General features: G+C 38.1%; 3 protein-coding genes across 7 annotated transcripts in view; all 3 read right to left on the bottom strand.

Annotated features, from left to right (window-relative positions):
• LOC133985311 (E3 SUMO-protein ligase PIAS1-like) overlaps positions 1–24523 on the bottom strand; it is a 58299-nt gene extending 33776 nt beyond the window's left edge. For 2 of the 4 annotated variants that reach the window (XM_062424916.1, XM_062424933.1), the window contains exon 1: positions 24517–24523. The gene's annotated coding sequence lies outside the window, so the exon portion shown is untranslated. Of the gene's footprint in view, positions 1–10068; positions 10116–24516 lie in introns of those variants that run through there. The other 2 variants (XM_062424908.1, XM_062424924.1) reach the window with 1 other exon arrangement.
• Positions 24524–34391: 9868 nt separating this feature from the next.
• skor1a (SKI family transcriptional corepressor 1a) lies at positions 34392–39557 on the bottom strand. The gene is made up of 8 exons (XM_062418433.1): positions 37800–39557; positions 37042–37132; positions 36875–36937; positions 36627–36689; positions 35673–35747; positions 35406–35480; positions 34730–34795; positions 34392–34489 (listed from the first exon to the last, which is right to left on the bottom strand). Exons 1-8 carry the CDS (start codon positions 39555–39557, stop codon positions 34392–34394), a joined length of 2289 nt encoding a protein of 762 aa, XP_062274417.1.
• A 15747-nt stretch (positions 39558–55304) lies between these two features.
• Positions 55305–114527, bottom strand: map2k5 (mitogen-activated protein kinase kinase 5). 2 transcript variants are annotated; one of them, XM_062424945.1, is made up of 22 exons: positions 114131–114527; positions 113814–113862; positions 112029–112096; positions 107721–107790; positions 106792–106832; positions 104720–104787; positions 104542–104590; positions 101447–101511; positions 91781–91820; positions 91053–91121; positions 89813–89894; positions 88716–88777; positions 86352–86400; positions 86164–86237; positions 84947–84997; positions 84771–84842; positions 83237–83266; positions 78289–78315; positions 77920–77952; positions 71628–71689; positions 70330–70375; positions 55305–58731 (listed from the first exon to the last, which is right to left on the bottom strand). In XM_062424945.1, exons 1-22 carry the CDS (start codon positions 114260–114262, stop codon positions 58621–58623), a joined length of 1350 nt encoding a protein of 449 aa, XP_062280929.1. In that variant the 5' UTR covers positions 114263–114527; the 3' UTR covers positions 55305–58620. The 2 variants fall into 2 exon arrangements, with proteins under 2 accessions (XP_062280929.1, XP_062280938.1); XM_062424954.1 differs by lacking the exon at positions 78289–78315.
• Positions 114528–131493: the final 16966 nt, after the last annotated feature.

The raw sequence follows: 131493 nt of genomic DNA, 5'->3' as shown, positions 1-131493 counted from the left end.
TACAGTTCTTTCACCCTAAATAAAGTGTCGGTCATCAGATTCGAAAAGAAAAAAAGGAAGATAAAAAGAAAGAAAAGATGTTGTTCTATCCCGTTTCTTGCAACTGCAGATCATGAGTTAAAGGTGTGGAGTTTCTGACCTGTAGTAGCAGCAGGGAGCAGCTTCTTTTTTACTACCCTATGCATGAGCACATGCAGGTGATGTGATGCACAGTCCTGCCAATGGTTTCACACTATTCCAATGATCTACAGGTGGCTGCAAAGCTCCAAGAAAAGCAGCAATGCGCCAGCAAAAGCAGGAAAGAAGACCACTGCAAGCTAGTCAACATGGATGTAAGCAAAGCGGGATTTTAAATACATAAAAAATATCTGGTTTGCAAATGTTTTATGAGGAAGGAAATGCAGTCAACCCTTAAGTAAGAGGAAAGATAATCCACAATCCGTTCTGTTGAGTAAAAGTTAGAAAGTGTTTTTCTGTCCACTTTTTATTTGTATTTTCAATTTCCACCTTCTCGAAAACATTTCTTAAACATTATTAAAAAATGTTTTATGTGTGTGGAGTGATGAGAAAACTGAAACACTCCTCAAATTAATACATGAAACTAAAACATGTGCCTTATTTCCATCATGGTTTCACTGAGCTTTGACTGGCTCCCTCTTGATTATGACATCTTTTTATGTCTTCTTCTGGTTCAGTGTCCCCCGGTTAGATCACGAGAGTCGCCAGCTGTTCAATAACCCAACTTCTAATATTTGCATTACAGCAGATGGAAATGTGCATTAAATTGAATTTTCTTTTGCCAATTTTCTGGAAATTTGGTTAAAAATGTTGCGACATTTGGATGGAAACCTAATTAATGTAAACATAAGTTTTGTTTGTTCACGAGAAAACAGGGGCCCTTTGAACCATGTTCGGAGAAACACTGAGTGAAAAACACATCCACCTCTTTCATCTGAATGACTAAAAAACGGTTGCTTAAAAAGAAAAAGTTGAAAATTGCTCAACTTTTGCTGCAATGTAAATGTAGCATCTTCTGATGAGCTGTTTTATTGGCAAATCACAGATGTGCAAATAAGCATTTTAAAAATGTATAGACTTTATTGATTTTGATATCTCATGACCGGTGAGAGATGAAAGATAAAATAATTGCCACTGTGCCTTGTTAAACAATTAGAAATGGCTGAGCTGTGATTTAGTGTTTGATAACCCTTCAGACTCATGGATCTGTTACTTAAACTTCCTGGATGGTATTTTGAGTCTGGAACAACACGCCTCCACCAACACATTGTTTTAATGCAGAACTGTATTCGGTCTGAATGCCCACTCAGAGATTGATCAAATGGGGTCAAATGTATAGTTGTGATACAACAGCAAACCCTTCTGTAATTATGAAGCAATGAATCAACTAACAGGTGCCAGAAATTCAAGGCTTTTTATTCCCAACACTGTTCAAAGCTATTGAAGAACAACAAAGAAGCGCTGTGGTGTTATAGTGCCACAGTATTAACAGCAGCAATGTAGCAGATAGCGCTCATCGATCTGAAGATATTCCAGTGAAAATCTTTATATTTAATTACTTAAAAACATAAGAATGAGCATCACACCATCACAGCTCAGCCTGCGTTGGAAAGAAAGGCCCGTTTAAACAAAGCAGGTTTCTGTGGGAATGTGCTCTATTGTGTTATTTCACTGAAACAACGTGACATGTAGGTGCAAAGGGAAGTAGCAACAAAGGAAGGAGGGTGAAAGAGAGAGAGACACAAAGAGAATAGCTAGTGGTAACAGGGGAGGTCTTACACACACAAACACACACAGCACGCAGACCAGTGTGGGTTTTTTTTTTTTTAAAGCCGAAGCAGAGATTTTTGCTTTAAATTGCCAGACGGTGAAATTTTGTCTCCTGTATATTTAAATGTGACAGTTTTTGAGCCAAAGAAAAGAAGAGGATTCACGGTGTCCACCAGAGTGATATTCTTGTCAGAGTGGAAAGGCCCCTGAAATAACATTTTGACCAACATGTGACACAAACACCCAGAATGATGAAATTCCTTCAGGCAAGTGAACCACTGCACAAAAATTCATTTCAGGGGGGAAAAATGATCAAAAAAGGGCAGAAAGAGTTTAATTCATATTTCACTGCAGAGTCACAGACTATTTTCATGTGATGAAGTAAGAAACTAGAAATATCACCTCATGGTTGTACACCTCTTCCAAAAAGCCACGTTGCCATTTACATCGATGTCTGCTCAGACTACAATATCTTTGAAGGGATTTAATAAAAGGTATTAAGTGTATTTTCCTTGTATGTGTTCACATGTTTGGACATTAAAGCTGATTCGGATTGATCGTAATTGACACATGAATTCTTGAGTTATGGCCAAAAGCATGTTTTGTTTGTAGTGACCTTTAACCTTTGACCACCAAATTATAATCAGTTCATCCTGGTGGACGCTTGTGCCAAATCTGAAGAAATTCCCTCGAGGCATTCATTAGATATCATGTTCATGAGAGAATGGGGCAGATGTGATTCCACAGTAACCTTCGACCTTTGACAATCAAAATCTAGACACATTTGTACCAAATTTAAAGTTCCCTCGAGGAGTTCCTGAGATATCTCGTTCTCAAGAATGGGACGTGCGTACAGACAACAACATAAAGCCTCCGGCCACAGCTGACATGAAAACCTCAAACATCCTATGACTGCATCTTATGTCCTGTGACATCTTAACTTAACGCTTATACAATCACATGATTGGATATTAAACTATTGAACATTAATTCTACATTTATAAGCACATACGCTTACTACAGTCTACATCTTTAAGTGGATGTTGTACTATATGATAATGTTGGATCAGGAATATAATTGTTTAGATAGTATCAACTCTGTCCTTACCACAAATACTCTATAAGGTCTAATTCTATTTGAACTAACATGAAGCATCTTGTGCCTCAATAGTTTTGTTTTTCTACTTAGCAGTCTTAAAATTAAAGTAAATTAAATTTAAAGAATTGAACTTGTGAAAGATAAAAAAGAGAAATAATGATAGAATAACTCATCACTAAACTCTTTTTCACCTTCAGGATTTGTCAAAGCTGAAACTTTTCCACAGACATTTAGAGGAACTCTGGAATTTCATCTGATTTTTGACGACAAGAACTAAGTTCCCGGTTGTTTCCCCCCCCCCAAAAAAAGTCCCTCATGTGGTCTGACAGGTCGAACATGAGCCTCGAGACTTTAATGTTGCATCACAGTGCTGATTATCTCCATTATAAACTGTACAAAGTTGGTTCAAAGCTTCTGACACCTGTGACTTTCCTCAAATGTTTATTCTTTAATTTGACATAATTAGATTTTTTGTTGAAGTGCTCTTTTTCCAGAAGATATACAAATTATCAACATATTTTGGCTGGTTTATGTTTAGTAGGTTCTAGGGTTTTATTTTTTCTTCATCAATTGATTCACCATCTGGTCTATGAAAGAGAAACAGTGAACCATCACCTTTAAGAAGCTGAAACCAGAGAATGTTTGACATTTCTGCTTGAAAAATGACTGAAATAATTAATCGATTATCAAAATAATGATTAATATAATAGTGACAGCGATAGTGATTGATTTCCTGTCAATTGACTTATCTTCGCTCTGAAGTTTAGAAAGAGTATTTCATTTCAGCCGCTATGCTACCTGCAGAAGAAATGACACTGCATGATGTGGATGCAGAGCAGATGTGCAGCTGTGAGGATATGACAGCTCCAAATGTTATATTTTCACCAAAAGTCAACATGGCTAACCTTTTTTGAAAAGTTGCAGTGTTTTTTTCTGACTCATGCTGTTTCTGTCTTATGCTTGCTGAGACGTGTTGCTTCTTCGTTCCAAAACATCTGTGGCTGTCCAAACTGTCCCAAAGATTTAAGGAGACGGAGTTTGGGCCACTGGGCAAAAGGGATCTGATAAAAGCCTGATAGTCAAGATATCTAACAGATTTACATATTTGTCAAACATTTAAAGCAGTGCATCTGAAACAAATATTAGTGATGAAGGCTTACTTTCAGAAAGACCAATAAAAACCAACATAACTGTCTGCTATAAGATCTGTTTTGGAAAATTGGACATCCATGTTTCCAATATCACCTCCGCACTAAGCTGGCTAAATCTGAAGATGCATATTTCCTCCCAAAAACAAAGCTGCTCAAAATGCTCTCCAGATTGGAGTAATCTCTAAATTCTGGCCTCGCTTTAGAGTGTGAAATAGGCTTTTGCAGAAACAATGATCTACTATTTGATCATAGGTAGCATTTTTATATATGGGGTGCACATGTCTGACAAAAGAAATAAAAATTTCATTTTGAGTTTTGGCTCCATTAAAGCACAATACACGTGATCACAGAGAGAAGAAGACTGAATGTAGGTTTAAGCAGGTCAAGTCTTTACCAGATGATGGCCGTGATACACTTTTGTTGTTTGCTGAACAGGAGAGAAGGAAGAAGAAGAAAAGATTGAACCATTTTCCTGTTTGAGCGTCAGTGTGGATGGAAATCTTTGCAAAAATGGTGCCTCGAAATTAGTCAGCTTGATGTGTTCATAGTCTTCAATTTGAGCTTGACCTGAGTGATCTGAACTGGACTCTTATATCTCACAGTATATTTGGTAGATTCTTGTCAGACTGGAGGATGGGTGGTGTGCAGGGTAATAATTTGCTGGTGAGAATGATGGATGGAGGGATGAGGGGAAGGGGGATGGGAAGAAAGAGAGAGAAAGAGAAAGAGAGAGAGAGAGAGAGAGAGAGAGAGAGAGAGAGAGAGAGAGAAAGAGAGAGAGAGAGAGAGAGAGAGAGAGAGAGAGAGAGAGAGAGAGAGAGAGAGAGAGAGAGCAGCTGAGCCTCCAGACCAAATGAAATTCTCCACAGCTCCAGTGAAAACACAGCAGGGAGGGGGAGGATGAGGGAGGATGAGGGAGGAGGGAGGTGAGGCTGGAAGTGGCAGCTTAGATGGACACATTATCGAAGAAGAAAAAGATCTGCTGGAACGTTCTCACACTCTCCCTCTTTCTCTCTAATAACACACACACACACACACACACACACACACACACACACACACACACACACACACACACACACACACACACACACACACACACACACACACACAGACACTGGTCAACCTGCTAATGTTACACTGCTTTTTTGTGTTTGTGCCTTTTTAACTAGAAAAGGTGGATGAAACGTGGCAGGAGAAAATGTCACGGCCACCTTTATTTAACAGTACATGTTTCACAAATAAAGGCGCACCCAGACACACTGACCCATGCATGATCAAGTATTTGTTTTTAACAGATGAACACTTAGTAGATAGAGTGGGTAAAGTGGTAAAAAACCTGCTGGTTACTCAACTAATCCCAGTTTCTTTTAGCAATTTTGTTAATGCTCGTCAATATAGAAACATGGGAGTCTCCTGGATTATCTAACAATAATAGGGGTTTATGTTATGACTGTCTGTGTTATCTCTTCTACCGCCCTTCTGAGAAACCGACACCCATAAGCTTCAGCCACCATTTCTATGAAGAAGAGGCCTTTTAGAGAGGCGAATCAAAGCTGGAGAAAATGTAAAAATGCTTTATTGTTGCAGTAAGGAACAAAACACATCACCATACTTTTATCTGGGCCAATGTATTTGCCCATATTGGCCTATTATACACTGAATATACTGCAATGATTAGTTGATTGACAGGAAATTTATCAGCAACAATTTTGACAATAAAATAATCTTTCAAACCCTTTGTGGATAAAGAAAAAAAATACTTTTATGTTCTTTTATACTTCTCTTTGATAATACATTATTATATTTGGGTTTAAGGCTGTTGGTTGGACTAAAAAAAATACATTTTGAACAGTGACCAGGGGCTCTGGAAACTTGGAACTGACTTTCATGACTTACAATACTTACAAACCACACAAATAATTGGTGAGTTAATCGATAGTGAAAATAATCATTAGTTGCAGCCATACTGGTATTGATGTTGGCCGAAAAGAGGAATATTCAATACAGAAATGTTATGTTTGTAGAAACCAGTATGTCCATCAGAGAGCACTGACATGGTTATTTTCCAACTATAAAATATCTCACTCAGCACATCTCATAGTTACAATTCTTTGAAAACCGTTTTTATAATGTGTCTATGTACAAAAAAAAGAAAATGCAATAACCACTTGATATAATCATTTAAACTGATGTTGTAACATTTTTCTCTTCAGTGTATTTGCCTCCAACACAGGGACAGTTCAGACTGAAACAGGAAATCTGTGCAGACAAAGAGAGTTTGATGAGGCTGAAACTGAAATGGGGATGTTGTGGTTATACAGTGAGTGCTTTAACCACCAGCCTGCCAGGATTCACTGGGATTTTTTACACTATCTAATAATGATATTGCTTCAAAAATCCAGTATTGGTCAGACTGTAACCAAAACTCATCCAGAATCCAAAACTACAGTAATTTAAACTGCTTGAATATAATCGTTAGCTCACGCTTGCTTCTTAAGAATTGAAAGTGTAATGGCTGGATGCTTAGTGAAATGCACCTTGGGAGTCTTAGCCGACTTCTTTTTATGTACACAGGCTTTCATTTTTTTTATGAAAGAGCTAGTTATGTTCTGAAGCAGCCGCTCATCTTTGGAAGGTTCAACTGGGAGAATTTCATGCCGATCCAGGCCTTAAAAGTGCTTCAAAAGAGTCCCCTAACATTGTTTATGCAAAAAAACTTGCAGGAAGTGTGAAATAATCATCTCACTTCTCAACTATATTGCTGTAATATTTTAAAAACAAAGCACCAAACTAGAGCAAGACTGGTTTTTGAGGCTGTATGTTACCAGGGAGAGCGAGAGAGAGAGAGAGAGAGAGAGAGACAGAGAGAGAGAGAGAGAGAGAGAGAGAGAGAGAGAGAGAGAGAGAGAGAGAGAGAGAGAGAGAGAGAGAGAGCTACACTACCACATCTGTCAGAGGCTTACATGTTATTAAAACACCCGTATGCACACACAGCTTACCCGAAACACACAAAACCAACTCTTGCATGCGTTTTCTCACATAAACCCACACGCACGCACATACACTGAATGACCCTCACCTCTGCCGTAAACACACACCTGTTAAGGCTGCCGTGCTGCAGTGCAGATCAGTCGACTGCAGTGGAGCCATAATGAAAGGAAACAGGCAGCACGGAGGCCCGTTTGATGAGGAGAGGCAGGTTGGAACTGGCCAGTGGCCGAGCCACCTTGAATGGGCCGTTTCATCTGTCAGGAGAAACACTGGCCTCCAGAACTGCAGACCGGCCAGCAATGATCTCCAGTTTCTTTACACAATGAGAAGGTTGGAGAAAGACCAGCACAGGTTACCAGCTCCATACACTCCCTCCACTGTGCTGTGATTTTTTTTCCAGCATTAATCTCTTATTTCCCTTGTTGTTGAAGACACTGCGATCTGTTCTGTGCAGACGGGTCTTAACTTGTCCTCTTTTTATTTATTTAGTTTTTAGGATGTGAGATTTATTCTTTATGTGTATTTGTTTTTATCTTAACTTAAAAAAATGGCTAATAAATTGATCTGTCAATCAACAGGACCTTTTTTTAAGCAAAAATGCCCCAAATTCTACTATATGAAGAGTTGCTGTTGCTTTCTCTTTCATTTCAGTGCCTCTGCTCAATTTAAAGTTGATGACATTAAAATGGACTCTGGGATAACGTGATGGGTCTGTTTCACTATTTTCTAACATTTTATAGACCAGACAATTACACAGTGTACTCTTTATAAATGAACCATTACTGTATATTTGCTGTTAGTCATTTGATTTTGACAGGTTTATTTTTAAATGCTTAATATCTTGGTTGCAACTTTCCAGTAACCAAGGTTAAGCGTCAAAAATTAATTACCGCTCAATTACAGACATTTTGACTTGTCATCGCAAGAAAAGCACAAGTGTTACTAATATCATAAACAATGGCTGTTTTATTCAAGTGTCCACATAAGCCGTGACAGTGAGCCAGCATTCGCAACACCAGGACTGAAGCAGTTAAATGGGATTCAACCATCGTTAATTTCATTATTTACACTGTGGCATTTTAAAATTTGATGAAAAGGCCTGTTATATTTTATTTTTATTAGTGTTTCTTTTTTCTTTTTTTTACTTAATTTAATCAACACACACCAACAGTCACATTTTAACAGAGGAGAGACCACAAACAACTGCAAACCGGAAATTAACTAATGCATGCACACACATACACACACACGCACGCACGCAAGCACACACACACACCAAATACTTCACGCAAGGTGCTTCAGTTTAGCCGAGCACACACGCAGAGGGGCCGGCATTCACAAAGACAGTGAATGCATGTCACAGATCTGGCACACAAAGAGTTTGCATGGGGGAAACATGTTCACACACACACACACACACACACACACACACACACACACACACACACACACACACACACACACACACACACACACACACACACACACACACACACACACACACACACACACACACACACACACACACACGCATCCAAATCCACACACGGCACGAGATCATTAACCTCGCACTCATCACGTGCTGTTCAAATGGCTGGTGTGCACAACCTCAAATGCAGCGTTCTGTCACATGGTCATCATATGACCATGTGATACACACACACACACACACACACACACACACACACACACACACACACACACACAATGACACTTTATGCATGTGTGTGAACAGAGAAGCTCAAAGGCCACGACTACCTCAGCACATCCCTTTTCACAGAAGATAAAAGATAAACATATTTTTGAGAATGATTACTAACTCCGCCTACACTGAGAGAAAACCTTCAGTTACAAAGCTTAAAAAAAGAGGCCTGGCTTCAAATAAGCCTCCATAAGAAGACAACTTTAGTCTAGCTTTTTTTCATTGCCTGAGGTGACACAGGACACCATAAATACTTTCCTCCCTACATGACGACACTGAGAAGTAATGTGGCGAAGTAATGAGTCTCCAGACCACACCTTGATTCTGACTCCTACGTGATCCCACTGATTTTACACCTAAAACTTTTACAAATTAGTCACAGTTTCTATAATTGTGTTGCCTTTATTTACTGATTTAGGGTGCTGATAGTTTTTTTAGGTCTCAAATAATAAAAGGTCCTAGAATAACTGTATGAGAAAATATCTGAGGATTATGAGCTACCAGCTAATATTACTGTGAATCAACAATCGACGTCTAGTGATACTAATGGCAGAGGTTCCCACAGTTAGTTGTTTGACCACGAAAGATAAGTTTTAAATGTACTTGATTACAAAATGTATGTATGTGCTACAGACTCAAAGGCAGAGCTGTGTGGTTTCAAAAATGTCAAAGCTAGACCTGATACACATAAGCAGTTAAACGACCAACGCCCAAATGATCCTTGATAGCTTAATCGAAGGAATCTAAACATGTTTTTCTACTAGAGAAAAATAACCAGCTACTATTTTGATAGTCGATTAATCATTTCAGTCACTTTTCAAGCAAAAAAGTCAAATATTTCTCTGGTTTTAGTTCCTTAAACGTGAGGATATTCTGTGTTTTTTTGTCATATAGGATAGTAATACTACCCGCTCATCAGAGAAAAAAAACAAGCAATTTGAAGATATTTTCATCATTTTATAGACAAAATGGTTAATTGAGAATTTAATTGATATATTAATCGATAATAATAATATAATAATAGTTGATTTCAGCCGTTTCCTACTAAACCATTTTTCCATTTAACAAAAGAAACAAAGTATTGTCTCAACATAAGCAGTTATGCAAAAACTTTGCCTAAATTAAACTGTCTAAAATTAGCACATCTGTCATTTAAATCAGATGTTTTGATCATCAGATTAGATACAAGGTTTCAATACTTGAGTTTTCAACATTTGGTGCAATAATAGACACATTTCTACTTCAAGTATTCATTGGTTTTATGATGAACACACACAGAGAAACACAAATAATGAGAAATATTTTATTCACGGTCTCCATGAGTCATGTTGTACCTGCAAGTCTCACGTTTGAATGCCTTCAGTGCTGTTGTTTATCATCTATGACAAAAAAACACAGTCAAAGAAATAAAAAGTGTGCGTCTTGCTCAGAGTTTAGTTATCAAACATTAGCGAACCATGGAGCATCTCTCCTGTGTGGCAGCTGAAGGCGCCGTCAGTCGAAGAGTTAATCACACTGGAAGGTAGTAGAGGAAGTTGTACCAGCATCTGATTCAAAAGTAGTTAAGCTGACTTTGCTAGCGTTCAGCACTGCATCAAGCTTCACTCTGTTCCCATCACTTCTCTCTGTTTCCATCTCAGTTAGTTTGGTCATTTTGAGAGAAGATTTTTTTGAAAGTTAACAACCTGTCAGGCTGTTATCCAGCATTACTCTGTGTACAATGATGCAAAACAGAAAGCAGTGAACGACTTGAAAGCTTCACCAGTGATTATTCAAGTTATCGACGTTTTGGGGGCAGCCCCTCACATTATCTAGTTGTTATGTTTTGCCAGATGCTTCTATTTTGGACTAAAGCCAGGCTGCACTTGTACACATACCAAAACAGTACATTATATCTTCCCTTACCCCGTAGCGAACATCATGGACGCATATGAACAATGAAGCGCCCACATGTGTGTGCTCTGTTACTCTCTTGCTTTATCCTCAGTATGAATCTGGTTAAATGAGATTTAAATGTCAGTATCATTAAATTCAGTTTCCATTCCCAATGGAGATACCCTGTTCACTGAGGGTCGGCAGCGTCTGACCCGAGGTCATCCCAGACAGGAAACCAAGTCACAAACCGAGGTCAGCTGACAAGTACTTACCCAATCAGGTTAGCTGAAGATTTAAGTGTGGGCCTGAATAATAATAATGATATTAATAATAATAACTTTATTTGTATAGCACTTTTCATACATAAAATACAGCTGTGTAAAGTGCTGTACAACAAATGAAATTACATACGCAAGTGTTTAACATAAAAAAGACATAAAATGAACATAAAACATGTAAGATGGAAAATAAAACCTACTTAATAATATTATTAAACATATGATAAAAAATAAAGTGAACATACAAAACACAGAATGCATACATCAGTGGTGGTCATTTAAGAATGGAGAATTTCGCTACGAGTACACAGTGTATAAATAAATCAGTACCTAAGGGTCTCTGACGCCATAAGCAAACAGAACCTCCCTTTTCCCAGCGGACACAGACTCACCAGTAGCCTTGATTAACTGAAATAAATGTCTTTACCCCACAATGTCTTCCCTCAGGTTCCACCTCACTGTGGGTCTTATCTGTGTCGGCCACAACCCGAAGCGGTCCCGGAAAGAAAAAAACACCCTTAGTGGTGCTGTGTGGGGGTTACAGAACACACACCACAGTCAGCACCCATGTAACATAGGTGGAAAATAAACCCACTTGATAATAATATTAAAAAAATATGATAAAATGAAAATACAATACATAGAACTACGTGTATACAATCTGTAAACTGGTGCCTAGGTATCTGAAGCCATAAGCATAACAGAACCTCCCTTTTCCCAGCAGGCCCACCACTGGCCTTGATTAACCACATGAGCATCTTCACCCCAACATGTCTTCCCACAGGTTTAACCTCACTGCTGGGCATAATCCAAAGCTGCTCCGTAAAAAAAACTACCCTTAGTGGTGCTGTTGGGGTTAAAAACCACACGCCACTGTCTTTAAAAAAATATGATACAATAAAGTGAAAATACAATACATAGAATGAGTATTTCAGTGGTGATAATTTCAGACTTAATAAGTGAAAACTCATAAAGTGTTTCGCCATGTGTACATAAGCTATAAATCGGAGCCTGGATGGATTGTAGTGAGTCGAAAAGTGTCAGTGGTGAATCCTAAAGGTCCTGTTGGTCCTGTTACTGAAAACGCACCGAAGTAGTGTCTTTAAGCAAGCAACGGTGTTTCCCTTTGAGCTCCACACGTTTTCAAGCAGAGCTAAAAACAATTAAATAAATCTGCTGCACTTTACTTGGTTTTGAAAGGGTGAACAGTAATGCAGTTCTTTTGACTCCCAAGAGACTGGGAGATGGTGAGCCTAATAATGTTGTGCCAAGCAGTTTCTGCAAAGGATCTGCAGGATGTGTGTATGTGTGTATGTGTGTGTGCGTGTGTGTGTGTGTGTGTGTGTGTGTGTGTGTGTGTGTGTGTGTGTGTGTGTGTGTGTGTGTGGGTGTGAGGAGGTTGTGTAGGCGGATGGGGAGGAGGAGGAGGAGGAGGAGGAGGGAGGGGGGGCTTGCACACTACCTGGCCATTATATAAAGCTCCCACTCTCGGCTAGAGGGCTCTGTACTGAGTGCCAGCTCCCTCCCCATCCTCCTCCCCTCTCTGTCCTCCCATCCCCCCACCCTTAGCCTTCCAGCTCCTCTGACTCAGGCTTAACTCTGAAATACCTCCGCCTGTTGTTTTCTCTCCCTCCTGCCTCTGTGGTATCAAAATCACAGCGCACATTGTAGATCAAACAAAAGACTGAATTTGGGACTAAAATATGGATCAGGCTTCTTTTTCTTTTTTTTTCAAAAGCTTGATCAGCTCATGAAACCCAGCTGGACTGAGTTCAGAATGATTTCTCTTGTAATGGTTAGTGTGTTAAATGCTGTGCCACCACACCTGGGGCTACAGAGGTCTAGTCCCTGCTTGCCAGAGGCTGATAGCGAATCTGAGACCCGTCCCTTTCGCTACAGAACGGCACAAAGTTGTGATGATAACCAGCAGGGAGTTTGTAATCCGGTGCCAAAACAGCGCAGGTAAATGCTGCTGGTAGCAAACAAACAGCACAGATTTGCTGCCATGTATCGGGACAAAGACGGGTTGCAGGAACAACTTGGACAAAGAATTGCGACGGCAACGTGGTACTAACAATTGAGCGATGGAAAAACAGGAAAACACCTGTTAGCTTATCGCCGACCTCATCCCCGTGTTGAAGAAAGACGGAGGGAACCGAAGCCAAAAAGCAAGCAAGAACAAAGACGTTAGACACTAAATCCCACTGCACTGGCATGAGAACGAAAAAGGATGTAGGAAGACACCAATGAGTTACACTCGCCCTTTAAATCCTCTGGAGTTGGCGGACAGCTGAAGATTTTATCGAAATCACAACATGGCCGACTACAATTTTCAAATCCCAAGGAGGTGCAATATTTGTTAAATGCAAACTGTGTCAAAATACAAAAAAACTGTGTGTGAAAAAAATCTTCAAAAATCACAAATTCATTATTTGACTATGTTTTTCAAGTTTTTTTTTCAAGAAAATGAGAATCATGATGTAAAAATGATCATTCCCTCTAATATCTCAAATCATATTCCAATCTCAGTCAAAATAATCACAATTAGATATATTTTTAAATGTCTTTCAGCCGCAGTCAGCAGACACCAAGATGAAGGAGAATTGTGAAGATTGGAGCCTGAGACTGCAGACTGTGAAGCAAATGTGTTACTGGTGAAAAGCAGGGAGCTCAGATACCTTTTTATCGTTAGAGTGGCCTCTCTGATGTTCAGCTACATCTAAGGACGGTCGGCGGCCTGCAATTACATTACTGCGGTCCAGTCGTGAGCTTCATTCAGAGGGAGAGGACAGCCTGGACCTGCACACCAGGCTGTCCTCTCTCAAGTCTTCACATCCAATTTCGACCTGACTAAAGCTGCATGATTGGAAGTAACATGCGCCAAAGTTGTTTTTTTGGTGAAATTATAACTATGATATTCAGTATATAGCAGAAAGCTAAATATTTCTATTTCCTGGTTCTGGTTTAAAATGTTCTCTTATCCTTACGTCATGGTTTTAAGTCATTTCAAAAATAGGATCAGAATACAGTTTTGTTTATATTATAGTCTTGAATTAGCAGCTTTATGGTGTATTCATGTTATCACCTTAACAGGCACATGTTTGAAATGAATAGAAACTTTATATTCAATTATATATTTATATACGTAATTGATTGTTGCAGGTCACAAGAAGTTAATACTTCAGTCACACACTGATTTTTAAAAGACATTAAGGCCTTTATATCAAACTAAATAAAAGATGACAGGCTGCTGGAGCTGCAGAGACTGCATTAGGTTTGCCAGCTCTAATGAAAAAGAAAACTGCAAAAGTCATTTCTGGAAATACTTTTCCTCTGAGGCAATATTATTTGACAGTAAAAATCTTTCACCATAGTGGTTAATTTAGGATAATGCTTGGAATTGGTAAAAAATGGACATCTGTTAACAGTCACACACACACACACACAGTAGCTGCATGAATTGCGTTTGTCAACATGCTTGTGCACATTTCTCTTTTTATTGTGTTTTACCTGGCCTTCAGCTCGGTATCAAGCATTGTAAAATTTCACTGATATTGTTATCATGTATTATGTGCACACACATTTGTACAATGTTTTATTATTTTAAAGAGGACAGACTCTGCACATTTCAGGGTCTATATTTATATTCTGGGGCCCTACTTTTATATATTTGGATGATGTAAGTTTAAAAAAACTCCTTATTTATCTTATACTGGCTCTTTATGCAGCCCCTCAGTTCAGCCTCTGTCTGAAAACAGGCCGTTTTAGCTTCAGTCTCTTTAAGGCTCCTCCTCCGCTCGAGGAGCCGAGTCCGTTAAATAAATATAGTAATCATATTTTGCCTATTGTTTTCATTCTTTGCTCAAAATATAAACTTCTCAAATACATCTGTACATGTTTGATCCCAAGTCGTGATTGTCGTTGCCTCACGATAGTTGGAACCCACCCTATAAATAAGACCTTGTAGATCTAATATGAGTGAAGATTCAGCAACTGGATTGCTCATTTCCCACCTCAAAGTTCAGGTTACATCATTTCTAATGCATTTTAATTTTCAACATTTGAATACTGTCCACTATAAAAGGTCAAACAGCTTTTCCATTTTCACTTAAATATGGTCACAGAACACCAATAGGAGTATGTGAAAATGGAAGTGCAAATTGGATTATTGGCTTTTCATTTTAATTTTGACACATGTATAAAAGCTCCTGTGGGCTTCCAAAGATAATACATATGTATTTTTCAGGCATTACTTGCAGGAAACAGCTTTCAGTCAGACTTTGCTTGTTTAATCATTGTTTGAATGAGGCAGTTTTCTTACTGTTGGTCAGACAACATTTGAAGAGATCACTCTGGCCTCATTTTGAAGGTAATTTGTTGTGATTGTATATTGTTGCACGATGGCATGTTACTGCTTTTAGAAATATATCATATCAGATCTTATTATAAGCAAATATACTGAAAAATAAGGATCTCTTATCGTACTTTTGACATTTAAAAGACTAAATTAATAATCCTGATCAATTAAAGTGTTGGCAAATAAACCAATTATGAATTTAACTGTTAGAGAAAACCTTGCATCCAGTTATGGTGAAATCTGCTGCTATACTCAGTTTGGTCTGGTGATCACTACTCATTAACTTGTATATTTAAGAGTCACTGGGCAGGTAAAAGGCGACCCACTGAATCATCACAACACGTCCATTTCATTTTAACCATGTATTAAAGCGCTTTAGATCTTCTTTAAATTTAAATTGTAGATATCACAGAGGGCTACGTGCTAAAGGATGAAAGCTATTTGTTGAATTGGTGTCTTGTGCTGTGGTCCCTCAGGTTACAGGGTCATCGGAGAGGCTACGGCATGCGCTCACTTCTAATATTAGTCATTAACCCTTCGAGGTGACTGCACAGGACTCCACAGAAACATCTCTACAAGATGGCATCATTCCCCCAGAGATAGAAAAAACAATAAATCCTTCAACCTCAGACAAAAGGCTCCACAGGGCTGCAAGTGTCATTGTTTGACATTACAGAGAGAAGATGCCGAGAAAGACAAACACCGGGCTATTTTCAGAATATGCGAAAGTGACTATGTCTGATATGAAATTTAATTTTCAATTTTCTGGAAATCAGTAAAAAAAAACAACAACTGTATATTCTGTTTCTCAAGACCACATTTCCCTTTAACGCTCAGTGCTTCATGACATAATGTGGATGTTTCAAAGGCAATTATTGAATACTCGGACCATCACCAAGGAAACAGGGCTGCAAATAACGATTATTTTCATTATTGATGAATTTGTCAATTATTGTCTTGATTAATCAAAAATGTCAGAAAATGCACATTAAGTTTACTATCGAGCCTACATAAACCAAAAAATATTCACATGTAAGAGGCTAGAACCAGAGAAGCTTGTCATTGTCTCTGAGAAACAAAAAGATTCAAAATAATTAATTGATTATCAAAACCGACTAATCATTGCAGCTCTACAAAGAATACTAAAATGATCAAATGTAAAGTATAAAATCCAGTCATACTGAACTGTTTATAGTCTATCAGGACCCACTTTGTAGACTAATGCCTAGAGCTGCAGCAATTAGTCAATTAAGTTGATTGACAGATAATTCATAGGCAACAATTTTGTTCATAGAATCAGTTCAAGGTATTTTTTCAGCAGAAATGGCAAAAATTCAATTTACAATTTCCTGGTTTTCAAACTCCTCTATCATAACAAGCCGATAATCTTTGGGTTTTGGACTGTGGTTGGACTAAACTAAACATTTTGATGAGCAATCAGGGGCTCTGAGAATTTGTGTGGACAATTTTACAAACATTTGATAATGAAAATAAGCATTGGTTGCAGCCCTACTAATGTTCAGTCATATTCACCATAATATTTTAAATATAACCAGTCAATCATGTCAGTCCATGATTTATGTTTCCATGTCCATATTTTTTAATCAAATTACAATGAAGGCAACTATAAAAATAGTCCGTATCAGAAAGTTTTAACAAAAAAAACCCTATCCCTTGCAAATGTATACAGACACTGTAGTTGTCCAAAAATCTTTTCTAATCATTGTTCCTATTTCAGTAACCTGTGATGTCGGTGCTATCAGGTGCTGTTGGCAACATGATGCCAACATACTGCACCAAGGCAGCCGCACATAAAACTAAAGCTCAAGATTTATGGGAAAAACGCAGCTAATCTCCATGCATGCGGAGCACAGAATCTAAACGCCACACTGCTGCAAATCATAAGTGAATTATGAGTCACAAATTACAAACGTGACAGTATAACTAAGCTCTGCACACAAGTTGCTGCGTGCCTCGGGTGGAAAGATTTATTAAATTTAAGACGAGGGTCTGACATGCACACCAGACAATGAAAGCATGCAGAGGAATAAAGATTTATTCTGTGATGACAGGCTCTTCACAGGACATTTTTTATTCATTCATCGCTCCACATTCACACAAAAATCTCTCTGATATTCCAAAATTTAAAAAAACCTAATAATGTGCCAAGAGGGTCTTCGGTAAAATGCTCGTCTTTCTCTTCCAGTTGGAAACGAACAACCGAGCTCCAAACTGCTACCTTCCAATGTCCATCTCAAATGTGACATGTTTCCACGGCAACAGGGATGTGTAACCATATCACCAAAGGAGTCAAGCAAAGCTCCATCTCGCCAAAGCCGCACAGAAGTCGATGGCTGCAGACAAACACGTGCTCTCTCACGGGGCCAAAAATATTGGACGACAGAGCGACTTCGATGCTGGACTGAACTTATTGGACAAACTGTGTGTACCGTGCAGCCTGAAGTGACAAAGCACAGCGGCGTTATCTTCACCTTGCAGCCCAAACTGATAAACTTCACCAAACACTCAGAAAAAGGAGAAAAAAGGCAATAACCTGGCTTCAACAGTTTGTTTATGGGTCTCTGCAGAAATGACGTGCTAAGCTCTGAAGCTTTTTAAACACCTCTGACATCTGTGTAAAAGAAAAGACATGCAACATCTGTGAGTCCAGAGACCGTACGCTGTGCACTGCAATCGATCAATCAACAATCTGATTTTTTGTTTTTTTTCTTACTTCAGTCTACAGCAGGTCTTTGGTGTCTGAGGCAATGCTATAAAAAGACACAATATCTCATTTTTAAAGACCAGTGTGTTCTTAAAAAACACGTTCAAAAACCTGCGTGTGTATTTAAGCAATAAATACACCAACAGAAGAGAAGTTTGATGATTTCTATCTGGACGTCTAATTCTCTTTAAAGTGAAAATCAACTGCTGCGATAATGACAATGGAAATAAGAGAAATAGGCAGGTGCTGAAAGGATGTAGGGGAGCAGAGAAGAGGCCCTGTATCATTAGGGATTAACCTAGCCACAGGCTCTACAAATAGACTGTCTCCACCTATAAGCCGCCAGCGCACAGACAGTTATTTGTATTGCCAGGTTGCTGCTGCCGCAGCTCCAGAAAGGAGAGAAGACAGTTCAAAGAAGCTGTGGCGGATCGGTACTCCTGTGAAACAAAATGCAATGCAACAGGACACATTTGGGGAGGGGGGCCTGGAAACATCAGAGGTTTCAACAGGCACAGGTTTTGTCTGAGGCGGCTGCATTATGGATTCATGCACCAGTTCAGCAGCACACTATAGTCAATAAACTTAAGATACCACGAGCAATACAAACCTATATATTAATGTCACACATTAGTTCTGCAGAATAACAGGTAGATTTTGGAATTTGTGTAAAATTTGGTCATTTTGTTGCCAATCTGAAAAGAATAAATAAATAAAGCAGGTAAAAGCCTCAACTATCAAGTTACTAGAGCGGTTACGATTAGTCGATTAATCAGCTTTATCTGGTCTTACATTGAAGTCAGCTGTTTTTCTTCGGGCACTCAACAATTTTATGGCATCACATCCAGTTGTAGAAAACTGAGGAGCCTTTTCGCTGTGTTTTATGGACTGAACCAGTAATCGAGAAAGTAATTGGCAGATTGATGGATGAGGAAAAGAATCATTGGTTGCAGCCCTAAAAAAAAAGGATCAGCAACTATTTTGATTGTCAAGACTTTGAATCTTTTTTTTTTCAAGCGAAAATGTCAAAAAAAAAAACTTGTTTTCATCTTTTAAAGCGTTTCTTTGACATATATGATAGCAGAAAGAATCTGTTAGGCTGTCAGATAAACTGATACGTGTCTTTCTGGAAACGTGACGAGCACGTTTCACTGTTTCCTGACAATTATTAGATTAAAAAATGAATCAGCTGAGAAAATAATCAGTAGATTTGACCAAAAACAAAAGTAATTGTTAGTTGCTAAACGTTAGAAAACACAGGAGAGCCTTCAGGCTAAAAACAAACAGGGTGGGGATTATGTTGTTATACAGTTAATAACATTTTAGGAGAAGTGTGCATTTGCTATGTGCCTTTCCTTTTCATTAATACTTTCCACATCCTCAGTTCCTCAGCTCTCTCGTTCTTGACACACACACACACACACACACACACTACACACACACACATGTATTTTGTAAGAATAATGCCTGACCGGTGCACAATATCACAGCTGGGTCTGTCCTCTCTGCCCCTACGGCTCTTGACAAAAGCGCCACATGGTGCATGTGAGCAGAAGAGAGAATTTTGTTCATTAAAATAACAATTTTTCATCTCAGGTAGGAAATAGCAACAAATTGCTGAGACGTAGCAGAGTTCCTGCTCATTTAATTATTTAAATCTCCTTATTCATTTAACAGAGGAAAGAGGAGAGAGGAGAGAGGGAGATCATAACACTACGACATAAATACATCCGATTTTATGAACAGCCATCTCTCATTGTTCCTTCAGTATTCAGAGTGAAGCGATTCATCACTGCAATACATAAATGTGACAATAAACAGCACAGAGCTGAAAATATAGATTGCATCGTTAACTCAATCTGATCATTTACATCTCCCAAATGTTTTTTATTTTCTTTTTTGTTTGCAGAAACACGATTGAGTATCTATCCATCATCACCGTGTGATGTCAGAGGTCTCTACTGCTGCCTGATAAAGCTGACAAGCTTATAATCTTTAAAAAAAAAACGTCCTTGTCCTACTCTGGAAATCTAAAAATAGTTTGTGTGAAGGTTTAATTTTGAGTTTGTGGCCGACTGAATTAAACAAGTTCACACATTTACTCTTTATCTGGCGAAAGCCTCATCTGCTCTCTTTTTTTAAATTCTTTACTTCTTTAGATAAATATTTGCTTTCAAAACGTCTTCAAAGATAATTAAAGATTCAAGTTGAGCTGAACTTTAGTTTGCATTTTTACACAGAACAAACACTGTTGTTTGTCCCTCATCACTGACACTAAAATCACATTAGAGAGAGAGCTCTGCACACTGTGAATGATGACAGCGGCCAATAACTGCTTCAGTGTACGTGAGGATATATGAGTGCTGTTTTGAACAGATTTTAAAAAAACTTGAACCTTTCCTTTAAGATCTTATATTTTACACAAAAACCTATGAGACAACCTGTTTTAAAAAGTGATTTTTTAAAAACTTTTTTTGTGCACAATTGGCAAAGAAAGAAGTAAAGCATAAGTGATAAATAAATCAACGACTTTCATATCATTCATCGATTATTTAGTATATCATCATTTCATGTCTGAAGGCGATGTCATCATATTGCTTGTTTTGTCCGATCAACAGTCCAAAACTCAGATATTTAATTTACTATCACACAAGACAAATTAATGACTTTTGCTAAAAAAAAAAAGACAATACTTAATGAACATATTATTAAAATCATTGCAGATTCTCTTTCTGTTGATTGACCAATCACATCAGCACTAAATAAGTCAAACTTTACTTTGTTAAAAACCATTGCGAGTGGATCGTCGTGGATTTTCTTCACATATGATCTAACCTCTGTGCAGTGTTTCATCAGTAAGATGGACGATGTGCTCAGTAACTGTGAGATTCACTGCAGCATTAATATTTCAAACATTGTGAAGTATGCTCATAGCCAGGACGAACAGCAAGGAGATATATTAAGTAAATTGTTCTTGACAGCCGGAAAATATCAGCACTTGAGAGATTCATTGTTGAGTAAAATGATGCAGCATCTATAGCAAATAAATATTAAAAATTACAGTAAGAGAAAAAAAAAAACTACCAATCCCACTGGTGGATGATTTGAGCTGGTGGTGGGAGTTTATTTCAGACACTGAAATAAACCCAACACAGAACTGAAGTTTGGAAACTGTACACGCTTTCCAGCCAAATGCAAATTCTCTTCAAAATGTAACGTCTGGTGTAAATAAACGCCAAACATGTCGCCATCAGCACTGGACAAATAACTGATCATTTAAGTCATTTAATCAAAAAGCTTTACAAATAAAACACAGAGCAAAACATACAAGAAAAGTCTTCGTCTTTGCTCATGTGCTTATCTTCTTTTTGAGTGTTTGCCTTTTTAAAATGTGAGCAAAGTACGGCGATTACTCAAGATGGAAGATTTGTTTACTGGCTCTTATCTCACGGTGCGTTTGAATGAATATTTCTGGTGTAAAATTAGAGTTTCGACCGTCAATGTTTAGCAGCTTCACTCATCTACTAGTGAAAACGCTCAGAAGGAACTCGAGCTGGAGACATTTCCACCTACAAACTAGAAAAAAGGTAATTTTAGAGACGTTGCAGTTGAGTCATGAATTCCTGTGACGACAAACGTCTATGCTGGCATCGTAGACGGGCAGAAAACAAAAGTACATTTCAAGAAGTATTTAAAAAAAAATGTTCAAACCAACACAACAACTCATGGAGCCTTTACCGAGTTTTAAATTGCAACTCTGAATTAACAAACGTCCAAATAATCCGTCTGTCAATCAATCGTTTCTACCAGACACCACTTCATGTGTTTCTATGTTATCCACAGACACTGACGTGTGATTGGCTCGCTGTAAGAACACCTGAAGCAGGTGAGCAAATCAGCGGTGAGCCAAAAACACATCAAACTAAGAACTAATACCCTCAGGGCAGTTTGTCAGTTCATTTATAGTTTACAGTACTTTATGATGCTGTGGGTTCATCATTATTATTATTATTGATATAAACTACAATCATTCCTCAAGTTGAAGCATGTTAAGTATCATTAGTGGTTAAAAAACTCATAGAGAAACAAGTAAAATGACTACCCTGATGATGGGATAGACAAGAAAATTCTAAAAAATTGCCACAGCTGTCAATCAAATTAAGGCTGTAACTGGTTAATCTATTTTTATTCAAAGATATTATTAAAGTATGTTCATCACACTTTTGTCAGAGTCTGAAGTTAATTTCGTTCTATCAAAAAGTCCCAAAAAAAAAAACCTGAAGTTGAGCTGAAAAAATGAGTGGATTTATCAATTAATAGATCCACAAAAGAATGATCTACTACTACTGTATTTTGACACCTAACTGATCATTCAAGTCACGTTTCAAGCTAAATTATTGATCGTTTCTAAGTGTCAGCTTGTCAGTTGTAACGATTTGCTGCTTTTCTTTTCTTGCCATAGTAAACTAAAAAATCTTTGGGTTTCTTACTGACAAAACAAGCTACAGTATATGAATATGTCACCTTGGGCATTTTGACATTTTATAAACCAAACAAATGATTGATTACTCTGGTAGATTTAGCAGTTTAACATAAAAGTCATTTGAAGATTTCGACTTACAAGAAAAGGAAACACATTCAACTTTGAGAAGATGTGACCAGATTTAAACAAAGCTCCATTTTCTCGTCTTATCCTTTAATTACAGCAAGAAAGCCGATGATATACAAGCACATGCAAGCGTATACACTGTAGTATGACCACATCTGGCTCTTCAAAAGAGGTAGAGGGTTTAAGCTATAAATCTGTTCATTATAGTCTGTATAGCTGAACAGCAGCTGGCACAAAGAAGCATCCATATAGATCCACAGACCCCGAGCAGGCAGTGGAACCACGCTGGGGAAACGTCTAAAAATAGCTCAAGACTCTGATCAATAACTGCTAGATGGGCTCCAACCCTGCTTTACAATGTTAAATTAAAGCACAGGTTCACAATTTTTCAAGTCTGTCTTAAAAACAATAATCAGGAGCCCAAATGAACACTGGAATATTATTTTGTTGTCCCCTGTTCATACTGACTATTAGCAGATCCCTCATAATGCACTCACAATGTAAGTGATGGAGGCCAAAATCCACAGTCCTCCTTTCTCCTTCCTTTCATAATGCTTGCTATAATGGGATGACTAAGATAAAATAACAACGATACAAGTAGCATAAATGACATTACCGTGCCGTAAAATTCAACACATTAAAGTTAGTGCTGCAACAGCTTATAAGATGAGTCTGAAAACGTCAGTCAGGAGCCCAATTAGTGTTTAAACATGTTTTTCTTGCTGTAATCTTTCCTCCTCTTCATAATGCACTAACAATGTGATGGAGGTGATGGATGCCAAAATCCACAGTCCTCCTTCAGTGCAAAAATGTTTTTCAAAGTTTATCTGAAGCTAATATGAAGCTTCAGCCATCCAGAGTAGTAAAATCAAGTAATGATCTTTCAACGTTACAGTCTTTTTAGTGCCAAAGTCTCTCTTTTTATTAAAATATTTCAACCACAGCTTAACAGAGAAACACAAAGTGGGAATCTGATGCTATAAAAACTGTAAATGTGGCAGATATCCCCTTGATATGACTAAACTCAGACAGCTGAAGCCCTAAATAAGCTTCAGATCAACTTTTAAATACATTTTTTGTATTAAAGTGACTGTGTGGCCCCTCATCATTTAACGTTGTGAGTACGTTATAAAGACACTATGAACATGAGGAATGATTACAGCAGTTTTTTCTGATCATATAAACACCTGCCTGCTGATTTAAGCTTCAAAACGGTGTGAAAGAAAAAAAAAGAAAAAACTGAAATGTGGCTGCAAGGTGCATGAAATATGACTATCTGCTGGCTGGTGATGTTTATAGGAGCTTTGCAGATATCGATCAGTATAACGGGTTATTTATCACACACCGTTTCATTATAATGTAGCTGCTTATCATCAACAGGTAAAGTGACAGCCAGGTGCCAACAAAAAAAACCCTCGCCACATCCAAACCGGGAACCAATAACAACTTTACAATCATCAACATGCGGAGTATTTTTTATTTTTTTCCCTGCACATGTGGCGTGTTTTCAAACAGGAGCAGCCCGCTGTCATCCTCTGACAGTCCTGCAGCCTGTCGGAGGATGAGCCGCTATAATTAAACATAATAATGATTTTTTTTAAAACCCTCCAGCTGCAGGACTGAGACGCCTCCGCCACATCTGGAGGGAGTCAGCTTCTTCCTTTGGTGTTACAATATAAAACAGAGGATTGATATAAAGTGAGTACCACCCCGCTGGAGAAAAGGGTCCACTCAGCCAAAGCAGCTCGTCTCAATATCAACATAAACATGCCCGCGCAAGCTTTGACAGTAAAGTTGCTGTTGTGTTTGAGCGACAAACGCCAACATCTGGCAGCATCTCAGTCCTGCGAGGCTTAAATCACCAGAGCACGGTGAGACCTGACAATCAAAACGCGCAGAAACCGAGTAAATTTATAATGATTTCAGACTGCGCCTTACCTTCAGTTCCGCACTCTCCGCCATCTTGTATTTCTTAGCGCATGCGCGGTGAGGAGTTGTCACATGACTGGGACGAGCGGAGCGCTGCGTGAACGCGCACACAGCCACAGGGGTGCGTTCAGGAGCACAAAACGATTAAGTGAAAACAGCTGCAGAATATTTGAGGGTTTTTTTCCCCCCTTTTATTGATCTCTAAGGTGGAAAATGTGCTCAGATCATTTACTTAAAGATCCGCTCATTCCTCCTGAGTGTGTTAGTGCTTTAACACATTTTATCTTTGACCCCAAACCACCTCAAGAGATGTCAGAAGATGTTCCTTTTCCCAATAAAGCCAAAATACTATCCGCTTCAGTCTCCTATTTATAGAAGCTTTAATAATACCTAACAGTGTTTGCTCTATTCATTAAGAAGTTTAAAGGATGTGTCACCAGGGAGAGGAAGTCATTGAAATTGAAAGATCCCCTCCAGACATGTATTAAGACATATAAAAATACTCTACTTGGAACAATAATGTGTGTCTGATACTGATTTTCCACCAAAAAAAGTATAATTACCACGTTGAAATTCTTAAAATGACATCTCCTCCTTCTGCCTCATTAAAAAGGCCAGAAGCTATGAATATGTTCATGTTTCATTTCAGAAGTTTAACAGCTGGACACAAGATGTCTCTTACTTTTTCAATGTTTGTGCATTGGAGGCTTCAAGTTTCCACATCACACTGGTGTAAGGTGGACAAGGATTGGCTTCGAAACTCGCTGTGATGTCACAAATCCTGTTTGTAGACCCATCCTTTAAAATCAGATTTTCAATGAGCACATCAGATGAATGTGAAAACAGCCTCATAGTGTCAAACTCTGCACATGCATCATTCTGAAATAATACAGAGGTTGTCATAGTCCTATAATGTATCATCATACTCCATATTTTGTTACCACTTCATTATAATAAGCTGTATGAGAAGGTGAACATTTTAAAAATCTACTTGTGTATTAAAATATTTAGACAAAATCAACTGTAGAACTGCAACAATTAGTCAATTAATTGATATGTCAATCTACAGAAAATTAGTCACAGACTATTTTGGTAATTTCTTAGTCATTTGGAGTCATTTTTTCAGAAAAAAAAATATATATATCAAGTATTTTCTGGTTTCTTTAGTCCTCTGTGATTGTAAACTGAATGTATTTGTGTTGTGGTCCAATGGGAGTTTCCCAATGGGGTGAATGAGAAGATTTGATGTGTAAAGCACATTTAGTTGCCATTGTTTATGAAATGCGCTATATAAATAAAACTGCCTTGCCTTGCCTTGCCTTGAGTTGCTTGTTTCTTAAAAAGTGAATATAATTTGTGCTGTGTTTTTCTTTTTTTTTTTTATGTTTTAGTTGCCTTCATCATGAGACTCTGTACCGGGAATGGTTGTGGCTCCCTCTGTTGGGATAAGCTTGTTGTGCTGGTTGGGGTCACCTATAATTAACCCAACATGTGTCTTTTGATTGTGAAATTGCCAGAATACACACTGAAGAGGGGCATCCAGCCCAAAACGTCCCTGTGGAAATATTAAAAAAGACAAACCGCTGGCCTAGTCTCTATTTTTTTAATGATTAACTACATTTAGGATCCAGCACTTAGTCTTCAATGTCTAATCCTGAGTTTCTATGTTCCAAAACAAGGCTTTGGGAAACACAGATCAAATTATAAAAAATATTTTCACAATTTCCTGACATTTTATAGACATAACAACTATCAATTAAATGAGAAAATAATCTACATGTTGTTATACAGCAATCCTGCACTATTGTCCTTACAATAAAATACAATAAAAGAAAACAGAACAACAAAAATTTAAACTTGATCTTAACATAAAATCCTCTCACTATCTTATTTAAGGACCTTTCAGTCAGATGTCACAGTCCTCATGATGGATTGAGTTTGCTCTGCTTCCACTGATGAAGACCACAAGATGCAGTCGAAAGCTCTGGAAAGTTAGTGGATCTTGTTTTTAAAAAGTGAAAGTATTACTTTAAAGGTGACGGATGTACCTCAAAAAGAATAGAATAGATATTTTTTTCTGACAAATAACATCTGGGTTGTTTTGGGGGGGAAATTCAATTTTTAAAGGTGCACTGACAGGTTATTATTTTACACTTTTATTTCCAGACACCAAACTCATAACTAGTGCATCTTTTATATCTTCAAGTTTCAAATTGCTGGAAAGTAGCCTATGTAATAATTGTTGACCACATCTGTATGGACTCAGTAAGTTAAAACAAGATTTTCTCTCACAGTTTAGCTCAGTGTCTTAAAACAGCCCTCCATCTTATTATCCTTTGACTTGTTTCTCTGTTTGCATTCATTACAGAAGTGGCTGCTATAGTTGCTTGTGAAAGTACAAGAATTTCAACATTATCACTCAAAAATCTAGGTCATCTCTGACTATAACAACGTGACCCAAATTCTCTAATCTCATGTCTGTCTCAAATATCAACAAAAAGCTCGTATCTTTATCCGCCTCGAAAACGGCGCCATCAGTGACACATTTTGCTTCATGTATCAGTGCCGACTGATTACCAGCAGGGCCACTGTTGGTCCTGCTTCGTGACCAGCATCCACCCTGACAGCCAACTAATCTAACATCATGACCCTGTGCAAGACTAAAATGAGTCTGACACATTGTGATGGCATTGACTTGCAGCCTTAAACCACACATGACACCTGTAGTGAACAACTTTGAACTGTCCAGACGAAAAAATTAAAGTTTTTTTTCTGTCTTTTGCTATGGTTAACTCATATATAATTGCAATGCAATACTCATTGATATTGACTCATTGTTTTAGAGTTTAATTTAATCATGATTTTTAAAAAAATCTTGATTATCACCTATAGCGCTAATATTTTGTCAATGTGCACACTCTGCCTTATTAAATCATACCTTAAACACAAAGGTCTGTTAACCTGTGATTGTTGGTGCTACTCAGCCTGTAAAACACAATGTCATCTGTGGCTCTGGAGGGTTTGGTCCAAAAACTGAAAATCTGAAGTCTGGTAGTGTTGAGTGACAAGATGCTTGTGAGTTGCATCATGGGAAGTATAGGACCATGATTCAGCATTTTTGGACCTCTACCCACTCAAGATACCAAAGGTCAGGGTGTCTTGACCACTGCTGCTTTGACTTTGTTCTTTCTTTTAGAAATCTGTCTCTTTTGAGTCCCCCAGTATTATGGAAGTGCGATACAAATGTAATAATATCACTGGAGGAAAAACTTAACTAAAATGATATATATATATAATCTTATATTTTCTCTATGTGCCCCATATTAAAGCTTTTTTTCATGTCTGTCTTAAAACAAGTCTGGTGCCGCCATGAATTGAAACAGTTTTCTCTTGCTCTAGTCATTCGTCCTGTTCAAACTGACCATTAGCTGATGTCTTCTAAATGCACTTAAAATGTAGGTGATGGAGGGTAAAATCCACAGTCCTCTTTCTGTGCAAACCTGCATTTAAAGGCTTATCTGAAGCCATTATAATGAGTCAAACCAAGCAGAAATCTTTATTACATAAGTCTTTTTAGTGCCAATGTCCCTCTTTTTGTTACTTCCACCACAGCTCAACAGCGAAACACAGAGAAAGAATTTGATACTGACGGCTGTAAATGTGGCAGATATCCACTTGATATGACTAATTCAGACTGCTGAAGCCTCAAATAAGCTTCAGATAAACGCTTTAATGCATGTTCTCCCAAAATAACTACATGGACACATTGTGGATTTCGGCTCACATTACTAACACTGAAAACACAATTGAAGGGGATCTTTTAATAGCCAATATGAACAGGAGGAGTGATTACAGCAAGGAAAAACCTCTTTCACTGTTCATATGAGCAGTTTCAATACAGACAAATGAAAAATTGTGAATCTATCCTTGAAAGTGCACTTGGTTTTAAAAACAAGTACCACATATTGACTTTGATTATGAGCCTTTTTGTCCTGAACATTTGTACTTTTTCCACTTTATTATTTGTTGCTCTTATGCTTTTCAGGGCCGTACTGTAACTACAATAAAAGGAAACACTATGGTCGTGTACGAACTGAGGAAAGTGACATTCAACAATTAAAAAATGACACTCAGTATACTTAAACTTAACTACTTTTTGATGAGCAAACAATGAAGAGATTCAGTGCTTATCCCCCCACATTTTACAGTCACCACAATGTGTACAGTTATTTGAAGCAGCATTAAGTTCTTCATTTTGGCAATAAAATAAACACAAAGTATAACTGAAGTTAATCATTTAAATGAGAAAATCCTAAATCATTAAAAATGTTAATTTTGCTGTCAGATGGTGGGGCAGTAGTAAGGCCTGGATAAAAGGTATTTGTCAATTAGGGATTTAAATCAAGCAGTTTTAAAAGCAATTCAATGCCACTGTCGCCTCTATTTAAGTATTCATAAGTACAGTAAGAAAAAAGGTCTAAATCAGACACAAGAAACCGACCATAAGAAAAGTAAAGGATTGTGCACTGGTGAGCCAGTAGATGGCGCCCTGTCATATCAAATGAAGAGGAGCCCAAAATAAGATAGAGCAAATTACTCCAAGTTACTGCAGATCACACAGCATCTCTGCTCCTCTGTGTTTTGTCTGCAGTGGACGCCAGTAAAATCTATTTGTTCTCAAGCAGTGACATCTCTGCCTATAATGGTTTAATACTTCCAAACTGAACAAAAATCCATTAGGCTTTATGCCCAAATCCATTATCAGAAAATGCTCGTTCCCTCGAGGTCCATACAAAGAATCTATTGACAAACTAGTTGTGCTGCTTGTTTCATTCAGAGAGAATCACTGAGGTTTTATTATATCATTATGTATCGCTGCCATCTGCTGTATTGTTGATGGGACAGGTGTCCACTGACCACACGTGTTTATACATGCAAATAATTAATCAGTGGCACAGACAGTAAAAACACTGCAAATACTGTGAGACAACATGTCCATTAAGTAGATAAAACATCATTCTGTTTTTAAAATGTTTGATATTCCCGAGTGTGGTTTCAATGTTAGCTGTGTCAATGCACTCAATGTAGACAGTGTGGCTTTTAAACTAACAGTTGAAACTGAGCCAATAACCCACAACATGTGAACATGACCCTCTGTGTAGTTTTATATCATGATATTGATATATATATATATATATCTACTGCATTATATACTCTATATAAACCATTTATATCATGGTATAATAAATATTCTGGAAATCAACTATAAGGGATCATTTATGGATAAAATAATGAGACAGAAAGGTTTGTTTGTGGTTAATTTTAGCAAATTAAATGCATGAAATCACAATCAAGATACTTCACTAGAATGATGCAAAAATCATGTGATACTTTGACATGTGACACATTTCCCCAAAGTTTTACTACAACCAGAGATGAGAGAGTGATGGCAAACAAATATGTATTGTTTCATGGTTTATATGTTTATATTGTCCAAACCTGAACAATAATCACTGGAAATAAAAGCTGCTTAGATTAAGTTGTTGTGTGTATGTGGAATTACCTGATAGACAGGAAATTATATATATATATATATATATATATATATATATATATATATATATATATATATATATATATATATATATATATATATATATATATGATGTATGAATGAGTTTTTATTATTTTTGTATTATTTTTATTTTCATGTCATAAATGTTAAAATGGTCCATCCCACATGAATTTACATGAATTTACATGACACACAATAATACCACCTGCACATGAAGACTTTCAGGAATCCATGTTCTAAAGAAATGACAAACTATAAACTGTCCAAGAATATTGTAAAAGATATTAAAAAAAAAAAAAATTTCTTAATTATTAAGCATTGTCCAGATACTGGAGTTTTCATAATTTCAGCAGCTTTTGTACTTATACTGAATAACCTCTTTCTAAGATTATATGATACAAAGGACAATATAAAACAAAATGCATTTCATTTTCTGTTTCACTAACTTGCATAACTATCAAAGCCTGTTTAACTCATCTATACCAACATAATCAAACATAACCAGATGTAGTGGAGATACCTCAGCTGGTCACACAGAGACTTTTTCCTCTTGGACTGATTCAATTTCATATAATTTTCAGTGCTAAAGTCAGTTTTGATCAAACTGTATGTTCTAAGATTGGGTGTACCCAAATCTCAAGAACTGAAATCCAATATTTTACTTTTCTGTCAAAATGTAAACTTCCTCACAGTACGCATATCTGTACATCCCACATGAGGGTTTTTCTTACACAGTCTACTATAGTTCCCCACTCATTACTGTACTTTTATTCACTTTCACTTATTTATTTTGTCAATATGTTTTTTCCCTGGCATATGAAGTAAACTTTCATGTTCAAAAAGTAAGAAAAACAACCATACATATTACATACTACATATTAATATAAAGCTGTGGTATTGTGTATTTTGTGTGTATTCCTTTGTCGTAAATGTATCATTTTATCACCGCTTTGTTATATACATGCACCGCGGAGCATTGTGGGAACAAAGGGCACATTTTTGAATGATCCCCTTAAGTCCCACTTTAAATTTTAAAGTTGCATAATGATGAAATTATCATGAAATAATTTATCAAACCAGTAGTCAGCAGCTCTCAGGCTCTAAAGATTCACTTTGTTGAGTTTCAGAAAAGTTTGAAATCACCTTGTTAAGGAGACATTTGAGTAAACTTTCTATGACTCTGATAACAAACTTATAAACTTATAATCTTACTTATGTGTTCAAATCTGCTAGCACTCATAAATATTCATAATGATTTACAACAATAATCATAACACATTATGAAGCATTTCATAATGATGTAAAAGGTCAAGTATGATAATACTTCATAATTGCTGGTCACTCACTGACATATTTTACTAAGGATCATAGTCCATTATAATTCCCAGAGCTGTAATACATTATCATCATGTTATAATGCATCATAATCACTGTTATAATACATTATAATGTTACTCTAAGTGGTCACTGACTGTTTTAATTGAAGTAATGATATTCCTGTGGTATAGTCAGATATTATATATTACAATCTGGTTATAATAACTAAGTGGTCAATATTTGTTTTGAGAAAAAGTGAAAAAATGTAATTACATTTACACACAATGAATTGAGTTCTCCAATTTCACAACTAAACGATGGCTATTTAATGCTGATATTTAGTGACAAGAAACAATTAAAATGTGTTATAGTCTGCTTCTAGCTCCATATAATTATAGCTCATAAATAATATAAATACTCATAATGCTTCATAACAATAATCAGAAGAACACATTACAAAGAATGTTATAATGACTTTTAAAGTCAAGTATTATAATACTTCTAACTGCTGGTCACTCACTTTTTGCAATGATGATAATGAATTATAATTCTCATTTTCATTTTATAATGCATTATACTCATACTCGTACTCATTTCACTTTTTTTGATCAAATGTTTACATATAAGTAAAATATACAACTACAGGTACAGCAAAAGTATTGTCTATAATTTGAGTCAGTTTAGTCTTTAGAGTAAGTTTTTTGGGGGGGACACTACATAAGTATTATGTTAAAGTCCATCAGTCAGTTGTCCATCATCAAAAAGTTGTGTGAAATTGAAGAACTCAATTTCTGTTATGACCTATTAAACAAATACATGAATTTAACAACACCAGCTTGTAATTACAAATATCTGCCTATACCACAGGAACATCATTACTTCACTTAAAGCAAACAATGACCACTAAGAGTAACTTATAGTCAGATTATTATGAAGTGTTACAGGTCTGATAATTATAATACACTATGATCCTTGAAAAAAGTGTGAGTAAGTGACCAGAAATTATGAAGTATTAGGACACTTGACATTATAAGTCATTATAGGAAGCTTTATAATGGGTTATATTATTGTCATAAAGTATTATTAATATATATGAGTGCTTCTAACTATAATTAGCAGAACACATTTTACATATGTTTATAATGCATTATGGGTGTCATTAAAAGTCTTACTGAAATGTGTTTTCAGACTTTTCTGAAACCCAATAAAGTGTTATAGTTCATTTGTTATTCTATTATTACAAAGCATTATGAATTTGTGTTAGTACTTATAACTGTAATTATAGAGCACTTTTAGCAGATTATAGTGCATTATGAGTATGTTCATGATGCATTGCAGACATGGGTCTCATAGAAAGTGTAACAGACATTTCTTTCTACCTGTCACCACATATCAGCATTAATCAGATCTCGCCTGATGCTGAACAGCTGAATAAAAAATACAGCAGCTGATAGTTCATTCCCACAGTGGCTAAGCTCGGTTCAGCTCTGCAGGCCTTGTTAGTATTCAAAGAGAGCAGGCTTTGCCACGGAGGGCAATTACGTTCACAGAAAATTAACATTCATTGTGTGTCAGTGACATTATGCGAGTATCTGTCTCAGTATGAAGCATCCAGGGACCGAGAGCCGTGTAATCAATATCTATTAGTCCTCCCATCAGAAGAATTAGATTTCACTATTGGATCAGCCTGCTCCCCTGACTCCACGTCAAACATTATAAGTTGACTGAACATGTCATGCGCTGATGTGGCTGCCTAATGAAAGAGATCATGTTGAACTCAAATACAATAAGAGGAAATATGATCCATCTCATGAGGAACTGTTCTGAGCGGAGACCAGCAGGTGTCAGGCTCGCACCAGGAACAAAGAGGAGGTAGTGGTTTTCACATTTTTATTAATATTGACATGGGTACATACATAAATGGAAAAATGATGGGTAGATTGTGTCAGAAACCAGGATTAACTACTTTTAGATCTGCTCTGTGTGTTTTCTTTTTACTTACAAACCCCAAATTCAACTTTAAATGACAGGAAAAATGAAACGTGTGAATGGCAGTTTACACATATTATAGACCAAAAAAAGAGCTTCAGATGATAAGAAAAAGTTTTGGTTTTTGTTTGTTTGGTGGTTTGATTTTACAGAAGCATGTCATGATAGAAAAGAAAGAAACCCACAAACAAGAGAAGATGACGGGATCAGATTTGTGTTAAAAGTTGAACACAAAGAGCTGCGGTCTAAACTGTACATGAAATCTATAAATGGCTCTTCTTCTTTCTTTCTTTTAATTACCTCAAAGGTTAAATGACACATGACTATGTCAAAGGAAATCTTTTTTTTTGTATTATTTGAAGGGCTGTTGAAGTAAGTGCTCATAATAATGTGCTCTATTTTAAAACATAATGATCCCTCTAAGAATTTGGTATCAGGTGGAATGGTCAAATTCAGAAATGTTGCCCATTTAAAGTGCTTAACAACACAGTGTTACAAAAAATCTAAATAATAAATTAAACCAAAGACAGATAAATAACAAATATATGTAAAAACTCAAGATATTCAAACAAGCAACAAAAGCTAAATAATGAGATACATTTGAACTTAATGTCACAATTATACAAGCCATTGCACATCGTCACGTGATATATATATATGTATATGTATATGGTGGTTTTTTCCCCTTTTAAGGATAGCTAAAGAGCAGACGACTTTGATTCAGAGAGACTTTGCAGCTTCAGATCAACATCCTTTGATACATGACGTCATGTTTTAAGTAAAATCCTGATCTCTTTAGCACAAGAGTTCAGTTTGTTGGGGAGACGTCGCTGCCAAAACCTCTCCTTCAAGTCTCCATGTATTCACTCAAGTGCTAAAATCAATATCTATACAGTAGGGTGGTAATCCTTGGGTTACAGGTGTGAAGTGAACACACGAGAACTCTTGAGGTGGACCTGTGCGTGTGTGTGAGCGCGTGTGTGTTTTTTGGCTGTGCTGGGCACTAGGGAGGCAGCAGCGGGGGCTTGAAGGTGCAGGCTCCGGTACACTGGCGAGGGGTCAGCATCTTGCACGAGAAATGATGAAGGGCGTCATGAGCTTCTGGGGAGGAACAAGTCCAACAGTGAGAACATGCAGACCAACACTTGTACCAATTTATTGCTTAACTTAGTTGCAAGTTGCTTATTTCCCACCCCCAAATATTGACAACTGATTGGTATCTTAGTCACTTGTCTACATATTGATCACACTGATGTTGAATTTTTTAAAAAGTAGCACTTGCATATTTATGTTTGTAGGCAACAAATAACATTTATTCCTATTTGGACCAGATCAATTTACCTTTTAGCTTCTGCTGTATTGCATAACGAGCCTTTCTCTCTTGGTCCAACTCGCTGCACAAAGTGTCTATCAAAAATAAAGTGAATAAAAAATAAAAAATAGTCAAAAAAAAAGGAAAAGAAAACGTGAGCATCTGAAGTGGAGGACTGTAATGTATGCCATTTGCCCCTATGGTATTTAGAGTGACCCTTCTGTGTACTTGAACCCTGTATTTAAACTACTGTAACATTAAACCAATCCTTTAACGGGTGGCATTAGTTGCTGTCTACTGCATGTAACTGATACAGCGCGACATAATGGTCTGTCTATTCAGTTTTCCAGAGCATGATTTAGGAGAAAATAACCTTTGCAAACAAAACAATGTGGTCTCAGGTTCACCTTTTGATATCTAATAATTTACTCAACTGCAGAAGAAAAAAAATATGGCTGGAGTTTACAGGAAAAAGGCTGGACACAAATTGCCAATATGTCAATATGCAAGTGTCACTTTTCCTCTTTTTTTGTTTTGTATTGGTTATAGAGAGACTACCTAGTTCAGATTGATTGATACTGCCTATAAAGGTTGTTTTGTGGCTAATTTTTTCCCATAAACTTAAAGAGCATTGATCTACATCCGCTTTACAGTCATAATCTATGGAGGCACAAAGTAGAGAGAGTGAGAGAGAGAGAGACCAACCTCTAACAATCTGCAGCTGCTGGACCATTTCCTCTCTGTAGGACAGCTCACGCTTCATTTGATCCTGAAAATTATCTGAAGAGTACCGAAGGCCACATCAGATGGAAACTCTCTGACATTGTGAGGAATAAACTTAAAGACACATTCCTGGATTCAAAGGACAAAAAAAAGACAAGCTCTCCTCCTAAAACACCCGGGCTACAAACGCAGGGTTTTCACATCCAAAACATCACAACAACCATTCAGAAAATACCTTTTTTTCTCTACCTTTTAAATGTTGAAATTCTCTCTCCAACTTTTTCCTCAGCTCCACTTGCTCCACAAGCTGCTTCTGCAACTCCTCTGTAAAGCCAAAAGCCAAAAAGTGTTCAGTTACTATTAAAATGCTGCAAGTAAATGTCATTATTCACCTTAAAACATCACTCTGGTGCCTAATGTTCTTCTGAATAACAAGCAGTTAGAAAAAAAAGAAAGAAATAACATAAAATGAATCAAATTTATTCTTCAAAAATGGTAAAAAGACATATTTTCCCTCCTTAAAAAGTCACCTTCATCTAACTCACATCAGTTAATTTCCACTTACTATGATGCATTTTGAATATCTGCACATAAAGATTTAAGTCAGCCCAGTAAACCGACTTCAGGTGCGTTTACATCCTTGATAACAACCATTTCACTGCTTTCCTCTTGCTCGCTGCCAGAGTAATTGCCATGCATTGCCTGGAGGTTGAGACGATAATAATGGAGTCCCAGGGTTTTTCCAAGCGTTGTAAAATAATTAGCTGCCGTGCCTCGGGGTTATGGCTCTGTTCGTTAAAATATTAATAGCCTCTAAACGATTTCCTCTTACAATAATAAGTCAAAACTCCCACATCTTGTGATTAAGTGGTTAACAACGATGGAAAACACTTTAGGCCCCCAAAATGTAATTAATAATTTAGCAATTAATATGATGTGTTTTTTCGATTAAATTTAATTTGATGTTTACATTTTTATACTATACATAAATATCCGTCTTAATAACTCGAGTCTTAATTAATTTTGGTGACCAAGGTCCTGCCAGCCGTTTAGCTGCTGTATAAATACATTTTCTAGGCTGGCAGTATTAAATGTACCTAAATGACGATTAAAACGGACATAATTGCAAATGATAATTAATATCGCCTGCTATATTTCCCCCCTCTCTTTTGTGTCCTTTTGAACCTGAAGATTGCTTCTTACCTTTTGCCATGGTCTCCAGATCTCTCTCATGCACGCTGATGTCGATGCGTAAAGCTCCATCTGCTGCGCAAAAACACCAAAACATTATTTATCCCACAAATATATACTAAATAAAATATAAAATACATATTATATTGTAAAAGGAGTCTGAGTAATTACATTAAAGCACCTTACAGTGAAGGAATGGGTAGATTTTAATTTTTTTTTTAGGTAGGCTAATAAAATATAAAACAGGATAAATGAATAACCTTGTCTGTCCTTTTGCTCCTGATAATTGCGTTGGCTCTGCAGTTCAGACACGTGATGCACACCTAAACATAAACAAGCGACAACAACAACAATCAGTAGAAAATGAGGAGGGGGAAAACACCCTAATTTGCATAAAAACTATACCATAAATGGCACCGACAATTACCATTTGATCTGCGGGGGCTGCTCGATTGTTTGGACACAAACGACGAGGGCTCGCTCAGAAGCACGTGGCCGTCCTTTTCATGAGAGTACACCTGTAAGATGAAGCAGACAATCCAGTTTAATGATACACACCAATTATAGGTCATTTTACTGCTGCAGTTCTTCACCTAATTGAGGCCTTAATTCTTAAAAGACAAGGCGCCCTGCAATTTGTGGTCGATCCCCTTTAAAATAATAATAATAATAATTAAAAAAGAAAGACATGAAACCATGGAGAAGGATTGAGTGTTTTAAGGGTTTAATAAACCAATAAAACACTGATGTGGAAAAATATCTTCAAAGGCAATTTGACAGGAATAAATCAGAAACCAAATCAGAACAAATTGGAGTTGTTATATAATTATCCTGGTTGAAACTGCAGAATATGTGATATATTATACAAATTAAGGTAACTTCTTTTTTTAGAGGGTGGGGGATCTATGTGGGCCTTGAGGCCTTGCTAAACGGCACTCCAGCTGAGGGGGAGTTTCTCCAAATACTAAGCTGCCTTATTAACTCCACATTCTTATTAAAATGAAGACAATAAGTCGATTAAAAATCTGCAATTTCAAAAATCCAGGCCAATTGATCTCGATTATATTTGTATCGGCCTCCTCTCGTCGTTTTTAAACTCTTATAATCGGGCTTTTTTCTACTACTGCGACAATCCCACTCTCCCCCCTACAGGGATCATTAAAGTTTCATTTAATCCAATCTTACTTCATGAAGAGGAGAGCCATTACGCATCTGTCTGTCCTCATCTGATGACCCAGTGTGCACGGAGTCATCCGCTGATGCTGATGCTGCACCGGGGCTGGAGGCTGGCTGCTCCTGACTCTCCTCAGCACCCAAGGAGACCCGGTCCGGCACAGGGGAGTCACGCTGGTCCACTCCTGGCGAGATCCGGATCAGGTCCTCGTCGTCCTGTCCCCGGTTGGACTCCACATCCACGTCCGGGTCGTCGTCGTCGTCGTCCACCACACTGTCCCTGTCCGGTGATACGGATCTGTAACTGGAACTCTCGCTGATAAAATCCGGGGACAGGTAGCCAGGGCGCGCTCCGTAGCTGTCCCGGTTGCCATAGAGTTTGGCGATGGTCTCTGCGTCTTTGACAACGGGTCTAAAGGCCGAAATGTAGCTGATTTTCCTCTGGGGGGTCTCGTCGCCGGACTTGTCCTCATCGTTCCTGTTGGTGGAGGATTGGGAGCTGGGGCAGCGCTCTCCTCCGTCCTGCTGGAGATGTTGGTGATGGTTGCTGTCTTTGGGTGTGTTTGCGCCCCGGTCGCTTTGGTCCGACAAGTCAAGCTCGCCCTGCCGAACACCTGGTAGCTCAGGGAGTTTGGGCGGAGAGCCCGGATAGGGAGGCATGGGAAGGCCGGCAGCTGTAGGCCAAAAGACAGGGAAAGCAGGGTAGATGGTGTCCTTCGCACCGGGCCAAAACACTCCAGGGACATTGGGTTTGTTCGCATCAGGCACACCGTCATTCTTTTTCTGACACAGCCCATAGCCCGGGAAGCCATAGGGGTGGTGGGGGAACAGGGGTGGGGGGATTTTCTGAAGCATGCCAAAGCTCTTGCTGGGCACCGGGATGACCGGGTAGCTCCGCGCACTGCTCGCCAAACTCATGTTATTATTCCCCTGATCCTCGTCGCGCCGTAAAGTTTTGTGCGGGATCTCAGGGGAACTGGTTTGGGCAAGGCTGGAGGAGGCCTGCGATTTCATGGACGAGCCCATTCCCGACCCACTCATAGGAAGTGTCCTCTTTCTGCTCCCCCCGTTGAACATGGCCTTAACATCCTCCCACGCGTGGTTTATGTCATCAGCTGATTTTTTTTCCGTCAGTTTCAGGTGGCGCCTCCAAGAATTGAAGTTGGCCGCGTCCGGCTGCAAATACTTGGACTCTGGGGTGCGATGGGAGTGGAAAATGAATTTATTTGGGGAGAAATACATGTTGCAAAATGTGCACTTAATGCACTTTGCTCTGGAGCTGTTGTATCTGGCGGGTATAAAGCTGCCTCTGCTGCCCCAGGCGCAATCGTGAGTCACGTCAAATGCGAAATTTTCTGGTAGCTTTGGGGGGCTGTGCGCTCCCAAAAAGGACTTGCAGAGCCGCTCGGCCTCCCGTTTGGTGATCATGCCACAGCGCCTGGAGGAGATGGGCATGGCCCCAGCGCGCCGCAGGAGCTCCAGCTGGACAGGAGTGCACTGCACACAGGTGATGCCCAAAGCCACCCGGCGGTTGTGTATCTCGTTGTAACTGTAGCTTTTCAGCAGGGTGTTAGAAATCTGCGCCAGGCAGAGTCTCTCCTTACCGTCTATGACCAGACAAACGATGGGCACCCCGTACAACGAGGTCTCGCTCACTTGGTTTGGTTTGAGGGAGCTAGGGCTGGTGAAGCTCTGTGCGTCCTGCTTTGAATTGGGGGAAGAGCTGACGTCTCGTCCCGCGTCTCGAAGCTGTCCGGGCATCGACTCCATCCCTGGAAGCCTGTCAATCAAAGAGAAAACTGGAGTGAACCGGAGGCCTGATTGACAGCATGCAAAAGCACAACACTGTCATTGTAACATGTTTAAATAATTTAGCCTGAGGGCAGAAAAATTACACAAAAAATGTAAGTAAAAGAATAGAAAAATATAAACCCAAAATGTCACATAAACATTAAATGGAAGGGTGTTTGTATCTATATACATAGCCAATATGTAATTAATTATTATTATTATTATTATTAATACAAGTAATAATAATAATAATGATAATGATATTATTAATAATAATACCGTGTAGTATTTATCAATGCTGTTGCTGGTAGCATAAGTATTGTATTATTTTAAAGTTATATTAATGCAATTTTCTTTTGCAAATTATAATAATTATAATTATAATTATTAATTCTGGACTACCACTAATTATACAGTAAACATTTGAAAAAAGGTGACTAAATATTAGGCTACTAACGCCAGTCTTTTTGCAGAGGGTTACAATAAAAAGTGAAATCAATCAAAAGTCTGATTAATTATTTCTCATATGGCTTCATTCCTCCTCTCATCCGGCCTCCTCTATCAAGTCATCCGGGTTCCTGTGCGCGGAGTTGAATCCGCTGTTTTCTTTTATCTTCAAATCGGCTCAGCACTTAAGGGGCAACTACTTAAGAGTCACATAAGATCTTTATACGCGGATAAGGACAGAAGGAAAATACAGCCTGAGCTGCGCCAATGCGCTTAGCAGAGAGGAAAAGAACAACTATAAGCTGCTTTCCTGGTAATTACACAGATCCAAGCTTGCGTCTTCGCATTGTTAATAAAAGACTAGCCCTATATATAATTAAAGCTTCTACGTAGATTAGTCGCTGCCAGTTGCTCGAAATTAGGTTGAAGCAGGCCTATCTCACGTTCACCTGAGCATACTTACTTTTTGCATCTCGCCGTTGCATTACGCAGGCCCGCACCGGATTTAATGATTTATAAAAACATGGATGATGACTATTTTAGAGCGGACTAATAATAAACAGTTGGCTGGTTATCATCACATTTTGCATGCAAAATAAAAATGAAACATTAAAAAAAAGAAGAGCGACTGCAAAATGATAATACATTCTGGCTGAATTATGAATAGAAAATGCATACCTTTCTCTTCTAAAAAAAGATGACACACTCCAACAGGGTTCAGGATGAAAAAGTAATAATTAATGTGAACATAAACAGATGGAGATGCAGGGCCGGTGAGTCCAGAGAAGCTAGATGCCAAAGTCGAGACGTGTCTGAGTAGAAACTATGAGCCTGAGTCTTTATTTCGGTTTATTTCAGCGCAGGCAGCAGCAGACAGGACACCTCCATCCTGTTGGATCCCGGGGAGGTGAATGGCGTGAAAAGCGTGTAGACAGGAAGCACATGGCACCTCTCTCTCTCTCTCTCTCTCTCTCTCTCTCTCTCTCTCTCTCTCTCTCTCTCTCTCTCTCTCCCCTCCATCCCCAACCTCTCTCTCTCCCTCTCTCTCTCTCACTCCCCCAACCCCCTTCTTTCTCTCTCTCTCTCTGTTTCTCTCTCACACACAAACACACACTCTCATGTCAAACTGGTGTGTAATAGCTCTCTCTCTTTTAGATGTTTTGATAATTCACAGTTTTTGCAGCACTGACGCACAAACATGATCATGAAAAGAAGAAAAAAAAAACATGACACCCAATTAGGCCCCTGCTGACCTCAAATGTACAAACATTTTGGCCCTATATGCCTCTCCTTGTACACGAACATGTGTGTTTTTATATATAATTAAGAGCAGAGTGACATGGCTGTGGAAATATTTAGGAGAGGACACCAAAATATAGCGACCTTTATTTATGATATCAACGACCCCCTCCTCAGGCCCCTCAAGGACCCTCTAGGGGGCCCTCGGACCCCACATTGGGCACCACTACTGGCCTGATGGTGTGTGTATGTGTGTGTGTGTGTGTGTTAAGCATCAGTTATAATAATCACTCACATCGTGTATTTCCACAGCAGGAGCGGACTGACGAGTAGAGGCAGAGCGAGTGGCACTTTGGAGGGCAGCAAGAATGACAAAAGGCACGGGCTCATTTATCAAGTTACGCCGCCATCTGTTAGGTTTCCACACCGGCCACGCAAATCAATGTGAGGCCTCGGCGATAAAAGAAGGGTCTAAGAAAGGAAAGGAGAAGGGGAAAAAAGAGGAAAGGACAAAATACGAGGGTAAAATGCATGAATTTGGAGGCGTTTTAAAAGATTTCAGGCTGTTTGCGATGACAATGGGGTGAATCTGTGATGAGCTCCGGTCAAGCTGATTGGCTGCCTTAGAGACTTTAATTTATTATTAATAACTGGATCGATGGCTGATTGCTTAACCGAGCTAACGTCCCGTCTGTCTGTGCAGACACAGTACAGGTGTCGATACCTGCAGCAGGTGGACAGACAGACAGACGAAAATCTGTGGAGGAATGAAAGGAGGCTGGCAGCAGCTTAAGTCTCTTCACTGACATTATGCGTAAAAAGATGCAGAGCAGCGTCACCTTCCTGTCCAGAGGGCTCCCGAACCTCCTTTTACTCCATCATGGTTTTTGGTTGGTTTGGAGGCTGCACTGATGTTACAAGTCACGAAGACCTAAATAAAAGTTATTTATCAATAATGATTCTCGTCTTCTCTGACTTCTCCACCCTGTGACTGAGTGTTGTATAGACCAGTGGTTCTCAAAGTGGGGTCCCGGGACCCACAGGGGTCCTTAAGGGGGCCCCCAGACAAAAGTGGAAAAATTCATTTCCACTATTATTCCATCCATAAGTAACACAATGACAGATGTGTGATTTTTTTTTAGTCATGGGTTTCATACACTTTCAGTAATAAAACATCTCAAAGCAAAAATAGTATCAGATGGGGGTCTGTGATCTTTTAGGGGTCCTGGACATGAAAAAGTCAAAAACCACCGGTCTAGTCTGAGGCCAGTATTAACTTCTTATTATATTATCTGACACTTTTAGATCAGATTGAACTTTATTGTCATTTAATGACTACAAGAACTTAAAAAAATACAATTGCCATCTAACTAGAAGTGCAGTATGTAGTGCAATAAGACAGTAAAGGAGAAGTGTGCAAATAAAAGTATAAATGAACTAGTAGTGTACGAACATAAACATATACACGTTATTAATTAACTGTATATGTAATATATATCAATATACCAGTCAAAAGTTTGGACTGAGAAGGAGTGCTCAAACTTTACTGTATACAGGTTTTAGTTTTTGTCAGTCAAGTGTTGTCCATGCTTCAGCTTTCACACCACAATCTGTCAAATTGAGCCACAGTTTGTTGCCCTTTGTGACTTCACTAAGCTGCAGTGGCAGACTCAGGCTGTCTGAGGGGCAGGGACAAAAAAATATAAATTGCACCTGATACATTCAACGGCCTCGACAGCAGAGAACAATGATGCATGCTTGGTAAAAAGACTATATGCCAAATTAAGATCAACATTTTATAGGGTGATTCAGAATATAGAAAGATTAGAGATTTGCTTTTTAAACATTTATATTTCTCAAAACACATATGTATTGAAATCATGGACCTTTTGAGCATTAGCTGTTCTGAGAGGTCTTGTTTGGGAGTAAGCAAGAAGCCAGATTGGTGAAATAAAATGAGAAATCTTTTGGCCATGAGTTTGTAAATGTTAACGACCTCGTTATGGTCAGATGGGTTGTCCCTCTCAACAGACAACAGCAGAAGATCTAAGAGTCTCTGTTTCTAAGCTGGATCTTGATCAGCTTCATCTTGGAGAATGAGCAGTCGTCACTGGCAATGCATCTATTTTGAAGGGTTTTTGTCAGCTTTGGGAAGAGTGTTCACATCAATTTATTTAAGGCACTTAATAGCTTGGACATTGCTGATGGGAGGGAGGGACAGCAGAGGAGGAGCGGGACACCTTAAGTTCAGTGACAATACTGTCTGCCTCCGTGTCACATCCTTGAAAGTCTGGGCAGCTCTGACATTTATCAAGCCGTTGCTGTTGGGGTGATAAAGGCACTAACTTACAGCCCTGAACTGCACTAGTAGAGTATGTTGTTACCCTGACCATGGGTTTAAGTTGTTTTCACTTTCTGTTTGTCTGTTAGCAGAGTTACTCAATGGTTTCACCTCCAGATTTCATGACAGGATACATTTGAAAAACTTTTTAACACACCTAGGCAGAGTTTTAAGGCACCATTATCTCTCTCATGTCCTTACGTGATGCCTCTGCATTTTACAGATCTTTTGTATTATTGTCAATTTTCTGTTCTCTTCTTGGCATTCTGAAATCATAATGTAGCCTAACCCAATGCTAATCCAAGCGAAAAGGTTGTAAATGCATTTCAAGTAAAGACTACTCTGATTTCCTTTAAGGTTTCACTACACCAAAAGGTTTAATTTTCCAGTTTTTACTAAGTAGTTAGTATAGGTAGAAATGGCTGAATATGCATCTAGTTAGCTGGGCTACTCCATCTAGGATACTGATTAGCACGTTAGCATGTTGGACGGGCATAAACATAAACATAAAAGATATATTTTACAAACATTAGTAATGCATCCTTAATAATATGTAATCCGTAATATTTAATAGCAAAAAATCCATGCTACATGACCTACCTCACACAGTGTCGTAGTATCAAGGTTACAGTTCAGACTGTGCTGACACAAACAATAGAGGGTGCGACTGAGCAAATTAGTGAGTAGTCCTGTTCCAAAATCACTTAATAGAATGTTTTTAAGGCTGCTTTAGTTTCCTAATTGTCGGCCTACATAAAGGACACATTAATTTATACCATAACGGCCAGTTTACTCCATCGTGAGGAAATCCTTTAGGCCACAGTATCTTTTCTCCCATACAGTGAACGCTATCAGGCAACTTTTGTCATTGAAAGGACACTTCGTTGCTGAACTTCAGTATGTTAGACTTAGGGGAACTTTAAATTGTACTATTTCTGTTTGTTTTTTTGTTCACCAGAAGGGCACCTATACAATGGCATCATAGGGTACTGTGTTACATCCTCTTCATGTAAAGGGCACATCATGTTTTTTTGTTTTTGGGGGTACTTCACAGGACACTATCACATTTCCCTCCACTCACAGGAAACCATAAGGGTACTTCATTACAGACTCTCACGTATAGAGGTGCCTACAGGGCATTTCATCCTGTTTTACTCATAACCAACATAGTCATTACAGAACTTTGGTATGTTTTCTCCTTTGCAGGGGCATCTTAGAGGGCATTTTATCATACTGTGGACACTTTTGCAGTATTTTTTTCAATGAAGTCCCTTGAGTCTTTCAGTGCTAACCTGTGATGTACAAATAAAGTTTGATCGACTGATTGATAAGCAGCTTACGGTGTAAAACAGACATTTTTTGAAAAGTGTTATTATTTATGACATTCATTTGTCACATCTAAACTGGCGAATTTCAGGTACTGAACCCTCAAAGTGAACCCAGAAAGGGAGTCAAATCACACACTTGAGACCAATACACCTCCAATAATGCCTGATAAAGGTCTATTGTTTTTTTCAGTAAACACAGAGTGTGCCGGGGTTACAATACACTACCTTCCTTTATATGACCCAATCCTCCTAAACACCTGCCCACCAGGTGCATTAGACAGTATTCACCTTGATGTTCAATATCTAAAAATTAAAAAGCCTCTCTGATTTGAATCCACATCTATTGTCCACAAATGTTGTGATATTTTACATTTTTCTTGCCAACAAATGAATCTAAAGGCTGATAAATGTTACTCCTCTGTGCTGGTGAGCTCCATTGTTTCCAAAGATGATTTAAAACACACCAGTGACCCTCACTGTTACACTGGCTGATGTTTTCCTTCATTTTAAAGAACATGGGCACTGCAGTTTAGTGAATCAATCCAACATACTCACCCTGGTCCTGTAAATACTCACTAGAGCACCAACTGTGTATGAATCCTTCCTAAATAAATGCAATATTTTATCCTATCCGCTGGTCTTTTTATGGGATTTGTAGAAAATATTGAGCAGTACGGATCCAAAAGAATACAGATGAATACAAACAACTTCCTTTAAAGAGGAAATGATTGGGTGGACAGGTTAAAAAATGTCCAAGTCTGACTTAAACCGATAATTGGGTTAGGGTTAGGGTTAAATGAACACTGACACATGTTTTTCTTGCTGCATTCCTCCTGTTCATATTGACCACTACAGATCCCTTCATAATTCACTTTCAATGTAAGTGATGGAGGCCAAAACCCAGTCTTCCTTCTGCGCAAAAATCCATTAAAAAGTTTATTTGAAGCCAATATGAAGCTTCATCTTTCAAAGTACTTTCAATAATCCTTTTAGCAGCATAGTGCGTCTTTATGTCACTACCCTTCCCCTGCAGCTGAAAAGTCTGTTGAGATTTTTTTTACTACAAAAAGTAGCAGATGTGTCTAACTCAGACTGTTGAAGCCTCATATAATCTGCAGATAAACTTTTAAATACATATTTGCTCAAAGCGAGGACTGCAGACCTTGCCCCCCATCGCTTATATTGAATGTGCGTTTGGAGGTGACTCTCTAATGATCAGTATGAACAGGAGGGATGAATATAGCTAGGAAAGCCTATTTTAATAATCATTTAGACACATGTCTACTGTTTTAAGACATAAACTGTCCTTTAAATGCATTTGTGTGGGTGGTGGTGGTGGTGGTGGTGGTGGTGGGGGGGGGGGGGGGGGGGGTGCTTTGGGCAAGAGTGAGCGCAATTTCAGTATGGACCCCAGAAAGCTTCACACCGGCCCTGCCTTGAAACTGACACACATCTTCCATTACATTAATCTTCAGAATGACAGATGGGGTTGTGATGTTCAAGGCGCCATAATTAAATAAAGATATATTTTGAGGAGAGTCAAAGAAGACAACCAAGCGGAACTAATGATTAAGTGTGTATTTTGGACAGTTTGTCACCAATAAAGTGACTCAGGGGCAAAAGACTGACCAGGAAACTCTGATGTGAGTGTATTAAGTGTTTATAAAGTGAGTGTATGAAGCATCATCAGTCTGTGTTGTGCAGCCTGAGCTCGCCAGTTTTACCATCCTGCAATATTGATGCTGAACCTGATCCTAAGCGCATCTTCTCCTCTTTCACGATCAAGAGGCTTCCCCCCTGCAGCCCCCGCCAATAATTACAATTTTATACTGTAATTATTCCTCTCTTTTTAATTATTTAGACCGCCGACTTGAATGCAGCCATTGTCGCTGCGTATTCCGGGAGAAACGTGAGCTGACGTGGCGGGATCAGCAGCGAGGGGTTTTTAATTAGACATTTCAGCGGTAATTTTAGGCGAGCTCTTTATTATTACTGTTGGATACAAATTACCCGGGCCTCATTGATATGCGCTCAATTGTTTAAACAAACCTTTACCCTGAAATATTAATGCGCTTCAGGTTGAAGTCATTAGGAGTCCAGAGTCAGCAGGTGAACTCAGACCTGATGGATTATTTAACGCGGCGGCTGTTTGTGGAAATAATATTTAATACGCGTTTGATTTTCAGTTTATAAAGTGAAGATTTAGTCTTTCTGATGTAGAGACTTAAGGCTGATGATACATCGACTTACATGTGAAGAGTTTTTATTTTTCTTACAACATGCTTTTTTGTACTTAAATGACAAAATAAATTGAATTTATAAACCATCATGTTTAATTTATTTAAACATTTAAACTGAACGACTTGTAATGATTGGTTATTTTTCTAAACCTCTGCATTTATTTGACTAAAATTAACACATTTTCCTCTTTTTTAAATTGTTTTTTGTGTCACTATAGTTTTATTTTGCCTTATTTTAAGCACTCTGAATAACCTCTGCATGTGTTTGACAGGTTCAACACAAAAACATGCCTATTTCACAATGATTTAAGCTCTATCATAATTAAATGAGCCAACAAATGTGACGATTTAGAGGCTATATGGGGCTTTAAGGGAGAATTATGCCTGTTTTTCTTTAATATTAATATTATTTTACGAATTGATTGATTTATCAGCAAATTAAAGCCATGGATGTATATATGCAGCCTATAATGATGGTAAAGATAAAGCTTTGGGCTTTTCATGATTAAAACAAGTTAATGCAAGTAGAAAATGTGTATAAACTATATGTATCAATGTAAAATTGTGCTTTAAACACACACCTCTGTTCCTGTAAGAGCCACCGCGTGTTTTAAAGTAAACTGATTACTCTGACTATCACTGATTTCAGTCTGAAGCTTCGGGATCATATCTTCTGCAGAGCTGCTCCGTTTATTTCACAAACACCTGCATTTTGACACATAATGCAAAAAAAGATAAATCAAGGCCGGCTCAATCAGGACGGGTTTAATAACAGCAGCAATTGAGGCCAAATGTTTTATAATTAACAGTTGTATCAGCACCCTATAAAACCATGACCCCTATAAATCCCATTTTAGAGACCAATCAATCCTCCTCTTGGACTAAAGGGCCTATTGATCCCTCGCTGCTCGGCTCACTTAAACGGTTTCTCCGCATCCTTTTTTGTTTCCAGTGAAAAGAGCATTTCGATTGCACTTTTTTATTGGAGGAAAGATTCCGCCGAGAGGAAAGCGATGGCTCGAAAATTAAACGGTGACATTTTAATTACAGGACATTGATAAAGGGATCTGGGTAATGGCTGTGTACAGGGCGGCCACTCATTGTCCCGCCTGATGTGCTAATCAAGTCGGACTGCTCTGGAAAAAAGGTCATCGGCCGACACAAAGCAGAGACGCAGCTCGGTGGGAATTTGGGAATATGAGGGTCCCGGACTGCTCGAAATGAAGATGCATCTCCAAACAATGCGCGGTCAATATCCCGAGGAGAGGCCCGCCAGATGAGATCATGGAGCATCCAAATTCTCATTCCAGTCATATTATCACTATAGGTCACATGAAGCGCGCCCATAGATCATCTGCTGCCACAATTTACATGCTGCAGAAAACATTTGTGGCGCACAGACAGTGACAGTCCTGACTAATCATCACCGCTGCTCCCTGATGGCTGCGGCTTAGTTAAATCAGCCGACGTGATTGGCAGGTGTGCTACAGTCAAGTTAACGTCTCAGCTTTAACCACTTGTAATTTATTACATTATGGACTGAATCAGATTCTCATGGCCTCGACAAGGATTTTATAAATGCTGGTATCATGAGTCAAGCCCCCGACCGAAACACTCACATGCAGAGAAAAAGCGTCAAAAAGTTGAATTTTTAATTATGTCTTTTCAGTCTTTTTCACGACAAAAATCTGAAGGAGAAATACCGAATGCTTCAATTTAGACATTTTTCTCCTGAGTGACAACATATAGGTTATCACCTTCTTTTTTAATAACCCCCCCCCCCACACACACACACACACACACACACACACACACAACCATAATCTGTAAGATTGGGTTGTAAAATATAAACTGCACCTCTGGCATGGCCGTAGTAACCTTGGGGGCCCAGGGGCAAAGATGTAATGTGGGCCCCTATTAAAGGTGAAGTTCATATAAAAAATAAAAAAAAATCAGTTTTAAAGCATTACACACATGCCCATATATGTGTTGAAAGAGTTATTGGTCACTATAAACACTCCTGCTGTTCATAGTGACCATTAACAGCTCTTTTCCTAATATATTTTCAATGTACATGACCAATCGAAAATTTGGACACACTTTCTCATTAAAGGGAAGGTGTGTCCAAACTTTTGGCTGGTCCTGTAAGTGATCAGGATTAAAGTCCACAATCCTCTTTCTGTGAAAAAATGGATTCCAAAATGTATCTGAAGTTAAAATGAGACCTCAGTAGATTGAACTCAAGTAAGTATCTTACAAAGTTACGCTCGGTTTAGTGCCAGACAAATGTCAACCTTCTGGTGGTGTTAGAGGAAAAAGTGCAGGGATAGTCAAAGTCAGACCGTCAGAGAGTCATCCTTTCATATGAGCACGAATGTCTGCACAAAGTCCCAGTAATAAATACATTTTTAAGTCTGGACTAAAGTGGTTGACCGACCAACAGACTGACATAAAGAGTCACACTGTTAGCAAGACGAACAACAAAGGAGTGCACTCAAGCTGTTTCTGTCCAACACGCCGGGATCTCACTCACTAGTGATTCTTTCTACATCGCTGTGCCGTGTTGGAGCAGTGATGAAGTCCGCTCTTCACTTGCAATGATTCAAAGTTTCATTGAGGATCAAGTGAGTGGTTTTAAATCCTACAATGAGACGTAAAAGAATATTTCCTGTTGCTGGCTTCAAAGAAACATCTACATTTTGCAGCATTTTGTTCCTGTGCCATCAGTGTTATTCCTTCACTAGCAGGGGTGTAGTGGGCGGGGGACACGGAGGAACGCCATTCACCCACGTCTTTCCGTATTATAAAAAAAAAGATAATACTAATAAGTAGCAGAAGAAAGAAGACAGGAGAACGAGACCTATATAATGCATGTGTGAATCTAGGCCTATGATTTGTGGTTATGAGAAACAGGCAATACAGCTATACACCTGTATTCATATGAGTCAGAAGGTTGGTATCGGCCGATCATCAGGTAATACATTCTGAATTTCTACAGTAGATAGAAGACAATGCCGATTTTCACAAAATTAATTTATTAAACAAACTACTTCCATCATTAATCATGAACACCACACTTCACACATAATTTTGAGGAACTTGAATCAAATATGTGATTTTTACCTGAAGTATATATTGTAGTCATCAGTTTGGTTTCTTTTTAACTATAAATTGTAATAATGTTTAGTAGATGTAAGCACTTTTTTCCATTTTGTATTAGCTTCTGAATCCATGTGATCAAAATTTTGCAGTAAATAATGTTTAGATTAATCCTTGAGCAGCACATTATATTTTCCAACCAAGATATATTTTTTAAAAACTGTCCTGTGCAAACGGTGCAGAGTCAACTAAAGTTGACGACAATAACAGTAAGATATAAACACCTGAAAACAAAAAATATAAGTTGAGCATTAAGTTTTATTCAGTTTGACAAAAACAAAGTCCACCTGTCAACAGGCGGTGCTATAGCAACAGGCTCTTCGCTGCTAACAGATGCGCTAGTGTTAGCTTACTGCGCCCCACCTGCATTTTCTGCTGTGGTAGAATTTGACTGTTGGAGAGCTGTGTCATCATCCGACTCCGTTTCTATTCTCACTCTCTTTGTGTGCTCTTTTGTAGCCATGCCAACATTACTGTCGTGTTTTTGTTTCTTTGCTTTTCCCGGTTGTTGTTTCCGACTTCCCCGTGAACAAGCGAGTGAGTAAGGAGAGGACAGGCAAGGAGCTAGGGTTAGGTACCAGTGCGTACCGGGCCACTTAAAGCAATGGTTGTAAGTGATTTTGATTAAACAATATATGACGTTCAATTAACTTCTGTTTATGTAGACATAACATGCGTGTGTGAGTCTAGGCCTGTATTATTGTACATTGGAATGATTTGTGTGTGTGTGGTTATGAGAAAGAAGCAACACAGCACACATTATACTTGTTGGTGATGTTGATTTTTGTAACTGATTTGCTATAGTTTTCTGTATATCTGGCAAACTTTAAGCCTTGTGTGTGTGTGTGTGTGTGTGTGTGTGTGCAGTATTTTTTTTCTAGCAGCAGGTGTCCAAGGCTGTTTTTCTTTAAAAAAAAAAAAAAACAATACTACAGTAAACGTGACGAAAGCAAAATGATTTCTTACCTCGCCTGAGCCTTAGTGAAGAGGTGCGAGATATGCTGCACTGGGTATTATAGAATCGACCATGCACTCATCAACCTCTTATCAACTTTGTCAAACATGAAACACTTTTCTGGAACATTGCTGGTATGCAGTTCATACAGTATAGAGGCAGCCCTCTTCCCCGCTGGAGATTCTTGTCATGAAAAAAAAGAAAGGGAGAGAGAAAGAAACACACGAATACAAGGACGAACAGCATTCTGACTTATATCAGGTATTTGTTATATTACTGCTTTTGGCGTCCCTCAGTAGAATAATTGGTGCTTACATTACTGTGTAAAAGGGGTCAAAATAGCAGCTAAAGCACCTGTCAGACAGTGAAGGTAACCTCACACAAAATCATTTTTCTTAAGCCTGTTTTCATTTAATGATAATATAAAGCCAAGAGTGAATTTCTACATAATCATAATATGAAAGCATAGACCAGTTTTGAAAGCGCACTGTTTGGCCTACTTTCTAAAGCTCCTGATAATATGTACAATACAACAGGGTCCCGAAATACCTTCATAGTATACACAGCTACGTAATTTTTAAATCCTACCTGCCAGTTAATAGATGTAGTGCCTGTATTCAGACATAACCTTGCATAAATAACATAGCACAAGGTCTCCAGTCAAAGAACAAAGCATGACTAACAGTGAGTAATACAATAATGGTGTGAAGGCTGAAAGTCTGTATGGAAACCTTAAGTTGACATGAGTAAATGTGAGATTTGTTAATTGAATCATCTCGACCAGGCGTAAGGCAGGAGAGGGTCATTTGTTAGGTTGTGTATCTGTCTGCAGCAAATCACTCATAAAAAACTGGACCAATCAGCCTCGTATTTTTTGTGCATATTTACGACTGTATGCTCAAGGACCTTTCATGGCCGTGGTAATTCACAATTTCTGAAAAAAATATTTTATAACGCCATTCCTTATGAGAATTTGACATATGCTTGTTTTCTTGAGATCAGGACTATTTTGTGCTGTCAAGACAAAACAGAGAATTGATGAAAAACCAGTAATTAAATACAGGACCTCGCTGGTCTCCTGTAAGTGTATCATACTGTAGTCTGTGTTTCACACTGAGGGAATAATTTAATTAGCTTGTACAAGGTGATGGTGTCAAAGCAGAAAATGAATCATCTATTATGCTACACCTGAATATATAAATTATATTTCAGTACAGCAGTCAGAGTATGTTCAAAGAAAGCATAAAAGCCTTTTTTGATGTCTGCCATCAGCAGCGTGACAGAATTATTCATTTTTCTTTTCAGCATGGATAATAAAAGATGGTGAATTCCTTCAAAGTCCAACTTACAAGTAACACCTACTCAGTGTCTACTTTGTCTAATTTCAAAACATGTTGAATATTCCTTTAAGTTTGACTGATAAAATGAAAACAAAGCATTACTCTCTCAAAGTGAAGCTCTTGGGAACACAGTAAAGGTGCAAAGTATAAACTTTTACATGAGAATTAAAGTTTTTGCACAAATCAACTCTGAAAGAAGCCATATTTCATATTTAAATTCCGACTTTTATTATTGAGGTTTTGAATTAAGGATATAAGTAAAGCAAAGTTTGTGAAAATGCTAAATAGGCCACAACCATCAGTCTTCTTTTCTACACATCCTTAACATTATAAGACTTTCATTCATGTATGTAAATTCCAAACATTGCAATGCTCATTTTGGTTGTCAAAATTATAACAATTATTAATTCATTAATACAACCTGTTTGTATTACATTAAGAAGTTCCTCTGGATATTACCCAGATTAGTTTGCAGCATCTCATCCTGCACGTGAAGCTGAGAGGAAGAAATACATTTAGTTAAACAAGTTCACTACGTTGTACTTTTGCTCTTCTATTGAATGATAATAGACTGGTAAAAGGTGTGCACAGGATGTTTTGGAGGTGATTATGTTCATCTTGAGGAGTAAAGAGTCATAACAGATTGATGATTAGAAATGCACCTTTCCACCTTAAGTGAATTAACCTGTAGAAAAAGAAAACTGGACGTCCTTGATGCTTTACGAGAGAAACTTAACTAAAGTAAACACAGTCTTCTCGACCACATTGACCACATTTTACAGGTTAATGAACAAATTAAAAACCAGGAATAAAGCTGATGTTAATTAAAGGTTGACCAAGATAATTATGAAATGCAAATTAGAGGTGAAGTTTAGATAGCAAGGTGCTTTCAGGTTTGGGTCAACTCATGCCAAGACATCTAAATGTCAACCTGTTAATGAAGAGACTGTTTACTTTAAGCCATGATAAGATTTGGGGTTGTGTCCTAAAGGGGTCCTAAAGGTGTCCTAAAGGTGTCCTAAAGGTGTCCTAAAGGTGTCCAGAGTCCTGTTAACGGGATTTTAAGATGACTCTATGTACTTTAACTCCATGGTCACTTTATGTGCAATCATGGACTCAATGATCTGGAGGGACCTGGTCCTCTTTCACGAGGGAAAAACAAACCAGTTAAAAAATGAAGAAAAAATTCCCAAAATGCAAAAATCTGTATGAAATCTTATTGGGTCGCAGAGAGGGGTAGACTCAAGGTTATAACAGATTAAGACGATATTTCATTAAAAAATACCAAATTCAACTATTGTATCTCTCAATATTTTAAGACGCTGGGTGCAGTAGTTTTTGTAGAGAGAAAGAAATGTAGCTCAAAAAGGAAGAAATAGTGCAAATGTTGGAAACTATTTTTGCGGATTAATATACATTTTGAGTATTTATGGCAGCAGGATGGTGTTCGTAAGATGAAGATAGAGTATGTGATTGTGAATGACAGAGTGGCTCATCAGTGTGTTTTTAAGTCTGTGGTGCTAAAGAAACTGTATCAGGCTTTAGATGCACAGTATGCAATATTTTTAAAAATCAAGTGATGTTAGTTCTGGTCTTTTCATGGGATTCATTGACAATAAGAATGTAACCAGCTCTAGCCTTTAAAGGTGAAATAACATGCTTTTTGTGATTTTATTTTATTTTTATACTGTTATGTTGTTGGATGTTTGTAAAACAGGGTCAAAGTTCTAAATCTTGAGGTGAACGTTTGTAAAAATGCTCCTAACAAGTCAAAAATCCAGAGCTTCAGCCTGCTCTGAAAGCTCCATACACAAAAGTACCTCCTCTTCCTCCTTGTGATAACCTCAGATGGTTTCTGCATGCTCACAAACGATTGACAGCCGTCCGTTCTATAAATTTTGTTGCCAAGATTGTTCCTTGTGTTGTTCACATTGTGCACTTGCTCTGACTCAGGCTCGAACATGTACCGATGTATTTGAGAAGTTCCCCCTCTCAAGTAAAAAAACGGGGGAAAAAGTGAAATCCTACTACTGTTTGATTACTTAGCCTCTCGAACCGCCAGAAGTTGGCCAAGACGCAGCTTCCAGGAGCTAACCAATCAAAATAGAGTGGACTCATTTGGGGAGGAGTGGGCCATAAATAGACGGGAGCTAAAATGGCCTGTTGCAGACAGAGGATGAACTGAGGGGCTCATTAAAGGGCCAGTATAAGACACATAATTGGTTTTTGAACTTTTTTGTAAATCATAAAAATATATCCCTGAAGAGCCCCAGAATATAAATATAGACCTGGAAAAGTGCAGGATAGGACCCCTTTAAGATAACCTTTTGAACACAGATTTGAGTGCAGAATAAGAAGCTTCCACCAACATACTCTTGAGCAAGGCACAAGTGTCCAGCAGGGAGAGTGATTTTTCTTACCAGCAGGAGTGCAGGGTGGGCAGAAAAACTGATTGCCTTTTTACACTGATGAAAATTCACTTTGTGTCTGTTTGAAAGCACAAATATTAGATTTCCCTTTAAAATAATCCAGAAACACACGTCAAAATATACTGAATAATGTTTGTGACAGAATATGTTGCACTCAAAGGTCGAGGTAATGTAAAGCAAACAACAAAGACTTACCCATAATGATTATGTTTAAATAATTTTTATTTTATTTGTGCATTATGGTTTGAATATGTGCAAACAAATAATTACATAATCAGCCAGTAACATCACAGCACACAGCAGGAGGTGATTTCTGTTGTAAGCAGGCTGAAAGTAAAAAACAATAAATATTTTCATGGATACTGATGCTGCAGATTCATATTTAGAAGTCACAGTCAATGAGTACAGAGCTGAACAATCAAAGAAACAATAAAAATGTGTTTGTATGAAGCGCCTTGGAGCTCATACCACACCTGTTCAGAAATATGAAATCAATTTTTATTTTTGGTTTTATTTGATTGGCTTGAATACATTAAGAGTTTGCAGAGTTGTAACTGGCTAGCAAAGTATTCATTGTTACATCTAAGGCCAACTTAATGATGATGTCTTACAGGTATTTTAAAATTATGGTAGAATCTCAAAGATCCAAAATGACACATAAATATAAACAATATGTGGAATAACAGAGTAGATATTTTATTCATCTGGAACAACTGTTGGTGAACCATGCTACTGGATCATATTAAAAATCGTTCTACTTCTCATGGTGGCGTCTCGCACTAACACACTTCCCAAAGTGAAAGTAAATGCATATTCATCCACATTAAATAGAAAAGGCTGTGCCTAATTTCAGGTTTTAGAGGCAAATCATGGCACACATGAACTTTGTCAACATGGGAGGGATTATGACACATTGCGCCTCTGCTGGTTGTGTACACTCATAAAAAAAACAGTTTACTTCACTTTCATTAACAAACACAAACATTATCTGGAATGATTCAGCTCATAAACTGTACCAGAGCTGCTGTAACAGAGTGAAATACTAAATACAACTACAGACAACTTTATGAGCAATAATAGCGGACTGGGCATGGAAAGGGATTCCATTTGAATGTCAATTTAACAGTTTATGATTATATCTGTCATATATCATATCGATCACATAAAACATTTACCAAGAAATCATCTTTCTAAGGCAGTGCATATGAAAAATCTAATTGTTATTATCATCTTTTGAGTTCTGAACACAACAAGCAGAGGACACTATGAAAAGTTTCTCCTCCAAATCATAATCTGTTTGACTGGATCAATCATGCAATAATGTAATAAGAAGTGGATACCAGCACACTATGGTGCTGCGTCCCGACTCCATCTGACATACCGAATTGATTTATCATTACACTGCATATTTTCATTTCAAGAAATGATTGCACTTTATAATTCTGCACTAACATGTGCAAAGCTGGAAAACAGAAAGTTAAGCTGGAAGAACACAAGATGAGCATGAAAGCTCTGGAGGACGATATTAAGTGAATCTATAACTAAAACATTTTGTTCAAACCGTTTTTAACGTTTCTGGAGCTGCTGCACCATCTTCAGTTTTTCATGTTCATCAACACCACAAAAATAAAAATAATAAGTAAATACTTGCATCTTTGAGTGCACCAAATGTAGTAAATTCACAGATGATAAATATAGAAAATAATCATTTTTGAACACGTTACAAGTCCTCTTAGATTTAGCATGGAGTATGGAGTTGGGACACAGCTTGGGTTTTTCCTCACACATGCAACATTTCCTCCATTTTCTGTCAGGACGAGGTTCACTTACACAGGAGAGTAAATGTTACCTCAAGTGGCAGAAATTTTACATACGATGCTAAAAAAAATCATACTGATGAAAAAAGGGTCTCACAGTAGGTTTGATTATGTTAATATATGACACGTTTTGATGTAGAGTTCCTCAATTACGAAGGTAACGCTGGCGCAATGTGTAACTGTGCTACAAACAAATGTTTTCTCAGATTTGAATTACAGTCCAAGACCTTATGTGTGTCTCCTCATTATTAAAGAAGACAAAAGCACATCTAACAAGGTGCTGAAGAAACTACAAGTAGCTTGTTAAAGAAATCGGTGCTCTTTATCTGAGGCTGCTTTTTACTTTGCCTTTGTGGAAGAAATGACATTTAATTGCACTTGAGTGCTACACATTCCTTCAGCTGCACATAAAGACCTCGTCAAAGCATTCATCGTCACTTAATCCATCACATTTTGCCCCAGTCACAAGATATAATTCACCATTTGGCTCGTCAGTGGTCTTTGGTGTTAAGTGCACTGCATTAATGTACTCCCTTTACAGATTATCAACTGATCTCATTAGGCAATATAATACAATATCATTATTTCTGTACAGTCCATGATAAATCTTACTAAAGTAAGGATAAAACAAGTATTTAAAATTTTAAAAAAGTGTCGCTTTGTAAGGGGAAGAAGAGTTTTGATCTCTTTATATTACCAATCGTCTGTTACTCTTAATGGTTTCTAAGAAAAACAAAAAGCTAAAGAGTGAAAGTGGAGATCTGGGTGTGGAATTGTTGATTCAGTGGCATTTTACATCAGGCATGTCTGCGCAAAGGGACAGAATAGATGTGCAACTGACTAAAAACTAGTTTAAACGAAAAGAAAACCCCTGGTTCCTCTCGGTCAGTGTCAATGACGGTAACATTGTGAATCAAGAAAAGATGGCTGTCAATATATTTCATTCCACTCTAACAATGCAGTGCTCCTTCGGACTCACTCATACTGTGGGCTTTCTGTTCGCTTTGCTAACACAAACACTCCTTTAGACAAAAAGAGAGAGAGAGCTTTGAATCCATTCATTCTCTAACCTCACAAGGTTTGGGAATCACTGGGAGACTAATATTCTAGTCCAGGCATTGAAAATAGGTACGTTTTTGGGGGAAGCCTTGCTACTACAATGACAACCTAAGTTTGCTGAGGTAATAAATTATACCACTGGTAAAACAGGCACACACATGGGCAGTTACTCACAGGCAAAAACCTTAACATTCACTAGAGGGCTGTCAACAGTAAAGCACAAGACGGTTATTTGAGATACCATCCCAGAAACAGAGCACAACTCTGTCAGCATATTGAAGTCTTAAACTGTGAAGTCATTTATCGTCACTGATCCTTTAAACCGGGACCATTTACCTCCATTCATGAACTTGGGATGCTCACTGCATTTCTGTATGCTCCCGAAAAACGTGGGGACGAAGCCGTGGATGGAGACCCACGCTGGAAAGAATTTGCTCTCCGCACTTTTTGAATGCAGAGATTAATATTCAGTTCAAAGCATGTGAGCTCTTCATTTTCACGGCGCATTCTTGCTGATAAATGAAGAATTACTCACATGAAGTCTTAAACATCTAGTTTTTTTTTGTCCATGTACGTGAAGTCCTTTGTACAGTGCATATTGACGTACTTGACACTGAAGCCTTCGTTAAGTGTTCAAGGTTCGTGGTCAAACATCATCGTCCATCTTGGGCGGACAAGCAGGAGGACGTCAGACGCGTCCCTGAGCCTCCTGCGCTCGTCTCTCCTCCAAACAGCGACAAACCCACATCGACACGACCTCTGCATTTCCATCATTATATTGTATGATGAAGGAATGATCCTAAAAACAAGAGAGAAGAAGAAGTTTCAATTAAGAAAACATTTGATAAATTAGAAGTTTTATGGCTGCAGCTATTCACTTTTTTCATAATCGATTAATCTGGCAATTTTTCTCGGGTCACTGATTGTTGGGTGTAGAAACTGGCAGACAATGGTGAAAAACGTCTGTCCAAATTTTCTGAATAAAAGCTGCATGAATCTTTTGAGTCATTGATGTCTATTGTATTTAGTATTGTGGAGGGTTCTGGGCAAATTCGTTATTGGTGTTGACTTTTTCTGCTACGTTTGATTCATTTCTAAATGTAACCTGTGAAAAATAGTCTTCCAAATAAAAAAAAGGGGTTTGATAATTAAAAAATGGATTGAAAATCCCAAGACACAGATGCAAAGACCAGGTACTTTTTTATATAACAAAGCCAGTACTTGTATTTCCAAAAACAAATTCAAAATTGTACTTAAATGACTCATTTTTACATTTATTTATTACATCAGCTGCTTCTGAGTTAGGTGATTTAATATCTCATATTTCAATTTCCATTTCCCCCCCCCCCCGCTTGGAATATAAACTGTTGGCACTAATCTTACTCCATCCATAAACAGTCAACACAAATAATGATCCTGCTCATAAAAGGGAGAAAATTATATTGTAACAGCTATTAAAAATGGTTTATAACCATAGTGCGATACTTTTTTATGATCAGTTTTATTATAAACAGATTGAAGCTGCAAACATTTCAACAGCTTTATGTGAAGTGCGTTGTTTAGTTTTACTTGTATAATTATTCTAAATCATTAGTAAAGAAATAATAATAAAATACAAATAAATTAAAGAGGAACGACATTAAACACTCTTAAATATTAAAGCCCAACAGATTTGGCTTTAAATGCAAAATGTTTCTGTGATGGCTTGTCAGGACATTTTAAAGAAATGTGTTTGGAGTTTATTGATCTACGTGAGTCATAACTGGTTGTAAAATGAGTTTGGTCATAAAAACCATCAACAATAACACAAAGAAAACTTTTGGTTAATCCCCTAAAAAGAAACGCATGACCGAATGCTTTTGTATGTGATGATAATTCGTGTTCACATTTTGCACAATGGTACAGTTTAATTCTGAAGGTATATCAGAGTATCGGTTTGATTTCCATCAGTGGTGGCAGTAATTGAGCTCAGATACGACTGCTCTCTGTTGATTGGTGGCTCATCACGTTCATTAAATACTTGCAGCGTTCACTTGTTAGCGCTGCAGGACTGAAACAGAGATGTCACATGTGATATCTCAATGACAACAGTCCCAATCACCAGCCTCATCTGGGAGACTCTACAGACCTGAGCACGAGATCACAGAGGTCACACGGGGATCAAAGGGGTGAGGGGAGCAGGTTGTAAATGAGACAAGTCAACTGAAGCTGACCATGATTTTTATTTGTGGTGTCTCGATGGCCAATTAGTTAACATAGTGGTTGGTCAGTCGAAATGAACTTGTCAACACTGATTTTAACGATATCTGCCGTTAACAACAACAAGAGACTGTTACCGTTGCACCGTTGGTTAATAGGAGACTGTCTCGAACTAAAGGCCACGGTGGGGTTGAAACGAACTAGATTGTACAATGTTTCATCAACCTTGTCTACAGGTAAACGCTGTTACAGCTGTTTGAAATGGATGCAGTGTGATAAAATCGTTTCAATGTGGATTAATGGCGCACACAATCTGTCAGTTTGGCCACGAAGGTCTGCATGGTGTTGCGCTCACTTATACATACAGAAAGTGACAAAAGTAGCTATGTGAAAAATGAGAGAAATTCTATACACTTTCTCATCACCTGTGCACAATTGGCCATTGTTGGATTGTCTGTTTTGGACATTTCTAGAAATTGACAGTTAAAAGATGTGGGAGGAGCGGCTTTCAGACACTGTTCAACCATCTGACATGAACTATATGAAGTATACTGCCTTAAGACTAAAAGATCAGTGTTTTACTGAGATGCTGTACTTAGATTCAGGATACAATAATGCCTAAAAACAAATGAAGTAATAAGTAATAAGAACGCGTCAATATGAAAAGCTTTCAGAAAAATCATTAACATCCTTCTATAACAGCGACATACTGTAAATAGTTTGCCTCAGATTTGACGAGTAAAAGTGATTTCAAGGTGAGTCGTGTTGTTGTCAGCTGTTTCTTCTGTGGTGGCACAATGTTAAACCCCCTCCAGCAACACCCAAACTGGTGCAGACAATGTAAGATTAGAAACAAAGTAGGACAGGCTGACAGTGACACCCCACTTTTTCCTGCTTGTGTCGCCCTCGTCCTTTTGCATTTAGACTGGAAAAATGTTAAATTCAAGAAACTAAATCATCACATGACGGATACATACATGATAAAGTTAAAAGGAGTACTTTATAAGTTTGTAGCACGACAATTCTAAGTTGAAGTCTGCCAAAATCAAATGACTTATCAGACTTATGTATGACGCCAATTCTTTCTTTAACTACTACAAATGCCACATGTTCTGTCTGTAATTTTATATTTTTGAAGAAAAATGGACACACATTCCACTGTGTGCTAATCCTGCACAAACTATAGAGAGTTGTGAAGGACTGGGGGGAACCCCATCAATCCTGTTGTCCTTCTAATGGGCAGCTGGGGTTAACACAGTCTGAGGTTAATTACTCTCATATCAGTGATGTGTGTGTGTGTGTGTGTGTGTGTGTGTGTGTGTGTGTGTGTGTGTGTGTGTGTGTGAGTGTGTCAGTATGACACGGGTGGAGTGGATGCTTCTGGGTGCCCCGATGTGCTGAATACCCATCTCATCAATCATTCTTCCTTGCCTCAGTAGAGAGGGAGTGATACAGAAATAAAAGAAGTCCTGAGTGATGTTTTTAAAATCCAGCGCTCCACCTCTGCTCTAGAAATTAACCCTGACAGGCCGCTGATGTCTGCTGGAATTTGACCTGGATGAAGATGCGTGGCTTCGGCTTCGCACAACACTTATATCACACAATCACACAAGTCGAGAAACGCTGTAGAAAACAACATTAACATAAGCCAAACACTAATATCTTTCACCTGAAGCCGTTGTTCAGGCCTGATCTTTCTTTTCCTCTTTCTATTTATCCTTCAACTCAATACACAAGTAAATACTGCCAACTGGTTGAAAGTAGGTTTGTGAATTATGTTTTTTTAACTACTTTTTCCAAGATAAAGAATGGACTTTGAATCTCAACTTCCCATCACTTTAGAAGACATAACATTGGCTTATAATAATTTCTTCAGACTTAACCCTACAATGTAATTATTTACATGATAGGGATTTGCTTTTTATCCCCAAAAGGGAGGTGATTGAGTCTCCACTGTGTGACCGTGTAAACAGATCACTGTCCCCACAACATGAGTAATTAAAGTATACACACGCGCACACACATAATCTAATAATTACATTACCTGCGACTTAAATTAAATATGGAGACTGTAAGGAAAGAGTTATAAATACAAAGTGAATAACTACTCCTTAGTTAGGTCATTGAAGGTGTTCTGACTTCCTGCTGTAGCCAAGTGTGGACAGAGGTGAGATAGGGGAAGGACTCATTTAAAAGTAACATTAATCACCGTCTGGCCACATCAAAACGGGATAATCACCTGCAACTGTGCTGCTGAAATAGAAATGGCTTAAACCCAGGGGAAATTCTACCTAACTCTTTAATTGTTTGAAGCCTTTGAAGGGTCTGTTTAATCTAAGATTAATTTATGCAGTTTTAAATAACTCTATGTATGATTAATACGCTCAGAAGAAATTAAAACGAGTTTGAGGCAATTATAACAAGAGACTGGTCATCACCTCATTAGAATAGTGTTGGAGGAAACATGGTGTGTGTGTCAGTGTGTGTGTGTGTGTGTGTGTGTGAGACAGAGGAAAGGGTGAGGAGGTAGATAGAATAACTAGGTCTTTACAGATTTACATGCTAATCACAAGCTCCCTCTGGAAACTGGTTGGCACTGGTAAGTGTGTGTTTAAAGGGTGAAAAGTATGTGTGTGAGCACTTTGGCCAATCTCACTTCACAGGGAATAGAGGGAAACTTCTCTAAACTTAATGATCCAAGCATCTAATGCTGCTTTCAAAACTATCTGCTGCTTTCAAAAATGTCTACTTAGTAAGAGAGGGCTTTTTTCTCTCCAGATATTCACCAATAAATGAGCCAGAACTCTAAATGTTAGCCACTGAAATGGAAAAAGGTAGAAAAAACGGAGGGTAAAATGTGCAAGAGCATCATTGATTTCATGGCCTAGTTTAGTCCCCAACCAAGTATACAAAAGTGAGTGTTTTCTGGCTGTCATGTGCTTGGAGATCATGTCATATTTCTGAACTAATAAATCCTAATAGCTGATCTCAAGCATGGCGAGAAGTGGACTGTAGGAAGGAGAGAGTGAACATCCACAAGTGTTTTGATCCTGCTGAAGCTCACAGCTGAAACAAAGTGGCTGGCAATTAGCAGAGTGACATGACAGTCTACAAGCCACCCCAGACCAACCGTAGTTAGGTGTAACCAGCACTATAGCTTTTCTGTATTTAGTCATTGTGTACTGGGAGAAAACAAGGTTGGAATGGCCCTGGATTTTTTTATACAGACCAGCCTGGGTTAATAACGGACTGATCAAGTGGCCCACATAGTGACAGGCCCACCAGAATTTTTCCTGGTGCTCCTGATAGCCTGTCCAAGTTTGGGAGAAAAAAAGGTAAGAAGCCCCATGAAATCAATAAATATCTTAAAGAGATCTTACTGGTATTTTTAGTTCCTAAATTTCTTTAGAGAAACCAATACACTGCTGTCTAATAATTAATTCACAGATAAACTGACTAATTGTATTCACTGATGTCTAATTTCATGCCATACCTGACAAAAAAGACAAGAAAATTCACAAAACAAGACAATCATACACCGATGCAGATTTTTATGTTAAAAAAAAAAGAAAAAAGTACAAGGTCTAAACACCAATTTGATTGTAATTTCGACTCCAGCTATTATTCAAAATGACATGACTGAACAGATGTGCAGCAGGGCCATACTGTAGTGTACCACAATGTGTGAATGGGGTTCATGTCAATAAAGACCCAAGGGTGAAATGTGAAAACATTTGCAAGCCGAGGTGCTGACAGGAAAGTTTAGGGAGGAGGTGACATCAGTGATTTTGGCACAAGTCTGCAAAGAGACAAGAAGAACCCTGAAGAAGTGGAATGATATGTAAACATGCAGGTGAAAATCCTTTTAGCACATCTAGCGATGTAAACATAAAGGCAGCTAATCCTCAGATAGTAAAGCTTACAAAGTTAGGATCATTACATGATAAACATAATAACTAAACTTTATAAAAGACAGCAACACATGAATCATTACCAAAAAACTTAACATACTGTTTAAAGTATCTAGTAGATAGTAAATAGATATCTTTCAACGTTAGTCTTTTCAGAGCCAAAGTCTTTTTTCGTTACTATGCTTCCACCGCAGCTCAACAGGGAAACACAAGGAGGGAATTTGATGTTAAAAAGACAGTAAATGTGGCAGATATTAAGTTGATATGACTAACACAGACTGCTGAAGCCTCATATAAGCTTCAGATAAAGGGGATCTTTTAACAGTCAGTATGAACAGGAGGAATAATTACAGCAAGGAAAACCTCTTTCAGTGTTCATATGGACACCTGGCTGTTGTTTTAAGACCGACTTGAAACATTACAAACCTATCCTTTAAGTCATTTTAATTGGCTTATGCAGTAGCTTGACCCAAAAAACAAAACTGACAAACCAACAGACAAAAACAAGACAATAGAAAGACGGAAAAGCACATGACGAAATCCTCTATTTTAAAAGAACTGCATTTAAAATCTAGCAGTTTATCAGACGCATTCAGGCTATTGTGATTGTGGACAAATATATATTGTTTTATATCCTTAAATTGGAATGAACGTATGAATGTAATATTCAATTAAGAAGTGATCCGTGTTGGTAGCATGGGTTAAAATTACTGTATTTGACATGTTTCATGAAGAGATGTAGCATGAATAACTAATACATTTATTTGCTGGTAATAACGAACCACAGTTTACAACAGTGTTTGATACTTTTGTTGAAGTGGTCAAAACTTGATGATACCAAGCTTCCATCTGTGTGTGCGTTTGTTATGTTTGTGTGTGTGAGCATATGCGTGTTAGTTTGTAACTAGATTTAGGGACGGTCAGAGACAGGAGGGGCTCCTTTGTGAAAAACCGAGGGGCTCATCTGGTGTGTCTGGGGTTGAAAGGGGGCTAGGAAATTTGTCTCTGTGTGTATGTCTGCCTATGAATAGTAAAGCAGAATAGGGGGGCTGCATTGACAAGGGTGCTAAAAGGCTGCGTGAAGGCTGATGGCTAGGGAATGAGGGACGATGAAGGGTGGGGGGATGAAATGTCCATCAAATCACAATCAAAGAATATAACTGTGTGGGATGATCAGTCCTGTTTTTCTTACCCTCATACACACAAATGAACACATGCATAAATATGCAAAATAATGCTGCACCATTTATATTTTGTGATGCATATGAACTAATACAAGGCTTAGTTTTTTTTGTCTAAAGCCTAAATGAGCCATTACGTGCAGCACACATAGTAAGTGGACTTGGACTTGTATTAAAGAATCAGAGAGAGGAGGAAGAGCCTTTTTAGAACCAAAAGTAGGAAACCTCAGCTGCAGGTATTTGGTGATGACCCGTCTTGTCTAACGTCCTGGGAGCGGGCCAGTGGAAAGTCTCCTCAACTGACTAACGTCATTAGCTTATGATGACAGGATAAGGTGTCCACAATGAAAAATGCATTGGTAGTATAAGGAGAGAAAAACACTCTCACTTTCCTATCTAATGGCTCATCATGTGATTCTTTACATCAGAGAGGAAGAGGAGAAATATCTCTCACTAATAGGACAAAAAAAAAGTATTGAGCCTGATACAGCCAGACAGAGGTCAGTTAGTTATTTCTTCTGGAGAAATCAACCATCAACTAATGACAAATAGATTATGAGTCATGGTGTGAAATGTCTGGGCTCAGATAACCTCAACATTTCCATCTCCATTTCAAGTGTTGAGGTTTTCTGGTGTGGTACAAGCTACTATTTCACAGCAGAAACAGCTCATTAAACTGACAAACTGTATATCACTAACTTCATAGTGGTAACACAGTAGCAGGTAATTTCTTACGCTAAAAACTAAATATCATAAAAACCAGGAGCTTGATTGCTACTTTACTAAAATAGAAAACTGCTTTTAATTTGTCGTATTGTCTGTGCAGCTGGCTTTGGTGAAAGGGACGTGGAGAATTTTTGGTTTAATTCAATTTCTGCTTCAGTTAAACACTCAATAGACAATGGTATGAAATCGTAGGATTCTGGGAGCATTAGAGGACCAGCGTTCTGCTTTTGTGAGGTGTTCAGAGCAACAATCAAGCAATCATTTTGCAACCATGTCAAATTATCAAATTTATAAAGTTTTTTCATTTAAAGCCCTAAAAAAGTGATTATTCCTAAGGTCTCTAATGTTAACGCTGGCTTCAATTAACATGTTTAGACCACCATACTCTCACCAACACTGCCTGACATGCCTTTGGGGCTGTTTCAACATGTTTCATGGTAATATGGTAGCGCTTTACCACTGTGAAGCCTTAGTTGGGTAAAATGACTATAAAATTAAATTGGATAAAATCTTAATAACATAAACAACATCTAATACAAGTAGTTGTAACACAGTGTGTCGAGCTTCAGGGACGGAGCCCATCGAGAGCAGGCATACAAACAAACAGCAGCCCTTTATAGAATGTCTAATAGGATAAAATCACAGTTACAATAATGACGTCAATAAAAGCAATACCAGTGATTAGAAAATCCACATGCTGAAAGCTGATGAGCAAACTAGAGCTACTAGGTGAGTTTGTATAGTCATAAAACAATATTATTTGCTCAGTGTCTACACACCTTTTGTGTGATTTCTAGCATTTAACTTCCAGGAGAAATGAGTAACAAGATAAAAAACAGAGCTAATGGTGGCATTTTCTGTACAGCAGAGAGAGAGAGGAAAAAGGGGGATATGTGGCTGGGTGCATTAACATACAGATAGAATAGGTAAAGAGTTTTAATGTACTCAGGAGGATGGGAGAATGGGGAAAGAAGAGTGAGAGGTGGAAAGGAAAGAGCGAAAAAGGAGGAGGAGGAGAGAAAGACAATCAGCAGGCTGATGCCACGAAGGCAGGCATCCATGACCTCATATCTCAGTTCATCATAGGCAGAGGAGGAAATGAAAGGCCTACAGGAGGACTAAAATATAGGTAAAGGAAAGACAAAAGGGATGGAGGGAAAGGGGGGAGTCAAAAAAAGCCAAAGAGAGAAGTGTGTGCTCTTTAAAAAAAAAAAAAAAAAGAGCACAAGGATGTTAATGAATATGAGGGAAGTGGGGCAGAGAAGGAATGTGAAGGAAGGAGAGAAATCAGAAACACTGACAGGAACAGTGCTGAGAATGCCGACATGTGAACAATGATGACCTGCAGCATTTAAAAAACAGAGATGGAAAAAGAAGTGTATAGTTGAAAAGGAAGCAACATATAGTGATGTAAGGATAGCAAAGAAAAAACAGCCTGAAACCAAAAATCGACATGTTGACACTTGAAATCTTGTGATTGGACAGAATTATAGAGAAGATCTTTTTGTTAAATCAAGCACAGAAATGCTTTCTTGCTGTTTAAGATTATCTGTGTGCTGCATGTTGAACACATGCATCGCTGAAGACAGAAACGTAAATTTTTCCAGCTGTTTCAACCTGCTTTGTTCTGGTAAAGACTCAGATGTTAAGTATCATTCTTGTACTGAATCTTGGACTTTTAATTCATTCTTGAGGTTTAAACCAAAATCAGAAATTTGCCTCAATTTGCCACTATCCATAGACACTCGGTTTGGATAAGGAACACCCTACCTTTAAGCAGTAATGATATTAATCACAAAGAATTGTCAACTTTTAAGAGAAAACTAAAGGGGTAATGGGCTCAACTCATTATCTTTATATGAAATCCCTTGAGTATTTTAGGGTGATCACTCACAAGATCCAAGGATAGTTTTTTCTTCCTATTCTTAATTTGTTTTATTTGATGGCTGGTTTAACAGGTCTATTCGTCATTTATTCAACTTTTAAGATTTTATTTTAATAGATAGCTTAACTACTGTCTCTTTAAGAAGTTATCAGAAAGTAAGACGTTTTTACTTATTCTGTTCTGCCTGAGTTTGTGAGCTACTCACAGCAAAAAGTGCAGACAGACAAGAACAATCTTCTTGACAATTTGTACTGTTAACTCATGGAGACATTCTTGATTGTTCAATTGCTCTTACAGACCTTGAGATATTATAGAATACTGTACACAGTAGTGTAGTGAAGCACTGGATAAATGGGTTTTCAGAGTTCAATGGATCAATTGTGTTCGTATATTTGGGGGAATAAACTGCCTATTCATTGGTGAAGGTCCAATACTGGTAACTAATATTCAGTGTAATCCTTGTACTTGCAATTTTGTGTTGAAATCAAGATCTGGCTTGGACAACATGTCATGGAGGTCACAAGAAACTGCACTGTGAAAAAGCTATTCTTATTCTTCCTCATGGAATGAACACACAAGCAGACAACAAGGTGTGGATCAGGAGATCAGCAAAACTCAAAGGAAATGGGCAGATTATTGTATCAAACTAAATACAACATCCACTCCACTCCAACAACTATATAGATAGACTTTGAAAACATATTGTTTGGAGTAGAAGGTGTCACTCATCACAAACAATGGAAGTTGGGTTCAAATAAAGGTGAAAATGGCACAAAACAAGCTGAACTTCCTCAAAAAGAAGAAGTGCATGTTCTCAAGGAAACCACTTTTGTCTTGAGGGACCAATTCCCAATGAACCAACATTTCCCTTTAGCCTTCCTTTATGGTGGGAGACTGAGAACATGAAAACTGTTAGCAGCTCTGCATTTACACCCTGCGACCCTCCGTCCCCATAACACAAACCTTCCACCGTCGTCTCTCTGTGGACCTAACTGTCGCTGTCCTTGGTGCTAACACAGACACTGGAGTGTGTTGCAACTCTTAAAAGGCAGTTTGTGCAAACTGCTGTAGTCTTGTGTGCTAATGCTAGAACAGAGAAACCCATCAAGTCCACACTGAGTGGGAGGCATATGGTGTTGTTGATATATTTTATTCAGGTTTCCTCTAGAGATGTCTAAAGCTGATCTGGAGGATTGGTATCGGGGATGATTTGGCCACTTTGATGAGCATTGCCTAAAATTAACCCAATCAAACAGAGATGCTTTCTTTACTGTTCTCTACTGTGTTTTGTCCACCCCATCCAGCTCGTGCTGCAAAGTTGCTCTCCTGCACAACAGATTGTCAGATACTCAATTTTAGAGGACTCGGAATGAGATTGGGACCAAAAGAACATAATCTGGATATCCTTAGTTTACTCTAATATTTATTTGATCCCTGTATGTTTGGTAAATGAGCATAGGCTTTTGCTCTTTCATGTACAAAGAAATAGTCAAGATTAGGTTAAACAATTAAAACAATTTAAACTGATTTATCTACATATAGTCTTCTGACTCTTTGAATGTTCATTTGTGTGTGGTATGAACATTTATATAAATTGTTGAACTGAAAGGTTTTAAAAACACAGTCCTGATCCTGAAGAGTACATATTACACAGACAATGGATGTATGGATTTTCAGGCTATGTATGTAAGTTGTAAATTTCAATATTTGAGTGAGGACATACCATACCAGTCACCTGTTTAGACACAATTTCCCATTCCCTTGAATCTGAGTGTGTCCAGGCTTTCAACTATTGAACTTATCCTGAAGGAGCAGGTATAATGCAGAAAAAAATTACATAAATGGTCAAAAGGGAAAGGTGATTTATATTAAATTGTAAAAGTGCTTTACAATTTTTAAAAAATGAAACATTCACGGTGTCTCTTTATGTCTCCAGTTTGCAGGTGAGACATGATAATAAAATAATGGAAGTCTACACGTTGTTTGGCACACTTTCTTACCGGTACATGCAGAAAGACAGGCAGAGGCACACACTTAAAAATAATTTCCTTTTGTCCGATGCTCAAATTTGTATTAGACTTTAAAATTTAATTTTTGTAAACCAGAATTATTTGACTCTTGGGCAGCTGTTAGGCCTAATTCATTCAGGCTGGGTCCAATGCAGTGAATTGAACAAATTATTGCTGAAGTAGGTCTCAATCCTACCTCAAGGTTTCTCAGTGACCTCTCTCTGACATCTTTCATTACTATTGAAAAGTTCATTACTGTTGTTTCCACAGAGCAATGCCAACTTTAGGGGTCCTTGATCCAAATCACCTCAATCATTGCGAAAAAAAACAAAACAATTATATTCCAAAGGCTACAGAGATTATAAAATTATACTAACATAATTTTTATTGGAATTAATGAATTTGATCACCCTCTGTGCAGAGTTATTCAAAACTTCTATTTTGTGGGGGTGAGGTCTGTTTAATTGAAGGTTTGGTTTAACTTACCATGAGGTTATTAGGGGCAGGTCTCTCTTTGGGTTGCCGCCTCATACTGAAAGAAAAAGATACAAGCAATTTATATTCAAGCAGTATTTGTAAGCTGTTTTTGTTCTTACTTTAATTTCTAAATCATCATTTTCATTTATAAACGAATACTTTGTAATTAATATTATTTTTTAACTGCATAAGATTTACTACTACTGCATTGTCCCTTTGTGTACTGTGTTGTCCTTTATGTGTTTGCTTGATGTTTTCTTATATGTACAGTAATGTATTGTAGCTCTAGGTGACCTACAGTATGCACCAGTGAAAGATTTCCATTATTGTCTGCATTAATGGACAATAAAGTTTTCTTGAATCTTGTATTCAGAGGAGGCTTGAAACCAAATCTTTCACGAAACAGAAAGAGAAGGCTTCATACACAGGTGAAATTATAGCTTATCAACACATTACATTTAAAATAAAATAATTGAATTAATATTTCTTATATTTCCTAATTATCAGACCACTACACTGGAAGAGTTACCACATCATTGTATGTTTCTGTTAGCATCCTCCATTTTATGTATATATGTACACTGTCTGACAAAATGACCTACATAATGGACTTTGAGGGATGAGTGCAGCAACTGGTTTATGTATCACAATGAATGGGCCATATAACCCTCTAAGAATAGCCAGGGAGAGGCCAGCGCCAGCCCTGCACCAAGGCAGGGCACAGTATCCGTAAATCAGTGTGTCCTGAGAGAGGTGCCCTGCTTGAGTAAATAAGGAAGGCATGGGGGGTAAACAACAGCTGGCACAGCCTGCTAGTAAGTACACTCACACAAATACTATTTGCATGTGGTTTGGGTGTGTATACGTACATGTCTGGGCAACTGTAAAGGTTACAGGAGGCTAATGAATCAGGGGCAAACACAGAGTAAACAATATCTTTGTCCTGTTGCATTAGATAAATAATTCACATTTTATTCAATACCAGCAGCGCTGAACATCATAGCTAAAACCATTATAGCCACAAAGCATTAATACACAAGTTAAAGCACTTAAATGTAATTGTATACCATGATGCCTTTTATTAATCTATGACCATTTGGTTAATCTATGTCAAATGCAGCTTGTTTTTTTTCTAATTTCAGTCTTGCTCTGTGGGGCTCAGATGGTGTACTGCATCAACATATGAATCTAGTATGAAGTAGAATCACAAACAAATGCACTACAGATGACGTAATTGAAGACAAATTACCATTTAAAATATGAAGGAAAACTCTAAATTGTATTAAAAGTAGCATCAACTGACTTACCACTGAGTGATGAAGTGAACAAATTTCTCACTGAACTGGCTGACAGGAAGAACTGGAGGATCCTGTGAGAGGAAACAAAACCATTTAGACAAAAAGAAAGATTTTATTCTAGGATGATTATAACTTGGTGCACTGATCTTAAAATCTTGAATCTAAGCTGTACTTGCTTCAAACTTCTCTTTGAAATCAAAATTTTAAATCTTTTTCTTATTTTTCTCATGTACACCTACTACAAGGACAGGTTCAATCTAAGTATTGGCAGGACTACAAACATATGAAGGAAGGGTTAAAATTAATTTAATAAATAAACCAGTTGAGTTTAAACTGGAGTTCGAGGGTTTTGGTGCAACAGAATTGTCAAATAAAACATGATGTAGGTTTACAGGTTAATCCAGGTTAATTGATTATATTTGAATAACACCAAGTGCCAGCAGAAAACACGGGGCAATAGTGACACTATATTAAAATATATAAATAGTGGTAAAAAGTGAGAGAATTGGCTGGTTCTGACAGAAGGAAATGCTTCTACAAGATTCATGCTTCAGAAAGGACGAGGTCACAAAGGTTGATAAAGTGCAACACTTAGAAATTTACATCTCATCATTCAATTACTCATACAACATACTTCATGTTTGAAGATTAAATTATGATGAAGGGTTCAGTGAGGTTCAGAGTTAAGTACTTCCAGTGTTTAACTGGACATTGACAGTCAAGTTGTAATGTACATTACAATCTGCTGGGTGAAACCACAATTCGTCTACTTGGATCAACAAATTCAGTGACTCAAAAGGTGAAAGTGCAAATGTAAGAGACACTGCTGTATATCAGAGCTGCCATTGTTTGGATTTCCTACCACCACCTTGGTACCCTGCCCAATGCTACACATCACATACATGAAATAGTTATTTGTGACTGCTGTAAATGTCACAAATATTCTGTAATTGTTATTATTCTAGGCACACATTTTTGGACATCAGAATTAAAGTTGCTCATGGAGAAATGCTGAATAGATTCTCTATGTGACTGAACCAAGTTGCACCGATCATTGAAAAGAGCAAATGAAGGTCTTCTCGCTGAGGCAGACACACTTCATAAGCAAAAATTCTTAAAATTAAAACCATTTGACTGACAAGACTTAATAAAGAAGGACAAAATTGATAAAAACTCACATGGGCATTTGATGAAAAATATATCTGCCTAAGTTAATCAAGAAGTACACAATACTACAGTGTTTGTGATTGTGTGTGTGTGTGTGTGTGTGTGTCAGGGTTGCTACATCTCGTCAATGGATGTTCTATGAACTGGATCACGTAGAACAGCTGTGCCAGACTGATCCTCTATGGCCCCTCACCTCACTACTCGATCCACTAGCTGATGCTTACTCTTACTCTGGGTTATTTACCTACCCTTGACTGCTGATATGAAAAGTTCTTAACATTCAGAGATTCACCTCTGTCCTTAAGGAAACAATGGCAACAACTGCATAATAATAACTTACTGAATAATACTGTATTATCATTCATTCACTTCATTTAACATCATTTGTATTATCTTTCTTGTGTTTTCTTTGGCTCTGTCCCAGTAAGCTATAGCAGAAAGAAAGAAAATACAAAAGTATGTGCAAAAACCAAAAGTTCCTCTTCCTAGTTAGAAAAAATCTTTCTAGTTTTTAAATCAGTAAATAAATAAGCTTTTTGTTTTTAATATAGTGTTCAGATATCTTTTTTTTATATATATGTTAAAATACACGTGCTAATGAACTAAAATAACTGCCAGTAATTCATCATCATTAACTTCTCCAGATTACTAAATAATACAATATATCTCCTCAAATTTGACAATGATTGCTGCATTTTAATGTACTATTATGCCAACAAACTAGAATATGAACAAAATGATGCAGGATTCTCTTTTAGTGGTAATAATTTAAAACATCAAAAGTAAATCAACCAACAGGTAAAGAGTAGGTGTAAATGCTTAGCTTATATAGAGAGCACTGACATCCAAAGATATGGAGGAAGATTTTAAAAAAAGAAAGAAAAGAAATTCACAATCTACTCAGATATGCACAAAAATCATAAAACCTGGGTCTAGAACCAGGGGTTTATTCAAATTCAGGGGAATTAAACCTCTTTATATTTGAAACCCTGCTGTGCCATTAAAAACACCTCTGGGCAGTGTTCGCCATTCCTTAATGCTCTGATCGGCAGGCTCCCGCAAAGCCTGATGCATGAACCCATTTAAATTAACAAAGAAATGGGTTCCTTCTAATCTCGCTGCACTTCAGAGTGCTGCCGCCGCTTGGATGAGCAATATATCATAGCGCATGCACGCGTGCACACACACACACACACACACGCGCACACAGACTCACACGCACACAGACAGACACATGCACAAACAAATGCCCTTGAGCACTGCACACCACAAGCCTGAGTGTACACTCCGTTTAGAGTGAGAGTACCAAATAATTTGCAACCACTGTACTATAGTGTACACACACACACACACACACACACACACACACACACACACACACACACACACACACACACACACACACACACATGCGCACACACACACACAGAAAAACAAGATCAATTGGACTCACAGTTTGTGCAAAGTGTTGACTACACAACTAATTTATGTGTTGTGTAGGCTAAATCTGATACAAAATCTCTCTCTGCACTTTCCCCACATATTTGCATGCACATGCACCTTTTGCAGACACAACCAGAAATACACACATTTATGCATGTATTCATGTCTCCAGCTGAGAGGAACACCGCTGCAGCTTTGATGTGGCAGCAGGCAATGGCACAAAAGACAAGCAGGCTGATGAAAGTGGCTAGTCTGTGTGCATTATTCCTCTGGTTGTCAATGCACTCCACTATGAGACGGAACACACACTACGAGGGTACAAGGGTACGAGTAAATATACATGTCATTGCCATGAAGCAATTATTAGGCAAAATTAGATCAGTAATTACAGGCTTGAAAATAAAGTGGGAGTTCTTTATTAGTGGAGCCACTTGCTATTCAACAAACAGAGGGGAGAGGCACATTAATGAGGGTGGACAGCAGACAGATGGTAGAACAACTACAGAGAACTTCTCGTTCAAGAATTAGACTGAAGATGGTGCATTTCAACAAGATGCACAGGATAATTCCTTATAGTGTAGGTGGACCTAAATGCACTTAAATGTTAGATAGTCAAAATAACTGAAACTAAACATCAGCAATGAACATGAGGTAACTAATAAGCAGTGCTGCCACTTTTTGGCTTCAAGACACAGTACAGAAGTTTGGAAACACTTTTTCATTCATTGTGTCCACATTTTTGACTGGTACTATAACTTTAGCCCTACGTAAATCATTAAAATAGTGTAAACATAAGTCCTGAACACTGGAACATTCTTTAAAAGTAAAGAGTAAAAATGGGGAAATGCAGAATTTATCTGGTCTAGTAATATGGCCTGATATTTCATGGCCATAATAAATCTATAGGCTTATGGTATCCTTTCGTTTTCTCCAAGTATCCATCCGAATGAACAAAATCTAAACTTTCTCCTCATCATTAAAGGCTCCAGGCATCAAGTAAATATAGCTTTTATTAGGTCCACAGTGTAGCCTTTCTTAATTCTTATTGGTATTTATTCAATTAATTTAAATACCTTTTACCAATAAAATAGTCTCTATGTAAAATGTTCTATGTTTGTGGTCTGTGAATTCTCCAGGTAAACTGATCTTACTGTTAAATCTTATACCTGAATTTTTGTTCCCGTTGTAGCCTCCTTTGTGGTTGAGGTGTAACACACATACCTCCTGCTACAATAATATTCATGATTCACTCACAAGAGCACATTTCGCATTCTGCCATTGAAGCAAGTTTCAAATCCCCAGTGAATATGTTATACACAATATCAATGCATCACAACCAAAGGAAATAAAACTGTACTTGGATCACTTCCACAGTGTTTACTAATGGGCAATATCTACAAAATGTCAGTGAGTAACTTATGATTTATCACACCTGCCATGATAGGTGTGTCTAGCTCAGTTAAAAAATACCTAAGCATTAAATTAACTACTCTATGAAATCGGTGTTACCACATTCAAATCTCACAATCGGATATTCTTAAAGGAGCAGTGTAAAATATCTATTGGCATCTAGCGGTGACGGTGCATATTGCACACAACAACTGAATATGCCTCCCCTCACCCTGACCTTCCAAGCACCTTTTTTCCTCCCACCCACACTGTGAAAATCTGCTCTGGCTGGCTAGTACTTGTTGCCTTTGTGGTTAGAGTTAAGGTAAAAATATCAGGGTCAGAGCCAATCGGAGGCAGAGTGGGGGCGGGTCTTCACAAAATGCAGGTGTGAAAAAAAATAACACCTGACAAGCATGTAGGAGAACCTATGGTGGCCATGAAACTCGCCAGTGTTTAGTTTGTCTATTGTGGGCTACTGTAGAAACATGGTGGTGCAACATAGTGGGATCCATGTTAGAGGACCTGCTCCCTGCGTAGATATAAAGGGCTCATTCTAAGATAACGTAAAATTCATGGGATTATACAGTAATTAAAACATACTTATGAATATAATAATCAATTTCTGCGAAGTCGATTCCACTAAATTCTACAAATTTTACCTTTAAAAAGGATACATAAAAAGGCAGCTTCTAGGGGGATATCACATGAAAATGCTAGCAAAAGTAGTGGATGAACCACAATCTTTGTTCTACTTCAGGGGAGATTAAATAAATAAAATTCCAGGCTCTGTGGTGTCTCTAAATCCTAACAGTTCTCAACTGGAAACAAACTGGGAACATGTTAAGATACAGGACTTCTCTGTGTATTTCTACTGCTCTCTGACATGTACACACTTCCTCACTATAGCCCAGTCAATCAACATTTACAACTTCATCTTTCCAAAGAGTGCTTATCCTCTTGCATCTTCCTCTGAAGCACTGCATAAGCTGGGACAGTAAGCAGCGCTGGCTCGCCAGGGATAACAGAGTGTTCTCTTGCCTCAAGGGGAGACGGCAAAGGGCACAGGAAAAATAGTTTGAGTGATGCCTCCGTCTAGCTGACTAATGAACAGTTCAACCGGGGTCAATCCATTACAACCAAAAGCATTTAATTATTAATTACGGCCAATCTATAGGCAGTTAAGGACACTGTATGTTTAATCTGCGATATGGCTTATGAGGGTTTGGAGGGCTGGTTTAGGCTCGAGAGGTGTTGTGACATTTTTGCTATTAGTGTATGTCAGCAAAGAACTGAGGCAGAAAGGAAAGGAGAGGGAGGTCCCCAGCTATGATTGGTGCTTTTGATGAAAATGAAAGCGTGTGGATAAGTAAGGAAACAGAAACCTTCTTTGGATCAGGCCCAGATTGAGTAGAAATGTATGCCTGATTTAAAGTATTTCAACTAATGACCTGCGTTTGTGTTTTAAGATAGAAGAGCAGGCACAGAATCAGATGTTACCTACCGTAGACTACGAATAAGGTGAATAATACGGCAGATTATACTTAAACCTACTTCCATAATACACTGCTTTAATGTGCCATTGCTCTGAGACAATCCAGTTATAATAAGTTATATTAAGATTCATCCATGTTTGGGTTGTTTACAGTCACTGTTAAAATCTCAGCCAAATACCAGCGTAGAATTGTGAAATGAAGGAAATAAAGGAGGAAGGGCAATAACAAAAACAAATAAGTGTGGTAAGAAGCATTGAGATGTATCACATTTGACATTGGTGAAACATAATCTTTTTTGAATACAATGCTAAAGGGTATCTGCTTTATAGAGTGGATAGATATGCTTTAAATAACTAAATTCAATTATACGAATTAAGTATTTGTGTGTGTGGTCTGACTGTTGCTTTTGTACACATGAAGGTTTACTTGCGTTTATTGTGAAATTAAAAAAACAAAACAGCTGTGCTACTGCTGTGGTCGTGATGTGTCATAATCTGTCTCTTTGGTTTTGTGTACTGTGAATATGCATTTTATACAGAAACATAAACACACAAAAACAGTCAGTCTGCTTTGTAGTATACAGAACTGTAGCTGTGTGTTGTGTGTGTAACTCATGACAGGTCCAACCTCTACAGTAATGTGCATGTGCATATGTGTATTGCCTGAGGCAGTTGCACAGGGTGAAGGGTTGACTGAGTGGGGAGCAAAGCCGCCTGAGTGGTTTGCTTCATTAGGAAACAAAATATAAGCTTTCCGGGCCATTAGGACTGATTTTAGATGCAAAAGCACATAAGACGACGACTCACCTCATCAACGATGCATTGCAGTAACTGGAGAGGCTGGAAGAAGAGAGACACAGTGCGATGAAAAAAAACATGTTAGTGCACATGGAATTTCTTGGCAATCGGGAAAATCAATAGTGTGATAAAAAAAGTATCTACTTAGATTAATCAAACGCAGCGAGCTCAGACAAAGCCATCTTTCAGCTCCTGAATGTTTTTATTATTCCATAATGGCACCTAATGTAATACCAGCAGTTTAAGCATGATCTGATATTTTATTGCAAAAATGCAATTTGAATGAATTTTCAAGCGAGAGAGCCAGCCAACAGTAACAGACTACAGTGTGAGGGACCTCTATTTTCTTTTCTCCTATTCTAATGCAATAAAACCTACCATTAAAGATCCTTGGTTTTTCTGAATCTGTAAGGCAAGACATAGAAGAAGAGAAGAGGCAATATGTAATTAGCATGTCATAATCAAGACGATGCACTTGGACACATTATGATCACTAGGAGAAAATTATTGCTTTCCTGGTGGCAATTTGCGTTAACACCATTTACATAATGAAAACACACAAATGTTAATGGCTTCGCTCTCATTTGTGGAGAATGGGGGTAAAAGATCCACTAATGCTCATTTTCAGAGTAGCACTTTATTCCTGCCCTCCAGGTTATCTAGATGTGCTGGGATGTAGAATAACTGTTTCAAACACTATGATCAAGCCTTGTAATGAGCATGCTCTATGTTTCTATTTCAAAAGGTGCAGCACTAACAATACACAGGCTGGGACATGGCATGCTACCAAAATCCATTTTGACAAGAGGGTCAGAGCTATTTTACTTTTGAGCGATACAAATCTATAAATTTGATTAGAGTGAAGAGCAGATTTTCAAAGGGGTGGAAAAAAGAATCCACAAAAACTAGTGTTTATCATTTAAAGGGAGAGGGAGATAATATATTGGGGGGAGGGGGGGGGTAAAAGTGAAAAAATACTTATTATACTCTCTAGATACACAGTCTAGTGCAAAGTGGGATTATAAATTGGTTAAATGTATAAGGTACAGCTGAACAGGAACTATTCACTAGATCTAGACACTGCCTCAGACACTGAGATAATGTCTTAAAATGTATGACAACGCAGTGATACTATATTAAGAAAGGCTTTTAGATCTCCAAGTCAAAACCCTTGTGGTCACCCTCACCAGGATAAACCAGACTAAATATATTCAGTTTTAATTTCCAGAATCACAAATTTGTAAATTGAACATTATACAGATTGAATGATAGAGGGTCCAACACTTACGCTCAGCTAAATGTTTAATAGTGTTTGGCAAATAAATTGCTAATTTCTTCACGTCTTCAGGTTCATCAAATTGTTTTGACAGTGCACTTATTGATTCACTCAATTAAATACAGGTTTTCACCCTCTGTAAATACCAAGAGACTCCTAAACTGCTTCTATATCCAGTTTTGCCTGATTCAAACACATTAAAGACAACTATGGTAAAGTAATTTGTTCAGAAATAATTACTAAGACCAAATTGCGTGCTGCTCCAGGGGTTGAAATTGGATAGTGGGAGACTAACTTATTCAAGCATAATTGAGCACTTATTCTTCTTGTACTAGGTAGCATAGCCACATATCAAAAAGTGAGGTTTAGCAACCCCCACGCCCCATCTTTCCCTTCCTTTCACATTGTCTCTCAACTCTAGGCTGATTATCTGATAGGCATATCATTAACTGCATGTTTGTCCTGAGGGTAAACTTTGTTTAATAGGATATTTATACTTAAACAAGATTTCCCAATGAGGGTTTTCTTCGAAAATGTTCATCCCATACCTGCTCTATGGGCAACGAGCAATTGTTTGACAGTAGTGTTGGGTTTTTATCCATGACAGGAGTTAGGAAGGGAGTCACTTCTTTCACAGACTGTGAATGAGACCTTTTGTGTGTGTGTGTGTGTGTGTGTGTGTGTGTGTGTGTGTGTGTGTGTGTGTGTGTGTGTATAAATGTACTGTAGTTGTGGAGAAAATCATCAACTACTTGTGCCTCTGAGCTTTTGGAACCCTGTTACAAGCCACTTAAGTGTCTTGTGACAATTTGTGAGTCACATCAGGCTTTTCTTTTCTTTTTTTGAAAATATCACAGTGGGCTCAATGTGAAAATAAGATGTCACAAAATCAATTTTTTGGATGTCAAATTATTTCTGTCCCTATTAAGAGCAACTCAATAAACACCTCTAAAAGATCAGTTGGCTTTTTCCCTTCTTAAGGATTCCAAAGATATTTCTTCAAGGGTAAGAAAGCAAAAAAAACTCTCAAAAGAGTCCCTGTGTGATCAAAACCATCAATTTCAACAGAGGTTGACTAGCATGTTTTTGTTAAGGGATGGGCAGTCTCCCTCCATCATCATGGAGACATAAATATAAGAATAAGGGGAATGTTGTGAGGTTATGTTCTCGGTTTTCTTTATTGTTTAGTCAACAACAAATAAGATGCTCTATTAATCGGAGATGTGCTTTACTGAAAGTATAAGCTGTTAAAACTCATCCAGCTCATCTCTGATCTCCTTTCATCCTTAACCAAAAGCTTCAATACTGCTCCCTACATGGTAAATTCAGACTTACATCACATGTTTAATGATAGAGAAAGCTCTATCGAGTCAAAATATAATTTATCATTTATCACATACATTTTCAAAAAGGTTTGTGCAAAACATGAAAATAAATAGTGAGAGATGTAGGGGTAGATTTACATCATCAAGATTGAAAAGGGAGGGTCAGTATTTTCTTTACATCATTTGTAAAGTAGTCTTAAGCTAAAAGGGAAGCCTAATACGCTGAAATTAAATTGTAATTAGTTTCTTAAAGGAGGACTTTTGAGATAAAGCAAAGTGAGAAAACAGTCTTTGGAGTTGACTTTTGTTGTTGAAAAATTACAGCAAACATTGTTTACAACACGCATACAGTATATATGTACCACGGTATCATTTTCTTTCCATTTGAGAGGAAAAAACAAAGTAACATTGGGTGGGGGGGTGGGAGGGGGGCGTCTAAGCAGTTTGATGGATGCAGTGGTGTGTAATGCAAGTTCCTGAAACATGCACACTAAAAAAACTGACAGTGTTTCATCCAGACATCTATTCAAATTTGAGAAAATATGACAAAATGAAGAGAAACGAAAACAACCATGGAGCAAACAAAAAGACAACAAATCAATCAGAAGTAATAGTGCTGGCGGCTGTATACACATCACATCAGGTCTGGTGTCTTCAAAGACTTTCAGAGCGAGCCGAGCAAAAACTCCATTAACTCCTGACAAAGAATGCAAATGAATCCCGACATGTGGTGAAGTGGAATTAAAGAGACCATCTCTAATCATGACAAACATGAGGTGATGACTCCACTCTGCGTGCATACATACACACAAAAGAATGAATACAAGATAATGCATCAACTAAACAACATCTACAAATGAAAGAAACTGGCAAGCACTCACACTTTTCCAGAATGTAACGTGTGTAAACGGTACTAAAATTGGCTTTTAAATCATGAATGCCTCAAAGCCTAAATCAACTTTAACAACTTATCCTGTATCTTACACTAGTCTACAGTGGACACAAATGCAACCGATTTTCTCCTCCAACTTCAGTCCTCAGTCTGTACTAAAATGTTCTCTGTGAAGTGTAGCAGGGGGGTTTTGCACAGACAGCTGTGCCAGCGTCTGTAAAAATGACAGCTTAGGCCCGAGGACTTTGGCTGGCTGCGCCTGACGAGCTAGATCCGAGCGCTCTCGCCACACCGCTCTGCTACAGCCTGCAGGTGAACTGTCTGCAGTACCATATGGAGCTCCAGGAAAATTAACACTGAGAAGAGGAAAACTGCGAGATAGAGCCTAAGCTACATCTATAAACTGAATTATATTAGTAATATTTTGTCCACTTCATTTATATTGAGGGTAGATCTAACTACCACTAATCTGCATGAACACACTAACAATAAACTAGCAATTAACATGATAATGAAGGAATAATCAGTGCTCTAATATCAGGCGTCCCATGGGATGAAGATATACACACTCGTACATATACGTGGATAACAGCGTCACATTTACATCTCTAACAATTTTAAGACTTTTACAAACACACAATGGCTCCACTGCACAAAGATTTCCATTTGCTTTTCATCAGTTCACTATACAGGATAACAACTTGTTATTGTTATCCTGTTAATAACATTAAAAAGCACAACTGACAGGTAATGCAATACAATGCAAAACAGCTATGACCTGAAAGACCAAATTATACCGCATAAGATAAGACCCACAACTCACAGCACCAGCTTGGACCAGCTGTTTGTAAATTGGTTTCCTCTTTCTCAGAAAAGATAATTGGCGTACAGGAAGAAAACAGTCACTTAGGCAATCACTGGGTAAATAGTGCAGTGGTTACATCACACTTTGCTTCTTTTATCTGACTTTCCTTGATGCAGGGGCCTCAGTAAGTTTATTTGTTAACAAAAAAAAAAAAAAAAGTGGGAAGTTGCACCTACTAATCAACAGGTGGAAATGGTACTCAAAACAACAAAGTTTCAGTTGTAAAATCAAGATTTCCAAAGCCTAATTTTTACATGTGTGCTATGTAGTTTAAGGAACAAACTGTTAATTTGGATAAAATGAATCACCATTAGATTTGTGAGGGCAGCCAGGAGGTAACCTGAGGTAACCAGATTCAGATTGCTCAACTAGAGATTAGTGGGATAAACCCATCTTAAAGGGCTAATTAAGACTTGATGAGATTTGGAAGTCACTTCTGTGGTCGGCAATTACATTTGCGCAGGATTTTAACTTAATGTAATGAGGGAGAAAAAAAAAAAAACACCCACATACTGACGTAAATACATTTAAAGTTATATTTCACTACTGCACAACAAATCTGGAAAATTATTTTTTCAGGTCAGTACACAACGTTTTGTAACTGTTAGATACAAGTATAATAATATCATAAATGAATAAAGTTATTTGATGAAATTCAAAGTTTGGATTAAAAAGAAAATCTCATTAAATGAATAGTTATATTTGATAAATATTTAGAACATAAACATTATCTTATTAAAAAATGTAAAAGTGGCATAATGCAAATAACCATTAAAAACAGTTGTATTAATACTATTTTCAGTAAAAACATTGTAGTTTAACAACCACCAACAACAACAACAGGAATCATCAAAATCTGTTTAAAGAAATCATCTCCATTTAAAGTATTAAAATATAAATAGATAATAAATGATGAAAACAAGCCTTATATACAAATAAGTATAAATACAACACTGAAAATACCTCACCTGTGGATATGGGAACATGCCTAGCGCCAACTGTGTGAAAAAGAAAATAATAAGTGCTACAGGATATTCTCAAACATTTGTAAAGGATAAGTCAGTACTGAGTCTATGGTACTATCTGTCAACACCTGTACAAACTAGTGCAATCCAATCAAACATACCATACCTATATTTGTGCAGTTTAATAATGGACAACTTTTAGTAACTTATTTAGGCTTTACTCTCATCCCTCTGTATGTGTGTCTCTACATATATATATATATATATATATGTACAGTTAGACCACAATATAATGCAGTACTATTACACATTTGAACAACACAAAAAAACAACCCTTTGTCAGAGACCTGAGAGCTCACTTAAAACATCTCAGACAAGGTTAAGAAATATTATAAACTTCACAAAAGGTAGAATTTGTTGTACTGTATGGCAGCTGAACTGGATTGCATTAGACATCACAGGCGTTCATCATATTTATCTTTACATGTCTGTCCATTGCCAGTATCTTAATGCCATGAAATAAATGTGTAGACCAAGAAAGAAAATGAAGCTGAAGTCAGTGAAGCGTGCAGAGCTTGAGACTTTCAGTCTTTGAGGTAAGCTTAGTGCCCACCTGCTGATAACACCTCCTCATCAAACAACATCAGCTATTAGTTTATAACCCCCCCACGATCACCACCTGCTGAGAACAAACTAGAGGGATAAAGAGGAGGAGGAGGAGGAGGACAGGATTGTGGGACGGTTGTATGAAATGTGTGTATGTTTGTTATTTTGGCTGGGGGGTTGGGTGACAGCTCTCCTTGACATTTGGTAATTCACTTGAGGTGGGCATTTTTCATCTTGGTCAAGGGCAGCTTATTGGCAACATTACGTTATTAAAACGTCAAAACACTCACAGTCTTTCCTTGAACATAAATAGACCAACTAGTAGGCTAAAGATCAATCCAAATTGAGTGGGACTGCAAGCCATTTCATTTAGCTTAATGTAGACCTCTAAGGATAGAAATAAAGAGAACAGGGCATTGGGGTCCACTACAATAAAACTCCATCTTTATCACAAAGAGATCATGTCAATAATTTTGACATGGCTCTTTTCCACTGAACTCATCCATTATTGTTATAATTGTAATGTCATTAAACATTATTGACAAACAAAGCTGAGGCAGAAGCCCATATCATCTGTTTTACAGAAGAGGGAGAGCTGTGGACAGAAACAGATGGAGAATCAATAGTGTCAGTGGGAGGACAAGAGACAAGGGAAGTGTAATACTGAAATTAAAATGTTATTTGAAAACGCAGGGTGTCAGGAATGCACTCCATCATGACACTGGGGACAGATGAATACTGATGCATACACACATGGACACACAAACACACAAGGAGCTCGGTCGTGCAGCTCAGTCGATGAGCAACAGCCAGTTTAAATAATGAGATGTTAAATAATTTAATTAGACTGCTTTTGCAAAAATGTTATACTTCCTTCATCAGTGTTTCCAACAATAGTACACTGTCAAATACTGTATATACACTGTCATACCTCCATGAAAGAGATTCCCACACTCCAGACATCTGCATGGATGCCATACTGTTCCCCTGATATTCTTTCCGGCTGTGGGGAAAAAACATCAAAACCCATTAAGGACAAAGTTACAAGTCTGAGCAAAATTTTATCTTCAGTAGAGAAACTTGACATGAAAATTTGGGATCACTCACCGCCATGTATGCATTAGTTCCCACATATGTTTTGGCAATAGAATTCACCAACTGCAAATAAAAGTCATGAACAGTGGATTAGCAACTTATCATGCTAAATATCAACATAAATGTAGGCTACTCAACTGACAAATACGTAATAGGGTAACCTTTAAAAGTCATTACTCTATTGTTTTAAAGGGAATAAAAAAAATAGGAGCTGGATCTAACTTAGATTACCTAAATTTATTGAAATATCACGCTGATATTTTTGGCTGTTCTCAACCCTCGCAAAAGGGAACAGGAGTCAGACAAGGATACATGAGTGAGTCTGTGAGTGAATACAATGGGGCATGCCATCAATGACAGGACTGTGATAATGAGTGTCTATTCCCTTATGGCTGTTTTTTTTTTTTTTTGGAGCATGCCCTACAGATGAGTGAGAGAGGAGGGAGTGAGATTGTATGTGTGAAAGAAAGATAAACAGAAAAAATAGAGCTAAAAAGACAAAGGAAAAGTCAATACTGCTAGTGTTACACACACAGGGTGTAAAATTCACCTTGGAACTCCAAAGAAGTGGAGGTTAATTTACTATAAAGGGAATGGTTGATGTGTGTGTGTGTGTGTGTGTGTGTGTGTGTGTGTGTGTGTGTGTGTGTGTGTGTGTGTGTGTGTGTGTGTGTGTGTGTGTGTGTGTGTGTGTGTGTGTGTGTGTTAAAGAGGGAGACAGATCCTCAGGGTTGATGTTCTGGGGAACGTTGAAGGTCTGTCCCTGATGATTACATTACAAAACACACACAAACTGCCCACACACACTCACCCAAGACACACACACAATGATGAAGGTATTGTCTGCCACCCACGCTCACCCCACATCTTGTGAATACATATCAATGAGGCTTTGCCATTGTGTGTGTGTGTGTGTGTGGGGGGGGGGGTCATAATTATAACGAGAGATTTTTTTGCAGGCTGCAGAACAATAGAGGTGGGGGGTGGGAGTCAATGTGAGAGGAGGACCCTTGGGATAGCGCTGATATTTTGAGTTGAAAATGAATCCAGTGATTGACAGGTTGGCCATATGCACACAGATCCCCCCCACCCACACACACACACACACACACACACTGATACAGCTATAGACAATAGTTTTTCTTTTTTTCCTCTTCCATCTTCCATTCTCTCTGTCTCTCTCTCTCTCTCTTTCTCTCTCTGACGTTCACGCAAACAAATCAGTGTACCTGTGTGCTGACACCAAAGTCACAGAGCTTGACTTGTCCTCGGGTGTTCACCAGCATATTGGAAGGCTTGACATCTGTGGAGACAAACTGCTTGATAGGACTGCAACATCAGCACTCTGCGGCTTGTCTTTATCAACTCTGCTCTTTTCTTTTTTAATAACACACAACCCGCGCAATACCTTACTCACCTCTGTGAAGTATCTTCAGGCTCCACAGATATGTCAGGCCATTGACTACCTAGAGACACAGATGGCAGAAAGAGATATATTAATTTCCAAATCATTCAACTTCTAACCGGCACATTCGGCGGACTAATTAATTCACTTTTATGATTAATTCCACTCCACATGCTTTATAGGACAGTACACTTATACTTGTGAATATCAACAGCCCTGACCTTAGTATAGAATTTAGACTAATAGACCTCGTCTGTGATTTCAATGCTCAATGATGAAGCAGCTACTTTGGCAACTTAGATCACTGTGACATTACAGGCAGAGTTTTTTCAGGCTGATACCTCGAAACACCTCTTCCATTCTATGAAGGCCCTTTACATCCATGTGAAACACATATTTAAGGATGTCGGATAAAGTCTTATAAAAATAAATGTCGACCAATAGGCGCTGCACTGTGATAAATGGACAATAACCCTGTTTGCACCTTACACTTGGCTGACATGGCACAGGTCACTGAGGTGGTCAGGGGTTGGGATTAGACAGGATTCACCCTGAAATCTTTTTATATTGCTGGACTGTCCTGGTTGACACATGTCTCTAATGCGGCTGCTCTTGACTTGTTCATCAGCAGGTGTGTTAAAATTGCCAGGGAATCTTACTTGAGATTCTGGACAAATGTTAAAAAAGAAAAATGTTTCTACAGGATTTGGTAGTCTGGTCTGCATGTATGTTTAAGATATGTAAAAATGGTGAAGATTGTTGCTCAAGGATTTCTGTCAGAGGTACTGATTGAGTGAGAGCTGTGTTAGTTAAATGAGTGCCATGTCTGAAAGAGGGATCAGCCGCATCAATTTTTGACACCACGTGTATTCCTACCCATTCATACATGGATGGCGGCTGAGCTGCTATGCAAGGCACTGGTCTGACTATCAGGAGCCATTTGCATTGAGACGATGTTAGGTTAGTTTCTCTCTCTAGAGGACTGCATGAGAAGCTAATGACCTCAGTATTGAGATGTTGCTCCTACATATTGAAAAGTCAACTGTGGATGTTTGGGCATCGGTAAGAGAGGAAAGGCATGTCTTTATTGCCTGTGTGAAGCACTCACAGTTAGTTGAGCTCATCTAGCTAAATTCCCCAGTGCATCCAAAGACTATGTAATATTAGCTTAAGTGATAACATTAACGATGCAAAAAAAAAAAAGTATAAGAAAATCACTGCTTTGTGGTGACTTTACCATTTATGGGGTTTGAGAGCTGACTCTAGCCCCCGGGCTCTTGTATCCATTCCTAACTACTGGGCTATATTAGAAAAGAACTGGTTCGTAATGTGTTTATAGAGCCACTTACAGCCACTCTTGAAGGCAAAGTAGAAAGTTGGTTGTTGTAGAGAGAGGGGAGATGGGATATTGTTTAAATATGAGGATAACAGCACCCATTTTCAGACAGTCTCTTCCTGAAGTGTATAGTGGTGCGCTCGGTTGTACGGAGCCACCCCGATTCAAAGGACAGAAAAGTAAGTAAGTAAAGATGTATTTATAAAGTACTTTTCAGAACAAAAACACACAAAAACTAGGGGGAATGGGGTTTCTGAAGCCATTTGACCATCCAACAAGCAGTTCTGATGGAGAACACTGGCAGCTTAATCCACAACAACAACTTCAGAGACAAATTAAGAAAGCAAAAAAGCTCTGGAGTCCTGCTGCCTCAAAAGGTTGTGAAACTGCCGTGTGCAGCTTCACTCACACCCTCTTGGGTGCTTTTCCTTCTGTGATAATTAACAACTGTGACAGTGGAAAGAAGGGAAAGCTGTGAATTAGAATTAACACTGACTAAATAGCTGTCATTGTTTGATTACGGACTAAGTTAAAGGGGGAAAGACAGAATAGAGGAAAGGAGACAGGAGAAGGGTAATGAGTGTGGAAAGGAGACATGCATTTGTCAACATCAAGGCCATTTCTATAGAAATGCTAGTTTTAACTGAGAGTAGAAAAGGAGAGAGGGGATGATATGTGGAAAACAGCACTGACTTTGTCCACCACTTCACCAAATAGAGGCTAATTGAAATATTCACACCTGTGGTTTTCTTTTCTTCTATCCCATCAATAAAATAACTCCTTAGCCCAGTTCTGTATTCGACAAATGAATAACAGGTCACACTAAAAACTGTGGCTGCCTGGCACACATGGACGATTAGACTGTCTGTTGCATCATGAGATATGTAGCTGAGGGGTACTTCACTCGACTCCAATACTGTAGATAACACACTTAAATAATTGTTTCTAAAATATCATAAACACAAACTGATTAAAATGTTTTTCACTCAGTAATCACAAACTACTAATTAATAGGTTTGGTGTATTTCATTTAGACTTACTGCCACTGCAATTCTACCCAGCACATGCTCTGGAATCCTTTTGTACACATCAAGAGACCCACCTGAAAGAGACAAAGTGTTTTTTTCATTTAGATGGTTACACAGTAAATTACTTTATAAATTATGAACACATTTCTTAAAAACATTTTTAACACAACACACAGACAAAGTGTGGTCATAACGACTAGAAAAGCGCTATATAAGTACAGTCCATTTACCATTTACCATTTAGTTCTTGGACAACAATGGAGCTCTACGGCACAGAAGAATTCAATATATAATATTTGATACATGCAGTGTACTTGTAAGTATGAGGAGTTTATTGTTGGTTTGGCTCTGCACATGAGATTTGTTGAAAAAACAAAAAAAATATAGAAAATAGCCAGAAATATACTTAATACATCAAAAATGTTCACAGAAATAGTCAAAGATGACCAAAACAAAGAAGAAAAGGATATTTTCGAAATGTTCCATATGAATGTGGCCTTTCTTAGAATAGCGGACCAGCGCTTTTCATATCTACAGTGATTTAAACAGAGCGCACACTTTCCAAGTATGTTTCAAGATATACGTGAAAAGTAAAGTCTACAACTATGTTCTATATGTGCCCTGTTTGTTACAATTCCACTTCATGACAAATACTGTCTTTGTAACAATAAAACAGGATTCAAGATGACAAATGTACTGATGTTTCCTTATCCTGTGCAATATTCAGAACATAGTACTGTGTTGTGTCCAAATAATCAAGTACGACTGTAAAGTTCCATAAAGTAAAGAGTGCTCAGAGGTTAGACAGACTTTGCTGACAAGTTAGCAAATGTGTGAAACAGGGGAATCACTGCATTAACACGCACTTGGACAAACACACACACACAAACACACCTACAAATGCACTCAAGTCAAGATTTATCACGCCCTTGTAGCTTTTAGCACACAGGCATGCTAAGCAGCTCACAGTGATACACAGTGATCTGCAGAAGTGAGAATGGATACACGGTAGAGAGACAGAGGACAGTTCCCCTAAGTCCAGTCTACCAAGCTGTGGCTAGCAAAGAAAAAACACATGATCCACTGGTTTAAGCTGCCGAGAAACTCACCATCCATAAATTCTGTGCATATGGATATCCTGTTCTCTACAAAAAAGGCACTGAAGAAAGTGATGATGTAGGGTGAGTCACACTGCAATCAAGAGAAGAGACAATTTCATAATTAAAGCATATCAAAATATTTATCCTGAGTAAATAAGTACAATCAGGTGCTGCTGATCAAAGCAGTACCATTAAACACAACAATATACTTAACTCAATGTGGTTTGTTCATGCTCTCTTTCTTTCAAATCAACCACAACTGATTTTTTTCATAATTAACAATGTTTATTACCCAAAATGCATCAATACCCACTGCTCCCCAAGGACACCGGCGTCCTCGGCCAACATTGCTCTCTTTCAGAGGCTGCAACAGGCTCAGTTTTTAAGCAGTGAAAGAGTGAAGATGCTGGTATCATATGAAACTAGAAGACCTACTGGACCCATTGGTACCAAACATACCAAGCATGTCATCATGGCTTGTCAGGAGGGGGGCTAAATCGCTCTCCAAACTTAGGCTAAATTTTAGTGAGGGAGAAACTGGCATGGCCATTTTCAAAGGGTTCATTTGACCTCTCACCTTAAGACATTTAAGTGAAAATGAGTTGTGTGGGTTCCCACAAGTCTCTCTTTTACTGACATTCCCACTTTATGCCAATCCAATGCAGTTTTAGGCAACAACCAAGCAGATTTTTGCATACAGTATAAATGTGTTATTTTCATCCATTAAAAAAATTATTTATTTGAATATTTATGCATAATGTGATTCTTAAACATCATCTGATCACAGACACACAGTGCTGAGCTGCATCTCAAATTAATCTTAAAGCTCCTAGCTTTCAGATGATGTATACCACTTCTATTTGGCATATACTATTGACCTGCTAACTCCTCCTAAAGATCCCCTGCCTCCCGCCCTAAAAAAGACAAAAATGAGTCCATGGTAGAAAGGGGGTAGTGGAAGAGGTTAAGATCGTTTCCATAGTCAGATTGTTTGGATGGGTACATTTTCTAGGCTTAAGAGTAATCCCTCCTTTTGAGCATGGAAAAAAACCCACATGCCTGTTTCATGTGTGTGCTACGTGTGTCCATGTGTCACTGATCCCCGGCTTATATTGTAAAACCGGAGGCGATAAATTGGCACGGCATTACTTAGACTCACTGTTAATTAACACCGCACATGCGATAGGACACTCAGTGAAGAAAAGAGAAGAAAAAGGTAAATAGAAACAATAAATGAGTCAAAGCTGACCTTGTAGAGTATTTCTAACTCAGACATGATCTGCTTCTGTAGTTCTACCGTGATGTCTAAGGGAATGACCTGTAAAGAGAAAAAGAATGAAAGATACAATCAATAAACACGATAATTCAGGAGCTGTTGTGGACATCTAACAAAAAGAATAAACCAGATATTAATCATCACCTTTGTCAAAAATACCTAGTTGTATATTTGTACAAATCAGCAAAACTATGAGGGAGCCAGTACTATCATCAACATGGTGTAAAGGTTTATTCAGTAGTGTAAACAACATTGCAATGATGCTGAATTTTACAAATGAATTTGAAATTTGAGGTTTTTTATTTCATCAAAGCCTCAATGCAGGTAGTGATCTAGTCAAATTAAGCTCTGGACTTTGGTTGGAGTGTAATCCTACTGTCTCTTTTGTTTCAGATAATAATTTTGTTCAAAAGTATGCTGTTGCAACTGAAGCAGAATTACAATTCAAATATTCTGCAGATATTGTTTTGGAGTCTGTAATTTATATATATATATATATTTTTTTTTTCTTTTCTTTTTTTTTCTTCTATTATTTAAAATAAAATGAAACCTTTCATTTGCCAAATGTTGTAAGCCTCATTATGCCTACTACATGGTAAAAGGCAGCGTGGCCAATGGTCATGTCGGCAGAAAGGAAGAAAATGTTATCAACTTCAAGAAAAAGATTTAGGTGTGAAAAGATGTCACAAAGCAGGTCTCACCTTCACAGCTAAAACCCTCTTGCCAATAATATGGTAAGCTCTAGAAAGACAAAAAAAAGAAAACAACATTAAACAAAATTATACAAAGATGTTTTTTGTTGTTGTTGTTATAAATGGTCACCTATGGGCCTGCGATTTGATTTTCAAGTTAATTTTTATAGTTTGCTTTAATGTCAAGAGCTATTAGCACAATATGTATTTAATATCAGTAGAATAGAGCAAAAATGTAAATGGGAAGATGCAACCAAACAAGAACTGGCACGTATGACCTGTGAAAAAGTTCAGGTGATGGGAAATAGGATATAGGTGAGAAAGTGATAAAATAAACATTCCTCATCTGTGATTTTAAGTGCAATAGAAGAATCTATAAAGGATGAAAAAAGTATCTGTTATTTCTCTCAAAGGTCAGAGGTCACCACCCAAAACCAGATCCAGTCAGCCCTATTACTACTTGTTCCAGACAGAGTTTTGAGTTGCAAGTACAGCAGCAGCCATAGACCGCCCCCGTAATGATTTAATTATCAAACTCCTTAATGCCACATGACGGCTTTAGTTACAGCCCTTGAAGGTTAGTTTACGGCACCAGTGACAAAAGCTCAGGACCTCTCAACATACAATCCTCAAGGACGACTTCTGTCCAACAGCTGTCAGGTAATGAGGATGAGGTGGGGACAGCGTACGTCACACGGTTTGCTTGCAAGCCAGCTAAGTACATGTGATACCTGACTACTCACCTGTCAGCGGGTCTGCTAGAGAGAATGTATATGGTGCAAGGTGTGATTAATGTGTCTTAGATTGGAGTATCGCATTGCTCTTCGGCCAGACACCTCTAAACTGGCCCAGGCCTTTAATTAATGACACCTATTAGTGCCATGTCAGGTATTTACCCACATTTAGAACTAACACTGGTCCCTGACTGTATCTACGCCATGCTGTACACTAGCGGCACTTCATCCATAAGGGTCTCATAACTGATGAAGTCAAGAACAAACTGCATATTTTGGGGGATCTTTTAAAAAATAATTGACATTAGTGGGTTATTTTTACTTTTAACTTTCCTTTATTTAACTGCTAAGTCATTTCATAGTTTGTGGCAAGTTTTCAATAAAAATATATATTTTACAAAATGTACTTTTTCCTATTGCTATTAGAAATTTCACAACTGCAGAAATAGAAATGCTTGGCTGTGGTTTGGATGTGGCTGACTTTTGATGTTTCAAGCCACATGAATGTTGACAGATAAAAGGACCTCCAAAAAATAAATATGGACTGGCAAAAGATACAGAATCAATATTTCGATGCAAGTTTGTGAGAATGAACTGCAAGCATTGTTATGACTTTCATAGACAATCTCTTTTTGCCCCAAGAGTATTTTTGATCTTAAGTATCATGTTTTGTGGAAAAGAGCTCTTTCACATAAGGCCATGTTTCCATTTTGATGTATCAGTCTTCCTTGAAGCTACAATCAATATCAGTTAAGCATGACTGCTACCTCTTAATTAAAATGAAGATGTTAATTGAGGCAAGATCACAGGGGTAGACACGTTAAAGACATGTTGTGTGTAAAGGTATCCTAAAAAGAGATTGAACCAAGTCTTCACCATGCTAAACAACTTGTAGTTCTGTGACAAGTCTAGACATCCTGAATGACATACTCAGCCTGTGGCTGAACACACCTAACTATTACTTGAGGACAGCAGCTATGTGTATGTGGAAGGCGGACATCTGTTTAATAACATTTAATAATTAAATATTTGGCATATTGGTTCAAAACTTCCAAAGAAGTTTTGATAAATGTGTTATTTTTTAACAGAGTCGTTTCTTAAATATGATTAAAATAAGACTGAAGGCATTGTCTCCATGATCTATATTTATGAACGATATGCCCAACGTATATAGAATATGTTTATGATTAATAGTTTTAAATCATGAAAACATTACCCAGTAGTAATTAAATGATGAACACACTGTTTAAAAGAAGTGTTTATAAGGGCATACTTTTGGAATAGAAATATGGTGTGACTACTGTTTGCTTAAAGCTTTATTCCCAGACTGTCCTTGACCACCTCAGGGCCGAGCATCCCTGTATGAGTTACAGTGACAGGCTTGTGACAGCGGGAGAGATGGGGACAAGGTTACATGCCCCCCCCCCCCCGCCACTTCCCCATGATCTGACCCCAGTAAACGTGCACCATTGCCTGGATCTTATTTACACTCCAGCTCACTCTGTAATAAAAGCTCCATCATGCAGTATTCATAGGGTGTCTTTCTATGTCTCTGAAGTTAGGGCTGTAGGTTAGAGATACTGGCCTCTTGGATCAGGGCTAACGTGGTACTTTTTACACTGCCACATGGATGATGGGCCAGCTTTCTCTCTCCCTGACTCACCTGATACGGCTGTAATGGTGATCCTGACAGACAGACAGAAACCTAAACTGTGACAGACATACGCATAGAGTACAAAAAACCTTCATGGGACTTCAGGAGAGTCAAGGGCGGAAAACCATCTCTTGATAATGCTGGAAAACCAGATGAACATGTTAAATAGTTTAAATTCTTTGGCCCTATTATGTCTGGAAACTTTTAATGGGAAAGCAATGTTAATAAAACTGTGAAAATGGAACTACAGAAGTCGTATTTTTTGCAGAAGATCAGGAAACTTTGCATTTCAAGGAAAGCTATGGTCCAATTTTACACAACTGTCTTTGAAAGTGTGCTAATTTTCTTTGTCATAGTTTGGTTTGGTAGTCTGACACTACTGCAGAAACAAGTGCATGTCAGGACGAATGGATTTGGCACATTATTTTTACTGTTATGAACAAAAATATCGCAGCTGATTTTTATTCATAGAGGTTGTCTTGTGAAATTCACCAATTGTCAGACCAGTTGCGCATGCCATAATGAGCCACCTACAGGAAAAGAAAATAACATCTTCGACAATTTGAGATGTCATTATCATCACGCAACAAAAGGTAAGAGCTGCTGCATTATTACCTCCGCAATACTGAAAGGTGATTAGTGTTACTGCTACATTTCATTTTACATTTACTGATTTCAAATTAGATGTCTGTCTGTCGGTCAGTCTGTCCAGAACTTTGTTCCAGCCAGGTCCATAGAGAATCTATCCGACTGACTTTGGTGATCCACTGACCTTTTAAGTAGCACAACCGGAAGGTTGAAATTCTCCCAACCACTTTTGTCTTTCATTCTTCACACACTTTCAATGTCCTTGAGCAGAGATTGTCTGGAAGTTTGCGCTACTACTACCTTCATGTCATTACACATCTTACTCTTCACTGAACACTTATTGTCATCATTGTTCTTCTCAGTCTTTATTATTCAGCTAGTTCTTCCACATTCCATATAGTTTTTGGACCTTTTCAAAAGATGCATACTTTGTGCAAGAAAAAACATTCAAATGTCAAACTATTCAGCAGATGTGCGCTACAAAATAGGAGAATTAAATGTGGACCCTTAAACATTAGATCTCTGTCATCTAAAGCTGAATTAGTAAACAACCTAATATCAGATTACCATATTATTATTATAATATTATTATTACTGAAACCTGGCTGTGTAATGAAGAATATGTCAGCCTAAATGAATCCATTCCCCTCAATCATATTAATACTCATATTGCTCGAAACACCAGTCGAGGAAGTGGAGTTGCAGCCATTTTCGACTTTAAGTCTATTAATCAATCCTAGACCTAAACTTAATTATGACTCATTCAAAAGCTGTGTACTGAAGTCTTTCACACCCAACCTGGAAAACTTTACAGCCAGTTCTATTTGTTACCCGTACTCTGAATTTTTTTCTGAATTCTATCTGAGTTTTTAATCAAACTTTAATATTCATGTGGACGTCGACAATGATAGCCTTAGCACTGTGTATTTCTCATTATCAGACTCAATTGGCTTCTCTCAGTGTAAATAAACCCACTTACTGTTTTAACCACACCCACGACCTTGTTCTGGCATATGGCATCGAAATTGAACATTTAATAGTCTTTCCACAGAATCTTGTTTTATCGGACCATTACTTAACAACTTCTGAATTCGTATTACTGGACGACATGTCATTAGACAAAAACGTCTTTACTAGATGTCTATCTGATAGTGCTGTAGCTCAATTTAAGGAACCAATTCCATCAGCATTGAAATCAATGCAATGTCTTAATACAGGAGAGGACTCATATTTTAACAAAACTATTTGTTCTGTCCTTGGCTTTAACCCAATTAAACTCATTTGTACATCCAGGAGCAATACAATATTGGCCTCGTTGTTGTCTTCTTCTGTCATGTGGCTCCCCAGTCTCTATCTTTCACTGTCTCTGGTGTTGTATCAGTGGAATTCAGCCAGTCCAAAAAACCCTGTGATTTTACTGGTTATAGTATTACAAGATGGTGGCACCCTTGTCACGAAACATGTCATGCAGTTTCTCTTTATTTTGTTTCTATTTGTATGTTGGTTATTTAATTGAAAATCGTTTTAGGAAATTATGTTAACTTCATCGGCTGCTTTATATCCACTTTAAGATCTTGTCCCTTCTGTTCCCCTTTTAGATCAAAAGGTTGAGTTTGAACCCTACCAAGGACAACACTCAGTACAGCTGAAGGTGTACAGGTACTTCAAGTCTACTAATTGAGACTGCAAAACCCAGTACTCCTGATAAGACCCCCCTTCGTCTCTCTTTGTCTGTTTTTAACGGTTAGTCACCTCAAACCTTCAGGTTTCATTCACAATTCAAAACTGCCTTTATCTCACAAATATAAAAAACAACACGTACAAAAACAACATTACATCCTAGCATGAACTGGCACAAACAAAAATATGTCTCCTAGTCACCTTGTCTACTCCAACCCCTTTTCATTTTATAAATATGTCAGAGATGTAAGCCTTATTTCTTTATGCAATTAAAAGTCTAAATATAATAATCTTCCTTGCTTACTGTTTGCTGTGTCACATGCTGGCATAGCTTTGCTGTTTTACAAACATGCGGACATGAAGACCTGCAAGTAGCATTACACTGGGTAGATTTTCAATACTATTCAGCTTCTAGCAATGCAATCTAAAACAGCTTTCGGCAATCATTTGTAATTTTAGGTATAAACTGGTATGAATATTTTCAATTCTACAAGTGTTCAGAAGACACTCTGACACTTTACAAACTAGTTTGTTTGAAGTAAAATGAAGTCTTCATCTCTATCATCATGTCAGTGGGTAAATGCATATTTTCCTCAGCTTGGATGTCACAGTTTACAGATATAATCAAGTGTAAGCTGGCAGGAAAAAGTCAATCACAAGCGGTCGCTCAAGATGCATCTGAGAGGCACTGTGATGACGGTGTGAACCAAATCCTGTTAACTCGTTCTAGACACAATTTTAATGTATCTGAACACATAATACTACGTAACCACCAATTAGCCAAAGAGGTTTGGTCCTTCAATGTGAAATCCAATCAATGAGGTGACAAAACAAAATCAATGGAGAAAATGGGCTGAGACTAAAAGAAAAGCTATGGGTGTCTAAGTAGATGTCACCACAGTTACAGCCACGCAAATGTGCTTGTTTTAATTGCACTGCTAGATCCATGAGTCACAAAAAATACCCTGTGTGTCCTTGTTATTGTATTTATAAGCCACAGAGTCGATTAGATTGTTGGACAAGATGGACCTCTGAGAGAGTGTGTAATAAAAAACAAAGGCCGACATTGATGGATGGTCGGGTCAGCAGCAGGCTATGGAGAGCTGAGGTGTTGGTAACATCCAATTGAGTCTAAATGGCTCTGGGTCATAAATGGGCTAAAAGGTTAAAAGGTGGGGAGTCTCTGGTAGTGCTTTTCACACGTGATAAGCCTAATATAAGCTGGACCAAAGGGTAGAGGCTGAAGTGCATTGAGTACTGGTTTCTAAGCCAGCAAGAACCCAGTCCAGGCCCGCAGCGCGTATGCATACTGTAAGATCATCGCTCCTTAGCTGCATCACACTACACAATTTGTTTGTTAGGTCTGTGCAATATAATAAAAAATATCTATAGCCTTAATTATATGGCTTTACAATGTTTTTGTTTATTTGTTTTGAATCACAATAATATCAAAACTAATGTACATGTGTTTCCATTACATTAAGAGTAGTATATGTCTAGCTAATTCTTCATCTTATTAAAATTATCATGAATACATTGTGAATATCTGTCTGCTGAAATGAAAATCAGGCTTCAAGAGATACAGCAAAGGAGCACTTCAGCACCAGCTTCAGTCCTGTATGTTTATCTGCTGTAAAACATACATACATACTGCTGTTTCCTATTGTTAAACCTGGTCATAGTGATGTCACCACATTTAAAGATCCCAGCAATCTGGTGAGTACAATTTAATAACACATAGAGGTGATGGCCAGGGCAACAAAAATAAAAGTTGTTATAAAGCATAGTTTTGTTTAGGCAAGCACTGACTGGTTTTTGAATGAAAGCATGAGTAGCAGCATTAAGTAATATACAAAATCTGCATGTACTGAAAGTATCATGGTCAATCATAGTTGATCATAGTCACCCAGAATAAATATTGGCAACAGAGTAAAAACATCCATTGATAAAGGAAAATCTCTGTCTAAAACCTCTTCCTAAGTACTTTGGAGGCAATTGCTTGTACAGAAGCAACACCCAAAGGTTGGGGTCAACAGTGATTGAGGTAGACAGCAGATTAAAGTGATCCCTTCAATCTAGACTCCAAAATGTTTGTTATCTCTTTATGTCCCTGATTGGATAAATGCAGCTTCCTGTCTAGACCCTTTAAGAAAATCCCACCATGATAAATCTCTTGTGAACACAGCCTGGTTAATTGACTTGATGTAATTATCAATGTTTTTGTCTCTCAAAGTAGGTGAACTTAGTCCGTATAAGAACATTAAAGATTTAATAATTTGACTGGAACTGTAAGAGTGGAAAATCCAGCCAAATTCAGCGTGTAGCCATTCTGGTACTCTATCTAGCTGATTAATACTTGTCAATATAACATCAAAAGTGACACAAAAGGGAAGAGTGGCATTAAATATTTGAGCTTTTCTTAATTGTGACAAAATAATTAAAATGAAAGAAACAGGGAAGTAATTAACAGTTATTGATGAAATTTCCAGAAGCTGGTGTTAAGACCACAAAAACACCAAAAACAAAACAACTAACACCTGTTCAGTTCAGTTAGAAATTCACAATTTCCTGTAGCTCTTATAACCAGTCCAGTTTTGTAAAAGCAAAAAAGAACCGTGAAGCCTTTTCTGTTTGATATACAAAGGACTTCTAATAGATAAAAAATATCCACTTGTATTTCATGGCTACATCATAATTAGTGCCTATTATATGCACTAATTAAAAATAGCAGAACTAATCTGGCAGGGGCTCTAACCCACAGGATATCAAGTACTGCAGAACTGGTCACTTGAAGAGAGCAAGGAGCTTGACTGGAAGTGGGCAGGTGCATGTGAATGACTAGAGAGCGGTGAAGCATGTGAGTGCTGTAAATAGAAAGATAAGTTGGCCGTTAGCATGCAAGAGCCAGCTCTATTTGGGTGGTGGCCATCGCTCTAGTAAAGTCTATGCTCCCAAAACAAGTTACAAATTATCAATGAAAGCTGCATCGTAATCACTGATGCCGTTGACAGTCAGGTGAACAGGCTCAACAGGAGACTGAAGTGACCCACTCCACAGCCAAGAGTGGGGATTGGTCAAGTGACATAAATGTGTCAGATCTGTGACTCCAGGACCTTCAACAGATGAATAAAGTCCAGTTCAAGCAGTTCCAACTGTATATTCAGGATTTCATTTGCTCCCACATGGACTACAATCTGCTCTGATTTTGGATGGTCTTGTGTAATCGCCAAGAATCTGCTGACTATTTCCTGGACCCTTGCAACAAGAAAACAGCAAGTTTTCACCATCATTATCCTGATTTTCCAGACTAAGAAGTCCATATGGATATCCTATGACCACAGTCATGAAGTGGGATAGCGGTGGATCTGTGCTGGATCTGGCTGCTATGCGAATGGATGGCAGGAGTAAAATGCAGTGTAGGATGCGGTGGAGAAACCAGCACCCTGGGTTTCCTTTGCGGACATTCTTACAGTGTGCCGGTCCAACTGTCTGCCCTGCAGTGTCCACTAATCAGGGAGACTGGAGGCCTCCACTTAGTGGAGAAGATCTTGTTCATCCAGGATGTTACATATAAAAATATGTTTTATATATGGCGATGTATACAGTATGAGGTTTTTCTGCGTGAGCCAGCCTCCTTCTGATACAACAAGGATCTCAACAACCTGGGAAAATGGTGTTGAACCACCGCACCTCAAAAGAACTGCTGATATGATTGTGCCATCTGGTAAGGATGTTTTTAAAACACAATAAAGTGGGAAGAGACTCTATTCAGCGACTTGCAAAAGGAGCAGCATCTCCAAGCTGGAGAAAAAAATGTTTGGCTTGCTCTGCCTGCCTGGGTATTTCTGATCTGAAAAAGCACCAATTAAACTGATGAATGTTTTGATCTTAATTAAAACCTACATGAGATTTTCTGAAATTTCAGTTAAAACGAACATTAAATTAAAAAAAGAAAATCCACAACTCCAAAACAACAAATATAAAGGTGGGTTTTTTTAATCTGTATTTTTTTCCCTCTCCTCCCAACCATAACAGTTTCAGCACCAAAGAATATGGATTTTCTGCTGGGCTAAATTGACTGCAAAGTTGTTGGGTTTGCAATATTGGCCTTCCCCAGTGCAGTGTAACCATTTCTAGTGCCAAACTGATCAGCAATTCCTTTCTCCTACAACTATGAGAGATTGGCTCTTAATGAAACTATCTCAAAGCCATAAAACAGTAAAAGGGTGGTTGGAGAGAGAGAGAAAAAAAAGAGAAAATAGAAAGATTGTCTTGTGGATTTGCTAGATGGGGAAATTTACTGGGTTTGCTGGAGAATATTTGAGGCAGACCACTCTGTCAAGTCAAGGTTAGTCTGAGCAGTGATCAATACTTCAATCTCAATAAAACAGCTCAATAGTAGTGGATTGATGAGAGGGAAGAAACAGAGGGTGGGGAGAAGAGGGATAGAGGCAGCAACGCAAATGCCAACCTTGTCATAACGTTAGCAGGGTAGTGATACATCTGTCTAGTCGGTGAGGATGGAACTCCTCTATTGTGGCAGGTAATGTGCTGTACTATAGACCGATTAAGTCAACTGCTGTCATACCTTACAACCTCAAATCAATATCATATATGTTTGCAACCTTCAAAGCAGAATAAATAAATGAAGACACAAACCAGCTTGATAGATGACACACAAAACAGTGAGAGATAAATGGACAGATGAAGGAACAGGGCAGAGTGTCGAAGAATGGAGAACTGTACACATAACAATATTGTAGAGTGATGTCTGCAATTTTGTCATAAAACTGAGCAGAAAAAAACATGAAAAGTTAAGAAGTATATCACACTCATCAGTCTAAAACTGGCCACTTACTGAGACATTGTTCCTTAATACTTGCACTGTATAGCAGCTTCAGCATCACTGAATTCATCATTCTCACTATCTCACTTGCTTCAGCAGGTATCTTTTCAGTGTCGCTATCTGTTATTGTGCTGTGGCCTTGTGCCTCAATGTGAGAGCCGGCAAACACTTACTTGTAAACTGTGCCTCCGTTTCCATGGCCAAGCTGCTCTTGATAGTGGATATCTTGGGCATTTATCTGAAGAGCAACAAACACACACACATAAACAGGTGTACAGCATGGTGCTTGGATGTTATAACACGAGAAGACATGCGACAAGTGGGATGATACTATATGTGTAACTACACACGTGACAGCACAACAGAAAGAGAGGGTGAGCGGCATTTTCACTGGAGGCTATAAACACTCCAAGTTCAGCAACATAAGAGGAGAAAACAGAGAGGCAGAAGGAGGAGGAGAGGAGGAGAGGAGATCAATACGACGCTTGCTGTCCAATTTATAAAAAGGACATTGTGCTTGGATGAGGGAGGGAGTGACTGATGTAGAGTTTAATGATGATTTGTTTGCTGTTGTCTTTGCAGTCCACTTTGATTAGAAGTGTCAGATGGGGGTAAAATAACGGAGCATGTGCTAACATGGCTGTTCTGGGCAAAAGTTTCCTCTACTCTCCAAGCAATCCAAAATGACCTGTAGGTTGCTCTGTAAATTACTGTGGACAGAACACACATACAATACTGCAGTTATAATTGAGTTAGACCACATGTGAAAATTTCTCAAGTTAAGCTCTCAGACAATGAGACAGAGAACACAGCGTAACTTCCTAAAGGTAGAATTTTTATGACTGCATAACCTCTCGCTCAGTATATAACCCTATAACTAAATGTAAGGGTTACTTAACAAAAATGTTATATTATGTGACTCATTAAAAAAAAAGAATATCAGCAGATATAGTTCTAACATTTTCTTTTAAACCTTCTAATATTAAAATCAGCATCAACTTTAAAAGTTCTATTGTTCTCTGTTGGTCTCAACTTCTAAGAAACTTCCTTAACTTCATGTATGTGTGGAGAAATCTACAACTAAACCACACAGTCATTATACATTATTTTTAGAGTGAGAAATACTATGTTACAGCAGTGACTAGCAATTACATGCTTAAGAAAAGATTAACATGCTAAGTCCAATGTGTATATATTAATGCATTTGAATGTATTCATTTCAAAATATTAAACATTTAAAAATAAAAATAAAAGCTTTTGCATTAACAAGTTCATTGCTGAGACACAAAACCTTAATTATAAGTAATATTATTCACAATCATAAATAGGTCACAATGACACGAACATTTTCAGTGCAAAATATGATTGCCCTGTATATTCCCTTATTTATTTATTTACTTAGTATTACAAAAAATAGAAATTTCAAATGAATCCTGTTGTGTAGAGTACTAGTCAAAAGTTTGGAGACACTTTCTCATTTAACAGACTAGGAAGGTGTGTCCAAACTTTTGACAGGTACTGTAAACCTGAAGCCAACACGGCCAAAATTTAAACTGCCCTAATATTGAACTATAATATTATCAAATTATGAAATATAATACTACAAAAATTACAGCATTTATTTAACATGTGTGTGAATGCAGAGCCCTGAAAATAAGTCTGTTTTATGCACTGAGGCAGATATAATATCAATGTGGGGCAGCCAAAACTAATTTTGTTCAGACAAAAAGAGGCAGGCATCCCAACACACAAGCAGGCGTCCATGCAGTCAAAACTCCCCCGCCCCTGTTCGCTTCAATTGATTTGATAACATGCTGAGGGTAGGTAAAGAGAATGAGAAGAGATGGAGGACCAGGGAGGGAACAGCTCTATTAGTTCACTGTGTTACAGCAGAAACCTGAGAGGTTGCTGGCTTAATTGTCTCCCTGACACATTAGCCACTCTGACTGTGTGTGTATGTAGGTGTGCGTATGTGTGTGTGATAGAGAGTGTCAGCGAGTGTGTGTTTTCAAAAGAGAGCAAGAAACGAGACTGTAGCAGGCTTGTTTCAAGGATCCAACAGACCCTATTGTGACTCAGCCTAGAGACAATAACCAAATACACACTGTGTATAACATGTCCACAGTTGGAATAATGAACAATTACATAGAAAGGCCAAACATTAGTTACAATGGGTCTCATCTAAGAAGCACTCAAACAAACAGATACATTCTTAAATTGCACGTACGAGTGATTTAAGACCATTTGTGGCACTCCTCAATTTTCTTGTACTTACAATTTCTCGAAGGTACGAAGGAAATTTACAAGTGGTCCAGACCTGTCGTATGTGTCATGAATAGATAATCTTTGATTTACAATTATAATGTCCTAATCTGAATTAATTTCGAGTTGATACTGAAATTAACAAATGACTTAATATATAAGTAAAACAAACTTAATGCAGAATTTAAATTGTTTACTATATTTTCATCATCATAGCTGCAGATTTGCTGAAAGGTTTCTATTTAGATTTTATGATTTTTTTCAGGCATATTTTGGCACAGCAATTTCAACAATTTCAGTGGCTGCTAAGGAACTTAGACAGCTGCCTCTGTGTCTCTCTGCAGGTCTCTGTCCGGTATCATCTCATCTCACAGCTGACGGTATAACATCACCTGTAGACTATAATATTCTCTCATCTAACTTTCATCTTTGTGATAGTCACATCCCTTGACTGCTTCCCATCACAGAGCGGTTTGTTTTACAAAGATGTTTTTCAGCATCTAACTTCACATCAAAGCATTCCCTGTATTTTTTCTGTCACAGTGCAGACAAGTTCTGACATGTTAACTTGATTCAAACATTCCTACTAACACACCTAAATGTGTTATGTCTGTCTTCTGATTTCTTAAATCAGGTGATTAATCTTTATTTTTTCACTTAAAAAAAAAAAGAAACTCGTGCACAAACAGAAGGGAACACAGATTCTTATGTGGCAATTTCGGGGGCGTGGATTATGCTAATGCTTACATCTCACGAACGTGCACGTCCTCATGAACAGGCGGTATTCATGAGCTCATGTGTTCACAAGAGCTGAAATGAGCAATTCATGACAGAAGGCAGGTGCATGAGCAAACCTTACAGAGAAAATCAGAGAGTTTTAGGATAAAAATACATGTTCATGTTCTTGCATGAGGTCAATTGTTCTTTAGTCATTGGAAACTAGGTGTGATAGCAGAGGCCGTGAAATAAAAGCAGTCAAATTCTACACAAACAAACACAAACTCACCTGTCCATTTGTCAAGATCCTCTTCAGCTCAGCAGATGATTTCTTTAAGCTGGAGGATGAAAAAGAGCACAGCAGCACTGATGTAAGTATCACAGACATATATCTACTCATCTATCAACAATCCACTGAAGTTTATTCCCGGTAGTGTAACATGCTCAACGTGCCCCAGCATGCTCACCTGTTGCTGGCCATAGTGTCCTGAACAGCATGAGTGCAGTCATTGGCTGGGTTAGGTCTTGTATTAACCTGAAGGTTTGCAAAAACATTCACGTAAGCCAGGGACACACGCACGCACGCGCACACAAACACACACACTTACTTTTAGTGGTCAAGGCCAAAAGACAGACAGGCAGACACACACACAGACATATGGCCAGACCCCCTAATGAACAAGAACAAAACACAGGCTCTCGGTTCAGCCTCGAGGTTAATTGGCTTTCGTGGGAGAGAAGGGAGGCGGGCAAAAAGAAATAAAAAAGGTGTCCACATACAAGGAAACGGCTGACAGACAGCAAAAGGAAAAAGAGGGGTGACTTGAAAATATATTTGCATGCTGTGACGACCCCTCCTGCTCCTACTCTGCTTGGCCTGACTGTGTTCTCCTCCCCTTTCAGGAAGTGGTAGCAGAGTAGCAGAGTGGAGTTTGTCAGTGGGATGACATTCACCTGGGTTGCAGGTCTGGAGAGTCCACTTAGCTGGTCGGCTCAGTATGTTTCACTCTCTATCAGCCCCCACATGTGCTTCTGGTTATTGCTAACCCTAACCCACACAACTCCTAACATCACCTGATTTTGTCACGTCATTTATTTATTTTTGTAATTACTTTGATTAAATAAACAGTCTACTTTTGACTGATAACCTTCCGTGTGTTCTCCCTCCTATTTTTGTCCGAATTATGTGCCAGTTCATGACATAGGGACTCATCCAATCAGTCACTGAAAGGACTTTGGTAAGATTGGTTTAATTTAGCAGTTCTGAATGTCTTGTTTTATGTGCTTCATTTGGTCTGCTCTGGTGTTCATTGTTTTAAATACACATGCACTGGTTGTTAGTGTCATTTGTGGTTACGTTGGGAGCGAGGGAGCTTTTGTTAGTTTTGTGCTCAGTTTATGTCCAGTGTGTTGTGGCAAATACAGAAATATGGCTTAACTTAGTAAAAGTGAGACAGAAAAAGGGGTTGTTAAAGACTGAAGGAAAATAAAGTTAAGACATTAAAAATGTCATGCCTCACTAGGGACTTTGCTCTTTACATCGATTCATCTGCATCTATGTTTACTCCAAAGACCTCTACACTCAACCCAGATATCAAACGAAAAAAGAAGAGACAAGACCCTGTAAAGGGGATGCTAAAAATAACTAATTTAATTGAGGTCAAAAGGCTGCTGTGTTGGGTCCACTAAAGCACAGTGATTCTCTCTTTAATTAGTGCCCAGGAAGACCCAATTTAAACAGCACACAAGACTCCCCTAAGCCAATTACTTTTATATTAAATCAGGAGAAAAGAGGGGAAAGATTACCAAAAGACTAAAGGTTTTTGGAAAACATCATCTTCTCAAAACAGAGTATCCCTTGACCTTAAAAAAAAAAACACTGACAGTTGTGTAGCTGTTAGCAAAGCTCCTCAGAGGATACATTAAATAAAACACATTTTATTATTGAAATGGAGATAGATGTAATAATCATCTGGAGAGATGGAGGCGGTGTCAAGTCATTTAACCCATGGTAATTAGCAATAGAGTTTCAATAGCAACATATGCCCAACATAAAATGGGAAGGTCTGGGCAAAGCCATTTGTAAATAGGAGAGAGGGCCTTGTAATGACAATTTCATGGTTGAACAATGGCATCTTCTTACTGCCTGACTTTGGTCTAACCAATGCTGACGTTCTTCCCATAATATAGTATGGAGAGAGGATCATAATACTCTCGAGGGGGAATCAGGGTTTCCATATAACACCTTGTTTTTAAATGACTATCTCTGCATTAGAGAAAAGAATGCAAAACAGGGAGGTATGGAAGGAGAAAGTAAAGCCCCTCTTACAGCCACAGCCAGCCATCTCCATGCATAAACATAGATGAGGGGAGCAAGAGAATGAGTGAAAAGGAGAGCCTTGACTGCAATTGACATTTCAATAAGTGGAACACAGCGTTACCAATCCATTCGCCTCAAAACCCCCCACCCCTCACCACACACACACACCCTTGCACACATTCTGTGTAAGGCAGCTGAAACAATTATTGAGATAGGTACCTTCAGGCCATGTATGTTCCGGATCCCTGGAGTCTTGCCAGCTGAAACAGTAATTGACTAGATTGTAGAACACATCACTGGGCCATTTACAAATGTGCTGAAAAGGAATCAGTTCTTGATAAAGGCAAAAAAAAAAAAGAAGAAGAAGAAAAAAAAAAGAAAGGAATGAAATGAGGGTTACTTTGAAATTAGTTGAAGGCAAAGAGAGTGATTGAGATGTTGGACTCTTGAGACGGCTGGTGGTAGGTAGGAAAAACAGAGTCACGTAGAGAAAAGAGAATGAGGAAGAAAGATATATATATATATATATATATATATATATATATATATATATATATATATATATATATATATATATATATATATATATATATATATATATATATATATAAAATGGAGAGCCAAATGAGAGAGTGAGAGAGAGGCTCAATACAGTTTTTGTCACTTTGCCCTTGGGGCCTTTTAGAGATTTTGTATAACTCAAGAATGGTGAGAAAACTACATGTAGGTATGTACCGAGAAGGCATTCAAACTGCAAACTCATTTTTAAGGATGAAACTACACAATGCTCGACATCTAGGCAAGGCTTAGCCTGAACATAAGTTCAGAGTTTCAATTTCCTTGAGGTGAAAACATTTTGATTTACACATGCCACGATAACAGCCAATAATGAGCCACTGAATTGTAATGTTGTCCAGAGGCTATAATGTTACTTCAAGGCACGTAACACTTATTTTTCTTATTCTTATTGTTTGCTCAAGTGCAGCTCAAGTGATTCACCGAAATCTCAGTAAAATAGTTTCTGACTTCTGGGAAAGTGCAAATATTTTTACATGTTTTGTGACCAATTGTCAACACATTAATTACAAAAATGGAGAGCCTCTCAGCATTTTTACATCCGTGACAAATTATAACATGTCACTCCGTACCTCGTGGAAAAATTTGTAGAGGGTCTGGCATCAGTCCATTCATGCGTTGTTCATTCATTGTGTTGAAGTACTAAAGGGGAAAAGAAAGTCACAAATTGTTGAGAGGTTTCAAGTGATCATTACAGAATCTGGAAACTACAAAAATAAACAGCTTCTTTCACAAATACAGGGCTAATTGAAAATCTGTAAAAGAATGAATAAAAAACATGCAGTCTATCATAATAACATAAAAGCTAAGGAATACAAGCTTTACTAAATTTGCAATATTATGCATAAAAAACTTGCTGCTTATTTAAATGACATCAGAATTAATCCAAAGTGTTCCCAAAAAAAAATGTGAGCATGCTGTGTTGAAATCTGTTGCCGATGAGGACCAATGCCCTGTGGGCTTGTTCTGAAGGAGTGTAGCATTAACCCTTTTCTCCTTCAGGTCAACAGCTCACCAAACACTCATATCCTACAGGACTAACACACACACACACACACACACACACACACACTCACTCACTCTGGAGCCTCTCAGATGCTTGCCAAGGCAATGCAATAATTGATGTTTCAGTTAACCAAACCATCTGTTAAACTGTGTGTGTGAGAGAGAGAGTCAGTCTATACATGTGTGAATTAGTGTCTTTGTGTGCATATGTGTGCTTGTGCCTCCTCCCTTTTTGGAGGCTTCAGCAAAAATTAAACTATCTGAGACCTTACGCCGCAGACACAGTTGGACATTTGCAAAGATGTACGTATCTGTGTAGTTTACGTGTGCATGTGTCCGTTGTTTCTTTTCATTTACTATCCAGTATGATCCACCAAGTCATCATCGAGATATGTAAATTTGCTCTCTCATTGTGGGGGGAAGGAGGGAGGGAGGACGATGGGACCGGCTTGGATGGGAATGGATCAGAATGGCTACCCAAGTGGCACAGCTGTTATTAAAAGGCCTATTTATCACTGTCAGATCCCTTCTCGCTCCTAGCCCTCTGCTTTCGCCCTCCAGCGTTCTCACTAGGCCACATCTGAACAATGGGCCTAATACCAAAAACATGTTGTGTGTGCGGGGGTGTGGGGGGTTCGGGCTTCACGTACCTTTAATTTTCCGCTCAGCTAGCTTATTGATTAAGGCTGCAATTACCACGTAATCTGTAGTAGGTATGTTATTAAAAGACATTCTCCATTGTTGGCCAATAACTAAACAGTGTCCGATCCCAAATACCATCGCTCAGCCTAAAGGGACAAGTGTGAGAGTGAGAGCAGAGACTGGGTCTCATCATCATTAGCAGACTAAGGGGAAATGGGAGTAAGAATGGTGGAATTAGAGCTATTACCTCCAGGGGGAGCTGAGTGAGGAACGGATGAGGTCACATGTTTTTTTTAGCACCTGACACAGGCCAGTCTTTAACTTTGAACAGGGGCGTCTGTCTTTCAAGGTGTCGAACAATGATTAGAGATGCCTGGAAGACTAGTGGGTCTCACAGGAGCATGTAGCAATCAATGTTCTCCGTGATGGGGGATACTTTTCACGATAAATACCCTCTGCAGACTGATGTTAATTAAGTGCTGAATTTGAGCATTAATTTTGCTCAGCAATAAGTTGCATGAATTTTTTCGCAGGGCAACATTAAAGCAGATCTCTTGAATTTGAAGAAAAAAAAACGTACTGTGTAATGATAGCATGGTTTAAAGTCTGGTAATACATTTGTTAACTAATTATCACAAACAAACACACACATAAGCACATGCACACACAAAGCAGCCATGAGAGACTCTAATGATTTATGCCACCTTTCACCTAACATGCTGGTTTCCCTTAATTCCTATTAATTTCACATAATGGCTGTCTGCTCACCTGGAATTATCAACACTGAGGCAAAAATCCACCAGGGTCTCTACGGAGGCCAAACGGCAACCACAGCAAACAACCACCACAACAACAAAAAAATCCTCTAAACACAAATGCAAATGAATGCTGAAATGCATAACCCTTGCATAAAGACATTTGAAGAACTCGACTAGTGTAAATTATATTTTAGTGAGTCCAGTATTTTCCAGGTGATCAGCAGCTTTTTGTACACTTGGCTGTCCCACAAGGAGAAGAAAGCCATTACAGCACTCCTGGATTTGTTTGCCAAAAATTCATTGTACAAATGGCTTTGAAATCTGTAGACGAAGCAATGTGGTGGCGAATAGAGTACTTGTGCTGGGCAGACTGATGTGAACAGTGGGGTAAATGAATATGCTATTAGGAGGTCACATCATCTGAATAAAGAACAATATCAACAATGTCAATAAGTTGATGTTTTGCGTCACAAAATGAAATCAAAGTATAAAATGTCACCGATCATTCAAAGAATTGTTTCAGCTTTTTATTTCCAGTTTCACAGAAAATGTTTATTGTACCCTGTTTTTCAAAATACACAACATATGGGTACATTACTTTATTTAATAAAGGTAGTATTCATTTGATATATTCATATAAAATATTTTTAAAATGTACTGTCAATGTATTGTTAGACTGTCAGTGATTGATATTTTCTTTTTTTTTCTTTTTACCTTTTATGCACCAAGAAAATTAATCGAGAAAATAATCAACAGATAAACAGCAGCCCAAAAGAGTGCCTTTGATTTTATTTAAAAGATGTTAAAAGATTTAAAAAAAGATGTGTTTAAACATTTCCAGGAAGAATATAATAATAGCAAGCCATTCTTACTCCCAGTTGCCCCCAAAAGAGAACAACTTTAGTAGTGTTGAAGTGTTTGAGTTATAAAAGATCAGATGCACAACAAACCACAAAAATATTAGAGACTTTAACAATAAAAGAGGGCAGCAGAACAAACTTATTTCACTGCCTCAAGTGGAAACAACCAGTTGAGTACGAGGAGAGACAAAAATACTGCGAAGAGTATTTTGTCATATCATCAAGAATATCATTATCGCAGAAATACCTGAAAACACTGTGATATTATTTTAGGGCCATATCCACCAACCCTACATACAATACATAACAATGGTAGTAACACAGGGAAACTGTCAAACACATCAATACTCAGACTCACTCAAAAAAAAAGTCTTACAGACACAGACAACTGCAAAATATTTTTATGTGAATCATAAGCTGGCTGAGGTCAGTACTTTTTCCATCCTTGTTTCACAATGCTCATCTGCACAACAGCTGTCTCTTTTTCCATAATCACCCTGCTACCCTATGCTACTTAATGATTAAAAAGCAACCAGAAGTGAATGCATGATAAAAATGGACAAAAAACAAGGAGTGTAAATTGTGCCTGTGGCTGTAGCAGCATCATTGTGAGCTGATGGGGGGTAAAAGACATCCACAGATGAAAGTAGATTTTGAACAATTCTGCAGCCCAGGGGGGCCGTTCTTTAATGAGGCAAAACTTTAAGTACTGAATAATAAATAATAAAAATTGACAGTTCATTTAGCTTTCAGTGTACCTCGTAGAGCAACCCATTACATGTCATTACTCTTACTGTCCGTGGAATGAACAGTAAGTATGGCGGAATATGAAAATGCACTGCACTAGGTGGGGGTGCTGCATGGGTAGTGGAGGTGTGTATGTGTGTGTGCTGGCATACATGTGCGTGCATATGTATGTATGTGTATGTATGTATGTATGTATGTGTGTGTGTGTGTGTGTGTGTGTGTGTGTGTGTGTGTGTGTGTGTGTGTGTGTGTGTGTGTGTGTGTGTGTGTGTGTGTGTGTGTGTGTGTGTGTGTGTGTGTGTGTAACTGCAAACTACCAACAAGCCAGTTGTTAGGTTAGGTTAAGAAAGAACTGGATGAGGCTTTTCGGTTTCAAAAATATATACTGGTTTCTGAATAGCGGGTAAATACACAGCCGGTGTCAAGGAGGAGGCACAAAGTAGAAGTCAGTACCACAACCACAACCAAACCATGTTTAGTAGTAGTAGTCATAACAGGCAAAAACAAAACGCATTATCTCTCCTCCATGGAGAGCTTCTGTTACCCAGACATGAGCTACTACAGCAGTAAAAGTAATTATATTCTTATGTCCTTGATTAAGACTAGAAAAGTTCCCCAAAAACACCATAAAAGTCTGAGGAAGAAAGTTCAGAAAAAATCAACAGATGAGAAGGAGGAGGAGGGCTCTCTGTTTTAGGACGATCAGACATGCAACAGATGTCTTATAAACATTGTAGACAGAAACAGTTTTCAAAAGAAATAGCCCCTAGAATACTGAAAGATTATAACTGACACATTTTTGGTCATGCAGTCTGAGGCATGGGTGTGTGACATAGATAAAAAATGACAAATTAATTTATGTACTCACATATGATAACATGGCTTTGAGTTCTTCATCACTTCTCACAGTGATTCTGTCCCCCACCTCATCTTCATCTAAGAGAAAAAGTTCAAATTTGGGTTGTAAATCATTTAAAAAATAATCAGACACAAACAGTTTTCAACGCCAGAGGCAACAAATTTTATAATATGATAATGAGTTGATTTAGAGTTCAGAGTTAAGACTGCTCGGCTGTACTTGTTAAAGATATACTATGCAGGATTTTTTTAGAAAACAATGTTTATACTCATACAAACATAATCCCTCTCAATCATTACTTATGACCCACTAGAAGTGAGTGGTGGTGTTTTTATCTGCAGACATTATATTTGCTGTCTTCAGAACGATTCTGTACGTCAACCTTTGGGCAGTGGGTGTGAAGCCCCAAGAGTGTGCAGCGTGTGACGTTGGGACTCGGAGCATAGCGACCAGGTTACATCACTGTGTCTGTCTCTCGTCTCCTCTGCTCTGCTCTCTGTCTCTGTCACAGATGTATAAAGAACTGCAGGTCTTTTTGTCTGCTTGACTGAGGACAGCACTGAGCGACACACACGCAGAGCAGAGAGGTCACAGCGGATATGATGAAGCTCTGCATTCACATAAAATCTGGCACCTTCCTGCAGGGTTGTGCGGAGGTGTGGACATGTTAATATATGATTTAGAACATAACCGACTTGAATCAATCAATGAAAAATGATTTATTCATCTAATTCACAACTTGGTTCTCACCAGCACTGCTCGTTTTCTTCATATACTACCTATAGCTCATTCAACCAAGGCTTCTCTCTCTCTCTTTCTCTCTCTCTCCCTCTCTGACCTGGAGAGGAGGGGCCAACTTTGAATGCCTTGTTTACAAACACCAACCAATAAATCCTGCACAGTAAACCTTTAATGAGTACAACAATATAAACTGTATTTAATATTCTATCAAAGAATAATACATTAAAGGAAAGCTGTTGACAAAATGTCTTTCAATTTTATGAAAACTGTCATGAGGAGTCACTTCTTTTGAAACGGTACACATCACTTTAAGGAACACAATGAGAGACAACACAGCAACACTATTGGGAAATTGTGGGTGACAAAACTGCAAAGAGTTTGTAAGTTCATGTATTTCCAAGTATTTCCATGAATTTTGAAATTACAAAAAGTTGCTGCTTTTGTCAGCATTTCATGACCAATCTAGAAACAAAGTTGTACACCAGTATGTCCACACACTTTATCCATCAACTTTTTAGCATTACAATTACTGATTCAGACCATAATCATCACAAGTAACAAGTTATTCAGGAATAATGTTGTTTGAATACACTAATTTAGCAATCACAATGGCACAATTAAACTATTATTGAACATTTTCATAAGAACAAATGGCAAAAGGATAAAACAGATATTTTCATATTGTTTATTAGGATACATGTCAGTATGAAATATGGTATCATTCATATAATTTGGATATGTATCAATGAGCAAATTGTACTTCATCAAATTCTGCTATATTCTGTCTTCTTCACACAGCTATATGTACCCAATGAGACAGATAATACCTACTTTACTAAGTTGGTAAACTATAAGACTCAGGTTTTGTTGTAATAAGAAGCTGTTAGTTGCAAGCAACCCTTTAGAAACTTCACAGTATTTTTGACATGATCAGGACTTGCTGCTGTGATGTATTATAGACATGTGTCACCAACTTGGATGATGAGGAATGAGGGATGTAGAGCAGCTGTGCCAGCATTAAGGCAACACAAGGTGGGACAAGTAGAAACTTACATTCAAAGGCAGTGACGGTGGCTTCAGGCATGACATCTCTGATAGCGACCTAAAATGATATTTACAAGTTATACAGAACAAAACTACAGACAGATGCACAGAAATAGTTACAGATAGGATTCAGGAAGAGAGACGTACAGCTTGTTAGATCACAAATATTAAAATGTAAAGTGGGGTCACAGCTTTGTAATATTTAACTGTTCAGTATAACAAACGTTCACCCAAACTCTTGAATTTAAATTACATACATGTCGTCTTTCTAAAAAAGCTACCATCAAGGGGGAATGAAGTGAAAGTTGGCTTTGAGGAAGACTCACCAGCAAGTCATTGAAGTTGAGAAGAGATGGACTGTCGACGGACGAGTCCATGTCTCCTGCCGGCGTTTTAATACGGATCACTATTCCCTCGGGGTCCATAATGGAGACGTTGTTCAAGTAGAGTATAAGCATAAAGAAGAAAAAACACGCTTCATAACAAACACTTGGCTGGCTGTCTAAGCTAACGAGCTAATTTCCTGCTAACACATGCTAGCATCCTGTTCAGTGATGGGAGAGATTTTAAACAACGTCAACCATTAAAAGCTCAGTCACTGCCGGAGTCACGTCATAACCGTACTAGTGGTTTACTTTTTAATGTAAACTTGTTTTAAACTGCGTTATCAGAAATGTTTAGCTATGCAGCTAGTCTAGAGGAAACCATAACTGCTCGCTTTAGTTTTTTCCCACCCGTATTCTGTGAAGACCCCTCTACTCTGCTTTCTGATTGGGTGTGACCTGATATTGTCAAGCTAAATCTAACCAATCACAATCCTCATTCAACAACATAACCAATCTGGCCAATGAAGGCAAAGAGGACTAGCCAATCAGAGGAAGAGTAGGGCGGGTCTTCTCGGAATGCGGGTTGAGGGTAAAAATAAGGCCAACTGCTCCGAATCAACATCCGGTTGGTACGTTTCAAATTAAAAGATTTCCATTACTGTAACCAGAAAAAAACATGGCTTCTTTTACTGTGAAGTGACTTTCATACAGTGAGCAACAGATGACAGGCCTAAGTTTTACTTAAATACAGTTTTACTTTGCTTGACTGTATCCATTTGATGCTAATTAATACTTCCACTCCACTACATTTAAGAGGGAAATATTGTACTTTTTACTCCACTAAATTTATTTGACATCTTATAGTTACTCCTGAGATGAAGATTTGACACAATGGATAATATGACAACACTGGAGGGATTTCATATCTCTCCTGGACTGGGAACGCCTTGGGATCCCCCAGGAGGAGCTGGAGGGCGTTGCTGGGCAGGAGGAAGTCTGGGTTTTCGTACTCTGCCTAATGCTACCATACCATCGTCCCAGATAAGTGGCAGAAAATGGATGGATGGATGGATAGATAAATACTATAACAGGTTTTTAAAATACAACACATTGTTTTTACACACTGCTTTTTGACATCTTACAAAAAGCAGTTTAGTCGGGGTCACATTTCAGATGTCTATGAGTTGTTAACAGCTCCACCAAATTGTGATTTTTTTCTCTCTAAACTTCTCATATGGTTTCATTTCAATAAATGTTCAAATGATCCAATATTTCACCAAACATTAAATATTAGAGTAAAAGTCTAGAAGTCCAAATACGTAAAACTTCTGTATCAGATCAGATCGTTGTTGTTTTTTTCTTATTATTATTATTTCCTCTCCCCCATTAATCATCTCACGACCCCTAAGATTTGTCTGGTGACCCCCTTGGAGGGACACGATCCCTAGGCTGGGAACCACTGGATCAAACTACCTCCACCTCCAGCAGCTACAATAGTAACAGGCTGCTTACAAAATAATGCTTCAGTTTAATAATTTAATAATGTAATTTATTATAATATATCAGTCACAGGGACCAAACAACTACATTTACTGTAATACTTATTGCTAATACTTATGTACATATTATGCACTAATTCAAGTGGGACTTTTACTTGTAATAGAGTATTTATACTTTGCTGTATTAGTACTTAAGTAAAGGATCTGTCTTCCACTACTGGTAACACAAAAATTGTATTATTGAATGTGCAGTGAAAATGATGACATGCTTGACATGCTAAATGTAAGCTGTCACTTTACCAGCATAACTGGTCTGCATTCAAATATACTCTTAAAAAAAGCTCCTTGTAGCACATTTCTATAATATGTCAAAGCATGTCTTACAAATCTTATCTGAAATCACTCTTTCAATGAAAGTCTGTGCTTCCGCTCCCCTTACAATAGGAGAAATGACCCAGACCTACCAAGATGTCAGCAAGGATTTAAACTGCACTAACATTTATAAAAGGCCATGGTAATGTAGAACTTTATTTGACAACCATCAACATAGGATTTAATTAGCAACTTGACCACCACCAACATTTTTGTAATTTTATGCTAGACTCTTTTTTACAACTTTACCTTATTGGAATGTGAATATAGTGTGAATAATGTGATATGAAAATAATTAAAATAACTTTTTTGAGCGTCATTGTTGTCATTATGTACTGCTGACAAAACCAAGATGTCATCCTGGTTATAAATGTGCTGCGGACGAGAAGAGTTGGATTGAAAAGCTTTGTAGAGAAAAGTGCATGAAGTAACTGGGTACAACTTAACCTTTTAAACTGAATGAGAATTATTTCATGCTCCATCATGAGAGATTGTCGCCACATTGGAATGCTTTTGTTGACTTGACATTGATGTGAGATCAAGTATGATGAGAGTACAAAATTGAGTACAAAATAACATTATGGGGGTATAATGTGTGTGTGTGTCTAATGATTAAATATCCTTTTTCTTTTAAACTGACCTTAAATCACAATTATAAAAGTTTAATTGGATACTATATGAAATGTCCTCAGTTTCACGGAAACACAAACTAATGACAGAACTCCAAATCTGCATTGAAAATACAAAGAAAACCTCTTGGTAGAAAGTAGGAGGTGTGCAGAGGAGTATATATCCTCATGAGTATTCAAAGAGGTTTTTATCTCTTTAACGCCACACTAACACAGCATAAGTATTTTGAAGTTTCCACTCAGCTCAGCATGAATCATAATTGTAACTGTATGACTAATTGTAACACAAAGGGGCACTTAGGACCTTTAGTGACTATGGCCTTATGATTGAGGAGCAGAATCAGTCTTTCTAGCTGTTCATCACACAGCTCAGATTGCACTGAGAACAGGACATTGATCTCTGGCCAAAGTGAGGTCTATTTTTCTGTTAATTTACCACACTTTGCTAACAGAGCTGATACCCAAGCCTGTTGACCGGGGACCTGTGTGAGGATAAGAACTTTTTAAACTTGTTCTATCTCCCCCATGGCTCCGGCTCAGACTTGGCTGGATATGCGGTACTTGAAAACAATATTAATGAGATGTGCGCTGTGCCAGCCATTCAACAAAAGTCTCCACCCCTGAATGGCCTAAAGCTGAACTTCTCTATCAGTGGTTACCGTCTTGTTTAAAAAGTAAAGAACATTGAAAAGAGAACCTATCTATCTATCTATCTATCTATCTATCTATCTATCTATCTATCTATCTATCTATCTATCTATCTATCTATCTATCTATCTATCTATCTATCTATTTATCTATCTATCTATCTATCTATCTATCTATCTATCTATCTATCTATCTATCTATCTATCTATCTATCTATCTATCTATCTATCCTTTACTTAAGTCAAAGTAGTAATATCACAGGGTAACAATACTGTTACTAGTGAAACTTCTACATTCATAATGTAGAATCGCCCCTATCAGAAGTTATACTATAACATATATTATTTTATTATAAGACTATTATTGATATTATTGATTAACTGTGCAGCAGATTGAGGTGTAGCCTAACTACTTTATATTCTGTCTAATTTCTAAATTACATCATATTTGTTAATCATTTGATTTGCATGTTAAATGTATCTAACTGCTTATTTGTCAATCTATTGCCAACTTTCTCAAACACACACACACAAATACACGCTCACACTGAGGTTAAAAGTGCATTGCATTGACTCACTTTGAACTTACCTCATCGCTTACACCTCTACCAACAGCTGGGTTAAAGACCCATTGATTTCCATGTAATGCCTGAAATTATTACTTTGCCTAATTGTTACGGGAGCGTAAATTGGAAAAACAAAGTCAGGCTATCAAGTGTCCTGATTAATGCCTCCACCAGCACTGACCTCTGATGAAAAGCAGAGGATCTATATGGCACTTTGTCAAACATGCTCTCCCTGGACTTGATGTTAGGTCCTTCTGCTTTAGGGGCAACGAGGATGAAGCCCAGTCAGCAATCCATATTATCAGAAATCAAACTCCTGACTTGGCTGGGAGGAGAAAGTGGAAAAGGAAGGCCAGCATTCTCTGTCTGGTAATTAAAAGCCATTTTATCAGACCTCCTCTGTTGCCCTGTACCTCTTTTTCTTACTATTGACAAGCTGCTTAGTGCAAAGTGAGCTCAGTTTCACTCTAAATATATGAGGCACACTTATTTAACTTTCTCAGCAAAGAGGGAAAAGCAAGTAAACAAGACACAAACTAAATTGTCCAACAAGATTGCCCATTACTTATTTACAAATAGTTACATTTTCATTAATGGCTGTTTTTCGTGTGTAACAATGTGTACAAATGCAGCCTGTTATTGCTTCTTCTTCCTCATCCTCCTCCTCTTCCTCTTCACATGACGATTATTATTATTTCATTAGTCAGTGTCAAATGTATTGGTCGGTTTGTTGTGTTTATTGATTAATGAGCCAAAGACAGCACTGTCTTCTTTCACTGTAATGCTGATCTTGAAATACTATTTGTCTGCTGGTTAAGCATTGATTGTCCTCGTAGATATTGACTGTTACTAGGTAACCTTCTATCTACATGCCCCTTAACATTAATAGTAATTATTCAAAGTGACAATGTGTGTGCTTGTGGTTTATGGCCTTCTTTACCTTGCTAGAGCCAACAGTAAGGAGCATATTACTGGCTATGGCCTCAAAACGGAGCTAGACTTGCTGTAAGTTCAGCAAAAAAAAAAAAAAGGAAAGGAAAAACGTGTCCCACCATCTGTCCAGGGCCACATCCCAACTCAGGTATCCAGATGCGAACCCTCCAGCTGAAATAGAGACGTGTCTCCTCAGCCTTGAAGCCTGAAGCCTGTTGTTTATTGATGCTGCCAGAGTCCCTGCTCAGATCGATACCATCTCCCTCAGATGGGCCTTCAACACGCAGACTTCAAATTGAGGTCAGGATATGTAGAGGGTTATGGCACTTCAGCAGATATGAATTGCCTTAGAGGAAGCGATCATTTGTTACATCTTCCTTTAAAGTTCATTTCCAAGTTGACCTGTGATGAAGCATGGAGTGTTTGTGAGTCACTGGTGTGAGAGTTATGAGGAAAAGCACCGATATATGGACAAGCCCCTTGAAGAAATGGATTGTGTGACTACCTCTCAGCTCTCGTAGCAGCGTGCTTTCTCTGCCATGTTTCAGATTCACCTCTGAAGTCCCCTTTATGGCTGCATGTTGTTTCTGTTGTTTCTAATAAAGAGGAAATATTGGCGCCTTCTTGACCTGCTCATAGGGGCCATAGAAAAATTTATGGGGTGTGTCTTCTTCATAGAGGCTGCTTTTGAACTGAGCCCAACATAAATAACACATCACCAGTTCACCAGAGCTCTATTGGCTCTTCTTTCATGCTCTGGTCAAGTGACTTTATTGAATGCAAGATGTGATTACATGGTGTTGTTTTTCACATGATACAGTGGGAACAAAGGTGCTTGAAGCCCTAAAATATTTTATTTGTTTGAAATATTTCACTTTGGCTTATTATTTTTTGTTATGAACATGCATTTTACAACTGGTAGTTTCAGTCCAGGGATCTGATTGTTAACAAGACTAGGTCAAAACGGTTGCACTGTGTATGAAACTCAAGAGGGCAGACACAAGAAGTGAATGACCAATGATGTAACTTCATCTCTGTGTCAGGGACAGACATTCACATTTACAGGACTTGTCCAAAAATGCTCCAACCAAATTTTGATTACTCGCATGATGCATCATTTTCTCCAAACCAACTTATGTGGAAATCAAGGAGCAAGTTAGTGAAAATGTGGTTTTCTCCTGTTTTATTTCCTAATGTACCTAAATCAGTTTTTAGGACATAATTTAGGAACTTTAAAAACCTTGACTCAAAAAAGAACAACACTAAAACTACGCATTCCTGGCTTTACGACTGATTTAGCCATGATGATAGTGAAGAACAGATGTGTGTATTTTTATCATATATGTCATTATATCACAATGTATTACAATCAAATATATTGATCTGTTAGCCTCAAATGATTTTGATTCAGCATTGAGTGACTGCATGTGTACCTTTAAAGTCACATGGTTGATAGTTTGCAAGTTCAACATTATTATGTGTGTACCACATATTAGTGGATTATGAAGACTTCAGATGAAGTCTTTATAAGTTTCTGGTACATAGACAGTTATGGTAATAAATGACAATGTAGTAAAACACAGTTATAATAGTAGAATATATTATACTGTACATGTTAATAACTACATTATAGTGTGTAATAAACTATTATTAAATGTTTATATACTGCTTATAAATGTGAAATAGGGGAACTTTGAACAAAGTGTTGTCAGTGCAGAGCAAAAACGTGTCAGTGTTATATTGTATACAGTAATATTTGATTATTGTTACTGATTTTAATTTGATCACCAGTGGAGGCTAGTTGTTTTGTTTTTTTTGGCTAAAGCTGCATATCAGACTGTAAGTAATTTTACCTGCTTTAAATTATGTATTACTATAAGTTAGTCAGGCAAAACAAAATGTGGTAAATACACAGTCCAGTTGGAAATTAATGTAAATAAACAGCAAGCAAAACATTCAGAACAGAGCAGTAGTAACAACATGTAACTGTATACAGTACATGTGCATGCATATGTGCATGTGGGCAAAATGAGCGACCGCTCTCTAACCACACATTGCTTTGGTGCAGAGTGTCAGGTGGCCTGTTTGTCAGCTGAAATATTCAACGAACAGATCAACGGAAAGTCTGGCTGGCTTTTCAACTGACAACGGCATGTCAATAATTGATAGGGAATGAGATAACCGACTTAGTGGGTGTTTGGGGGGTCCTTCTCTCTCTGTAAGTGATGCCTCTGACCTTTGGTGTGTAAAAGAACTCATCATGGTCAGTGCTCACATGTCATATATAACCCAACACAGAACAGTGAAAGTAACAAAGAAAATGTAATTTAATATTTTAAAAAATATATGGTTTGGCACCCTGATTAATTACTCATGCTTTCCTGTGTGTTTGGAAATCTTAGTTTTTAAGTGTGCGTTTTAACTTGATGCTGCATTATCAAATTATTGAGTATTCTGTGAAGACATTTCACACTGTTATTCAATTATCTATCAGCTCCAAAATTCAATTTAAATGTAAGTTAAGTTCTATATTAGAGTACATGATGTGGCTGCCCCTTCAATGACCTGCTCTGCATTAGCATGCTAACATGCTTAAAAACCAAACAAGTTTAGATTTTCACTATGCAAAATATTTCTATACTGTAATCATATTTTACTAATTAATAAATCAAGATAGCATGTATTATCATTATTATATAATCATACTACAAAGTGTTTGCATTACCACATGAATCATCTTAAATCTAAGCAATATTTCTTCTGAATTTCCACAAACCAACAGCATCAGTTTAATCTCTTTTAAGTAGACACTTCCTGTCAGCTCTAATGGATGTGACCTCTGACCTCCTTGGAGGGAAAAGTGTCTCCTCTTAAGGTTCAATGCAATTTCATATTATTACGTTATTTTGATCAGTAGGTGAGGATTATTTACAGGTTTTAGTTAATTGAGTAGGTCATTAGCACGTACGCATGTTTGGTCTAATTTATGGCAGACAACATACCTGATACTGTGGTGAGTCAGTGGAAAGTTGTGGTGGGGTTGGTGTTTGTTGGTCCTTCCTGTCAGATGAGATTCTCCTGACTGCCAACACACTCAAATATTTAGCCCTCTGCCTGTTCTCTGACCTTCTGCTCACAACCAACAGTGGCTGAACGGCAATTTTATCGTCCTAATTATCTCTGTAGCACCTGAAGTGGGAAGAGTATTTAAGCTTAAAGTAATGCGCTCATTTGGGGGTTACTCAGCAAATGTTTGTTGTTGGTTTACTAAAAAATAACAAAATATTAGTTCTAACAATAAAAAAAATGGCATTAAAAACTTCTGCTCAGACTTGAATACATATTGATTCTCAGACAGTTGAAACTGCTGATGATTCATTCATAATACTAATAATATTTAACTAACTAGAAGAAAAAGGGCCACACTACTGTATTAAGATCAGCAAACATACTTATGCATGTCTGTTGTGAACATTTTGGAGTTTACCCAGATTTGTGTTTCATTTATTACACAATGCAGGACAGAGTGGACAAAGTTGCAGTTATGCAATAATGAACAGTTTTGGAACTTCTTAGCAGTCCAGTTCAAGCCACCAGGGTCAATTGTCCCGTTGCTGAGCAAACAGTTTTGCTCTGGACGGTCAGCTGTCCCATTTTGAGATTGATGGTGTGACTGGAACTTATTCTGTGACATGAGTAAGATATTCAGTACAGAGTATGTGATTGTACTCATCTAATCAGCATTTCTGGGACACCACAGTTAACTGATGAGCCCTCTTACAGTGTTTTGAGGCAAAATCTGTGAAATGTGCCCACTGGATACCTCTGAACATTTCAGTGTTGGGGTACATTCCTGTTAATCACTTGGACAAATGCATAATGTTAAATATAATGAAAGCAAGATGTTAATGAAAATGGTTGGTTTTGTGGGGTCTTTTAAAAAAGCTTTATACTTATTTTGCACTGTTAATTGATTTACAGATTACTAATAAAATCCTAAAATCAGTCATGTAGTGGGGTGTCAGGGTCATCTGTTATTGCCACTTACCACTACTGAAGGCCAGCGGATACAAAATCAGTCACAAATAAGAAAAAAAAATGACAACCTGTATTCAGGCAAGAAAATTATAAAATTTGGAGGCATTTCAACTGACAGCACCAATATTGAACAAATCCAGCCTTGAACCTTGCAGTGAGCCCATAAAGAACTCCAAAATGTCTGACAGCCTGTTTTATATTAATTATTACCAAAAATACCACGATTTTCTTCAATTTCCAAAGTTGCATTTGGTTTGCGTTTAACCTCAGATATTTACTGACTTGTTAGAAGTTTTGAGACATTTAATAATTCCAGTTTTTCATGATTCTTTCAGGTTATCAAGGATACGTCCAGCATTTGAGTTTTACTTTTAAATGTGTGTTTCATCAGACATTACTGTGTTGGCTATCATTGTCTGGTTAAATCTGTGTACGTGTGTGTGCATGTGCGTGTGCGTGCATGTGTGTTTGTGTGTGTGTGTGTGTGTGTGTGTCTGTCTGTGAATGTGCGTCCACACTGCCTCATTGTGGGATATAACAAAGCCCTGGAAATACAACCTCCAGGGGTCTTACCTGGATGTGGCGGCCCCCACTTTTTCATTAAAAGCTGCAATCCTGCAGCTGAGGCTCCGTTACACCACAATGTGACAGCACTATACAAGGGCAAACATATGCCATCTGGACCCAACCTTCAAATATGCCTCAATAGATAGATCTTTTCCTCATCTCTATTTTACAACAAGTTTGAATGCAAATTGATGCAGACCATTCTCAAAGAATGTGTGTTGGCCATTGTTGTTGGCCTTGCTGTGCTGTTTTCTCAAGCTTCCCTTGTTTAAGTATTGAAATGTCGCATATTGAGATGGGAGTGGAGGCTTATTATAAAAATTTTGTCAGTGAGGTTGCATGAGGATTCAGATTTTAGCTTTCCTTCTACCCAGAAAGATCATGCCTATCGTTAAGTATGCTTATGATATAGTAGTAATGATACATCACAGAAGGACATCAGCTTTTATGTTGATTTATTAAATAATTTTAAAAAACATATTCTGTACTGTCCTTTTGGGAATATTTGTTGTTGCACATGAAGAAGATTTTGAATCAGTCCATTCCCTGGACTATCATTATGATTTTGCTGGGCACGTGAGAGCAACAGAGGTATTGCAGTGAGGTAATTGAAGTGTCTGAGACCGATGTGCTCCGGAGAGATGTGAGACTACAGTAGCGATGTAATTACAGGTCATAAGTTGACCACCTCAGAACCACAGTGGGCGCAGGGAGAGCTGAGCCTGTCAAACACTCTGACATGCACACACAGGTACACGAAGACGCACGCGCACGCACACACACACACACACACACACACACCAGTACATACACACTCACACACACAAAACAAACATAATTTTTTCCCCCATAAATCTTCAGAATCAAGTGTGATAAACCCTACCTTGAAGCTGAAGATTGTAAGCCTGTCCTCAAAGTTGTGAATGTTTGTCAACACCATATTTGATCATAGCTGAATAGTCAGGAAGGCAGTTTTATTGAGCGCAATCTTCAAGTCAGTCCATATAACACTACCCCCTAGCGGCAAAAAAAGGAACTATTGAGTCAAGGAGTATAATGCAGTTAAACTAGAAAGGAGCTTTCGTGTATTCTCCTTACTCTACATAATTAATAATAACATGTATACAAAATTACATGCCTTAAATATTCAAAATTATAACAAAATTAAGACAAAACAATAACAATTCATCTCTATGTGTAGGCTATTTCTTTTTGATTTGGACACAATCTCTACCTGGTTAAGTGGTGTAACTGGTTCAAGCAGCTGACCCCCCTCAGTAAAGTCATTTGTTATCACCTCATGGCTCCTCCAATACACTGCAATTGGCTGAGCTCCTCCAAGGTGAGGGGTCAAGCCTTTAAAAGGGAATTACTTCATTGACACAATAAGAGATGACAGTTTATTTGACGTCTTACCACCACTTCACTCCCCTCTTATATCCAGGCCTGCCCTGCATCCTAACTGCTCCCCAGGGAGCACTGGATCTGTGTTTGTGTGGGGGTGTGTGCGTAGGTTGGTGGGTGCATCCATGTGTGTGTGTGTGTGTGTGTGTGTGTGTGTGTGTGTGTGTGTGTGTGTGTGTGTGTGTGTGTGTGTGTGTGTGTGTGTGTGTGTGCGCGTGTGTGTGCTATAATTGTATCTTCGTTCATGTTTCAGGTGTTAATATAATACAACTGGAAAGAAATCAAGACATTACTTAAAACATTGTTGCAAAATGAGTGATGCATTGAAATCAAATGTAATTGCTGTTGCTAGTGTTAAAATAAAGTATCAGTGTGCTTACAGTGTGTATGTATTACTGCATCCATGTCAGGTGCATTTAGAATGAATAGACTGCAGATGTTCAAGCTCAGTCATGGAGTCTCTGTGTGTGTTTGTGTGTGTGTGTGAAAGGAAGAGACAGCGAGTGAGTGAGTGATTGACACCAGACGTGTGTGTCACACCCAGGGGGATTGGGAGAGGCCACGCAGTCAGTCTGGCAGGTCATTATCAGTGTGTCACACAGCGGCGTGACGGCTACATCCTTTGAGACAAACACACTACACACAAGACACACAAACTCCTTCACGGAGTCATTGAGGAATGCCTATTCAAGCCAATCAATTGGGCGATCAATTGGGGACCAACTGGCAATCCCCTGCAATCAATACACCCCTTGTTGTATGACTCCAGAAGTGCCACAATGGCTGTGGCACTTAATTAAGTTGTTAATTGCTGTGTTAAGCTTTCTCAGGTACCCTCCCTAGACGGTAATTGAGAGTGGCTGGACAATTCGGCTATCGGCAGCACTTTCCTAAATTTAATCACAAATCCAAGTAATGGCAGAGACTGTAATACAACGAGCCAAACAACAGCTTTCGTGTCAGTTTACATGGAGGAGAGACCGTGCACACTGTTGCTGAATCACTGTTGAAAAGTACATATAATGCAAAGTATAGCTTCTGTTGTGCATCTTAATTACACCATGCAGCCCTGTGGACGGCATCATGCAGCATGCAGTGTTTTCAAGGATAATGAGGTTTGTTTTGGGCAAAAAGAAGTCACTCAACACAAACTTCACAAAATACTGTAATATCACTTTGATGATCACAAGATTTCCCCTCAACTCACCCATGAACTTTTATTTTTTTAGCTTTAAAACATCAGCGGTGAGCTGTGATGAAGGTTTCATGATTGGGGAGTGCTAACTGATGCTATAACAATATATTTTACCAACATTAAAAATGAGTGCTTGTCACTGGTTCCCAACCTGGGGGTCATGAACCCCACTATAGCTCGCCAAAGATTTACAGGGGGTCACTCTTGGTTTAAAGGGGTGTATGAAAACATATTAAAATGTATATTGATCTTAGAATTGTATCATTTTCTGTGAAGAAAATAACTAAATGTGTTATTTATTTATTTTTTTAGATGTTTTTTTTAAAGATATAAACTTCTCTCTCTGCAAAACAGCCTCATCCTAAATTAGAAAAGTACACAGTTAAGACATCCAAAGAGCTTATAGAACAGTTGAGCATCAGGGAGAAGAAAACACTGAATGTGTCTGAAATAAGCATAATAATGTATGATAGTTAAAAATAAGTAATACAGAGAAATGTTAATGTTAAAGGTTAATTGTACAGTTATCACTTGTTTTGTGCTGTTATTATTATTGCATTGAATAAATAATATGAAATACCCCTAATATATATCACATCATCTGTTTACTCAGTGGTAAAAAGGGACTTTAAAAGGTTGGGAGCCCATGGTTTAAGTTATGCCTCTTGGCTGACAGTTGTTATTGAAAGAAATAATGTTAAAGTGATGGTGTTATAATGATAGTATAATATAATCACTTACTTCTATGTGCTGTTGGTGTAATACACTTGGTATCCACATAAAAACATAGTTATTGAAGCTTTTCTCACTTGCTTTGGCATAATTGTGGGGATGAAATCATTATTCTGAACACATTGTGTGCTATTTTCAAGTCAAAGTGGATTTTTTCTAATGTTTCTATTACTCTCAAGCACATTTATCAACATACTCATTGTGTAAATCATTACATCCAAAATACATTATTCAAACATCATGTCCTTTGAGAACATAAAATATTTAAGGGAGAGACAGAAGGAGGACAGAGCCAACGTGCTGCATGTGAGGACGTCACAAATGAGACATTTAGAGGAGGGTTACAACATCCATACATTTCTTTTCATGAAATGTTTGGATTGTTGTTCGGGTGTTAGAGAGGTTTTCAGTTACTTTGGACCAAAGTGGTGGACCAACTGACTGAATGATGGATAAAGTGGCCAAATGTAAAAATAAATACATTTTAAAAATCACAGAAAAAGAAACGAACAGTGCCTCACCAACAACTTTGACATTTCCCCCCCGAAATGTTTTAATTAAATAGAAATCGTGTGCTATTTCTACAATCTAAATATGACTTGTCTGGAGTTACTTACGTAATAAAGACAAAATCAACACAATACTTTAATCTAGTGGAGAACATTGTCATTAATATAAAATCACTTCACTGATCAGTCTTGGTTTTTAGATTCCAGTGTGGCGAGACGTAATCTACAGTAATTGCACAAAGTTAAGAAGATCATAGCAAACAACAACATGAAACTGCCAATATTCTGACTGCTGTTCTGTAGCTGTATTGTCTGAGATGTTGTTCATATAACAAAACATTACAATCAAAGCAGGAGGTCTCCATTTTAAACAGGTGGCCATTCCCCGTTGTGTGGGTCTAATTTAATGAAATATTGATGTTCCTGCAAGAGTTCTGTGATAAAAATCAAACGCAACCTCCCACATAGCCAAAGCCTTTTACCTCACTCCTCTACATGATGCTTGGTCTGAGGGGGGTGATTACCAGCTCTGCATCCAACCAGGGTGGGGTTACATGGCAGTCAGACTGCCGGCTGGCACTTTTATGGTGTTATTAGCACAAGTCCCAGCGTCTCGGTGTTAACACGCCTTTTGTAGCCTAATCCCATTACGTTCAACACTCAAATGGAATTCAGATGGAATGGTATCCTCCATTTTAAGAAACGACTCCAAACACAGCAGGCATCTACATTCTTATTCCTGCTTTGCTGGGGAATTAGAGCAGCGCAGGCAGGAGCCAAAGGCGTATCAAATCATCATTACAAAATAGGAGCTTTTACCTCACACATAATGCAACGTTTTTACCGTAGCGCATCCACTTCTCCAGCTTCCAGAGAGGCCTGAAACTGCTGCATGGCTCTTCAGAGATTTGGTTAGAAGTGTTGGGGTATAGTGGAGCAGAAAAAGTGGAAGTAACAGTGAGACAATGAGAAATAACCACTGCTGCTCTAGGCTCTGTGAACAGGCTTGCCATTGATTAAAACAGCAAGGTGTGCAATAAAGCGCAAGGCAAAGTGTTGCCTTCCATATGGACCCCCGGACCCTTAGGCTCTGGCCACCAATTGGGCCTTTCTGTCTGCTGCTGTTCCCCTTTTCTCCTTTATGCTTCCCCTTCGCTCTCTCTCGGTCCCCAGATGGTAAAAACAATTTTCCAGCCCTCTGTCTCTCTCTGCTGCTGCCCGCCACTCTGCAACCACAAAGGGCCCTGGCCGTGATTCAACCGTTTACTCCAGTAATTAACAGCACCCATACCACAACAATTACAGTCACAGTACACTCCAAACACACACACACACACACGCACACACACGCACACACACATACACACACACACCAGTGTTAACAGTGTCACAGTGTGAATTAGAAGGGAAGGTAATAGCCAGAAGCTGTAAAAATAAAATTAAAATAGTATTAACAAAAAAGGTGAGAACAACATGCTGGCACTACAGCAATGATTACCTCATAATTAGACGAGACAAAGCTCTCTCCCTATCTAGTGGCAAAACACTGTAATTACTGCCGTGACAGAAAATCAAAGGCTACTTTGTAAGCAGCAGGAAAAATTAACATTTCAGGCCCTGAAGCTGTATGTCCTGATTAGAAACGTATTAAATCAATGCATTGCTAACTGCTGGGCATAAATACGTCCCCTCCTGAAGGGGTCTATAATTGCGAGAGCAAAAAGTAGTGGGTTACAATTTCACAAGGATGTGGTATTAATTGTAATGGCAGCATTATGTGACAAATGTACACTCCTTTTGTTATAAGATGATGCACTTAAAACAGCTCTTTTTTCCAAATGTGTTTTTAGTTTGAGTGAAGATCAAAGCGTGTTTTACATAAATTGTTGGAGGCCCCTAACATAATGTGTTTCTCAGATGCAACAGCAGCTGTTGTAAACTGCATCTTTATGCTATCATCTGCATACTGTACTTTGCTTAATTCGTGTTAAGGGGGAATGGCTGCTGCAAAATGATGAGATGGGTGACATGAAATCAAAGAAAACTTTAGTCCATATGTGTCTGTACAGAATGTTTTTTTTTTTAAATTCCTTTTTGTGAGTTTCATTAATTAAGCCTTTCGCCATGCAGGATGACATTGTAAATAAGACTTTGCTCTTAGGTTGGTTGAATCAAGGTTAAATAAAAAGGAAATTAATTACATGATAGCTGCCACCTACAAAAACACAATTATGTCAAGCAAAAAGCTGTTGTTGAACTATCCCCCGGTCATGACTACAAAACAATGTGTTGCCTTTCTGATGGAACAATCTATACATCTTTATTTTAGAGTACAGCATTTGCTTGAGTTCACAAATGTGTAAGTGATGAGTCTGTGAAAAAAGATGCCAAGCTGTTAATTATCACACAGGTTTGCCTCTATTTACATTTTCAAGTGATACAGACGTATCACCTTGTAAAATTTCCTGGCCTGAGCATCGGACATGTGACTCATCATAAACCACATGGGTTGTGACTCACCTAGTATCTGTTCCTGTTTAAATTGATAAAAGCTGCTAGTGGGAGAGCCAGCTGATCCCCAGCATCTTTAACATGCCCACAATAGACTCCTTGGGAATACAACTAATTACTTCACATCTGTATTTATTTGATCCGCGTGGAATTCTCCCTTCTGTCACCAGTGCCGAGCTATGCCAGCTAAGACTAACAGTGATTTATCTAAGTGACACTTCTGGCGCAGATTCACATCAAAGCAGCGCCAAAATCAATAGGGGAAACATGGGGAAGACGGGGAGGAGGAACTTTTTTTTTCCCCTCAGCAAAACTGTCATGCATAAAAATCCACCAGCATAAATAAAGCACGCCCGCGCTTGCAGGTTTGCTGAATCAGATGGGGAGGAAATAAGATACAAGCTGTTTGTTAATGGTAGCTTAAAGAAAGACTTTCACAACTACAGCATATTTTGGGAACTTTAATCTACAGCACTGATGGAGACTATCTGCCAACTTCATGCAAGAGCAGCTTCTAGTGACCTCTGTTGTACACTGAGTGAACTGCAAACAACTTGCCCTGTTGTGAACTGATGGTGCCCTGTGCAATGGACCAGCTTGTTGTGTTGTGTTGAAAGGACTGGAGGGCTGAGTTGCATAAACAAGAAATTCAGCTGCTTAGAGGTTAGCACTGCACTAAATATTTCTACAAATCTGTGTTCATATTAGTATCTGATCCCTACATCACATACACACATATCATCCAGCTAAAAATAACCCTGGCAGCCTTTTTTTAGTTAATGAAAATAGTTTTGTGTTCTCATTATTAGGTTTGACATTAAAGTCTGAAGGCCACTAGCGGTCCCTAGAGGCTGCAATGTTCATTACACCCCACAACATTATATTATTGGACAGAATAAACAACATACTAATGATTTATTTATTCTGAGGCACTTCGAGATGAGGATGACTTTAGAAGGGAAGGTGATAAATAACCATAAATTCAGTAAATGTTGTGGCAATCTGTAGATTAACTTCACTTGGAGATTTTGCCAGAGTTTTCCAGTAAAGGTTAGATCTCTAGACCGACAGGACATATGTGGGTGCCCTTGAGCAAGACACTTAATCACCAACTGCTCCAGTTGAGTTGTGAAGTGATTCTTGAATATTAAAATGTTGGAAAAAAACACAACACTTTATGTAAAATCTTTCTAATGGTGTTTTTTTAAGGTTGTTCCACTGTGGCAACTTGTTTATTCTCCCCCATTCTTTCCTTTACACATCAAAAGAAATGCAGGACTAAAACAGAAAGTACTGTCCGACTCACTTGACGAGTTACTTGCCTTCTTCCAAATTAGCCCTCAGGTAACAAGAAACATCTCAGCATGAGGCACCACAGCATTATCACGCTGTTTCCCTCCAGAAAACAAACAAACTGAAGTCTTGATAAATGAAAAAGAAAAAGAAAAACCTCAGTATCTTTACAATCTCAAGCCTTGAAGGTGATGGCTGCTCCCGGCAAAGTGTTCACATAGCTATACAGTTAATTTAAAACAAATTTACATCATAGTGTTGATTATTTAAACACAACTTCGAAAAAAGCAAGACTTTAACTTCTTAATTATTCTTGTTCACACTGCATTTCCCATGCACACAGTTGCCTTAAGTGCAAATAAAGCCTCCCATCTGTTTGTAATTACAACTACATAATTTCACTCATTGTGGCTAATCATTTTGACTGCACATTCGATTAAAACTAGTGCTGCAATGGTGCACAGAGGA

This window comes from Scomber scombrus, chromosome 1 (genome assembly GCF_963691925.1).
Source record: "Scomber scombrus chromosome 1, fScoSco1.1, whole genome shotgun sequence".
NCBI lineage: Eukaryota > Metazoa > Chordata > Actinopteri > Scombriformes > Scombridae > Scomber > Scomber scombrus.
The sequence above is the reverse complement of the archived record's forward strand: the minus strand, read 5'-3'. Positions and strand labels throughout refer to the sequence as shown.

Coding starts and splice junctions, on each gene's coding strand:
- skor1a (XM_062418433.1), bottom strand. CDS start 39,557: ATGGAGTCGATGCCCGGACAGCTTCGAGACGCGGGACGAGACGTCAGC. Junction 36,938..37,041: donor CAGCCCCCGCAGATCAAATG/GTAATTGTCGGT, acceptor GTTTATGTTTAG/GTGTGCATCACGTGTCTGAA. Junction 35,748..36,626: donor TCTGGAGACCATGGCAAAAG/GTAAGAAGCAAT, acceptor TTGGCTTTACAG/AGGAGTTGCAGAAGCAGCTT.
- map2k5 (XM_062424945.1), bottom strand. CDS start 114,262: ATGCTTATACTCTACTTGAACAACGTCTCCATTATGGACCCCGAGGGA. Junction 89,895..91,052: donor AGTTAGAAATACTCTACAAG/GTCAGCTTTGAC, acceptor TCTTGATTGCAG/TGTGACTCACCCTACATCAT. Junction 86,238..86,351: donor CCTGAAGATACTTCACAGAG/GTGAGTAAGGTA, acceptor TTGTCTCCACAG/ATGTCAAGCCTTCCAATATG.